We start from the raw sequence: 144,179 nt of genomic DNA, 5'->3' as shown, positions 1-144,179 counted from the left end.
TTTGCTAACTGTTTGCTCACATTTCACCACCCATTTGCCACTGGCCATCAGCCAAAGTATACATGCAAACATTACTCAATTTATCTTCATCGGAGGACAGCTCATCTGTGCACTCTCTGCAATTAATAACATAGCATGAATGGGCCCTGATAACATCCCAGATTGCCTATACCATGACTTAAAACCTGACGTAGAAGACTCAGTTGAACCCCTACTTCAACACAGCCTCCAGACAGCCTTTGTTGTTGTAGAAGGGTGTACAGCAACAGCCAGCCATCTGACCGGGGTACCAATCACCTGATGCATGGAGTTATAGACACATACTCCTGACTTTCCTCATCTGATCCCCATCCAATCACCAGCAAATGTATAAGGCTGGAACCCTTCCTGCTGATATAAGTGACCACTCACTCATTTTTATCATTAGGCATAAGACAGCTACTCCTAACCCAACCACATTTAGAACAATTAGAACCAATAAAAACTTTAATCCTGACTATTTCCAAACTGAACTTAGAGCATGTGATTGGTCACCCATAAAACACCTCCCTCTAGACGATGCAGTGAATTAGTTTAATTCAAAATTCTTAACAATACTAGACTATCATGCACCAAAACGTACTATCAGAACTAAGTCTAAGCCAGCCCCATAGCCAACTAAGGAAACCAGACATAAAATCCTACTTAGAAACAAATTCTGGGCTCTATGGAAATCTACTAAGCAACCCGCACACCAACTTAAATTTAAACAAATGAGAAATGATACTAAAAAGCCATTCTTTTGGACAAAAAAAAACTTTTACTGTCATCTCCAGCAAACAAACCAAAGGAATCCACAAAAGTTCTGGGCCAGCATTAACAAACTTCTTCACCCTGGTCACTCCACTACACCACCCCCTACAGCAGCTAATCCCAAAAATCCCAAACAAACAGCAAACGCCTTTAATAGCTTATTCACAGAAGCCAACCAAACACTGGTCAATCAAATAACAACTCAGGATTTTAGTCACCCAAATTCTGCAACAAATTCACTCCCTATATTCCACTGGCAACCAGTCCCAACTCACCTTATCTGTAATCTTCTACAAAAACTTAAGCCAGCAACCCCATCAGCCGACAAACTACCAGCAGAATATCTCCAAAAAGCTGCCAAAGCTATAGCCTATCCAATATCAATCCTGATAAATAGAACCTTAAAAGAAGGAAATATTCCTGCCATCTGGAAAATCTCCCACATCATCCCCCTACACAAAGGTGGCAATTCTAACGAATATTCCAACTACCGACCAGTAGCATTACTTTCACCTTTAGCTAAAATTATGGAAAGATGCATCCATAAACAACTACTAGATCACTTACTGCAAAACAATCTACTTGCAAATTGCCAACATGGCTTTAGACCATTTCATAGTACTACTACTGCTCTCCTATCCTTCTCTGATAGCATCAATCATAACAAAAATAACAACATCCTCTCCTCAGCACTCTTTATTGACCTTTCTAAAGCTTTTGATATGGTCAACCACCATTTACTTATAAATGTACTAATATCTCTTTCACTAGATTCACTGGTTATTCAATGGTTCCAATCGTACCTTAACAACCGACAACAAGCTGTGCTTTGGGACAATAACCTATCTTCACATCTCCCTGTTACACTTGGAGTCCCTCAGGGCTCAATACTTGGTCCCCTCCTATTCTCAATCTATATAAAAGACCTTCACCTAGCAATTACTCAAGCTACCGGTATTCAATATGCAGATGATTCTACAATCATCTGCTCAGCTAAATCCTCATCTGAACTACAGTCCTTAACCCAGAAAATGTTTACCATAGTAGAAAACTGGTTTTTACAATGATGCCTCCTCCTGAACCCCAAAAAAGACAAAACTATTGATCTTCACACCCACCCGCAAGTCCAGCCAAATAGACTTCTCAGTCCTATCCAATAACGGTACCATTATATCTCCAGACTTAACCACTATACTTCTAGGTATAACAATAGATAACAACCTTACCTATGAAACTCACATTAACAATACTAGAAAAACTGTAAATAGGAAACTGGGCTCCCTGTATAGGATAAAGCCATTTCTTACTCCACAAGCCAGGACTTCTATTGCCCATACCCATTTAATCTCCTCACTCCTCTATGCTTCATCCATATACACAAATCTGACTAAAAACAGCCTCAACAAACTGTCAAACTCTTATAATAACATAGCTAGATTTGCCACAGCCTCCTCTTTCAGAACCCACCACTGTCATAATCTGAAACAACTAGGCTGGCTTGAGCTACAAAACCAAATACATTATAACCAACTCACCATTGCCCATAAAACCCTCTTCCAACCAACTAAAATTCCAATACTGTCAAACCTTTTTACCCCATATAAAAACCTTAATACCTTACGCTAATCTAAAAAATTACTAGTATCCACAAGTATATCCAACAATATCTCTGGTGACTCTCTGTTCTCTAATGCTGTTGGAAAATACTGGAACCAACTTCCAAATGAACTGACATCCCTGTCCTCTTTATCACTATTTAAACAACAATTGAAACTTTACCTGAAAACACACTGGCTATACCCCTGTACAAACCCAGACTGATCTAAATGGCATGGCTATTATCATCACTGCTGACCCATTAACACACTGGTTATGCCCTGTACAAACCCAGACTGATCAAAAATGGCATTGCCATCATCATCACTGCTGACCCATTAACACACTGGCTATGTCCCTGTACAAACCCAGACTAATCTAAAATGGCATTGCTATCATCATCACTGCTGACCCATTAACACACTGGTTATGCCCTGTACAAACCCAGACTGATCAAAAATGGCATTGCTGTCATCATCACTGCTGACCCCGTATTTCTCAACCATTACTTTTACTTTCATGGACTAGTCCATATCTATATGTATAGCCTCCCTTTATATTCCCCCAGGTGATAAAATTTCTACACTTGAAGACATCCTGTCCTGGCTCTCCAATAACATCGGCAATGAAACTATAATCCTAGGAGACATGAATATCAATTGGGCCTCCATTCAGTCTCCCTCAAATCCACTTAACATTAACCTCTACAACTTCTCTCAGCTCATTAACTCTATAACCCGCCCCTCAAAAAAACCCTCCAGTGGCAGTATCCTAGACTGGATCTTAGTTTCTCACCCCCATTATTTCTCCAACAGTGGTACTCTTCCTGATCCTCTTAGTGACCACTTACCCACATTTACACACCGCCTCCCTTCACCTCTTCATCGTACCCATAATGTTATTACTACTCGTAACCTAAAAAACTTTAAACCTACAGCTTTTTCTAACTCTCTGAAAGCAATAAATTGGAATAGTCTAAAAACACTTCCTCTAGATAATGCAGTCACCCATTTCAACACTACGTTCTTAAACCTCCTAGACCATCACGCTCCACTAAGAACAAAAAGAATAAAAACCAAAACTGCCCCCTGGCTTACCAAAGCTACACTTACTACAATGCGACACAGAGACAAACTCTGGACACACTACCAGAAAAATAAGACCCCCCTCCTCTACAATGAATACAAAACACTCTGAAATAAAGTAAAAAAGATGATCACCACTGATCGACAAAATTACTTCTCCTTACTCCAAAACAACAATAAAACTAACCCTCAGAAATTCTGGAAAGGCATCTCCACTTTCCTAAATCCCAGTAAACCAGTCACCCCCACCTCAAACCCAAATGTTCTTGACATAGACCTGGCTACTCAATTTAACTCTTTCTTCATAGATTCTATTTCCAAATTAACCTCATCTTTCTCTAACATCTCCACTCCCTCCAAATTACCCCCACCCCCATCCACTCACCTTCCACCACCATCCAAATTACCCCCACCCTCATCCACTCACCTTCCACCACCATCCAAATTACCCCCACCCTCATCCACTCACATTCCACCACCACCCACTAGTTCACCCCCTCTCCCATCTTCTCATTCTGTACCCTCCACCTTCTATCCCACTCTCCCTCCCTCCTCATCACTCCCACCTCCAAATACCCACTCTTCCCACTCCTCACTTTTCTCTTTAAAACCCATACCCACCTCTACCATAAAAAGACTTCTTCTAAAACTGAAACCAGGTTCAAATGCTCCTGACAATATTCCTTCACAATTCCTCAGCATAGCTGCCGAAGCAATTGCCTACCCCATTAGTATTTTAATAAACCATTCTATCCAAGAAGGCACAGTCCCCCAAATTTGGAAAAAGGCCTTTATCATACCCTTACATAAAGGAGGCGATAATAACAATGTCAATAATTTTTGTCCCATAGCTATCCTGTCTCCCATCTCTAAACTCCTTGAAAAGTGTATCCAACTACAACTCCTACCTTACCTCATTGATAAGGACCTATTAACTCCCACACAACACGGTTTCAGACCAGGCCACAGTACTATGACTGCCCTCCTCTCCTTCCTGGAAACTGTAAACAAAGCCCGAGACTCTGGTCATATTGTTTCTACCCTTCTACTGGATCTCTCTAAGGCCTTTGATACTATCTCCCACAGTCTTCTTATAGCTAAACTCTCTAAGCTTAACCTATCTCTCTCTTCTCTGAACTGGTTCTCCAGCTACTTATCCAACAGATATCAAGCAGTAAAATGGAAAAAGGCCACCTCCTCATTCCTTAATACACCAACTGGTGTTCCACAAGGTTCCATATTAGGTCCCCTCCTCTTTAACATATTTATTAATGACTTTCGTAACTCTATCCCATTCTCTAACATCATCCAATATGCAGACGACTCAACTATTATTTGCTCTGCCACTTCTGTCCCTTTACTTCTAAAGCTAACTCAAGATGCTTTTTCAACCACTGAACAATGGATGAAAAATAATCATTTAGCACTCAACGTTTCTAAAACCAAATTAATGGTATTTACTCCCTCTAAAGTCAACCCTTTTAACAAAAACACATTTTGTATCACTAGTCATAACAACACAACTCTGGAACTGGTATCAGAGACAAAGCTACTTGGCGTGCTAACTGACAATCAGCTTAAATTTAATTCCCACATACAACTAAATATCAAAAAAACCCATCAAAAACTAGGTATGCTCTATCGACAAAACCATTATCTTACACCCACCACTAAACTCACCCTCTCTACATCCTTTCTCATACCCTCCCTTCTCTATGGAGCTCCACTCCTAACTAATCCACAATCCTCTCTGAAAACTCAACTCTCATGTTGTTACAACAAAATTGCCAAGTTCGCTACTAGCCATAAGTCCTCCACTCACCATTGTTCCTCTCTCCATAAACTAAACTGGCTAGAACTACCTAATCACCTTATCTATACCCAACTCACTTTAGCACACAAGCTCATTCTCAACCCCTCACTCTGTCCCTCCCTCTCCTCTGCCTTTAAAATGCATCTACCTGACAGAGTACTACAATCCAATAACCAAAATCTTCTAGAAATATACAAACCAGCTCGCCCCCCAGGCAAACACCTTCTATCCTTTAGTCTAGCATGACTCTGGAACTCCCTACCACCACACATTCGTGCTACCCCTACTTACTCTATCTTCAAAAAAACTCTTCACTCATACCTAGTATCCCAGTGGGAATGCTCCAGCTGCCACCCCACATAACTCACACTGCAAAATTTATTTTTCTCCCCTTTTTATCAACATTGCTCCTTCTAACTTCTCTTCAACTCATAAACTGTTGTTATTTACTTGCAAACTAGATATTATTCTAGTCTATACCTCTTACTTAAACTTTCTATATATTAATGTTCCTGTATATAACTTGTAATCATTCCTTAAAATTCTGCACTACCTGTTCATTTATCTAAAACCTATACTGTTTGCAATGTCTGTTCTTGTCTAATCCAATTGTATATTTTCAATCTATGTCATATTGTCATATTAATTGGTCTGCTCTATATTATAACACATGTAAACTTATTATCTACAAAATTTTTTAACCTTGATTGTTTATGGAGCTTTTCTCCCCAGGACTCCATTGAAAACGGGTTCACTTTGGCCCAATGGACTATCCTGGTAAACCAACTGCAAATAAATAAATAAATATCTGCTCCTTATTCTATCCTAAAAAAAAAAAAAAAAAAAAAAAAAAAAAAATCCTTGAGAATACAGTTTCTAGCAAATTTATTTAATGTTCTGTAATAATTTGTGTATCCAACAATTGAATGTTATGTAATAATCTGCAAATAACTTCTGTACGTGCATTATATATTAATCATTTTATGTTAATCTTTTTATGTGGAGCTTATGTCCCTGGGCCTCTACTGAAAATGGACATACATCCAGTTAGACTAGCCTGGTCAACAAATGTAAAATAAAATAAATAAATAAAATAAATAAAATCTGTGAGGCAGACCAACAAGTCATCATGGACCTTATCAAAAAGGACACAGGTAATTTCCTGACTGTGTACCAAACCCATGTTTGATTTATTAAGGCTATATTATGTCTGTTACATCTGTTTCATGTCTTCAAGAAAGTCATCAAGAGCATGCATGAGGAAAACACTATCGTTCTGTGTAACATGATCTGGCCAAGGCATTTGACACCAATCCACACTCAAGTATTACAGATAAATGGTCTAAAGTGGACATAAACACCTACATCACCAAGTGGGTAGAAAAATGGATCACATACACGACCCATAATGATGAAATGTGTGAAGTTACCTCTATCTAGAGTCAGGTGACCAGGTCCATACCTCAGGATTCTGTACTAGGCCCTTTCCTGTTCAATATTTAAGTCTCAGAAATCAAGCCTAACTTACACATCCTTTGTCTAACCAGCTTTGTGGACGACTGCAAATTGTGAACAATCACTGAATCCAATATTTGCATTAGTATAATGCAGACAGTATTAACACACACAAAGGGCTGTTGCCAGAGCCATGGAGATATAGAAGATGAACTACAATCAGAGGAGGATTAGTTCCTTTATGATAGCAAATAGACAAGCTAATTACAAACAGCACACCCCTTTGAGTAGACCAAGTGGTATGTGATCTGCATAACTTCCAGCAGCATGTGACCACAGTGGTGACTAATCCCTTGTATGTAGCACAACTCCTGAATATGTGCAGGACATCTACACCAAAGGGCATTATAGTCATATTGTCCGCAGCCCTCACACCAATTGAGTATAATGCACCCTTTCACATGTACCTTCCAATACATTTTCCAGGAATGATTTACTCAAGTGTGTCACTTTTGCCATATTCATCTTATCATCCATACCTGCGTATTGTTTTTGATGCATAACCATTAGGAGCTGATAGAGCAGTACTCTCTTGAAGGTGTTATATATGATGCAGGTGTTATGCATGTTCCTGTGATACACCCAGTAAATAAATAGCTCAATGACAACACTGAAGGCATGGCTTACATTCGTGCAAGTGTGGGCTGCGGAATATATATTCCACGCTGTAGTTCTTTCTTTTGTATTTTCATTTTACTTTTGAGTACGTTTTCGGAAACCTGTCAATTAGCCAGAATTGCTTGTAATTTAAACTACAGGTGTAACAGACTCCTTCTTAACACCTCTCAATGGTGTTAATTCCTGAGAAAGGTGCGCTTGATTCCCCTTTAGATTACGGACAAATCATGACAGTTGTACAAGTGTGTTCATGCAGAACACGTATAATAACTCACAATGACATATTTTATGTCAATGACAGAGTAATGGCGGATGTATAATAAGTCACAATCACATTTTTATGTCAATACAATTCTGATATGGTCCATGACTGCGCGTGCTTTTGTCTACTGTTGTCCATGTGCCTACTGCTATGTGTGCTGCTTGGTTGGGACTTATGCTGACATTACATTCATATTAAAGCAAATCATTTTGCACATCCTCACAATATGCACCTACCCACTATTGTATATACTGTCCTTGCTAAATGTCCTCTCCAGTAATCATGTCAGGGTACTTATTTTACAATCAATCATCTCCAGTGATATGTGACCTTGTGACAGTCACATAATATACAATAACTGTCTGATATGACTAAACCCACACAGGGGGTGTAAACAGCAGTACATAATGTATCATGTACATATGTGATTACTGTTCATGCTACAATTGTCTTGCCTTTGTTGTGTATGAACATTGACATGTCATTATTTTCTGTACACTACCATGTTTCCCTTGTCCTCCCCGTCTTCATTCCTACCATTCATGTGTGTGGCCATTTTTAATAGACACACACTTTCCCAGAATAATTATTGGTAATGCAGTCTATGTACCCTTCATATTCACCATCAAAACTTTATTTCAGTATGCTTAAAACAGGTATGCATAGTAAGCTGCACTGACTATACTTTTCTTTGATTTGTTAGAACTTTATGCATTTCCTTATATTAAGCCATGGTAGTCATTGTAGCTGTCGAAGCAATCATGCAGAACTAGTTTACCTGTAGGTAAGCATATCTGCATATCTGCAGGTGTTCATGCTGCTTTACATGGCTTCCTGGCTGGAGCACTGTTGCAGGAAACAACAAGGCAGTTGTATTCATGTAAGCATGATCTGTGCCATGCATATGTAATTAGCATTGCGGGTCATGGCACAGGCACATAAACTCTGTTTAGGCTTCTCACTAAGCTGGAGTTTATTGAATCCCAAGGAATGTTTTAATTTTAATTTTATTTTAAGGTTTTTGCATGCACTGAGATTGATGCTTGGCATATGCTTAGTAGCGTGTTGACATGCATATTGATCATTTGGTGTCGACGTTATTCAGTACAATATTAGAGCCATTTCATAAAGGCAAGTAAAAAAAAAAAAAAATATATATATATATATATATATATATATATATATATATATATATATATATATATATATATATCTAGAGTATACATTTATTTTTTATTTACTGGAGAGGTGGAGATATGCTCTAGAGAGAAAAGGAATGAAGGTCAGCAGGACTAAGACAGAATATATGTGTGTGAATGAGAGGAAGGATAGAGGAATGGTGAGGATGCAGGGAGTAGAGGTGGCGAAGGTGAATGAGTTTAAGTACTTGGGATCAACAGTTCAGAGTAATGGTGAGTGTGGAAGAAAGGTGAAGAAGAGAGTACAGGCAGGATGGAGTGGGTGGAGAAGAGTGTCAGGAGTAATTTGTGACAGACGAGTACCAGTAAGAGTGAAAGGGAAGGTCTACAAGAGGGTAGTGAGACCAGCTATGTTATACGGGTTGGAGATAGTGGCATTGACAAAAAGGCAGGAGTCAGAGCTTGACGTGGCAGAGTTGAAGATGTTAAGATTTGCACTGGGTGTGACAAGGATGGACAGGATTAGGAATAAGTATATTAGAGGGTCAGCCCAGGTTGGAAGGTTTGGAGACAAAGCCAGAGAGGCAAGATTACGTTGGTTTGGACATGTGCTGAGGAGGGATGCAGAGTATATTGGGAAAAAGATGTTAAGGATGAAGCTGCCAGGTAACAGGAAAGGAGGAAGGCCTAAGATAAGGTTTATGGATGTGGTGAGAGAGGATATGCAGGTGGTTGGTGTGACAGAGCAAGATGCAGAGGACAGGAGAAAATGGAAACAGTTGATCTGCTGTGGCGACCCCTAATGGGAGCAGCCGAAAGAAGAAGACGATTTATTTAGTGCATTTTTTTACCGGGAAAGTACACTGGGCCTGAGATGAGCCCATTTTCAGTGGAGGCCTGGGGAGAAATGCTCCACATTTAATTACATACAGAGAAATTATTACATAAACAGTATATAAGACAGTAGAAGAAAATTAACGTAAGATAATGCTGAAATAAAATAGCGTTGATAATGAAATTGTTTAAATTCGGTAACAACATTAAAGGATTGTTTACTATCATGATATGTTCGTTGTTATGAAAGGTTTAGCTGTATAAGTAAGAGTGACAGAATTAGGAAGCAGTTAGTTTAAGGGGTAAAGAAGGTGACGGAAGGCTTGGGATAGGGATAGCACAGGTTAAGTAAACAGCAAAGTGTAATAGGTAAGATTGAGAAATGGAGAAGATAGGTTAGTTATGGAGTGAATTGTAGTAAAGAAGGGTAGGATTCAGAGAGGGGTCAGGTTTTGAGGTTGTCAGTAGGGGTACAGGTGCATATCTAATGTGAGGAGAGATGGAGTTTAAGGGATTTTTTAAATGCTGTGGGATTAGGGATGGCCCTGAGTGAAGAAGGAAGAATATTCCATAGCTTGGTGATGGTAAAATAATACAGCATTTGGCCAGAAGAGAGCTTAGGTTTATCGATGTTTAATAGCATTTTGTTTTCTGATCTAAGGTGTCCAATAGGATGGTACATGGTCAGAATGTGGGAGAGAGATGAGCAGGCTGCTGGATGGTAGATAAGTTTATGAGCATTAGTAAGTTGTATGTATGTGAGGTGATGGGGAAATTCAAGCCAATTTAGCTGATCTAGTGCGGAACAGTGGTGGATGGAGAATTTAGCATTTGTAGCAAATCTGGCAATTTTGTTATAGCACGTGTTTAGTTTAGTTTTCAGAGAGGACTGAGTATTTGTAAGGATGAGGGCACCATATAAGAGAGTTGGAAGCAGAAATGATGAGGCTAGGGCCTTTTTAGCAGATAAGCTAAGAAAGTAGTTGTGCCTATAAAGGGCTCCTAGTTTTTGTTGTGCTTTTTTGATGTTATTATAGATATGAAGGTCAAAGGATAAGTTTTCATCAATGGTGACACCAAGAAATTTGGTACTAGGAAAGACTTCTATAATAGTATTATTTTGGGAATGAATAGAGAATTCAGACATGTTGACCGGGCTGAATTTTTTTTTTGGGGGGGGGGTAAATATTAAGAGTTTAGTTTTACTTGCATTGAGGGAGAGATGGTTCTTAGACATTCAGGATTCAGTTGAGGTAAATGTCTTTTGAGTAAGTTGCTGTAGTACAGAGGGAGATTTAGAAGAGCAGATAATAGTAGAGTCATCTGCATATTGGATAACAGTACTATGGGTAAGAGTGGTGTGGAAGTCATTGATAAATATACTGAATAAAAGGAGACCTAGTATGGAACCCTGGGGTACACCTGTACTAGTACTGATAAAAGGGGTGGAAGAGTGCTGCCAAATAGTAGATTGTTGCCTATTACTGAGATAGTTGTGAAACCAGTGAAGAGTTGGGGGAGATATGCCAAGGTTGGAGAGTTTAGTTATCAGAGGAGAGTGGGAAATTGTGTTGAATGCTTTTGATAGATCTAGAAAGAGTGCTGAGACTATAGATCCAGCATCCCAAGCTTGGTTTACAGTGTCAAGGAAGGAAATGGGGACAATATAGGTGCTATGTCCTGGCCTAAAGCCATGTTGAGTGGAGGAAAGGAGTTGGTGCTTGGTCAGGTGACTAAGGAGCTGAGTGTGAATGCATTTCTCAAGTATTTTTGAGATGGGAGAAAGAATGGCAATAGGTCAGAAGTTAGAAGTATCACAATTGTTGCCACCTTTATGAAGTGGGAGAACATATGCCCTTTTCCAGGTATCGGGTATACATGATTCCTGAATGGACCTGTTGATGAGAATACTGATGGGATAAGCTATGCTGGAGGCTGATAGTTGTAAGAATTCTGCAGGTAGATTATCTGGAGCATTTGTGCATGGTTTAATTTTTTGAATAAGCTTTTGTATGGTTGAGGTGGGTACAGGAGAGAATGAGAAGGTGGGTGTTGTAGAAGATGGGGTATGCTGTGGTGTAGGGTTTAGGGGGTCTGTAGTGATGGGTGAGAAGGTGAAGGTGAGTTTAGCAATGCTGTCTATAAAATAGGAGTTAAAGAGTGATGCTAATTCAGAGGGAGTTTTTTTCTGGATTTAGACAAGGGTTATGGTTGGTTCCAGGATGAAGTAGGGTGTTGATTGCTCTCCAGAACATTTTGGGGTTTTGTTTATGTTGATCTTGGAGGGATTGGAAATAATATTTTTTGTTTTGTCCCTAACTTATGACAAGGTGGTTAAAAATCTGTCTTCAGTCCTCTGAAACAGAACACTAAGCAAAATAAAAAACTTGGTAGCACTATAACACATATACAGACACTATTCACTCCTGACTGTGGTTTACATACCTCCTGCATGAGCCAGCAAAATTGTAAACCTAAGCCTTCAAATCTACAAAGTCCACACCCAACCAACGGCAATGTTTTGGTCATTAGTGACTCTGCAGTTAGACACACACTGTGCACCATTACCAGGTTGGACAGGAATAAACTGACGGTAAATTGTCTTTTTGGAGCCAGGATCCATGATACAAAGAGGACCCATAGATCCCTTTATCAGAAGAAATATGAGTATGACATAATTAATCATGTGGTGGTCAATTATTTTAGGTCAACTACTAATCGGAACATACAGAAGGTTAATATGGATTTTGCCTATGTATGCTTTCATGGTCAGGGTGACAGAGGTCTTTTGCAGTACCTTGTCACTGTTAAAAACAATGTTGTAATTCGCAGATAAAATAATGGGTTTTAGGAACTGGATAATTAGATGGTGTCTTCTAGAGAAATTCAGCATCTGTCAACATGAGAGAGGACAGTCAACAAGATGGCTTGCACCTCGCTCAACCTGCTTTCTGCATACTGACTAATGCTTTTACTGACCTCATAGTGCCTTTTTTGACAGACTCCATCTATCAAACATTCCAGTTTAGTAAAGTCTAATTTGGATTACATAAGGTGAACTACTCAATGCTAGGCACCTACATGAAGGATACCTGAACTGATGACCTCCTTAACACTTGAACACATCTATATTTGTGCAATTACAGACACTTGGCTTCATTGCAATGACAGTATTCACACTATACCTGAATTCAACACCTGTCATGCCTTCGTACCCATTAGTAACTATGGGGGAATATCTGTATTTACCAGGGGCTCCGTTACCTCACATCAATTCACTCAAGATCTGTACGTGGAACTTTTAGTGGTCCAAGTTACACTAAATAAATGTAACTATAAAAAAGTTTCCATGTCTTCAGCTGACCATAATAATTCCTTAAATAATTTAGATAAATTTGCTATCTATCCGAACTGATTTCAGCTAGGTGATTTTAATTAGCCAGCAATCAGCTATGAAAACTATTCACCAGTAACAAACATGTCCTATTCTAGATTTTGATAATACCAACTCTGCTGAACAAATGTCAGTCTTCCCACTAGAGGCCTCAGTGTCATCAATGTTATCTTCACAAACATGGCTTCTTCTTTCAAGTTTTCCTATGTCTACTCCCTACCTAGTTAAATCTGACCAAAAATCCATGTTCTTTTACATTCGTACTGCTGATACCCTCATTGTAAATACAACTGTCTCTGGAAATTTCTGAAAAGCAAACCTACTAAAAGCAGACTGTCACCACATATTAATCATTGAAGGTGAAAAAAAATCAAAGTATTTGTTGGGACTGATATGGATTGTTGAATATGGGACATGGATTACACTAAACAGGCAGATTTGAATTCTACAATGTATATATAATAGCAGTGCTTGAAATATTTCTCTTCCAAAGATGAAATATGCTAAATTTTAACATTCAAAATAATTTCAAATGTATGACTCTACCAAATAACAGGAAGCAAGCTAAATTGTAACAACCAAAGTAATGGCCAAGGTGCAATGTTTACAAGCTCTAGTATTATAGTATTAAAGTAAAATGATAAAACTTCACCTACTGTAGTGTAAAAGGTCTAATGTAATAGTATAAGTGGGTTTGTAAAACTACAAGGAAAGCTAAATTTAACATGAACAGAACATAAGGAGCAGGTTACAAACAGTTTTTAAATGGTGTAAAATAAAATCGATTGCCAAGACTGCATCAGCTTCTAGTCTTAAAAAATAAATCAAAACAACAGAAAACTGCTACATAATCAATACTAATCATTATAGTACCTTTAACGGTAATGAGTTGTACTCATACTTTTATACGGTGCAGCATTAACGACAAAAAAATCCCCAGTACAGCCGTAGTTAAAATACCACAACAGAGGTAAAGAACAGTGTTTTATAGCTTCAGCAGAGGTAAAGATTACAAGTAGATCTCCAACAGAAGAGCAATCCTCTGCAATGATATAATTAGCATATAAATGCAGAAGGAAGATTTAAGTGTGATGTTTAATTAAAGTAGTTAGATAATGCAACTTAGTTTGCAGAACAACATGGACATATCCAGCAACTGAACAACAGAGCAAGATATCTAAAAAATTAGAAGTAATTTAAGCAGAACAAATTAGCAATGGGCACAAATGGGTATGCAACAGCTGATAAAATGTACTAACAAGATTTAAGCATAATTAATTAATCGGCAGATTAATTAATTAATTAATTAATTAATTAATGCATTTCACTTGGTGCAACACTAGGGAATGCATTCCGATACTTAAAGTGTAGTACAAGTAGACAGATAGGTGTAATCTGGCAAGATGCAAGCAATTTAGTCACAAAGGCGGCCATGGTGGTGCAGTGGTTAGCATTGTTGCCTCACAGCAAGAGGTTCGATCCACGGCTGGGGTGCCTTCTGTGCGGAGTCTGCATGTCCTCCCTGTGGTCGCGTGGGTTTCCTCCCGGTGCTCTGGTTTCCTCCCACATCCCAAAGACATGCAGTAGGTGGATTGGACACTCTAGATTGGCCTTAGGTATGAGTGCCTGTGTGTGTGCCTTCTGTGGAAGGTTGGGTGCCGGGCTGGCAACTCAACACTGTAAAACTCCACTGCCAATCATGAGCGGACAGGTGATCCGCTGTGGTGACCCCTAACCAGGAAAAGCCGAAAGAAGAAGAAGACCAATTTTGGTACAAAGCAATACAGTGGACTACATGAAATACAAACAGATGAAAATAGTGCACTAAAGTTAACTAATAGCAAGAAATTTAATTTCTTAAGTGAGAAATGCCATGAGATTCAGAAATGGTTACTGCAAGCAGTAAGCCCTACTATGACTGGCCAACCCTTCATGGTAACCCTTTTCAATTCAGAGACAAGCCCGCCACACTGATTTAACATGGTGGTTGAATCACTTAGTGGGCCATCCCAATGGCTATACAGATGGTTGTGGTAACACATCTAAAAGACTACAGTCACCCATTGAAGTGAATGGGAGACACAGCATTGCAGATAAAGGTAGTGAAGTTCAGTGAACAGGTAGTGTGTGTGTGTGTATAAGTGTTTTTATATTTGTGACAGGGTGTGTGTTTGTGTCTTCAGCAGTGTGAGTGAAATTGGATGTGTGTGCACGCGCGTGTGTGTGTGTGTGTGTGTGTGTGTGTGTGTGTGTGTGTGTGTGTGTGTGTGTGTATGTGTGTGTGTGTATGTGTTCCTGGCTGAATGGGTAAGTATGCCAATGAGTGCCTTCAAGTGATGGAGGGTGTGACTCATGCTGAGTGAATGTCTGTGTATGAGGACTATTGGTTATTGCTCTTCACAGGGTACAGTTGCGATTGCTGTATTCTGACCAAGGTATGTCGCATGTACAGATAAATCTTTATCTAGAGTGGTAGCCATTGTATTGAAGAAAGTTAAACATACAGTGTATTTGTTAAAAAATCCATAATGATTCTTCCAGTCATTTTGCATAACATAACTGTGAGACTGATTTGTATGTAATTTGTAGTGTCTGTGAAACGGCCACCCATATATGACTACAATAGCCAGCTAACAAGAGTTAGAGACATGATCAATTTCAAAAGCTCTATTACGAATGTATAACACGATGTATACAAGACTTTTCTGATTTGCACAAGTTAGGCTTGTTAGATTTCATCTGGTCTCTTAGAGCTGGTATTTTCTGACCTTACCAAGAGCAGAGGAGACCATTCCAAATATAATATCGAAGTCAAAGTCAAAGTAAACTTTATTGTCATTTAGGACTACACAAGTGCAGCCTAAATGAAATTCCGAGCATCAACTCACCAGAGAGTACATCGGAAGCAAGGATATCAAGAATAACGGTATAACACTTCACTTTAAAAAAGATATTCAGTACAAGACCCACAGAAGGATAAACAGCAAAAACACACAAGCCTCTCCAGACAGTCATAAGAAGAATACTGTACATAACAGAATGACAGTGTAGGATTGCACATATTAAGATTTCAATGTTGGGTGGAATCATGTTACAGACAGAAAGAGTAGATATGTTTTTTCCTTCGTGGCTTGGAATTTGCTTCATATCTGCATGCTGTTCTGTTATCTGTTTGTTGCTCTTGTATAGTGGCATACCATTTTGTTCTAGAACACCTCAGTTGTATTCCTTCACTTTTTTTTTTTTTTTTACTTTTAAATTTTTTTTTTTTGCTGATTGCTGAAGAAGGTTTCATTGTTGTCATTTATCTTGATGACAAGTTTTACTTCAAATGAAGCTTTGTTTCTTTTAATTGATTTATTAAGTTCCTTTTGAACCAGCTGATCTCAATCTTGATGCATTTGGATGGGTAAAGTTTGAAGGTATTGTGAACTCTTTTTGCTGCTTAATAATTTGTTGATTTTGTAACTCTACCCTTCTGGTTCATTTCCAAATTTTCTACTATATTTGTGACTCACAGAGATTAATTTATTACTGCTGTTGTTTAAAGTAATCTCAGTTGACTGCTAAAAAGAGATTGCCCAGAAAACCATAAATAATATTTCAGAAATCCTTAAAGATGGTAGAATTTTAATTTTAATTTCTTTTCATGTGTATAAGATGCATTGCTACCTGGTCTTTGTCTTTTCCTGGTTAGGGGTCACCACAGCGGATCACCAGTCCGCAGATTGATTGGCAGTGGTGTTTTATGGTGCTGGGCTGCCAGCCCAGTGCCAACCTTCACAGAAGGCACACACATACACACACGCACCTACCTGCATGTCTTTAAAACTCACTAGACTGCAGCAAGGACATGCAGTCTCTGCACAAAAGGTGCTCCAATTGAAAAACTAACCAGAGAACCTCTTGCTGTGAGGTGACAATGCTAACCGCTCCCCATTACTGCCTGGTGGTCAGAGTAAAAAAGGGAGTTGGGTGCTGTTTAACTTAATACAGCAGTCAAGGGTATTTATCAGGGGGTTGTTGCAGTTTTCTTTGCTTCCTGACATCATTATGTTGAAGTTCTGTCAGAATACAGAGAAGAATCACTTGATGTTTATGTAGTGTTCGAAATCTTAATTATTCTGACAGATGTCAGTTTTAGGTTTAATCTCTAATGACTGCCATTTCATAAAAAAGAAGACTCTATTTAGTGTATAATATTTTCATAATGAGGATTTAAGAATTTTGGAGGGTTTGTCATTAGCTCACTCAGAAAAATTATTACAAGAGCGAAATCTGTGTTACCAACTTGAGTCAAGTAGAACTGTAAGATGTTTTAAGTTTGCCTCATAATATTGTTCTGTTAGGGAGTAAACTTACAATTCACATTGATAATTCTGACTCTGAATACATTTCAGATGTCTTTAAATTCTTGGGTTGGTAAGTTAGTTTACTTCAGAAATGTGGAGTCCATGTTCTACCATGACTTTTGGATGAACACATGAACATTTGGAACTGTGAACTCTGTACTATATTATATAATATGAGATAATATTATATGATTTTCTGTTATAAAAGCAATAATGCCTTAGCGTGTTAACATTATAGTTAAATAATAGACCTCAGGCTCAGGTGTACTGTGAGGCCAAATATCCACAGATAAAGAGTCTTACCATCTCTGGAAGTTCGGTAATTTTCCCATAGTGTCCCTCTTCTAATGTATTTTGCAGTTTGAGAACAGTCTCTGTTCTTATTTTTTTTTTTTTTTATTTATTACTTTAAGATTTATGATTAATTTTGTTTAGTTCTTGGTATTTTTAGGAAAAAAATAGTATCCTTATTTGTCTATTTGTTCATATTACAGATCTGCATTAGTGTACTCATGTCTCTGTGCTTATGGGTATTTGTGACCGTGTAGCTGTCCGTGTGTTTGTGTGTGTGTGTGTGTGTGTGTGTGTGTGTGTCTGCACATGCATGCATGTATGCATGTGTGCATTTATGTGTATGTTTGTGTGAATTTATCTGTGAGAGGTGGAGGGGGGGCTTCTGCATTCATTTCTGAGGGTGTCTGTGCCTATAGCAAGTGTGGTCTTTTACCAAATTTGGTGAAGGTTTTCAGCTTGTAATTTATTACACAGAGCTATATTGACTTTGCTTCTATTTTAGTATCTTTACTTACAATCAGGGTTATGTGTGCTATAACACTTGTTTAAGAGTTAGTCTGTCAGTGAGGTTGTGATAATTTGTTGATCAGGTTTGAAGTGATAAAGGTAAAAACTGTCTGCAGCAATTCCTTTCAATATGCAATGGGACTGGGGGAAAACAAGTTAATGTGAGAATTTTCCTTCTGGATTTTTCTGATTTGTTTCCTCTGTGATTAGCTGTTACAGATTGGGTTATCCTGGGTGATGCTTACATTACGGTCAATTAGGAATCAGTATCTTTTGCAAAAAAAATAATTTGACTCGTGAAGGGATAATTTTGATCAGGAAGTTACCTCTGCTACCTCTATTTTTAGGCATAGTCTGGAATTCATTTTCCCAGTTGTGTCACCACAAGGGGCTTGAAGGTGAACAATATCATCTGGTAATCTGGTAGATCCACTCAGTTATTCATTTCTTGGTCAGCCAACCCAGGCTGGTTACCTCAAACATAGGATTTGTGCAATGCAGAAGCCTTGGTTCAATCACTCTCCGGGCACTGCAAATCCTTTCTTGCTTATTAAGGTTGAGTATTAAAATCCCAATGGCACAGATAAATTAGCAGGAGTTACATAATAAGGCATTGATGTCCTTGTTTGGCCATTTGGCTGCAGGCCATGTACAAGTGGTCCAACCAGTTCTACATGAGCCATGGTTTGATTTTAAACTTCAGCTAAGGTTGACTGTAGGCTGGATTGTGGTTGCAAGTGCTCCACTCTGGCTATGCACATGCTTGCCTTGGAGTACCACTGCTTTGTATACCCGATAAAGAGCTCCTGGAAGAGTATTTTTTTAGGCAGCTCTTGGCAGTCACAAATCTTCCCGCAGCATTTTTTTATGTGATGGGAAGTTGTGCTGTACTGCTTGTGTACCCACCTGGAAGAGAGTTCCAGTTGAGGAATGTGCTTTGGCTGCTTAATAGTTTGTCACCAAGGTTTCCTAGTTTAGATTTGTGGTCCTGCCTCATGTGTGGCTGTACTGCGGAATGGTCCGGGTGAGTTCAGACTATCTGCTAGCTGGTTTGACCTTTCCATTCTTTTCTTTTCAGACATAAAGAGGTCTAACGCAACAGGTCTCAGGTCGCCCAACACCCCATGTCGATCTGTTATTTCCTAATCCCCCACCCTGTCAGCCATTATTGCTTGTATAGCTGTGACTGACACTATCCTTTGATAATTCACACAATTTAGTAAAACCCTTACTGAAACTCTCTGACTGGACTGCATATTTATTTTTATTTCTTAACTGATTAGATGGATGGCTCTTAGCAAGCCTTCTTCACCAACACAAAAGTAGGCATGTTGTCACTAATATAATGCAGTTAACACTCTTTGTACAATTTACATAGCTGATTCAGAAGTAGAGAAACATTTCAATATTATCAGCACTGCTGAAATTGAATTAGTATTTGGCAGACCATTAAACAGTTATTCTGAAGAAAGGAAAGGAGTATTTAACAAGCTGTATTTCAGAAGTTACAATGAGGTAATTACTGTTTTGTAAATGCAAACATAAGAACTTTTACAATAAGTCATACATTGGTTGGTGTGTTGCATCAGAAATTGGATTGACCTGTGTCAGTGTACATTCAGATTGCTAAAGAGATGTTCTAGGATGGAGGTTTTAAACACAGGGTATTTTTTATTTCTTTGATAGAGAAATGCAAGATTCCAGACAACTCAGCATTTTGGAGTATTTCTCATGAATAACTAAGCCAAGTAATGTCAGAGTAGAATTTGGCCAGTGATGCCTGAAATCTTGATTATGTAGTTGGTAGTGTTATAACCCCCACCATAACTTCTGGCTATTCTGTTAGTTTTATGCCATGAGTAACATACTGTGTCTGACTGCATAACCCCTGGCTATTTTATGTGTTATTACTACTATGCCATGGTAGCACACTTTCCCCGGGATTCAGTAAACTTCTTTGCAGGAATAGCTTATTCCTGCATGGAAGGGACCATTCCTGAGCAGCACAGCAGCGCACCATGCATATTAATGAAGGCATGCTGCCATGCTGCAAAACTGACATGGTTCTGTGTATGACTGCAGGGGATGTGTCTGAGAGCAGTGCACTCACAATACACATGCCCCCTGCACACCAGAATTACCGTTAGGCAATTTAAAACGAGCGAGAATGCTTGTAACACCCCCAACCCATCATGATAAGAAATCTGGCCAAAGCCATAAGGGTCAATTGTCCCTACCAAGGCAAAAGTTGACAGAATAACACATTTAGCATAAGCACATAGTGCACACCTCCCAACCCATCAGAGTAAGGAATGTGGACAAAGCCATAAGGGACAATCATCCCACAAAGCAGAAAGTTGATAGAATAGCATGTTCAGCATTAGCATGGATATTCTGAAGGGTACAAATAAAAACACAACAGATACATTTTTTATACATGCAATAAAGTTTAAGCCTAGCTGCGCAGGTGTGCCCGTTGCTTAGCTACTCTTAGTCCAGCTTAAACAGCACAAGAAGTTAAATAGCAAGAGACATCCAACATAAGCAGTACTGCAATAGTGTAGTGGTTATAGTGTATGCTTTGCAAGCAGCCATTCTGGTTTGATCCCCAGTGTAACCATTTTGTATGTGAAAGCAGTACATAAACATATTTTTTTATAATTAGCTACTAAATAACATTTGTTAACCAAAGTATTGTAGTAGGTCCAGGTGTGAGGTGTCAGTTTAATAAAGTTGTGAAACCCCCATATAAATAAAAGTGCCCCATACAGTATAGTTACACATGAATAATTGTAATGAAAGCACATTGGGGGATGTCAGGGACAGTAAACAAATTTATAATATGTAATGAATGATGAATCAATCCCATACAGCAGATAGTCTGTAAAATAAAAAATAAGCACAGCTAAGCATTGCACAGCTCTGCTTACCAGGTGTACGCATTGTGTAAATATAACTGCTAAGCAATGAGTAGCCCAGCTAAATGGATTTATCCATTGGTAAGCAATGCTGAACCTGCCCCTTTAAGTACTGCCAACCATAGCTAAGCAGGTTTGACCGTAGCTTAGCTCAGCATATTCAAAACCATCCAATCATGGCAAAGGATAGGAAATCGGCTGTATTTAAACCCTGCAGGTGGGAATACAGCTCATAACTGGTTGCAGCTTCCCACTGTAGGCAGTATGGCAGGTGTTGGCAATGGCATGTGCTTCTGGGTGCAGTGCTAGGCCATACAGCAGTCCAAGGTCATGGTAGGACTCCTGGTAAATAACTATGATGAGAGACTGCTGCAAGGCCAGTGCCAGGGCTCCCAATATAAAGCAGAAGCCTGGGACTGTCTCGCCCTGTGATCTGACCAGTACCACTGGTATCCCTCGGACTGGTGAGCAGGTCTGGCACCACTCTGCCAACTTGAAGCGGAGGAAGACGGAGCTCTTGGAAAAGTGGGTCCAAGAAGAAAGGCAGAGGGGGGATGTCCCAGCAGTGTGTAAGTATTGATATCAATAACTGTTTACCAAAGTCCAGTCTGTGTATGTGATAGATAGGTATGGCTAAATATTTCTCTATTCCCTTTATAGCTGCACCTGAACGGGCTATGAATCAGGAAGCCCATGCCAGTAGGTTGCAAAGGCTGTGTTGTGAGGCTGGTGAGTAACAATCTCGCTTGTAGTAGTCATACCAAATAAATATAAAGTAGTAGAAAGTCACCTGGCAGTATAAAAACTGTGTAGGGGTTGTACTGAATAAACCAGACAATATGACAGTAAGTGTCCCATATAGGTGATATTTCAATAAAACTGTAACTGCCTGGCAATATAGTTTTAAATCCTGGACTGGTTTTGTATACTCTGGTATTGTATGTCATTTAGTGTTGTGGTCTCTGAATAGTAATGTTGTGTTAACCACTGTTACCCACACTGTGCTACATAAAAATATGTCTAGAAATGTCTGTATAAGTCTGTTGTAAGTACAAGGTCTGATTGTACAACCAAGAGAGACTTAGACAGAAAACACTGAAGGAACAGACAGCAGTTTCTAAATAGCTCACTCTGATGAAACACAAATTGTTTTATTTTTAGCACACACAGCCATGTTTCGAATCCTGGGAGTGGTAGTAAGCTTTATGCATAATCATACCTCTCAACTGTACAGATTTCCACAGAATGTCCAGATAATTAACTCATATTTTTGGTCTGTTCCTCTTTTTCCCTGGCAAATCACTGGGATGATCTCAGAACTGTAGTTACTAAATAATGACATACATTTGCGTTTCAGACTTCTGATTCTTCAGAAAGTGTATATTAAAACAAATCCTGTCACTCTAGAAACATTCTAAGTGATATGAGCAATATTCAAAATATTTCCTTATTTGTACACTTATGTTATCAAGCTTTGTCCAGAGTTTGAGCATGAAGTGACTGAGAGGTATGTGCATAATTTTAACAAGGAATCTGAGAATATGTGTATAAACCATCAGGTAGTGTTAGCAAAGACTCCCCTCACAAGTCTTTCAGAAAAGAAAACTGTAACTGCCTGGCAATAACGTTTTAAATCCTAGACTGGTTGTGTTTACTCCGGTATTGTATGGCCTGACATGTAGCATTCACCAAGATCTGATATCAGAATAGTACTGTTGTGTCAACCACTGTTTCTCAGACTGTGCTACATAAAAATATGTCTAGGAATGTCTGTATAAGACTGTTGTAATTACAAGGTCAGACTGTACAACCAAGAGAGACTTAGAAAGAAAACACTGAAGGAACAGACAGCGGTTTCTAAATAGCTCACTCTGATGAAACAGAAATTGTCGTATTTTTAGCAGACACACCCGTGGTTCAAATCCTGGGAGTGGTAGTAAGCTGTATGCATAATCATACCTCTTAAGTGTACAGACTTTCCCAGACTGTCCAGATATTTGGCTCATATTTTTGGCCTATCCCTCCTTTTTGCTGGCAAATCACAGGGATGATCTCAGGATTGTAGTCACCAAATAATGACATATATTTGAGTGTCAGTATTAAAACAAATACTGGTACTTTAGCAACTGTCAGACTTCAAACTCTTCAGAAAATGTATATTAAAACAAATCCTGGTACTTTAGCAGCTGTCTAAAAGTTTATAAGAGCAATATTCAAAATATGCCCCTATTTGTAACCCCATGTTGTCAAGCTTTGTCCAGATGTGCATGAAGAGATTGAGCGGTATGTGTATAATTTTAACTAGGAATCTGGGAATATGTGTAGAAATAGTCAGGTAGTGTTAGCAAACATTCCCTCCACAGGTCTAACAGGTAAGAGAAGTAGAATTTAGCTATAAGACAGTTGAAGTATACATTGTGTACAAACATACCACTGCCCAAACCAAGGCCATAGGGTATTGTATTAATACCTGTAGAGTAATGATTAGAACAATGATCATTAAAGTTGTGAGGACTGCAAGGATATTCAAGTTAATTGACATCTCTCTCCCCCCACCATCTCTGCAACAATAATCTAAACACACAAATCAATGGGTATGCTTACACCAAACCTACTTTTGGGACATATGTCCTATTGTTCAACAAACACTGAAATGTGTTTCTATTAATGTTTCATGTTGAAATACTATCATTGGTGGCCTGTTGCTATCAATGTAACCTGCATGCCGTTGTAATGGCTACTGTGGTTCCATATATGCATGTGTTCTGTTTGCTATGCAAGTGTTCCAAATCTGTTGTTTTGGGTTAATGGGAATATTTATGCATGCTGGTTTAACTAATCCTAGATTGTGTTCACTATTACTAACCCACATATGTTCTAAAATTGTAATACCATAGCACATTTGAAAAGGCTGGTCCCAGCGGACCTACCGCTCCCACCTCATCTGGCCATGGCACTGGGCCCCATCATATCTGGGACCCACCTTGGGACCTCCTCATCCACTGGCCATGCACCACCTTTAGGTGGAACAACCTCAGGGGATGGGGCTCATCCACCTGGGGAGTGGGTGAGGACAGAATCATGTTACCTGAAGCCAGGTCCGGGGTTTGTTGTGTAGCTAGCTCTGAAAAGACTTTGGAGATTTGCTACACCAGCTTGAGGGCCACATTGCACAATTAGAGGGTCAGCCTGTGCCTCTTGCTCAGCCTCCAGCACCTTCAGGGCCATGAAGGTGCAGTGGTGACTGCACATGGGTGGGGACCTCATCCCACTGTTTCCATTTAGGGGCTCATGGGCTTCCACTTTCCAAACACCCCTCCCCGTCCAAGGTGTTTACCCCCATATGTGTCATATACCGCCCCGTATGCTGTCTTGTCTATCATGTCTGTCTTCCTACCCAAATTACCTACCCAAATTTACCTACTATCCTTCCCCAACATCCCACTCTCACTGTAAAAAAAAGGCAATAAGTTCCCCAAAAAAAATTTCACCCCACACATAACTGTCCATTTCTCACGTGTCCACTGGACAAATGTAATCTGGTCTAACTGGCTTCGCAACACATTATTGTTGTCCTCAGCCCTCCCTTAGGGGTTTGAGTGCCCAAATCTACCTCCAAATTCAGTATATATGCACAGCTGTTGCTGTAGAAGAAATTGACAGCCATGGACCTTCCCTACACCCATCCTACACATTGCTAGCTACTTTCCCTATTGTCTTTCCCTCTTCATGCCCCCTTTTTCACCACTTTCCTATCACCCCTTTTTTCTTTTCTTTAAAAGAAATTAGCATGGGGTAAGCAAGAGTAAGCACTTTTAAGCAGTAGGAAGCGGAATTAAACCTGCTTGAATGGCGCTAAGCAATGCTTGCACAGATTAAGCACACTTTTCAGGCTAACTGTCTGAAAGTATGTATAATCGGAAGTTAGCATTGCTTACCACCACACAAACCCATGTAAACCCGCATACAACTGCTTAAAAGTGCCTTATTCACTCTGTATCCAACAGCCCTTGTTCTGCCCAGCAACAAAATAATCAGCCCTTGCAAGTCTTGATTCCAAGTCCCTGCACACCATAGCCACATTCATTTATCACTAAGCCATCTAAGCTGTAGACAGGTTTGATGCTTTCTCAAACATATCATTCAGAACAGTCATTCAAAAGTTGGGAAAATGTATTCCTATATGTATATGTGTATACATATATATATATATATATATATATATATATATATATATATATAAATATACACACACACACACACACACACACACACACACACACACACACACACATATGTATATATATATATATAGATATATATATATATATATATATATATATATATATATATATATATATATATATATATATATATACATATATATATATGGGACTACTTGATATGGTCAACAGTTCATATGGTCGAAACTCATCTGGTCGATGGCTCATTTGGTCGACAACCTCGAGAGACTTGAATCTCAGCACTGAAATAAATAGGACATGCTGAAGGGACAGATTCATAACCCAGAGGCTCCCTTCACTCTGGAATAAAATCCCAGTCCAGGTTAGGCAGAATCCCTCATTGACTCTCTTCAAGAGGAATCTTGATGAGTGGATGGGAGATCGTAGGTTTACCCCGGGTATCACTTCTGTGTCACTGTTAGACAGAGGCACAGTATACTAACCTCGAAAAAGGGCATAGCAAAATTGTTTTAAAATGGGTGGCGAAAGCCAAACACACTCTGGCTAGGCTTATAAATGCCCTAGGGCAGATAGCCTAGTATGAACCTATGAACCTATGAACCAGTATTCAAGGCACTTAACAGGGATTTGCCCATCACCTCAAAGTTGTGCGACCCTGGAATTTATATATATAGTTAAGGGGGTGTGGGGGGTGTGGGGGCGAAGCACCCCACCCATATTCATTTAAAATGTTTAGTTTTTGTATTTTCATGTTTTAAATGACTATTAAATGAATATTAGTTGGGGGCTTTGCCTGTAAATGGGTGTGGGTCCAAACTAGGGACCTCTAATAATTAATGCCCTGATCCCCTCCACCACAGCTAAACTGTTCTGCCTTGCAACAAAATAACCAGCCCTTGCAAGTCTTGAACCCAGGACTCTGCACACCATACCCACAGCAGGTTACCACTAAGCCATCTGAGCTGTAGATATGTCTGATGTCTTCTCAAACGTGTCATGCAACACAATCATTCAACAGTAGGGAAAATGTATTCTTATATATATATATATATATATATATATATATATATATATATATACATATATATATATGTGTGTGTGTGTGTGTGTGTGTATGTTTGTGTATGTATGTATATATATATATATATATATATATATATATATATATATATATATATATATATATATATATACCTTCCCTACACCCATCCTGCACATCCCTAGCTACTTTCCCTTTTGTCCCTTTTCACGCCCCCTTTTTTACCACTTTCCTATCACCCCTTTTTTCTTTTCTTTAAAAGAAATTAGCATGGGGGTAAGCAGGAGTAATCACTTTTAAGCAGTAGGAAGCAGGATTAAGCCTGCTTGCATGGTGCTAAGCAATGCTTGCACAGATTAAGCACTTTTAAGGCTGTCTGTAAGTATATTTATCCAGAAGTTAGCATTGCTTAGCGCTGCGCAAACCTGCTTACAACTGCTTAAAAGTGCCTTATTTATTCTGAATCCAACAGCCCTTGTTCTGCCCAGTAACAAAATAATCAGCTCTTGTAGGACTTGAACCCAGTACCCTGGACAACATAGCCGCAGCAAGTTATTACTAAGCCATCTGAGCTGTAGACATGTTTAATGTTTTCTCAAACATATCATGCAGCACAGTCATTCAACAGTAGGGAAAATGTATTCATATGCAAAATGTGGCCTGCTACACATCACCCTCCATGACCCAGGACCACCACTCCACCTTTCTGGAGACACTGGAAAATATGAAGGTCCTACCAATCACCCTGATATTGGGCGATTTCAATTACCTTACAATTCACTGGGAATACTACTCGAGTACAAATTCCCAGGCCCAGCGCTTCCTGAAATTCATCAACTCAAACACCCTGGATCAGCTGGTAAACTCCCCTACCAGAGGTGAAAACATATTGGACCTGGTCATCACAAACATGGGCGACATGTGTTCCACACCGGAGGTCAACCCGTCACTGGTTAGACCAGACCATAAACTAATCACTACGGATGTCCACACCACATTACGACCCTCAACTAAGGAAACCACAGTAAAGAACTTTTCTAAAGCAAACTTCTCCTTATTTAAGACAGAGGAGGTAAGTTTCACAGCCCCTACGCTAAACGATAATGCTGCCCAATATGCAGAAACCTTTACAAATGCACTCTATGAGCACCTACAGGGATGCACGGATTGTGCCATCCCTAGCAAAACCAAGACTCACTCCTCTAAGAGAAGGAAACCAGTTTGGTGGACCCCTGCAATAAACAGGCTATACAATAGAAGGACGAAACTAGTTCAGAAAAAAAGCAAATCCAGAGAAGGAAAGACATCCCTGATCAGTATCAGTAAGAAACTGAAGTCCCTCATGAAATCATCCAAGGCTAACTTCGAAAGAAAAATAGCCAAGGATTCAAAAGATAGCCACAAAGCCTTCTTTAGCTATGTTAAGAATCTAAGTGGCAACTCGCAGATATGCACTGAACTAGTACAAAATAGCACAAAATATACTGAACCTACTGATATTGCCAACATCCTGGCAAATAGATTCAGTGCAAACTTCACCCCCCTCTCACCTCCAAAAGGGCCAACAACAATACTGGAAAAGTGTAATTTCCCAAAAATCACAGACGCACAGGTGTAAACAGCCATTTCAAAAGCCAAAAACACAGCATCAGTGGGACCAGATGGTGTCCCAGGCTGTGTCTTGCACGAACTACAGAACGAACTAACCCCCCCACCTAAACACACTGTTCAACCTCAGCTTATCCACAGGCTACATGCCCATAGAATGGTGCACAGCAATGGTTATTCCTCTCCACAAGGGATGGGCCACAACTGACCTGGTAACTATTGCTCCATACACCTGACTAGCCTGGTCTGCAAGGCTATGGAGTGCATCATCATGGAACTCATTAACAAAGACATTGGGAACCTCCAAATACCTGACCAGACCCAGTTTGGCTTTGTTAAGGGCAGATCATGCCTACTAAACCTGGATGACTTCTGCGAGACACTCACCAAGGCCATAGACAAGGGAAAGGTGGTTCACACAGCCTACCTTGACCTCACCAAGGCTTCTGACACCATTCTCCACTCGGATATTACAGAAAAGCTCACCAGCCTGAACATAAACCCCTACATCATGAGATGGGTTGCCAGCTGGCTTACAGACAGAACTCACACAGTAAGAATAGCGGGCTCCAGGATCTGACTCTGAACCAGTCACAACTGGTGTCCCACAAGGCTTGGTCCTGGGACCCCAACTGTTCGGCATATACTTCTCAAAAGTACAGGCAAACACAGGAGGACTATGACTAACCAAGTTCTCCAATGACTGTGAACTGGGAGCGATAACTGACTCTCCGACTGACACAGACATCCTCCAAAAGGGCCTTACTGAGACGAACACCTGGTGTCAAAGTCATGGCCTCAAGCTAAATGCCAAAAAATGCATAGTCATCCCATTTGGGAAAAACAAAACACCCACGAATTACCACATAGGTGGCAGCCCCCTTAATACAGAAGAGGTAATAAGAGATCTGGGGACCCAGGTAGATAGTAATCTCTCCTTTGACAATCATATTGCCAAAGTAGTTAGAAAATCCAAATATGTGGCCCATCTAATTACTAAAGGGTTTGCATCTAGAAATAAAGAGGATATAGTGCCCCTCTACTCATCACTCCTTAGACTCATCATAGAATACAATGCCCCATTTGGGATGTACCTCACAAGACACTTCCAACAGCTGGAAAGATAACAAAAGTACCTCACTAAGAGGATTACTGGTCTCAAACATATGTCCTATGCAGCCCGACTGAAAAAACTCCGGCTGTACTCAGTGGCATATTGCTTACTCAGAGGTGATCTCTGCCTGACTTACAAAGTCATGTCCAACTCAGAATTGATGGACATGCTCCACCTAAAGAAAACCAAGTCACTGCAAGCCAAACGCTATAGTGAGCTAAACCTCGCCACAACAATAAATAGAACATACTGGAGGGATAGAGTCCTGACAGAGACTCCCCATGCTTTGGAACAAAATTCAAAATTACATCAGGCAGAGCCCCTCACTAACACTCTTCAAGAGAAACCTTGACGAGTGGATGGGTAACAGAAAATACACCCCTGGGATCACTTAATTGGCTCTGCTTGACAGTGGATCAGTTAATTAATCAATGGGGTGGCGAAAGCAGATATACTCTGGCTAGGCTTATAAATGCCCTCGGGCAGACAGCCTAGTACCTACCTATGAACCTATATGTATATGTGTATATATATATATATATATATATATATATATATATATCTCCATAGATAGATATATATATATATATATATATATATATATATATATATATATTTATATATACATACATATATATATATATATATATATATATATCTTTCTTTCTCTCTCTCTCTCTATCTCTGTATATATGTGTATGTGTGTGTATATATATATATATATATATATATATATATATATATATATATATATATATATATATATATATATATATATATATATATATATATATATATATATATATATATATATATATATATATATATATATATATATATATATATATATATATATATATATATATATATATATATATATATATATATGTATAGTGCATTCGGACATTGAATCCATACTTTGAACCTCTTATTGCAACAAACGTGACCAAAGGCTGTGTAAATGGGGGTAGAGGGGCCCAAATTAGAGACCTCCTGTAAGTATTGCCCTTATCACATCCTCCACAGCTGAACTGTTCTGTCTTGCAACAACATACTGAGGCCTGTCATGCCCTGGACCTCTGACCAAAGCAATGTACCATCTGAGCCCTACAAAATAGTGATGACATCCCAAATATATCAGTTAGTACTGTCATCCAACAGGAGGGAGAGGGGTCTGTAGAATCATTCAGGTAGTCTATATATACATGTGTATATGTATGTGGACAAATATATACACAATACATATATACATAGAGATATATACATCCACATTCATATCCATATATATGCATACACACACATATATAGAAAGGTTAATATATATATATATATATATATATATATATATATATATATATATATATATATATATATATAAATATATGACAGCTACAAAGACATGGCAATCAGAGGGTCATGCTGCTGCACACTGCAATTCTAAATCAGGAAACTCACTCACTGGAAGTATTCCTTAAAATGGAGAACAATGACATCTGTGCTGTAACAGAAACCTGGAAAAAGGCAGCAGGAAGCACCCCTGCATTACCATTGTATATGTAATTCCACAGCATTTGGCTCAGAATGTGAACCGAAGCTCCAAAGGTGGTGGTATTTCTATATTCATAAAGGATGCATACATCTCCTGAGTGCATTACAGATCCTGCAGGCTTAGCTGATATTGTGTAAGACAGTGGTCCAGGTGGTAGCCTGTGTTAGGTCCCTATACATTTCACATGACTCACACTCCATGTCCATAAACACTCTGGAGAATATTAGTGTCCAACCTAACACTCTCATACTGGTTGACTTCACCCACCCCACCATTAAGTGGGAAAGCTACTCTTGTACCAATGCACATACCCATCACATTGACCATGTCCTTCCTAACATGGGCGACTGTTGCTCTACACCAGTAGTCAACAACTTACATGTTATATCTGAGCACAAAGTAATCATGTTTGGAATTCCACAGCCATCCTACCCCCACTGCACAGGTAGCCACCATGAAAATCCTTTCCAAAGCTAACTATGGCCTCATAAAAGCAGAGGTGGCTAACCTCATGTTAGCCATGCAAATGGAGACTAGTTACATGACAGCTGAATCAAACAACAATGCACTATGAACATGTGCACAAATGCATGGATACCACCTTGCCCAATACAACCAGGACCCTCGCCTCCAAAAAAGAAAGGTGATCTGGTGGTCCCCTGCCATAAAGAAACTTTACAACAGAAGGAGGGAACTGATGAAAGAAGGTGAAGTCCCAAGACAGGAAATAAACCCTTACCAGCCTCAATGAATAGTTGAGATCACTCATGAAATACTACGCTAGATGTGAGAACAGACTTGGAACACATAGTAAGGACAACCACAAGGCCACATAGTTATGTAAAGAATCTCCATGGCAATACCAAGAATTGTTTTGAGCAACTAGATAATGTTACCTCCCAGACTGAGCCAACAAATAATGCCAATATACTGGCTGGCATCTTGAGTGCAAACAGTACCCCTCACCCCCCAAGAACCAATCCCAATACCAGTAAACAGCTAGCCACCCAGTATTACTGCAGCACAGGTTACAAAACCACTGTCCAATGCTAAGAATAAAGCCTCTATGGGACCTGAGAATGTCCCTGGCTGTGTTCTACATGAACTACAGAGTGACCTGGCACCTTACCTGTGTGCCCTGTTAAAGCACAGCCTCAACTCAGGCATGTTTCTACTGAAGTGTGCACTACCACAGTCACCCCTACCCACAAACAAGATGTAACTACAGACCTTGTGAAATACCCATCCCAACTACCTGACAAGTCTGTTATGTGAAGCTATGGAATGCATCATCATGCACCTAATAAACATGGGTATGGGAATCTGCAGACTCAGGATCCCACACAGTGTACCTTTGTGAAATGTAGGTCATACCTGCTCATTCAACCTGGTTAGCCTCTTGCCATCAGTCATCTGTACTCTGGATGAAGGCAAGGAGACACCTACAGCTTACATTGATCTTGCCAAAACCTTTTATAACATTCTGCACTCACTAGGCTCGACATCAACCCCTATATTACTTGGTGTGAACAGAGACACAAACACAGGGTTAGATTGGACATAGTGCTGCCATACATTGGGACAGTTGCAGATGTCACTGGGTTTGTTGTAACATCCTTTATGATGAATATGATGTCAGTAATACCAACAGAAGTGAGTATTTACAGACTGCATTCTCCAGAGTCCACAACTGATATACCAAGAACACCAAATGTCTGGTGAACACACAAAACATGACAGGTAGACATGTGGCCAGTCTATGGACAGTGTGCCAGTGGAGAGGTATGTCAGAGACATATCACTGTGAGTCATGATGTCACACATTAATGCATGTCCACACAAACCCTGCCAAGCTAGCGATCCACCATGTGTATACCAGCACTGATGACATAGAATCTGTTCACAAATCTGGGGATATGTCCCCCATGTTGGTTGGCTCTCTTCACATGTGCTGTCCTGTGATATATTGCCACCCACTGTATTTGAATCTGTAGGCTACCACTTCTGTGATGTCCTTCACACAGGCAAGGAAATGGGGCAAGGCCCACATTAAGGAATCTCCCATATGTCAGAACTAGCAACAGTGTCCAGGCCCACAGCACATTGCAATGTGGGTACCTACATAGTGGTATGGCCGTAGCAATACCTGATTTCTGCACATCTGTACAGAGGACATACAGAAAGTAGATAGACAACAGGATATGCATTAGGATGAATGTATTGAAAGATACACATCTGAAACTGAAAGGTATGGCATTACTACATGACAGCAGTCCCCAATGACATGTCCAAAGAACATAATAGTCTACAGTTAATATCAACATATCAGATCAATATCCAATAGGAGATACATATAAACATAAAGCTCAAAAATGTAGAACATGATACTCAGTACTCAGAGTCCAGCTTTGCATGCAGGGGTGTATATTTCCACTACTACAATCTGCAATCTAATCTTACTTGAAAAAGTACTGTTAAAAGTACTAACGTAATGATACCATATGTGTTAAACTATTTCTGTCAACCAGTGCACTGTAGCTGGTGTAACATGCAAGTGTGACTACATATAACTTGGGATACTACCCATGTATGAAACAAATTGAAACATAACAGTTTATGATACAACTCATGTATACCCAGGTGTCCCATACAGTATACCCACAGCCCTTGCTACTGTAATGACAGCACATAGAAGCATATTATATACAGGGAATTAAGTACTCTTATTAAAGATGCCATTACCCTGCTATTTTATAAGTCTGGAATCTGATCACTGGTAACCAAGGCTAAGCTATGCCAAGCAGGTGTAACCAATGCTTAAATGTAAATGCTAAGCAGATTTGTGCACTGGTAAGCGAAGCCTACATGGTGTAAATGCCTGTTCATTTAACTGTTCATTAGTACCGCTTACCATCAGGCAAACCTGCACAAACCCACTTAAAGCTGCTCAAAACTGCCTTAATCACTCTGTATCCAACAGTGCTTGTTCTGCAAGCAACAAAATAAAGAGCCCTTGCAGGTTTTGAACCCAGGACCTTGCAGACCATAGCCTATGCAATTTACCAGTAAGGCACTTCAGCTGTTTTGTTTGAGGATGTTGTCTCAAACATACCTTTCTTTACAGCCAGTTTACAACAGGGAAGAGACAGTGTGCAATTAGGAAGGATTGGTATCTATAAATATAAATATATATATATATATATATATATATATATATATATATATATATATATATATATATATATGAATAGAAACATACATAAACAGAGAGTGAGATATGTAGGCAGATCCATATATGTATACAACAATATATAGATATATTATGTGTGTGTGTGTGTGTGTGTGTGTGTGTGTGTGTGTGTGTGTGTATCTATATATATATATATATATATATATATATATATAGATCTACTTCATATGTTCAACACTTCAAAATGCCAAATTTTATATGTCCGAGACCATATGATCGACATTTGAAATGTCGAACATATGAAATACAAAAGTAAAAAACAAAAAACACTGCGGTTTTGGTGCTGCGGTAGCATTGTTGCCTCACAGTTAGACGTTGCCCATTCGATTCTCAGTTAGAGTGTCTTCTGTGTAGCGACATGCCTGAATGGGCATTCCTTTGTTGAAGGTTGCGTGTTAGGCCCGGCAAGCCAGTACGTAAAAATCTACTGCCAATCATTAGTGGACCGGAGTTCCACTGTGGTGACCCCTAACCAGGAAAATCCGAAAGACACAAACAAACAAACTTACCTAAACACTGCTAGCAGGGGGGGCAAGCCCTCCTGCACCCCCCATGGGGGGCTCTCCCCCCCCACTCCCCCCATAACTTAAATATACCAACTCCGAGATCGCTCTGCAGTGCAGGAATGGAAATCTTTCCATTCCACACTGTATAAAGATGCCAGTTCCGCATTGTCAGCATTTCAAATTTCGATCATATGATCTTAGCCATATGAAATTCATCATTTTGAAGTGTCGGCAATGTGAAGGGGATCCGTATATATATATATATATATATATATATATATATATGTATATATATATATATATATATATATATATATATATATATATATATATATATATATATATATATATATAAAGATAGATATGCATACATGCCCCAAAATAAACATATGCTGCTGATATGTTGATAGACCACACACAACTGGGGCAGCATGCATGCACATTTGGATACAAAAGCAGCCATGACACTCGGATCTGCCCCCCCCCCCACAGTCCAAATAAATGAGCGAACAGTACACTGATACAAAATCATGATAGGCCATACACAATGGCCAGACATACATCAATCTCTTAGCAAAACAAATAAAATGTCTGAACACAAAAAAAAATACAACTAGCCAGTAATTCACATATTTTTATTATACTCTGATGTCATGCCAAAGCCTTCAAGGAGTAAACATCACCAGAAATACATGCCTTAATCCCAAGAAGCAATTAACACCTAATTATATAACTGAATACACAGCCTCCAATTACACTCATCATTTAACCCCCTACAGGATAAAGTATCACAGTTAATATTAATACACTGAAGGCTGTATATAACAATTGTCCTTTTATGAATGTATCATCACACTCAGGAGCAGACATTTTCAGAAACTGTACCTTGAGACCCACTACTGTCGCCATCATGTGATTTATTCAGATGTACCGCTATAGAACTGACATATTTCTTATCAGTAATACATCTGATATGTTCGAACAGCCTAGTTTTAAAACATGTGTTACTATCCCCCACATAAAATATGTTACAAGGCCATCCAAGAGCATTCCCTATACACCTACCTCTGGAATGTACAGACTTCAACATGTTTCCCAGCCATTCCCCTGAGCAGGAATTACAGCAGTAAATAATGATAGACCAGTATACCTATCCACTTACTACTGTATGACATCTGGACAAAGCCTGACATAATTAGTGGACAGAAGCCCAGATACATGGCCATACATGAAATATTGCTGTTATACACTGATAAAGTTGCTGGTGTAACATAGCTTTTCTAAGGGATATAAAATCAGAAGAAAATGGATGTTACCATCTACATAATGCAATCACCAGAGTATGCTACTGATTTGCCAAGGACAACACCTGCCTGGGGAAAAGCCCTTACATAGGCTAACCTGTGGCCATTATGTGGATGGCCCTACAGTTGAGAGAAATGCAGAGACAGAACTTTGTCAAACTGAAAGCCACACAGATGTTGCATGTGCAGACACACCCTGTTAAACTAGCAGTATTCCCACTATAATACAGCAATACTCGCATTCTTCTACTAAGTCCTGAACCTTCTCCACCATTTAGTTGGCTTGTCTCCACAGGTCTTGTTGTAAGAGGTAGTAGCCCACACAACTCCAGGAAGTCTTTCTCACAAGTAAGGGAAAGGGCCAATGCCCACATGGAGTATTTATTCATAGGAGTATGTCGCCATGGCATTGGCTATTGGAAGAACTACACAGCTGCACTGCATGTAGTTAGCAAGTGGGGAATCCCAATAGGTGCACAGGCTATCACCTGGTCATGAACATCACCTACAAAGCCATGCTGCCACCTATTCAAACCATTTCTATCCCTGTAGTGCACAGAGAGAGAGGGAAATAACAAATGAGACATAAAGTGGAAAAGACAAGAAAGAAAAAAAGGTAAGTAGAACATGTAAACAAGTAATTGAATCTAGTACTTGGTCTGTAATAATGGAAAATATTGTTTGGAGGAATATATTTCCCAACATGACATGCTGTACTAATGTCCTACTAAACAACTGCTGTGGGCATAGCATCTGGCTTTCTCTGCAGTGAGAGATATCACAGACATACCTCTCAACTGCAAAGATCCTCACAGAATGTCCATGTTTTACCATCTTGTATTTTTGTCTGTTCCTCCTGAGATCTGTACTTTACTGGAAAATAGCTGAGTATTGAAATCATCAGGTAATGACAAACACTTGAGTTTGAGACTCCACATCCTTAGGAATATTCACTGTAATGCTAATGTGTCAGTCTATGAATGTCCTGTGTTTGCAGCAAGTATATTTAAAGTCTGTCTCTATTTATCCCCCCATCATTTTAGGCATCGTCCACATATGATGCTCTGAGAAGTTGTGAGGTGGGAACACAGCTCATGAGCCTGACCCACTTGTGAAAGAACAGCTCACATATGACAACTGCAGGAGTGTCTGTCAAACAGTTGTGACTGTGCCACTTCTAGGCCAGTTAAAGGGATGTTTTCCATATCCATGTTACCTGTGATTATGAGTATGACACATCTTTGCCTTGTAAAGCTAATACAGCTATAGAGGGCATGTGCATAGTAGAGTACTGTTGCAGACGTGTGTTGAACTGCATGTGATATATTGACTTAATAAACTAAACTGCACAGTGTTCTGCTGGACAATAAGCACATTTGTGACTGATATCTGTAGTCACATACACATATACCTGTGTTATGTCACCCAAACCATTGGCAGGTCTGTGAGCAATGGCACTGTAACATAATAGCTTACTTATGACTGTTGGACATCTTCCAGGTTATCACAGTGATGTCAAACCCTACTGTGCAAGCAATGTACTAATGTATGGTGCAACTATAGTAATGCAGTATCAATACTGATGTCCCCTTTGACACCCATTTATGTGTGCCATTGTCCAGACGTACTGCTGTAACAGGTTGAGAAGTATGATTGAGCACCAAGACTGTTAATACAGTGTGCCATACTTACATTCAATAGAAATGTATACCAGGTATCCCCTGAGCACATGTTCAGCTGGAAGGCACAGAACTAATCACATGGGTTTCAAGCTGCCAGGTAAATAGACTGTGCATGTTGCACATGTGTGTTATATATGTGTACAGCTACCGGTGGTTGCATTGCCCTGACACTGATGTGGTTACTGGAGTAGGCATGATTATCAGGTATTAATCAGAGAAGTGTCCACCTGTGTTATGATCCTCTGTCCATGCCTACCACTACCAGCTATAGCAACACCTATATACAGTGGATATCACAAGTGCACAGACTCCTGTTGGAATGGCAGGTTGTATGCTGTATAACAATCAGACCACAGAAGATCATTTCATAATGTTTCTCATCTTGAATGTGACCCCTAACATGTCCAATTCCATTGCAATACAATCAAAGGTGTTTCTAGGAAGGTAAACAACTATTGCCAAGTGAAGATGTGCCATGATGTTAGAGCCAGACCAAGACGGATGAATGCTGTAACCATCTCAAGAGGTGCATACACAAGTGTAAGGGTGTGCACACTCATTCAACTGGCTTATTGTACTGAGTATTATTTCCATATGTTTTTACAAACCAGATTATTATGTTTTCAATTGAATTGCACAGGCTATAGGTCACACTACAGGTGGGAATTGTTATGAAATGAGTTATTGTGGTGTCATGTTCCTATTGCACAAATATGAGGCAGTGTATCAGGCGTGTATAGACTTTATATCCACTGTAGCTACATGGACACAGCAGTACCTGACCTGTATATCCAGCCTCCACCAAGGTAGAGTAATCCCCTTTTGTGGACAGCAGCAATACATAAACCACATAATAGGTTGCTACATTGGGTGTACAGGGACACATAGGTACAGGCAAGAACTTTGAAGCAAGTCCACCTATATCTGAGCAAGCAGATAACTTCACAGGTGATGTCCTGTAAGGCTGACTATGACTATGCATTAGACATATCCACACCACCAAGGACAATTGCAACTGTGTTTCCACATATGTTGTAAGCCTCAGATGAAACCACACAATTCACCCTGTACTGGGGGTAAACAACACATCATACACACATCATACACACATGCCGTGGATATAGGCAACCTGCATCACATAGATTAGGTGGTAACATCGCCACTCTGTCCACCCCAGTCGTACATGGCGATATGCAAATCAACCACACTCCTCCCCACAGCAATGGTGATAATGCACATATTGCCTACTGATGGCAAAACCAGCATATTTCCATGGGGCATACTAACATCAGTGTCTGCCTCCTACATGAATTCAGGCATGTGCTCAGAGCTCCATCACACACCACAGTCAAACACAGACCTGCCACCATACACACACCATCCACATGGAAGATGACCACTGTCAACCCTCTACAGAGAAATGAATGGAGGATAGAGGATTATACAATCAAGTGTCCAACATTGGGCAGAATAAGATAGCTCTGGGACAGGCATGTAATGCAAGCTACTATAGCCATGATAGCTTGGAGGTTTCCGGGATAGTCTGGATTTTTTACAAGTAATATCCACTGTTGATGTGCATTTTGACAACCGTATAAGGTCCTTTGACCTTTTCCTGTTCATGTCTTCCAGGTAACATGCAGAGTGCTCACCTACCAGCATTCTCTGTTGGGGGAACAGACATAATCGAAACAGATATCATCACCCAATATGTGATTGGACATTATGCCCTGTCATGTGGATGGAGAGTAGAAGATGTGTGGCAGAGGATTGCCCTGTGGAACAGTGTGGTCCACAGGGTAAATGACGCCGGCCTACACAGCAAAACTTATGAGCATATGCAGCATCAGGCCACTGACCTCAAATGCCATGTCCATCAATGGGCTGCTGCTGTAGCAAGGGACCAGCTAGACATAGGTGGGGGCCCAGCCATGCAGCCCCCAATGACATCCATCAAGGAGCTCATCACCACACTTGGGCCACACACTGAACGCACAAGCCATGACGCTGAGAGAAGCATTGTGGATGTGGGTTACACACACACACTGGATGAGGAGCATGCAGGTAAGGGCCCAGTGGGGGATTAGTACACTAATGTATCAGACATACATGTATCTGCATTGTATCTACATGCATGTGTCAAGTCTGATTGCAGTTGTGGATGGTGTTTTCTAATGCACAGAGGTGCATATCTATGGTGAGGATAGGACATTGTGTATTATTGTGTTTAGCACTGCAGATATTCAGACATGCTATATCCATCCTGTACCAAGGTCACATGTGCATCTGCTGACAAAAACACCCTCTCACAACTACCTAGGACTCTCTGGTCTGCATATGGGACAGCAGCCTAAAGCTGGTGAGTATGACTTTGTTCTGTTGTTGACTGGCAATGCCCTAGGCATGTGAAGCGCATGCAATTTAGCATGCACACAACCATCAGTAATAGCTATATTGCTTTATGTAATAGCTATATTGCTTGCTTTTTATGTTCACTTGTGCTGGGGTTAACTGTACTGCATCACAGTGGTCACCACTGGAGCCTATCTGACATTAACTCAACATTCCTGTAGCATACTTCACAACTTGTCAGTGCCAAGACATCTGGACAGAGGCCAGCAAACTGTGCTGCAAAAACAGCCTAAGGTAAGTTCATGTGTGACACATTACTGGTATATAGTGGATATAAATTATGTACACACCCGTCTTAAGATGCAAGGTATAACCTGGTGCACTTGTCCATTCTGGGGCACTGTTGAAACTGCCTCATGTACACAGACAACCCTCCCCTCTAAACTCCAAACACTCAGACCAGTGAGGGTTACCCATATATCACCCAATGTGGACATAGCAGGTCAAGAGGATAAGATCAACACCTGTACCATGCCATGTGGAACACATAGCTCATAATGACACCCACTTTGACAGCTATGGCATACATTGAAAAAGCCACACACCCAACTTCCCAGAGGCACTCAATGGAAATTTACCCAAACAACACAAACCAGAAAGGCAAACACCCACTCAGATAGCGTGACATGGCACATGCCAAGGGACACATATTTAACCTACAGAGTGTGCCCCCATCCTAAGCTCCTAAGGCTAACCACCTTGCACAATACTGAGGCACACACATCCCACTCCATAAGTTGAATATGGAGCAGGTAACAGCCAAATATCTATCATATGCCAGCATATAACACATGACGCAGCCAGTCATATCACTCAACAACAACTACGTGTATCACTCCGTATCCATGTGGGTGTGAATGACTTGGGACACACCTCCTTGGATGACATCACAGGAGACATGGTTGAACTCTCTGATTATGTCATCCAGGCATGTGTGACAGCAGCCCTGGGCAGTATACTGCTGTCACCCAGAATGGTACTGCGATACTATGAACAGATGATTGACTGCAACATTAGCTCATGTGTTATCTGTCATTCTCAGGGGATCTAGAACCTCTCTGCTTGGGATGACATAAGTGACAGAGCCCAATGACTTGCCATGGATATCCTACATCTGTCACCACTGGGTTGCCAGGTACAGGCTAAGTGTCTTGCCACCCCTATGGTGCCTTATTATGCAGTATTCCTAATGTTATTACCATAATAACAGCTACACATGTATGCAATCTGAGGGTCATTTTGCTCAGCAGTGGACATCTAACTGTCAGGATGCAGTCACTCATACAAGTCGTTGGGGTGGAGGACACATGTCTGCTGTGATGGAGAGGTGGTTCACAGCAGCAGACAACAGACCTGCAGTATCAGGCTATCATGCATTCCACAGCTGTCAGCCCCCAAACATGGACCACATCACACCTCCACAGGTGGTGGTGTCTCCATATTCATTACAGATAGGAAAACCTCCAGACTAGCATTCCATCATAATGCACTGGCACTACTTCCGGTACAACATCCTTGGGGTAATAGTGCTATCCAGACCATAGCCTGCTATGGGTCCACATCTATGTCCTTAGACAGTCAATGCAAATTTCTCAACACCCTGCCATCTCTGATGATCCAATGCAACACTGACATAGTACAAGTCTTCAACTGCCCCTCCATCACCTGGGGAATGTAGCTAATTGCCAGTACAGTGGCCCAACACTTCTGAGATTCATCATTTCCATTGCCCTAATCAGCTCATACTGACCCATGGTAGAGGATGTAACAACCATGACCTGTGTTGACCACTTAAATATGGCACCATTGCTCATCCCCAGATGTCAATCCCTGCATGGTGAGATTCACACAGGCTGTAATCAACATGGAACCCAACATTTCAGCCACACACCCCACAATGATAACCTCCTGTAAAAACTCTCTAAATCTGACTTTACAGCCATGAAAACAGGGGTGGATGTCCTCACTGCACCCATAGAAATGGGATGTAGCTGCATGACTGTGGACTCTTACACATAGGCACTGTACAAACAGGTATATGAATGCATGGTGCTAGCCAGAGCCAACAGAACCCAGACACTGTCCTCCAAACACTGGGAGACAATGTGAAGGTCCCCTGCTATTACTGAATTGTACATCAGAAGGAGGACACTGTTGCAGGGAAAGGTGGTGTCCCATGACTGTTGAACTCCCTTATTAGCCTCACACAAAATGTTGGATACCTCGTGGAGTCCCTGACAGGCATCTATGGCAGCAGAGATGCAGCAGGCACTGATGACAGTCACAGCAGCCATGATAGTTACATCAACAAAGTCCACAGCATTAAACACAAGTGCTGTGAGTTACTGCACAAAGCTAATACCTATTCTGAGATAACATATATTGGCCACAGTCTTAGCAACACATTCATTGCCAGCTTTACCCCTCTCTCCCCCCACAAGTGAAGTGCTGACTGAATGTGTTCTCACATGCTGTATCCCATGTCCGTTCTAGGCATCTGTGTATCACCAGGATGTGGCCCTGTAGCAAGGCCACAGGGTATGGCAGTGTGGTGACACATCCACCATGTCATTAGGCAGGGTACAGTAGTGCATGGTAATTCCCAGTCTGTAACACAGTGATTGCATATGCCTCAGATTATAGGGCTGAGGAGTGTACATAGGTACATGTTGATGCACAGCATCTGTTGTAGAATGGAGAATGGTACATGTTCTGGTTTGGACACAACTCCAATTGCTAATAACCACAGCCACAGGGGATATTCATCAACCAAACACACTGGGATTACTATTATCACACACACACACACACACACACACACACACACACACACACACACACACACTTGCCAGTACTGAGATCCATAGGTTCATTGCTTCATAGGTGTGTAGTAGGTGAATGGGCCTGAAGGCTCTACAATGCTAGCCCAAGGGAATATCTTGGCATCAGGCCAAATGAGAATAGTCCCTTGTGTAGCTCAGGGGTATAGTCACTGGAGTGGTCCCCAGGGGTGGGTATTGTATTCCCCATCCACTCACCCAGGTTTCTGTTGTGGGTGGCCAGTGATGTACACTGCTTCCCATGTTTGTGATCTATATTCCATAGCATGGATAGTGTATGGGTTGTGCACATGTCCCACATGCATGTTCTTTGATGTGTGGAAGTGAGCTTGAGGTCTCTGGGGCATGTTGTGTGGACAGATTGGTATCGTTTGACCTAGCATTCCTGACCTTATTTGGTGAGACCTGGCTATGTAACTGAGGTCATGACTGCACCTATATTGACAGTATGATATGGGTATTCAGTGGAGTTAGTGGCATCTGTCCATACAGGGCATGTGTATAAGGCATGTGTATAAGGCATTGTATTCCCTTTGTGGGGTACATTTGCAGACTCTGCAGTTGTTGCAGGTGTCCAGTGGGGAACATGGAAAAAGGGCCACTGTACACCTTTATTGGGCTACTGAGGGGATGGAACAGGGAGCCATGTCATTTTACTTGCTGGATAACACACATTCAGGAGATGCAACACATCAAAGTACTTTCTGATGTCAGTGGCACTGTTGTGGTCAACAGGCATGTAGTCCACTGCTATCACACTGTGGGTACTATCTGTGGGGCAATATTCAGGAGAACTACCAATATAGTGGTTGTTGCCTAGCTAAGTATGTTTCTGTATGATACGTGGGTGGAGAGTAGTCTCTGAGTAATAGAAGGGTTGCCTATATTGTTCATTGATCCATACTGTCACATTTGGGGCTGTGGATTGTCTACACCAACCTCTCCTGTGATTGACATCTGTTGGCCTTGTAATGTGGACATTGTGACATATTCTAGGTCCTCAACATAATAATTTAGCAAAACCCGCCCCCAATGGATCCTGTTATTACACAATCACACCAACCACCACACAGGATACTGATCACACATACACACACACACACACACACACACACACACACACACACACACACACACACACACACACACACACACTTGCCAGTACTGAGATTCAAACCACTACCTAGCTATGAATTGCTACTACAGTGTACAGCATTTATCACATGCACCACAGAGTTTATTTGATGGATGTTGTCCCAAGACACTTCTTAGGTGAGGAACATCACCAGCCCTTGTAAATACTGGCATTCGGTGATGTAATGGTGAGAAATTCCAAAAAGTATTTTATCCTACATACAAATTTACATATGCCAGGGGTGAGGTTCAAACCTCTATGTAACAATCGTTTGAGACCATTATGTTACACGTTTACCACATGCACCACTGACCTTACATGGTTTAGGGTTGGCTACAGTTACTTCTAAGGTGGATGATATCTCCAGGACTGCTAAAGCCAGGCACTGAGATGTGTACTGGGTGTAAATGGGGCCAAAATTTTTGAGTTACAGACATACATATGTGCACACACAAACACTTGCCAGGGATGGGATTCAAACCCATACCCATGTAGTTATTGCTAATACATTGTTCTGCATTTATCACACGCACCATGGAGCTTACATGTTGGAGAGTTATGCCAAGGTATCTTTGAAGTGGGTGACATCAGCAGCAGTGGTAAAAGAGGGGTAAGGGAAGTGTTGTAAGTGTTAATGACCACAAAACCAGGTATCTACAAGGATACACACACACACACACTCACACAAACACTCACATTTACACAGTTTCCAGGATCAGGACTGGAACTCCTACCTAACTAGGTTGCTACACTATAGTATTCCGCAGTTATCACATGCACCACAGAGTTTATATGTTGGAGAGCTGTCCAAAGGTATCTTTGAAGGTGAGTCACATCAGCAGCAGATCTAAAGGAGGGGTACAGGAAGTGTTTTAAGTGTGAATGACCACAAAATCAGGCTTCTAGAAGGATATGCACACTCTCTCACACAAACACTCACATTTATACAGTTATCAGGATTGGAACTCCTACCTAACTAGTTTTCTACACTATAGTATTACGCAGTTATCGCAAGTGCCACAAAGCCTATATAGTGGAAAGCTGTCCAAAGGTATCTTTGAAGGTGAGTGACATCAGCAGCAGTGCTAAAGGAGGGGTACAGGAGATTTAGTGAGTGTGAATGGCCTCAACCACATTCATCTAGAAACACACTCACACACACACACACACACACACACACACACACACACACACACACACACACACACACACACACACACACACACAACTTTACATTTGACAGGACTGAGATCACAACTGCTACATGGATACCTATTTGTACTGTAGTGTTACACAGTTATCAGAAGCACCACTGACATTATAGGGCTGAGGGATAACTAAAGGTATTTCTACAGTGAATTACATCATCACATCATGTAAAATAGGCCAATGGAATGTGTAGTGGGTGGTACAGGCCTCATAATGGTGTTCTCTCAGTCGCTGTCTGTCTTTCTCTTTCCCATGTCTTTGTGTGTGTATGTTTGACATATTATAATGTGTTTGCCTTAGATATGTGTGTGTATTCCTATCCAATGTGTGTGTGTCAGTGGTGTACAATATCGTGTGTGTGCATAGACAGCTGCGAATAACTAATAATTGTAGTCCACTGTGTTGTGAGACATGGGCTTCATTTCTCTAAGTGTAGGAGCATGCCCAATATGACCTTCTATATCGAGTGTGTGCATCCATTCCAGGGAGGGTTGGACTCCAGTTCAGGATTTTGTGTGCTACAGCTACACCTAGCAAACTGTTTATGCAGGATATCTGTAGATAGGTTGCCAATATGGAGACACAATTGGCTTAACATACAGGGCATACTCTAACTATTGCTATCTGTGCTGCTTGTGTGACATGTTTGGTTGTAGCATAGATATTGACATATGTACTGTTTTACACTGTGATATGTCATGTCATCGACTACTGACAGTTATCATTCTTTGCTCACAGTTATTTACCGGGAAGTATGAGATGAATGCTGCTGTGACCAATATTCTGAGGCATATAGACTACACATTCTGGCACACACCTGCTATTGTGGAGGGGTGGCTGCAGACAATAGACTGCTGGTTCTGTGTAAATAGTGCAGCTCCTTGTTAGTGTGCTGGCTGGGGTTACCCTCCGTGTGCTTTTCTCAACTTTAAGGAATGGTCATATCCTGCTGGGGCCATACCGCTCAGCTGTACAGATACACACAGGTTATCCAGAGGCAGGACTCATATAGCTGGTCAGTTTACCTTCACATTGTGGTTTACAAGTGGTTTTGTGGCTATTCATTCATGGGTTTGCAGTCGGAAGTAGTATGGCGTACATTAGAGTTTCAGATATCACACACTCCATAACATCCATGCTTCTATACCCTCCTCTGTTATTCTCTCCTCCACCTAACATTATGTAAGCAATATCTCAGAGGTATCCCTATAGTTGGGCCTTTATCCCAGTAGTATTTATGGCCTGATCCACATCCCTTGCAGTAGGACATGGGGAGGCATGCTACTGGCATTTGTCAACATGGCCTTGCATTTGTTTTCTGTTTACTGTTAGGTTGTTAGTTGGGACTCCATGATATTCCCTACATTAGCACTATGGGTGAGGCATGGGCCTTTGTCAGAAGACTGTAGGCCATTTGAGAGTGCTGCAGGCCATCTGTTACTGCATTTCTACATGGGATTGTGGGGCGGGGGGTTGCACACCTGCAGACTTTAACATTTGAAATGACTGTACTGGTATTTCAGTTACTTTGTTGGCTTCCATTTCATATTGGATTATGAACTATCATGCAGACAGGAGGCATATCACTGGAGTACACATGTTAGATCTTAATAGCATATATTTCAGTTTCAGACTTCTTACCCTTCAGAACTGGAATGCAACTGGCAGACCTGTTGTAGTATGTCTGTATAGGTCTGGTGGGGGGCAGTTCACCATTGCCATAATTTGGGGGCCTTAGCCCAGCCTTTCTTCATGGTCATCTACACCTGTCCTGCTGGGTGAGACTGGTGGTGGATATGCGACCTTGACTGACATCCATGTGTGTGATCTATTGACACCCACAGTTCTTTGGGCCATTACGTGAACTACAGTGGCGGATGTCACCTTGTGTAGTGCTGCCTAGTATGTTGACACCAGTATTTGTTATGAATTTCCTGTTGTCCCATATAGTTGTCTGCTGCTATCCCATTCAGCCACCCAATTCCCTTTTATGAGAACATACTACTCCATTCGGTAATTGATAGGAAGAGTGACTTATCTTGTTGCTGGGCCAGTATTGAGGACAGTGGTGGAGGACAGACTATGCTGGATGCACATAGTACACTCCCTGTACATGATAAGTCTCAGGTAGTGTCATGTTTGGCATCCCACTGTCTCTGTGAGTCAGAGAGAGGTATCAGTCCCTGGGTCCCTACAGTGTCAATGTATGTGCTATGCATTGCCTCTTTGCCAAGGCATGGGCATACTGGGCACGCCTCCTTCTGCCTACAGAGGCAGGTTCAGGATGTTTCTCCTCCAAGTCCTTCTGTGCCTGTGCTGGCCTTGGCAATGTTGGGGGGCTGTGTGGTCCTGCCCTGTGCTGTTCCTGCTGCAGCTGTTTCTACAGGATCATATTGTGTAGCATGACACATGCTATGAACATTTGTGTACATGTAGCTGGGGAGTACTGCAAGGCACCACTGGATATGTCAAGGCAGCGGGACTGTGACTTGAGTATCCCAAACACACACTCTATAATGATCCTGGTTTGTGCGTGTGCCTCATTATGTTGTTCTTGTTTGGGTGTGTGGGCATTTCTGATGGGTGTCATCAGCTATGGCTCCAGTGCATAGCCAGCATCCCTCCCTAGATGGCTATATGGGATGTCCCCCCTGGCAAACACCTGATATAGCTGTGAGCAATGCCAGATGTAGGAGTCGTGATAGCTTCCAAGGCTGCTAGCACACACATTCATGATAATGCCCTGGGCATCAGACACAACCTGGCAGTTGATGGAGGGGAAGCCCTTGCGGTTTATATAGACCCTGCCCTGCTCATCGCGTGGTGCTTTGATGTGGATATGTGTGCAGTCTATAGCACCAACTACTTCAGGGTATTTTGCTATATGGTGGAAGAGACGCTTACATGTGGTCAGCGCCTCATGGGCAGTGGGGAAATATATGTGCTCATTGGCATGTTCTGACATGGCATCCAGGAACTGGTGGAGTACCCTGGATGCTGATGCCTGTGAGACCCCCATGATATCCCCAGTTAGTCTTTGGAAGGTACCTGTGTCTAGTGTTCTTAAGTGTAGACATACCTTGGTATCCACTGGGATGGGTTCCCCTCTATTAGTTATGTGTGTAAGGCGTGGCCGGCACAGCTCAATGATTTGCTGTAGAATGTCCCTGTCCACCCTATAGCACTCTTCTATCTCCAGCTCATGTCGCCCTGGTAGGTTACCCTGGGTCTGTACACTCTTCTCCTCCTCTTCTTCACTGTGGGTTGGTTGTCAGCATTCTCCTCCTCACCACCCTCAGTCTCTAGCACATATTGATGGAGTAAAGCAGCAGCAGCCTCTAACATATTTAGTTATTTTTTCCAGTTAAAAGTCCTCCATCTGTGTACACTGGTGGTCTAGAGTTTGTGGGAAAAACAGTCAGTAGGGTGTTTGCATATTTTATATTAGTGTGCTGGGCTGATGTATGTGTAATTGGCTGATTCTTATACATTCCACCTGCCAGTTATGCTAGTTCTCCTTGATTGCCTTCCTACTGCTGTTTCAGCTTCCCACTTCCTCCCTATTTAAGTCCCGAGGTGTGCCACACAAACCCAGTGCTCAAATGTATACAGTTCTACTATTTGCTTTGTTTTGTTTTTGTTTTTTTTGGCCCGCTGCATGCTGCACACACCCTTTTAGCTGATGTAAGTTCTTTTAAGCAGAAATGGCTCTCACTGGACATGAACACCCTCTGCATTTCATGAAATAAGACATTACAGCCTCAGACACACCCCCTTCCTTAGAGGTTTTTAGCTAAGGGCAAACATGGGCCACAGCGCTCCAATGAGCTCACAGCAAGCATGACACACCCCCTTATGAAGTCATTCAGCTCTTATACTTGCACTGTTGTATTGCTGCACCTACATGGTTAGGTGCAAGCTGACACTTTAAGGAAATCTGTGGTTCAGTATAACTCACCTCATTTGCATATCCCAGTTTGTACATCCTTAGTAACTGCACTTAGACGGACCCTTTCCCCTTGACAACCAGTGCTCCCTCGTATTGTTTACATTCTGCATGCCATTGACCATAATGGCAAAATGAAGACTTATCTTAAAATTGACTTTTCTCATTTTTTTTTATTTTTGGCATGATCCTGTTTGCTCGCCGCTGCCCTGAGCTTAAATGGCTGTGATTGGCCAAAAAAAAAAAAAAAAGTTTAACTTAAAAAAAAAAAAAAAACATTTATGAATGCCAATGGGCTTATATTTGGCCATTAACATATGTGTTTGGCTGTGATGCATGCTTTCCATATGCTGTCCTGCCTCTATTTGCTCAGATGCAGAAATGTATTAAGTTACTAACTGAATACATTTCTGCTCTGACACTGTTCCTGCACGAAGTCCGGCCAGCTTTGTGGATCACAAAATCACCTCATTTGCATGGCTTTTACCAGCAAATGAGGTGATTTGCATCCTGCATGGCTTTCCGTGCAGGAACAGTGTAGGGCCGCTCATGCACATGAAAACGTCACTTTCCTGGATTGCTCGGTGGCCATTTTCCATGCAGGAGCTCCTACACTGTTCCTGCATGGAATACAGCCATTCGTGAATCTGGGCGTGTATCTAATTACATAACAACTGACTATGTCATGTGTTATTACTATTATACCAAGGTAGCACACTGTATCTGATTACATAACACCTAGCTATTGCATTTAGCCTAGCCCACACCATTCCATGTATATTATATAATATATTATTATAGTCCAAGCCTTTAGAAAAAGCCTGCTAACAAAGTTGCAATTAACATTAGAATAAATAGATGCCTAAATAAACAACATTGACAAAATGTATAATATAATCTCAAGGTGTTCATTCATTCAGAATGCATTTACAAGGGAATGAATCTCTTGAAATTATAGATAATAGATACCAACACTAATGGCAGCACAACATTAAGCATTTTCAAGATGATTTCAGATACCAGTATGCATTAGTAATAATATAAACTTCTATCCAAAATAAGTCATGCATGGTACCCTAGTAAAGACACTAGACACTTAAACACCAGCAATAGTAGTCCAAAAATGACCTTCAGAAAATCTCATGCACATTTTAATATTCAAAGCTGATAGAGATTTCGTTTTTATTAGGAAACAAACTAAGCAATTTGAAGTTTCTGATATTTATAATCATAACCTGACTATTTAAATGGAATACATGTATGTGAGGGCATGTGTTTGTGTGTCTGTGTTAAACAACATATAGTGGTTACAATGAAGAATGGATGACTTATTTAATATTGCAGGATTGCTAAACTGGCTCCCATGAGAAAAGAACACTTTTTTGTATTCCTGTTTCAAATATACTTGACTCTGAGTCTAGTATAAGCAAGTAAGATAGAGCCTTGACTGTTTTCCCTGGAGCATTCAAATGCTGAAATATTTTTTAGAGCAAACTGTAATTTCTTGAGATATGAAAAAATACAGTAATTTAAAGATGTAATTATTTGCCTGAATTCTTTCAAACACACTCAACATATTTACAAGCTGTGATGAAACTGAAAATTAATACCCTGTGGAGTCTTACGTTGCTTTTTCAGAACAGCAACTTAATATGCTTACATCTTTCCTAAATTCTTAAAATGTGATACAGCAACAGTTTATAAAACTTCAGGCTTCTCTAAGGAGACTCATATTCAATAAATGATTTACATCTCTGCTTTCTTAAAAATTGTTTGCTATAAGCAAGGCATATATTTATTCTAATTCCAACAGTTTTTAGAATGAAAATGATGCTTCGATATTTTCAGATATGTTCATCTCATTAGTCCATGTGAATGTGCATATGGATGGATATTTGTATGCATAGGATTATCAATATCATTCTTCTTATTATTCCAATCGATATCCATACCTGCATCTTCTCAGTCTGTTAGCCAATATAAACGTATATGTGCGCGCATGTGTGCACACACAGACACATACCCACCACAAACATTATAGCTCTCAAACATCCAGATTTTCACAGATCATCAACATTTTTCCTTATATTTTCAGTCTTTTCTTCATAACGTTTGTGGTTTTCTTGCAAATCATTGAGGACTGAAGCCCCTAAATGGTGACATATATTTCATTTTCAGAATTAATATTCTTCTAATACAAAACCTACTATTCTAACACATTTGTATGTTTATAACAGCAATGTTTAAAATTTGCCCCTGATTTTGGGTCTTTGTCCGCTCATTTTTTTTAGCTTTGTCCAGAATTCTTGTGCTTAGAGGTTGAGAGGTATTGACAAAATATGTCTGCAGATAAATCTACATGGAGTTTATGTGTTTGCTGGATGAGGAGTTGCTCTAATCGCATATGCATGCTGCACATCACGGTCACACAAATATAAGTGAAGATTTATGGCTGGCAACAAACCATGTAAACAACACAAAGGCATATAAAAACAAGCCGGCACATTTACCTACAACCAAACTTGTTCTATGATGTGGGTTCATATTACATTGTTGAAAGACAACAATTTTGTGCACTCAGAAGAGCAAAACAGACGAATATCGAAACCTTTATTGTGGGGGGCTATGCCCCCCACACCCCCTGCTTAATATATATACCAACTCCGAGATCACACTACAGTGAGGAAAGGGCAAATATTCCAATCTCCACTGTACTGGGATCCTGCAATCTGAACGTCAATATCTGCTGGTTTCACTCTTTTGTGTGTTCGACACTGTTGTCTTTCGACAACATAATAGGAACCCCTATGATGTTGCAAGGATAACCACAATGACTACCAGGCTAAAATTAATGTAATAAATGCTGTAATAACTTATTATAGAACAGTGTACTCAGTGCAATGTATACAACATGCTTCTATCATGCTTAATAACGATTTTGTGGTGATCATCAAGGGTACATAGAATGCAGTATAAATACACTTGTCAGGGGAAGTGTGCGCATTGAAAAGGACTCCAAACATGAATGGTACGAATGAAGAAAGAGGAAGAGGACATATGAGACATGATAACGTTCACCAGATAAGGGCATGCCAATGTACATTCACCCCAAATACAAGTCAGTTGCATGAAAAGTAATCACATATGTACGTATTATACATACTGCTGTTTACACCGTCTATGTGGGAGTATTCAAATAATCACACAGTTATAGTATATTAGGGGACTGTCATGCAAGTTCATATATCAATGGAGATGATTGGTTGTGATATAAACCCCCTGACATGATCAACGGAGAGGACATTTAGCAATGATGGCATATGCAATAGACGTATGTGCATATTGTGAAGCTGTGCAAAATGAATGGCTTGAATATGACTGAAATGACAGCATGGCTCTCAACCAATCAGGGACACAGGACACAAAGCAACAAGCTCATGGACAACAGTAGACATAAGCAGGCACAATCACGGACAATATTAGAATAATACCACAATTAGTCTGTAACACTGACATAAAATATTTGATTGTGAGGTATTATACATGTTCTGCAGGAACACACTTGTACAACTGTAACGATTTGTCAGTAATCTAAAGGGGAATCAAGCAGACCTTCCTTAGGAATTACCACTTTTTGGAGGTAAGACGGACAATGTTACACCTGTAATTTAAATTAGGAGCAATCCTGGCTAGTTGACAGGATTGTATGACATATATGCCACAATCCACACTTAACCCATGCCATCAATGTTGTCAATGAGCTATGTATTTACTGGGTGCCTCACAGGAAGATGTATTATGCATGCATGGTGTAGAACACCTTAAAGGGAAGTCTGTACTGTCAACTAACAGTTATGTATCACAAAAATACTTATGTATGGCCACAAAAGGTGTGTAGAAGCTCACTGTGGGAAAAGTTATATACTTTTGTAAATCATTCCTGGAACACTTAGGTATTGGCAATATGGATAACAACACTTAAAAACAACACACTGTTATAAGTAGATTCCCTACACAACAGCTGTGTATTGCATTTATCTGCCACATGTAATAGCAATGGATATTGTCTGCAGCATCTGTAATTGATATATGAATTCAGAAATGATCACTATTAATGAATGGTACAGCACTATGTGAAAGTCCTGGCAATGCATTAGTTATGCTTATGAACAAAGAAACTCCAACACTGCAAAGTCTAGCTTTAATAGGCAAGAACGCTGTCACTATTATATTGTTCACATACCAAACAATACACGGAGCACACTTTATATCAGCAGATGTGAAATTCAATACATGTGCCGCACAATCATTGTTACCCTGACATTGCTATGGAAAATTTTGTAACACCATGAAATCCTGGCATGCATTCATATGTGTTCATGAAAGCTATTAAGTGGTTCATGGTTCACTACAAGGCTAACTGCCCTTGTGGGCCATTTTAAGCCTAGTCACTTACCCCATGGGAGAATCAAACCCTGCCCCTTATGTTTGCAAGGCAAACACCTTAACCATTACATCAACCTCCCACTAGAAGGTACTAATAATCTTATGAACTGGTAGATCCATCACGCTGTATAGTCATACTACAGCTGTATCTAGAATACAATTGAACTCCATAGGTTTCAAGATCACATAAAAGCATAGCCATACTTAACCTGACTTACACAGTTTTCAATAGTTATGTGAACAATGTTCATACAGGAAAGTGCCTATGCTATGTTATCTAATAACAACTGCCTCTATCCATGAAGGATATGGAGTACAATCATGATTACTCATCCATTTATCTATGTTGTACTTGAAGAGAGTCACAAAAATCCTTTGTTTTATGTGGATGGCAAGCTTGTTCCAGGAAAGGGGTAGTATCTGAGAAATGTATCTATCTCTTCAACATGATTTAATATGTTTGAGGCTAGTTTAACATCCTTGAAATGAGTGAACCTTGTGCAGTTTGCATTATTATGCAACACTGCTATCAAGGACAGGTTGTAGGTTGCCCTGTAGTCCAAACACAGATTAACCCTTGATAGTCTGTTGCAAATATAATACAATGATAGGGTTGTAAATCTTTGTGCATATGACGTCTTGTTTACACCATGTATCTTCATTGTGAAAAACTCTGGGGCTGCTCCAGCTGTTACAGATGTGTGGTGAGGTACATTTAAAAGGTGCATTGCACTCCTCAATTATTGGTGTGATGAGGGGTGAGAACAATGGAATTATAATGTCCTTAGATGTGGATCGCCTGCCCATACTTAGAAGCTGTGCTATATACAAGGGATTTGTCACCAGTCGTCACATGCTGGTGAAAGTTCCAATTACTATCTACCTGAGTACCTAGATCAAATACCACTGGGTCTAGTCATAGGGGTGTGCTGTCTATATTGAATTTAGCCTAGGTATTTGCTTTCAAATTGGAAATAAGTATGCTTTTTGGTTCATTTAGTGTGTCACCATGGCCCTGGCAAAAATAATTTTTTGTGCATTAATACTTTATGTAGTATATCAATTAAATTCCTGGATTCAGTGATTGTCCACAATTTGCAGTCATCCACAAAGTTCATCAGACAAAGGCTGTCTAAGTTTATCTTCACCTCTGAGAATAAAATACTGAATGGGAAAGGGCCTACTACAGAACCCTAAGATATGGCCCTCATCACTGGCCCCTTGCTAGTGGTGAATTCACACACTTTCACAGTACGTGTTCTGTCTGTGATCCATTTGTCTACCCACTTAGTGACATTGGTGTTTAGGTCCACTTGAGACAGTTTCTCTGTAATATCTGAGTGTGGATTCATGTCAAATGCCTTGGCCAGGTCAAGGTAAGTGGGATGCACAGTCTTTTCCTCATCCATGCACTTGGTGACCTGCTTGAAGAAGTCTACATCAGATGTAACAGACATGTTGTAGCCATAATCAATCAAAAATGTTTGGGCGACACATTCTGGACATGATTGTTTGGTCTGCCTCAGAAATGAGGCAAGTAAGGTTTATGGGTCTACAATTCCCTGGATCAGGGGATGTTCACCCCTTGTCCAGATGGATGACTGTTGCTGTACACAGCACTGCTTCTACCAGAACATAGGCTGTCTGGAGACTGTGTTTAAGTAATGATCCAACTGTGTCTGCTAGTTCAGGGTTTAAGTTCTTGGGAAGGCAACCTGGAATGTTGTCATTGTCCCTTGATGACATGATATTAGCCCATCAGAGAGCACAAATGAGCTGCTATTCTGACAAAATAAGCTGAGTAATGCTTGCATGTGTACTTTGGCTGATGTCCAGTGGGAACAGGGGGTTGAAGTTTGATCCAGACTGTCAGCTAGCAGATTGTCTATTTTCTCCAATTGAGTATGGTTGGTGGCATCCACACAGAGCTCTGCACTTAGTCGTGTATTCCCCTTAACATTTCATATTTATTTAAAAATGATTTGTGACGACACCTCCAAATACAACCTTGCTTATGCATCACATGACATACAGTGGTACTGTTCACAAAGTCATACGACTCCACCAATGTCATGTAATTACATCAATTGCACAACATCACCTTCACCTCTATAGAGATCTGGCTAAATGAAGCACAACTGCTACTTAATCACAATAAAATCAAAGTATTATTGTGCTCACCAAAACCACTTTTGCATGACTTCAAAATATACTCACAAAATAAAACAGAGCTAGAAATTGTAACTTGGGCAAAGTTACTGGGTATCACCACAGATGATAAATTCTCCTTTGAACAACATATATTAAACAACATTAAAAAAATTCATTTGAAACTTCAAAGACTTTATAGACACAATCATGGACAATTTCACCAAAAACACTTGCCAACCAGTTCCTGCTCCCCTACCTCAATGGGAACCCTATTCTCTTAACCTCCACATGTCTCTGTAAAACAAGCTGCAATCATGCTATTACAAAATAGCTAAATTTGCAACTGGTATATCTTACCACAAGCATCACAGCCATGCCCTCAATATATTAAACTGTCTTAAATTCTCCCATTACCTTAACTTTGTACAACTAATCCTAGCACATAAAACAATATATAACCAGACAGCTGCACTGCCTTAAAACCCAGCTTACATCCCTATACCCCATCCCCATAATTTAACAGATTTTAAAAGTATACAAAACTAACAAAAGAGCTGGTTATAGCCTCTACTCCTTTACTATCGCAAAACTATGGAATGTCCTACCTCCAAGTATCAGTGTCTTAGATTCATTCAGTACATTCAAAATTACACTAATAGATCACTTTATCAGCACTCACACCTGTCCTTGCTCCTTAACTAATAACTAACACACTAAACTCCTATCTCTGTACAGACTTGTAGAGACCACCTGTTTCTTACTCCTGCTACCACTCCTTCTCCCCCATCTCCTACTCTCCTCCCTATACTACCACCATGTATCTGCTTTTTTCTTCATCTTTCCAGCTTTCCTAGTCCACTTCCAAAATACCCTCTTCTCTTTAGTGAATCTTATACTCCTGTATTTCATACAATACATACTCCTGCTCACCATTCTAATCATAATATCAGCTCTTTCAAATCATTCATATAATACTATCCTTAATTACCATTCTACTGTTATCTTACAATCCATACTTTAAACTTTCTACTCTTTATAACCTAGTAAACAAACAGCTTGCTATATTCACAGTGACTTAATCTCCCCTTTAGTAATGTATATTTCTTCCTAGAATCTTAGGCTGAACTCTTGACTGTTAATTTTATCTACCCACATGTTTAAGTTATATTATGTCTGTAACTGTACATACATGTTAACATGTTAGACTGCATTATTCTTATAAATGTATGTAAAGTGTAAATATAACTGCAAAATTTAATAGTATCTGTATTTGTGTAGAGCTTGTCTCCCCGGGCCACCATGGTCTCCAATGAAAAAAGCAACTATTTCCAAAGGTGCTACTATAGATGAAAAAAAAATCAATTTGTTTATGAAGTCATCCTTTTGTTTCTAAACATTTACTGACTGTTTATTTAATAGTTGTTTATGTTTCGTCTATGAGTTATAAGAAGTGGTAGTTCTAGGTGTTCTCTCCTCGATCATAAGTAATTCTAGATGACAGACTTAGGTTGCAAAGGTAAAAAATTCTTAGGTTGATTGAGTCAATTCACTTTTCCAATTCAGGGCGATTATTTACCTTGCAATTGATAAGACAGTCCAAAGAAGTGAATAATTTATTTTTTAACACACAAAGGTAATGGAGTATTAAATAAGATTAGTGATTTAGCTAAAATAAGTTTATCACTAAAAAGTTCATATAATTCCAAAATGGTTTAATTACATTGCATCCATAAATCATGTGTTAGAATCTGTGTTAATGTTTCACTTACATCTCCAGAATCCAACATTTTTTTCTTAAACATTAATCCAATTTTATGTGGAGTGATACATGTTTTATGCATACATTTCCAAGAAAATATTTTCCACTTTAAAGATGAAGTGGTTTGTTTAGAGGATGATAATGTCACTTCCTTTTCATCTTCAGTGGATAGTAATTATTTATGGATTTAAAATAATCCCAATAACTTTCTTTGTAATATCCTGTATTATTTTAATCATCTTATACATTTTTGACATAAGCCCTTTTTCTGAAATATAGTGATGCATCAAAATGGTTAGAAGGCCAATGAATTTAAGAACATTTGTATTGATGCTTGCATTTGATTTACTTTCTTCTCTGTTGAGTATCTACAATTTTGAATGTTCAACCACATTTCATTATTTAAATTAAAATTTCAATATAAAGTCTTTTCTTTATCCATCAACTGAAACCAATATGTTAGATTGTTCTCTTTAAACATAGTCATTGTAGCTACATTAAATGTACATATATTGTTTTGTATATATGGTATAGGAAATGTTAAAAATAACCATGCTTTATATTCTGGATTCTTGTAAACAAAATTTCTAAAGTTAATCAATATCATGAAGATATAAGATGAGTTAATTAGTTAGTTTTCATTTTACAAAGTATAATTGTTTAATAACCAAAGAAAGTGATTATTAGTTATCATATTGTGGCATATGTATATTTGATGATTAGATTTTAAACAATTGCTCTCTTGTATGTCTTTCCATTTAGCATTGTAATTATTATTTGTCTTTATAATTGAAGATAAGGAATAGAATCCAAAATCAGGCAATTCAATACCCTCATAAGACCAATTTCTTAAATGATGATTATGAGACAATGTAATTATATTGGGATACTAAATAAAACTAAGAAGTAAGGAATTAAATCATCTTAAATATTATTTGGGAAGAAAAAGAGACAGTGATTGTATCATATAGAATATGTTTGGTAATATAGTCATTTTATTAAAGAAAATCTCTCTTCCATCTAGCATAGGAATTTATTCTATTTATTAATAAGATTTTATTCACAATATCACTATAATTTATATTTATTATATTTTTAATGCTTTGTGTTAAAATTATTCCTAAATATTTATTTTTTATCGTTTACAATATATTTAGAAAATATTTTCTCCATATCACTTATATTGGAATTCATACATACAATTTTTGCTTTATTTTCATTAAAGATAAGTCCAAGCTTAGAATGAAAAATTTCAATCGCCTCAAAGAGAGCATTAAGATGTTTTTTATTATCATTCAATGTCAAAAGTATATCAACAAATATTCAAATTTAGATTTTAATTTATTTGCATTCCTTTAATTCCTGGTTTTGACCTTATGTAATTTGCACAGGATTCCATAATTAAAGTAAAAAGCAAAGGTGACAATAGAGAACCTTGCTTTGTTCCTTTAGTAATGAAGATTGATTGTGAGACATAAGAACCTATTTTTATGTAGGCTAAGGAATAATCGCAAAAGAAATTTATAAGTTGCAGAAATCCATTTGAAAAATTACATTCTTACAAGACCAATAAAAGATATTTCCAATTAACTGAGTCAAAAGCACTGTTGATGTCTAAGCTTATTAATGTTAAATTATCTTTTATGTTATTAGCACAAACAATTACACTTAGTATTATTTTAATATTATTATAAGTATTCCTATTTTTTATAAATCCAGTTTGATCATTGTTAATTAAATATGGAAGAAATTGTTAAATTCTACTAGCAGGTATAGCCATGAATATTTTGTAATCAATATTTAATAATAAAACGGACATATAAGAAGAACATTCAGTTAGGTCTTTGTCTGTTTTCAGAATTGGAGATATAAGCATCTATTTTCACGAAGGCAGAACCATTGTTACATCATTAACTAATTGAAAAGTATGACGTAAATGTTTAAAACATCTTTGGACATAAGTTTATAAAGTTTGGCTATTATGCCATTATTACCCAGAGATGTATTAGGTTTAACTTTGTTAATTTGATATTAAGTTCTGACATTAATACAGATATGTCTATTAATTTCAATTGCTCAACCATCATGTTTTCAGTATATTTCCTAGTAAAAGTTTTGATCGCATCTTGTGAATCCACTACTGGATTAAATTGATTAATTTTACTAAAATGGGTACTAAATTCCCTTTGAATATCTTCTGTCACCATGACCATTTCTTTTCTACCAGCTGAGTGTAGCAATTTGATATGATTAGTTTCAATAATCATCTTTGCACTAGAGACTATTTTATGCATGGATTTTGGAATTATAGAGAAGTTTGTTAATTTAATCTTTTCTAGATTTATTTTAGTTTTATTGTTTAAAATTTATATATATTTGCTTTATAATTTATTAATGTCTTTCATCAAAATATTACTGTCATTTTTACTTTCTAGTTTTAGTTTGTCAAATTTTCCCTGTAATTCAAATAAATCCTTATCGCATTGCTTTTTATTTAAAGCACACCAATTCATACTTTTACCATTTAAATAAGATTTTAGAGCATCCCATATATAAATTTCAGCTATATCTTAAGTATTATTAAATTCAATGTAAGACAGAAACTCCTTAATAAAGAATTATTCAAAATATTTTAAGTTGGCTATATACGGTGGCATTCTTTTAATGTGGATATTATTATTATTATGTTTCAACATGAATTCCAGTGTTATGGCATTGTGACCAGAAAGTGGACAAGAGACGACTTTAACTTTACCAAGGCTTTTATTTAAATCATTGGAAACATAAACTGTTTCAGTTCTTGATTGTGCTTCATATCTATGTGAGAATACGGTGGAAGTGACAGATGTGTTTAAGGTGGAGGTGGGCTTGCATCAAGGGTCAGTTCTGAGCCCTTTCTTATTTGCAATGATGATAGATAGGTTAACAGACGAGATCAGACAGGAGTCCCCGTGGACTATGATGTTTGCAGATGACATTGTGATCTGTAGTGAGAGTAGGGAGCAGGTGGAGGAGACCCTGGAGAGATGGAGATAGGCTCTAGAGAGAAGAGGAATGAAGGCCAGCAGGACTAAGACATAATGTATGTGTGTGAATGAGAGGGAGGGTAGAGGAATGGTGAGGATGCAAGGAGTAGAGGTGGCGAAGGTGGATGAGTTTAAATACTTGGGATCAATAGTTCAAAGTAATGGTGAGTGTGGAAGAGAGGTGAAGAAGAGAGTACAGGCAGGATGGATTTGTGGAGAAGAGTGTCAGGAGTGATTTGTGACAGATTAGTACCAGTAAGAGTGAAAGGGAAGGTCTACAAGAGGGTAGTGAGACCAGCTATGTTATATGGGTTGGAGAGAGTGGCATTGACAAAAAGGCAGGAGTTAGAGCTGGATGTGGCTGATTTAAGATATTAAGATTTGCATTGGGTGTGACGGGGATGGACAGGATTAGGAATAAGTATATTAGAGGGTCAGCCCAGGTTGGAAAGTTTGGAGACAAAGCCAGAGAGGCAAGATTACATTGGTTTGGACATGTGCTGAGGAGGGATGCTGAGTATATTGGAAAAAGATGCTAAGGATGAAGCTACCAGGTAACAGGAAAAGAGGTAGGCCTAAGATAAGGTTTATGGATGTGATGAGAGAGGACATGCAGGTGGTTGGTGTGACAGAGCAAGATACAGAGGACAGGAAGAAATGGAAACAGATGATCCGCTGTGGCAACCACTAATGGGAACACCCAAAAGAAGACGATGATGATCTATGTGAGAAATGAGTAAAAATAGTGAATCAGATATTGTGAATTCATGAACATATGTAGTATTAAATAAATTAATGAAGTTTATTAATCCTTTGGCTGAAGCTGATATTCTATGCTTTACAATAGTATTAGAATCCTTCTCATTTATTATACAACTAAAATCTCCTGCCAAAACTAAACTACTCTTTGAATGCTGAATGATCTGATCTAGTTCAAGTTTAACTGTTTTATGGACACTTATACCAGGTATACAATAAATATTAACATGAATCTGTATCTTCCCATTAATTTCTAAAGTTACTGAGCAAAAATTCCTTTTATCATCACTGTGTATATTCAGTATACTTGGTATAGGCATAGACTTTTCCCACAAAATAGCTATTACTCTTCTTTTTTGATTGTATTGGGAAATAGCTAATATGGTATAATGTTTATTATTAAGTCAATATATATAATTTGTTAACAGATGGTTTTTTTGGATTAATATGATCTAAGAAGAAAATCATTTTAAATATTTATTTAAACTACTCGTGTTGCAACCATTATTTAATCCAGTCATATTAACAGAAATATACTTTAAACATGTCATCTAGCAACCCAAGGATTATAACTGAGAACTTTAGAACTTTAAAATATGGCAACATGATTAAACCACTTAAATACTGCATGTTAACAACTGCAAACCTAGTGAACTTAATGTTAGTACAGATGAATAAAGTGCATATAGTTGTAGACACCAAAAAGGGGAAAAATATTACATAAATATTAAACATGAAGTAATTTTGACTTTCACTCCCCACATGGAGTATAACACTCCTGACTTGAATAGTGAATCTATCCAAGTCATCCTACCTAACAGCAGAAGCAAGATTAATGACACTCTGCCATTCCAAAACTGTAACATGTTAATATAAAATAAGGGAAAGAAAAAAATAACATGCTATGTATTCTGTAATAGCTCCCACAACATAATATTTATTCTAAAGATCGTGCTCTGTTTAAATAGGTACTTCAGTTGTCTTATTATTCAACAACTGTTTAACTTACATTCATATCATAAATGTAAAGATTTGTTTATATATATATATATATATATATATATATATATATATATATCAGTTTAATTTTATATGTTACTACATTGCACACATTGCCCCTTAAACAAGGCAGAGATCACCTCTGAGTAGTCTATATGCCACAGGCTACAATGACACTCATTTCAGACGATCCCTGTGGGACCATACTGTTGTGTGCAAGTGCAGCTACTGCTTGGAAAGATCCATTACCAAATGGACATTGGACTTAGATATTGCTATGCTGAGGGAAGAGTACATGGAGGTTATGAGTACGTCAATTACGGGTGATTGTGCCCTCTGCTATGACATATGATTCCCATCATACCACTGGGGAGACATGGTGATCTCAAGCACATTAGGTGTAAACCTGTGACCAGGTCTGTGTATTCAGTTCTTTCACCCCTGAGTATGTACATCACATGTTGTGACTGATGTGCTACTTGCCAGGTACATAGATGTTAGTAATGGAAATTATACTACATATATATTTGCATGGAGTTTATGGCCATTACTATGTCAACAGGCATTTGTTCATCAATACTCTCTTGTAGGATAGTGACATAACTCACAGACTCCATGACTGCCCACAGTTTGGAGGCATCAGCCAACATTATCATCCATGCACATAGTAACCCTGTGCTTCAGATACATTGATTCATTTCCCTGCATCAATGACAAGGATGACAGGGATGTGGCACAGGTATCATCACTTGAACAGGGTGTTATGTGGGGGTGCAGGAGGCCTAGGTTGCCCCAAAAGGTTGACAGCATAGCATCAGTCAGGAAGGGAAGCAGGCAAGAAGGACCATGGAAATGTGCCATTTGCATCTGTAGGTATCCTGTATTTGACAGTGATAACACTGCATGTGTGTATGTTGGGTACCTTTGAACCATGTATGGTGGAGCTGACAGTTCACTGTCTCTGGCCCTGAACAAAGGACCTGGCTCTGCCAGGAGTTTAACTGGCACCTCCATGCTCAAGGTCAGAAGTGGTGCTAGTACCTGATGGTGACTGCTGTCCACTGGGGCCGTGTCCTCCACAGGAACACCCAGGACCAAGAGTCCATGGCCTGCCATATTTTGATGTGGACAGCACACTCCCCTCTGTAGTGCTGGAGATGCTGACAATACAGGAACATGATTGTGCATGGCCACGTGGACTCTCAGCAGATGAGGTTGCTACCATACATCCACAACTCCAATGCTCAGCTCCAGCCAGACATTCCAGCACAGGCACTGTGCATTCCAAGACAGATAGTGTGTGATCTGTCTCAGCCCACAATCTTTCCACTGCATCAGTGAACCAATCCAGGGTGTCAGCAATGCATTGGAGACAGTCATGGATGTCAGACTGTGGCTGAATCCATAATCCTAAGTATACATCTGGAGTTCCTTTCAGAACACGCCTGTGCCTCCAAGATGGCCTGAAACATGCATAGAGTGATCCATGATGTGACACCTGCAACAGATGGTGGATGGACAGCAGGCTTCCTACAAGCACCCCTATCAATCCGCCTGTGTGAAACCTCACCAGATCTCTGGCTATGGCCAGGGTCTACACTCATTGGAGCCATATTTGCAGCACTTTCCTGTTCAATGTCCCCATCCTCTGACCCTCCAATATCTGTGGCCTCTGGCGACTGGGCATATGTAGGCATACTAACTGTGTGTAGTGACAATGAGGGAAGAAGAGGGATGTCAGCCTCTGGGACAGATTCAGCCCCTGAATCCCCTACCTGTGACTCACTGTGGCCTCCATCATCATCAGAGTCTGAAGAGACACTGACATCAGATTGTGTAGGGGACAGCAATCAACCCCCTCCCATCACCTGTAATAAGAAAGGAAAAAGCAGTATAGTAATACCTGCATTATTATTCTTTGCAGTACTATGTTGCAATATATGTACATCTCTATACACTGTTGGCATTATTACAGACCTGTTGGGAACCCAACCTCATATAGTAGGACAAGAAGACATTACTTTTCCCACAAACAGTGGCAGTTACTTGTAAATGAAAACTCTTTACACAGCAATCTCATCAGCAACAATGAGGCACACTGTTGACATTTGTGAAGACTCTGCACAACTGACACATATGACAATCTGTAATGTCCTGACAATACTGTCACATCTATCAGTGTGGTCACACCTACAAGCCATAGGTATTACTCTAACATATGTACTGTTAGAAAATATACATGCAGTTGGCAATCATGCTGACAGTACAGTAATCCAGGCAGCAGTCCTGAGATTACACTTTAGGAATTACATTGCTGTAAATCAACATCTATAACAAAACAGTGTCATGCTTACCAGGAGCAGGACCACAGCCTTGTCCAGTAGCTGACAGACCTGTGAAAGGTTGACTGAGATGTAATGTCAGGACCATGGCATGTTGCACCACAACAAGGTAATAGTCCATTTATCTCACATTTACAGCAGCTACTGTGTTAATTGTTATATTGGTCAGCATCTGATCATGAGAGTCAAACTGCAGTTAAACCCCATCCCAAAGAACAAAGGCCTGACACCAACATAAGAGTAGGTACACCCTGACACACTGAATGTGACAGTATTGCAATGGTGATCAAACTAAGCTTACTTGCATGCTCCTCTGCCATAGAAACTGTGGCACCCACATCCATAATTTATAGTATGATGGATGCCTGGGAACTGTCGTGTGTGCCTAGGTTCACCAGGAATTCCTCAGTGGCTGAGAATGTTTTTTTCCACTGCAGGCTCTCCACCAGTGATGCCACAATCCCTGGTTACATCTGCTGCTCTTCTGCATGCAGCACTGATCATGTCCATTGCACAGTGTCGAACCTGCTCATATGTCCTCCTCTGAGAACATGTGGCATTCATGTCACGGACAAGGTCAGCCCACAGTGTTGGTTGCTGTTCTCTATTTTGTCTCCCCCTAGACAATAGGAGTTTATGGTATTGCAGGAGGCCTTCCAGTAGAATATCATTCTCTACATCTGTGAAAGGTGTGCAGCATCTTGGATACATGTTGCCTGAAAGACAACAAAATGGGAACACATGTCAGGATCACATATGTGGAAGTACACTATATAGAGATGCAGGAAGAACAGAATGGCTGGCAGTATCCACTGCTTGATCACACATGTCATATTCCACAGTGTGCAAAAATACTATGCATGTGGATACAACTGAGATACTAAAATATATATTGCATTCTAGGTAATCATTTATCTGGTAATCATGGAACACACAGATTAGGCAGTTGTGATTACATTATGAAAAATCGTGGCAGTTGAGAGGTATGTTTGTGTACATTAAGTAAATTAGACAGGAGTTATGCCTTAGTTGGCAGGCATGGGAGTAGAACCCAAAAGCTGTGACTGCAGAGGACATTTGCCGATAATGTAACAATTGACTGCAGCAACTTAGAGCAGACATGAAATTAATACAACCCTACTGCAAATATTAAGACAGATTTATTTAGGAAAACACAGTGCTACTTAACACTTTTTTGGTATTGGTGTTGTCTGTGAAGTCTACATACATTATCTGTCCATAAAGTGGGCTACTTCATCCATATATCGTTTGTTCCTGCAGCGGGAGGAAAAGAGAGCATTATGTGACTGAACCTAGCCTGGAGACAGCCTTGAACCATGCTATGAGTTGAGCAATACATTTTTCAGGCCATTACTTTTGCATTCTATAGCTATTACAGTTTTGCACTTGACTACAGCAACCTTACCATACACATAAAATGCATACAGCTCTAGTACAATTATGTAATGGCACCACAGTTCTGCTTTACACCTTTTTGCTTACTGTTATTTGCATTGTTTAGTATTTATTGCAGTATAGTTGTTATTGCTCATTTATTGCACTGCAGTTGTAATTGCTCATTAATTGCACTGCAATTTTTTTGTTTATTCTTTATTGCAGTACTTTTTTTATTCATTATTGTTTATTGCACTACAGTTAGCATAATATATCTGTAATTACCACACTCACACCACAACCTGGCCAGGCACCCTGCATGGGACTGAATATTGCAAGCCCTCTCAACTGCAGCTATTGGGAGAGAAGTACACCACTATGCATACCAGTTTTACAAAGAATCAGCTTGGTTTTAGTAAACTAGTGTAAGAAATACTTACATATGTCTGGGGCATGCCCAACCCTGGCCTTTTGGACCCAGGTGTCCAAAGTTCCCCACTTTCTATGCTTCAGTTTATCATAGTGGCGATGGCACTGCTCACTATTGCGGGGATACCAGTAGCACTGGGAAGTTCCCTGGCCAACCAATTCAAGGCCTCAGCCTTACATTCTCAGCCCTGGTAATCACCCTGCAGCAGCCTAGGTTCATAATTGTGTATCAGGAGCCCAACCAAAACCCTGGACTCCTGCACACCCCATATCTGTGCCTGAAAGAAGCGCACACCCTCTCCAACATCGCCTGGCATACTGACAGTTAGAAACATTTCAACAAGTGTTGCAAAATTCCCACCTATTGCCCTTAATATAGGTTGTTTTCCTGCCCTTGCAAGTCATTCAGCAACATTCAAAAAAACATTTTGTTGCTTAGCATCATGCAAACCAGCGAAGCTGAGCATCATGAAAACTTGTACAATCATGGTTTTAGCGAAGCTCAGTACCATGCAAACAATAGCAGCCATTAATCATGTTTAAGCATTGCTTAGCACCGTGCAACTCTTCCAAATGTAAGTTATGTTTTTAAATTAAGCAAAAGTTTAGATTACATTAAACAAATGGTATGTCTGCTAGGGACTTGAACCCAGGACCTATGAAGCTTTAGGTAATCACTCTACCCATTTAAAACACAGATATGATAATTAATAACATCTGGTTTCTATTTTTAGTGTCTGTGATGTGCCAGCTGTCTATGTGTAAGCACTGTTTGGCATTGCTGCACTCTGCGCTGTTCAAACTTACATTAAAAAAACTGAAAAAAAGACAAAAAATTAGAAATTTAAAACACAAACTATTAATTTACAGCACATTTCAATAGCAGCAGGGAACATTACAGGGAGCCTCACCATGTACATAACATCTGACCAGCCTCTACACTTCTGCTTACATGAATTCAATATCCCTCTTACTATGCTGTCCCTCGGCAGCACACCATGATTAATATGCATGGCGAGCTACCAAGGGGGATCCATGGCCATGTACATGGGTACATTTCACGTAGTCTCTACACAGAGCTTACACAGATTTTATTGAATCCTGGTGCGTGTCTCACAATTAAATAAGAAATGCATATATCCAATCTTGGTGTGACACAGTAAATAGTTGTACATGAAATAAAAAAGAACAGAGAAGGAGCTACAATCAAATAAAAATGTATCAATGATTGCAGTTTAAATACTTATATTAATACTATTAAACTAAAACACACTTTTAAAAAAATATAGATAAGTATTGTGGTACCACTTCTAGAAAGGTAGTTCAGCCAAACCAAGCTAGACAGTGACACGATTTTTCTGTATGACTACTACTTGCTAATGAAAAGGTGTAAATTATAAAAATTGAGTAGATTGAACAGAGGTGTTACCAATCAATGGCATCAGTTTTCTAGTTCACATAGCAGTAAAAGTATGTATATAAGGTACAACATAACTACAGAGACCACTGTCATTAATACGTAATATGTTATCTAACCACTAAATGTTTAAATATCGTGTATAATTGCCTGACTTCCTGATTTATGTATCACAAAAATAAAATTACAATGAGCTATCTAAAGGTACATTACACAATAAATCAAGGAAAGACAGGAATGCATTAAAACATATCTTTAAAAAATCATATTTGTTTAACTTTTTCTTTTCTTTGCCCTCTCTTCTTTCTCTATAAAATAGTAACTATGAAATGATAAATTGTATTATATAATTAATACTTTTTTGAATTTAGTTTCTTAAATTTCAATGTATGTAGTGGCAGCAAACCGCTTCTGGAAAAACAAGATACAATTATATCAGATTATGTTTCATCATGCCAGTGCTTGTATTTGTTTACATTGTATCCCTCTGTTTCATAAGACATTTGTTGTATAACCATTTATTCTTTTTCTAAAATTATTGGTTAAACATTAGATTTTTATTTTATTTTTGTAAGTTGAATTAGCTTTTTGTACACTGTCAATTAAAGATTCATAACATCTATGTAGAAATTTCTATAGAATAGAATTAACCATGTAAAATGTGTTCAAAGTTAACTAACACTCATTGGAGCTGCACTTTGAACCTCTGCCCTTCCACAAAACATTTCATTGAACTCAAACTAAAGATTTATACAATCTTATTAGAAAGAAGTGTATTAAATGTACAAGACTCAAAACTAAGAAGGAGCAAGTCAGAAATATACTTTAAGTACAAAGACAGCATCACATATGTAGCTTTATCTACTTGCTAACGTGGAAGTTAAGAGCCAAGCCATGATGTCACATCACTCACGATCATGGCAGGTGTTCCGGTTTCAGTTTAATCCAAATGCAAGACAGCAGCCAATGCTCAACCCTAATGCAATTAAAGTCACTAAAAGTACAGACTGCCAAGCCATCGCAGAGTGCACTAGTGTTATTCATCAAATAAACAGCATCAAGTTAATGTTCACCTCCGATGAATATAACCACAACAATATTATCACTGATCTCTCCACCACCCAACCAGTGCCATCTCAATGTAAACAGTTATATTCACCATAAGCAAATAAAAAAAAAGAAAAAGGAACAGAGCAGTCTATGCTCTGAGCATCAAATGCATAATATATGGCACCATAGATACAGCAATCTCTACAATTACTCAAGAAACACAAGGCAGCATATGAACAAATAAAACAGGACTAAAAATAACCCACACAACCCACAACAACTGCTTATCTGCTTTAGGTTCACACCACCAATAAACTGCCAAATATAACTAAACAAGTCTGGAACTAATCAACGCGCCTTCAAAGGGAAAATGCATACATTCAAAGACACATCTCTATCTTTACATGGTTCCTCATAAATAAACCACGCAAATAACATCTAAGTAATACTAGTATAGTCTGTTTAGAATTGTATACATCAGAAAAGCTGCTTCAAAGCTGAGTTCTAAAACTTTAAGTAATATAAGTTTGTGATTTTATAGTAAAAAAAAAAAATAGAAACCCTCTATGCAAAACCAGCACCAAGAAACCAAATATATAAATTAAATATTAATATTAATAATAATATAGTTATTGAGTTTAAATATGCTATAGTAATATCAGATATTAAAATAAAGAATAAGTATATGTAAGTGGATAAAAGTAATGAAAGAAAAAAATTACCTTAGTGCAATGTGCATCCAGGTTTCCTTTTTTTTCCCTTTGAAAGTAAAAAAGATTTGAGATGGACATAAAAAGTACTTATTATGGAGAATTAGGTACAAAACAGCTTAGCAAGTACAATAATATCGAAATTAGTTAACTCGTCACTTCCCCTTCATTTTCTTTTTTCTTCTCATTAGTTTTCCATCCATTCCTTTCAGCCTGTCATTTGAAGGAACTGCTATTCCAGTCCATGGCGTCTATTTTTTTCAATGATATTTTTGTTTGCAGAAAAGATAATGCAGTGTCCAGGTCTTCAAATATTCTAATTTCATCTGGGAGAAATAGTTTAGGTGTAGCAGGAAAGACTAAGTAAACTTTTATCTGTTTTTCTTAAGTTCTTTAATTAAAGGTAAAACACTATTCCTTTTAGATATCACTATATGACAATAATCATTGTCAAACCTTATTACTTTTTCATCTAGTTTAATGTGAGATTTTGACCAAGCTATCTTGAGTATTAGTTCCTTGTCCTGTGAAGAATAAATTTAACAATAGTAAATCTCAGTGCTGTGTTATTTTTAGAAGGAGTAACAGCCAAGGATATGTGCTCTCTCTCAATGCCATAAGACATTGCTTCTGGTAGATGAAAAATTTTAGGAAGCCAAGATGTTAAAAAGCTTGCCATGCTACTTCCTTGCATTTTTCCAGGCAAACCAAAAATGCAAAGACTGTTTCTCTCAGATCTGTTGTTCAAGTTATCTAATTTGCTCAGTAGTAAGGTATTTTGTTTTGTTTTAACCCGCAGTAGTGGTGCTACGGTAGCGTTGTTGCCTCACAGCAAGACATTGTCCCGTTTGATTCTCAGCTAGAGCATCTTCTGTGTGGAGGCATGCATGAATGGACGTGTCTTCGTTGAAGGTTGTGCGTCAGGGCTGGTAACTCAGCACGTAAAAATCCACTACCAAACATTAGCAGACCGAAGTTCCGCTGTGGCGACCCCTAACCGGGATAAGCCGAAAGACACAACAACAACAAGTAAGGTATTTTGTTTTAATAAGAATTCAGTGTTGTTTTCTTCTTCAGTTAATCTCCTTTCCGTATCAGTTAATGCTTTTTCTATTCTGGATATCTGAACTATCTGTTGATTAAGAGACTCTTGAATTTGTTCCATTTGTTTTCTACATCTCTCCTTAAAATTATTTAAGTTATTGTCCATTTTGTCCATTTTTAGTGATAATTTATGAATATTAGTCAAGACCATCTGAAATTCTTTCATCAGAGATTGGTCTTGAGAGCTTATTTTGTAGGACTCATCTTGTAAGTATAGACAGTTTCCAGATAAAAGTTTGACAAGAAAATAAAGGAATCTTTAGATAGTTTTTGTTGTTATCAAACAGGACAGTTTATATTATTAGTTTTTGACAAAAAAAAAAACAAAAAACGAGTGCTATAACTTAGAAATATAACTTCCTATCAGAAAGAGGATGATAACTGCAGAGCTGGTGAAATTTGCTCCTAGTTCCACAGCATCCTAGCTATGCCCCACCATGCCCCATTGCATTAGTTTTTTGCAGGCTAACTGTACATCCACACCACAAAATAGCACATGTGGAGGACAGCAATAATGACATGTGCAATGCTAACAGAATCATTGGACATTACCTGGCTAATGGCCAACATTAGAAGATTAGTATAAATGTTTGACTCCATGGCATTTGATTCAAGGCAAACTTATACATACATACAGAAACACACACAATGTGGCTGTTGTGGTAAGTTAACTGATACCTAACAAAGTTGTTCTATTTGCAGAGCACAATAATTAATATTTATGCCACCACCAAAGTCTCCATTTTCATTGTCATAGTGTTCTTTATAGATGATTACATCATCTTTATATGATGCAAATAACATATCCTGTTATGAGACTGATGTATAAAGTGTGGACTTTGGATTTTCTGTTTTAGTTCCAAAGTGCAGATATACTTTCAAGGACAGGTTCTCTAACTAGATGCAAGAAGCTATCAGGAATGCATGTTGCAGAACAGAGAAATATGCACCTGTTTCTCAATATGTTGTGTACATCACACACTAACAAGTCCCTTCCCCTTTGGTGGTGATTGTACTTGAATTTTAATGGGATGAAGAATAACTGGGTATTAAACACAGTAATACATACCAATCAGCTGTTTACAAAGCACACCACTGAACAACTGGTTTGAGCGTATGATGGCAAAGTGTTTGAGCATGCGAAGATCATATTTAATGAATACAACTTGAACTTGAGAAGTACTTATGCATGTAGGTTATGGTAGAAATATTTGATAGATATTATGCTGTGTCATAACTTTTAAGACATTAAGGACTATTAATATTGCCTTCCCTGTTTACATGGAGTTAAGTGATGAGCAAACATAATTCTCTGTTAAAATGGGAAAATAGTGATATGTCTATTGCTTTGCATTCATTTGTGAAACACACTAAGCATTGAGGTACAGCCATCAGTATTTTGGACAGTATTGAGTGTAAGAAATACACCTACTGCTTAGCTTTCCAAGTGGCAGCAGGTGTAAGAGAGGTGAACTTTTGTATGCACCACAGATGGCACAGGGTTCAAATAAGGTCAATCTAATTGTTTTTACACATGGTGTTAGGCTGGCATTACATACATAAATGTGATAATTCCTCCACATGTGAGAAGAAATTAATACAGTGAATTACTGTATAAAAATAAAAACAGTCACGTTATTTATGTCAACAGTACACATATGGATTTGGTTTTTCATACATTAAGCAGTCTAAATAACTGCCCGAGTAAACATTGTAAAGTACTGCCTTTACTCTACTTTACCTCTGTGTTCCTTTAGTAAAGCAAGATTAAGCAGCATGGTGTGGAGGTAACCATAGAACATGAAGACCCATTCATCATCACTTAGCATTGGTGTGCAATGCCAAACTCTGTGCAAATGCAGAGGACAAAATGTGAAGGCCTGTATTAGTATTTAATTACTTATGTTTTTAGTGTGTGATTCTATTTTGTTCGACCAGGTTAAAGGTGTAAAAATGTGTAGATAGGAAAGCGGTGAAATGGTGACAAACAGGGGGCAGAGCATTGTGGAAGCACTATAGGAATGTAAAAGAGGGAATTAGGAAAGAACCATAGCTATCCAATTCTTCAACAGTGTAATATGAACATGAATAGCAAATTGGATGAATTTGGACAGTTGCCTCATTAAAGATGGGTGACAATAACACAATCATATTATATTGGCAATTGGACCAAATGAAGTCTGTCGGGAAGACACATGTGTGAAATGGAAAGCTATGTATGGGACAAAATTTTTTTTGTGGGTCAGGTGTCGAGTTTTTTTTTATTTTATTTCAAAAAGAGATGAATGCTGAGAAGGGCTGTAGGTATTTCAGGGTCAGGTAAGTAAGGTGGGTGAGGAAGCAGGTGCAGACAAAGAAGACAGAGACAAGGATCGTGAGGGACACAAAAGTTGGAGGACACCGTGATTGGGGATAGGAAGAGGACATTGGTGGCATGTGCTGGTCAAGCATGGGGACAGTGAGAACCTAGTCCTCACCCTCAAAAATGTTAACATTGTTCTCTTCCTCAGTTTCCTGTTGGATTGCTTGACATTTGTGTTTTCTCTGTATTCCAAAAAGGACCTTTTCCAGATGACTGAGGCATGTACCAGTGGTACATTCTATGACCTTAAACACCATGCCTGGAGGCTCCTTATAGGTAATGAAATCCTCAACTCCACCAATAATCCTGGAAGCTACCACTGCACCAGCTGTGGGGTAATGCTACCTGATGTTGAGATTATTGCAGGGGATGCAGAAGGAGTACTGCCAGGTTGCATCTCAGATGTGCTGGGCATTGGTGTGGCATCCATTGAAGGGGAGACAGGCTGAGCCACAGTAGCTAGCATACCTCCTTGTGCTGGGAATCATTTTGTTGGTTGTCAGAAAATTATATCTGACTGGTGTGATCACATACATAAAAATAAAACAAAGATCTAAGGGGTGGGCGTAAGTGAAAAAAAAAAGATAAAAAGATAATTAGAATCAATATATGTCACATAAAATAAATTACTTCAGTAAAAATATATTTTTTAATTTTACATTAACTCTACTTTTTCAAAACTGAAAATAGGACTGAGAATTGTTCCAAATAATCCTTGCAATATGTATATATTCAGAATAAAATCAAGATGTAGAGTAAAGCCTCAGATCATGTTTATGATAGATAAATATAAAATAAAACTAACTTGACAACACAACTCAACAAAAGCTATTTAATCTGACTTGTTGGATTAAACAGCATTTGTTGGGCTGCATTGCCAAATTCGTTTTATTTTATAAATATGCATATATTCCACATATGCTTTTAAAAATAATACAGATTAAGTTAACAACATGGCATTTATGCCAGTTTTGTTGAAATTAATATTTAATATTTTAGTATGTATTCGTTATTTGCGGAATTTGAACCCAAAAAGTCTGAATACACTCTTACAAGTGACTCCTACAATTACCTTGAAGTCTGGAATTACACCGGTATGCTTGCTTTTACAGTTAAGATGTGCATGGTTAATAAGTCCTCAGCATGGGCCTCTTTGTTTCCTGAAATCTCCTGGCAGTAAAATTAAAGAGGACAGAGAGAAAGAGAAGGTCATTATGCATACCAATCTTGCCTATCTCCAGCTTTGTATATCATTTAAAGTATCTTTACCTGTATACTTAAACAACTGTGGGATGTCAACAGTCCAAAACTCATCTAACCACTGGTTTAGTTATTCCTGCTTGTCCCTTTTCAGGTCATTATAATGGTTCCTATATTGCTCCCCAGTGTGTGGAATGCCAGTAGCACTGAAGACAGCCTTAGCTGGACTGTTCCAAGTCTCTAATTTGTATTGACACCCAGTATAGTGCTTCTGCAGCAGTTTATGGTTCTGGCTGTTTACAAAGAGTGCAATGAAAATTCTACATTCCTCTACACAACATCTTTGAGCCCTAAATTGAGCACCATCCTACTTATTTCCTGCTATGTCTGCACAGGTCATCCAGCAACATTTAAAGTGTTTTTCTGCCAATCTGTGATATTGCATTTTGTGGTTAGTGAGCAAGCCTGCACAATCATGCCAAGCATGTTTGAGTGATGTTAAACAGAACACAAAGATGCCAAATGGGGAGGAAGACAGTTTATGAAATAGGAAGATTAATGGACAGTTGACATTAATTCATGGTTTGTCTGCTGCTATACCTGTTATATGACTTGACTTTTAATACGTGTATTGAGGTATACATTTTTATGTCGACACATGTCTGTGGGGCTTTATACTCTGATAAAAGAAACCTATGTAAATTTGAGAATATATATTCTTCCACATTTTCCCTCATTGCCACAGAAGAAGTGCTTGTCAGATATGCTCATTCATTATATAGACACATTACAGAGTGACTGGTTAACCATGCATGTGTGTGACCTGAAAAGGTCCTGGTTTATGCATTCTCATGTGTGATGAAAGAGTTATGTGGAACAATATACTGGAAATGCATATAACTGTATTACTTCCAGGAAAGATTTCCAAGTTCTGAGTCAGACTGCAAAATACATTCTGTTTTTCAGCTATACTTGTGTTATGTGAGCTGTATAGATGACTATCTGTGAGGCATGAAGTCCATCTCAGGGCAGAAAAGAAAATTTGAATTACAGAAACATAATTGTCAGGATATCCCCAGTCACACATATATCTCAAACAATATCCACTGCTGTACAGTTATTATTATGTACAATTCTCTTTATATTATTCATTTTTATTCAAAATTAACTAGAACAGCATTAATAAAGTTTGGAGTATGCTGGATTAGAATCCTGGCACACCTGTATTGTGGCCATGAGTTACATCAACTGCCACATGGAAGGCTGGGCAGCAGGTGTATTTTTTACACTCATTACTGTCCAGAGTGCTCACTGCCACAAAGGAAGTGTTTGTCAATCATACTCATTACTTATATAGACACAATAAAGAGTTGAATGGCTAACCATGTATGTGTTTGACCTGACTGTCAGTAAAGTATGAAGTCCATCCCAGCTCAGAAAACAAAAGTGTTAATTTCAGAGCCATAATTGTTCTTATACCCATAGTTACACATTATCATGTATATGATCTATCCACCTGCTATACATAGTTATTTTTATATATAATTATTTTTATAAAACTTAAAGTTTGCTGCATTAGACCCCCAGCTCACCTGTATTGTGGCCATGAACGTAAAGCTATTGCCACAGAGAGAGCTAGGCAACAGGTGCATTTTTACAATCATTACTGTGTATGAGCACTGACAGCCATGCAATGCTGTGTAGCGTGTTTGCATGATGGACACCAAAAGAAGAAACAATTAATCTTTTTGAAAGTTACAATGGATCTTTATTGTCTGCAGCAGTACAGTGTGTTTATGCAGAGGTGAGCAATGCACAAACTGGTTATTAACTTTTACCCTTAAAAGAAAAATGAAGACCTTGAACCATCATCTCTATATATCCTATGTGCTGTGTGCTTCATCGTGTTTACCAGGTGTGCTAAACATACAGTTAATTTACAGCTCTAACTTATACTGTCCTTATCATAGAAGTTGCTGACTTCCACACATTGGTGCTAAGCAGAGTTACACTTGTTAAGGCAACTTCCTTTAAATTTAAAATACATTTCACCATGTTTGCTTTAAGCCATGTGCCCACAAATAATGTTAAAAAATAAAATACACAAAGTACATTTTAACATGTTAGAGATTTTTACACAACTCTAGATTTGAACTATTATAGTAATGAACCCACCAAACACACTGGGTGAGTCTTATCTCTCCTTATGACAGAAACAACTTTGAGCAGGAAAGCAAATCATGTTCATACAAGCAATTCCCATTTCCTCTACAGTATTAGCTGGACATATATACTTGTAAACTCTTCTTTGTACATGTGTGGCCTACATATTTAGTGCAATGATTGATCACACAACCATTTATGAATATGTTTGCACCAACACAGCTCTGTCTCCTCTTTATATTGTGTTCATTCTTTTCTTATCTGAGCTGTACTCTCAAACAAGTAGTGTATGGTGTATTTGGTATCATTGTCCTTTAAATGTATGATAAAAATACTTGACAGTGAAAAACAAAATTTTCAGCAAAGGCATGAAAGTTTGGCTATTAGTGACCAGAAATAATAAATGGGTGTTGTTCACTTCCATTTAAAAGGTTGCTACAGTTACTTCTACACTTTATAAGTGCATCCTTGACAACACACCCACTGCAGGTAAGGAAGTCTGAATTGCTGTTGTATCTTCCTTCTCCCTCACACTAATCATTCACAGTTGCAATTCATTAGCAACTGATAGTGAAATAGTGCCCACAGTGCATCTACACCTGCTACATAAAGTCAAAAGTTTGAAATTCAAAAAATCAAATGGGTTCATACCTCATTTGCATCTTCACCATGCTCAGAGAGCTGAATCTATACTATAAAAGGTAACCATGAACCCAGGGAACTTGAAGGTAAGGAGACTTTTGTGTATTTGAACAAAACAGAAGGCTACTATTTCTTTGAAGGTGATTTATCTGCTGAGAAGGTTTATAATTTTGTTAAGATATATTTGTATTATTATAGTATGCTCTAGATTTTGTAACATGTTACAAGGCGATTTATATATCCAGAAGAAAATTAAACTTTTATCTATATTTGCTTCTTATGAATCAATATCGGCATAGGCAATTTTGGCAGGCATTTACATTTCCTCAGACAGGTTATTAATTATCATCAAACGTGTTATTGTTAAAATTGTTATTTGACAATCTTCTGTGTTATTGCAGGGAAATGTAATATACAGTGTAAATGACACGTGTTATGCATCTGAGATGGCAGAGAGACACCTCCAGGGAACTGGTGGGCACAGGGGGAGGTGAGTGTCAATCATATAAAATTGAGTTTTCTGTTATAAATGTGTACACATTGTGAGAATTGTGTTGAAAGCATATATACCAATTGAATTATCGGGTACTCCTTGATTTGTACAAACCTTCCTTTGTTTGTTGTTTTGGGGATGAGGGAGTCACCTACCATTTGTGTACTGCCACAACAAAAAATGTGTTTCAAATGCTTTTCTCTTGAAAATGTGTAGTCATCCTGTTATTTCAGTTGGAAACAATACATTACTAAAGTGGTATTCCTTGATTTATACCAAACATTATTTTGTGTGTGAGTTTGATGTGGTACAACCATATAACCTTCAGTTTTAATAACCAAAATGTGCCTTTCCAGTGCTTAATGTTGACAAATATGTGTATATAAGCATGAATTCAGTTAGGTGATATTTATGTAATGTATCCTTCTCTGTTTTATGCCACATAAGACTATGGGAACCAAGCTTAGAAATCCAAGTAAACCCCCTTTCAGTGACTCAGAAAATGATGTCATAATGGAGGCGTTCTAGTGCCATAGCACTTTTCTGCTTCAGACAGGATGTTGGGATATGGCTGCCAGAATGCAGATATGGCATGACATCAATGCAGTAGGGGGGGGCACACCAGGACTTATGATCAGGTGCCTTATAGGGCAGGAGAAGAGCAGCTGGCTGTGAAATGCTGGCTGGGGGGGGGGTTGCTACCGAGTCTCCACTGACATAAAATGAAGGCTTCCTGTCCACTGGTCAGAGATCCAGAGAGCTCAGTGGAAACTGCATACCAAAATGTGATTTATGTTGGTGTTGATATGTCTGGGAGGGTCCCAGGAGGCTCTTTCAGGTAAGCTTACATATGGAAAGTTTAAGATTTGCTTATATAGTAACATATAAAAATGTAAGTAATACTTCCTGGGGAAATTTTTTTATGAGCCTATTGGTAAATTAATAGACATATATGCCACACTTGTTTATTACTCATGGCTGCGGGTTCATGTGTCAGCCAAGTTTCAGTTAAAAGTATTCTTAACAGACATATAGGCAATTGTGTATTCACTGTCCTCCTGTGTTATTCCCATTGTGATGTTTAATTTACATCCTTCCCTTGCTTCATTTCTTTCAGGACCATTGTCCCTACCAAGTAGGGACATTTTTAAATATTGCTCTTACAAACTTAGAAAGTTGATAGAATAACAGGTTTTGTGTTAAAATGAAATTTCTAAAGGGTATATAGTCTGAAATTCAAATGTTTCTCATTATTTTCTAACTTCAGTCTAATGATTTGCCCCTAATTCACCAGAAAACCACAATTTTATGAAAAATGGACAAAAATATGAGACAAAAATCTAGATATTCTGTGAAAATCTGAACAGTTGAAAGGTATGGCTAAGACTGAATATGTGAAGATGAGATGGGTTTTAGAACTATAAGATGATAAAGGATCTGGATTAAATGACACTGTGTCTTTAAAACTTGTACTTAAATCACACTTTAACTCAGTAACTCGATTACCTTAAGTATTTAAATATACTTTTGCATCTGCTTTTAATGGTTTGAAGAAATGCCTTGTGGTGTGAAAGAACTTACCGTTTCTGTTATTAAAAGTGTAATATTATTTTTGCCACATTGGTCAGTTCTTTCTTCTTTTCATAGTTCATTGGTTTTGAATTGTTTCGACCTTTATCCGTTGTGCCTGCTTTTAAAATTTGAATTCTGTAGCTTTAAAGCTGAGACATAAAAATGGCTGAGGGATACTCCTCTGTTGCATACTAGAATTTCAGATACTTTGCGGACCAAAATGATAGGTCATTTAGATCATTAATAATATTTGGAGTCTGGTAAGAATAAAAGGACTTCGTCCTGACAATTTACTTTTGCAGCAGGGGCATGTTTTGCACTGGACTTTTAGTGAGTAATACTGTTTATCACCAGAATTTCTCAGGGCTAGCAGCTGTTGTAGAGGCTACCTTCATTTTCAGCAGCCATTTCTAGTTGTAGCACACCTTCATCTTCTGTATGTCATGAACATGCAGATGTGATTCATTTTTGTTTTTGGTAAATTACAGTCTCACTGTACAGGTACCTTTTAGGGAGTGAATCATTTTACTACAGGGACTTAAGGCACTATGGAGTTGATCAGACACTAAATAGCTATGTACGTCTTTTAAACAGTATGCTCACTGTTAAAGGTTGCAATGGAGTGGTTCATTATAGGGCTCAAGATACAAAATGCATTTGAAAAGCAGAACATTATTTAGAGAAGAATTATCCAGTTAGAGTTTGTGTTTGGTGTAGGGAATTAAGTCATTTTTTTTTGTGGGGGGGGGGGGTGTGAGCAAGTTTGTAGTAGATGTGGGACATTTCAGGCTGGATTGTTCCCTTCAAATCTGAGGAAGAAAAGATTCTTGAGGGTAAAGGTGATAATACTAGTCCTGGTAGTGGAATAGTGAAATATAAGAACATCTGTTATATGCTTTGGTAGGTCTGTTAGATGGTAGCTTATGCTGGAGTTATAGAGGGTTATATGTAGAATCATGACTGAGATAGGGCCTGTTACCTTGTTTTTTATAAGCTAGTTCAGGATGCTTTGTTGGAGTTGCGTGATGATGTTCCCTATGAAGGGGTAGAATAAGTGACTGCAAATCCATCCATAGTGAAACACTTGGCACACAGCATAAACCGCTGGTTGCCACAATCAGCTGCAAGCAGGGGTCAGAGAAGGCTATAAGGTCAACAGAGACCAGGATAAATCCCTAGGAGTTAAAGAGAGAGAAAGCATAAGAGTTCAAGGAAGTATTCAGGGCTCTAGCATTTCAGGAAGAACAGGAAATAGGTGGACTTGAAGAAGATGAAGAAAAAGAAGAAGAAAAATGGCAGAACCTCAAAATAGCATATGTGAGGGCTAATGAACAGATATGCATCTGAACCATGTAAAGAAATAATCTATACAAGGAAAGGTAGTTTTGGAATTCAGAAGGAAGTCATTAAAAAAAAAGAGAGCAGAAAAAGTGGGACATAAAAAAGATGGTCCAGGCTAACAAGGAATACTGGTTGGCAAACAAAGAGGCTAAGAGAGCAGTTGCAATAATAAAGAACAAGGCATCAGATCACTCTACAAGCTTCTGGAAAGTGATTAAGTAGATGGCATAAAGAAACTCCATCAAGTTTCAAGGCAAAGACAGAAAGATAAAGAAGATAAACATCAGACACCCTTCATAAGGGATGCCGGCAACAGCTTGATCACCAGTCCACAGGTCAACAAAGCAGATGGAAGTCATACTTCCAGCAATTTTTAAATGAAGAAAACTGCATATAGGCAGTACTGCTCCAGACATAGCCTACAGTGAACAAAGAGGAACCCACCTTAGAATAACTAAGAATAGCACTATGGAAAATAAAGTCAGGAAAAGCAACAGACTCAGATGAGGTTGCGCCAGATATGATAAAGATGTTGGGTGAGTTACGGGGAAATGGCTCTTTCGAGTACTCATAGCATTATGGAGAGAGAGAGATGCATTTCCCAGACGACTGGAGAATAAGCATAGTCATGCAGGTGTACAAGAATAAAGTAGGCATTCATAACTGTGGGCAGTGCAGCGGCATTAAACTCCTGTCACATTGCATGCAAATTCTGGAGAGGATGATTGATAAATGAGTATGCACATAGTAGAAAGTAAGAGAGAGATGAGCAGTTTGGGTTCAGATCAGGATATGGCACAAGTGACCCAATGCCTGAAGTGAGATACATAGCTGAGAAGAAGCTAGAGATGAAGAAAGAGTCCAACTGAGTACTCCTAGACTTGGAGAAAGCATATGGCAAGGTCCCGTCATAAAATTATTTTGGCAGTCCTGTGATGATTTGAAGTTCCTGAAACATTAGTGCAGACTACATACAGTAACCCAATGTCACAAGTATGAACGGTATCTGGACTCAAAGAGAGGTTCCCAGTGGGAGTGGGTGTGCATCAAGGCTCAGCTCTGAGCCTACTGCTGTTCATACTGATGAAGGACTACATTAGCAAACCAGCCAGCAGGGACAAATCACCAAAGCTGTAAAACATCAACATTTTGACATATGTAAATGATATGGTTTTGATGGCCAATCATTTTTCTTATATGCAACTTTCAATGTATGTTGTTTGTAAAGCAGGTATGTAGTTGGATTTACTGTTAAAGGAATAGAAAAGTGTTGGATTCTGGACTTTTTAGCATACTGGACTGCCTATACCTTCTTTTGCTTCTATAAATTTTTTAGGTCTTACTTTTGGATGACAGGTCTTGAGTTGAAGATTTGAACAATTTGTTGAACTTTATAATCATGAAATTGGATTTTTGGGATTGTTTTCCTATGTCATTTAAGATGAAGGTGGTTTTGGTTACAAAAAATATTGAATTTCTTTTTTATATTTCTTTTTGTTAGGTCTGATTACTTATGTTGCACATCTTTTTCATTGCCTGATAGTTTTCAACAGGAAATGATAAATATTTATTTTACTGGTTTATGGTATTCTAATTTGAGCCCAATTAAGTAGGGCTCTTGTATGGTAAGTTATCATTTTAGATCTAGGTGTGTTACAGCTGGTCGTATTTTGAGGTTCTTTGTGAAGTTTTTTTTTCAAGTGCTGTGAGATGTTAATTTTTTGAGCATTTCCTTGTGTTGATGATATGCTTTGTGTTTTGATAAAAGTTCAAGAAAAGTGGAATTATAACTTTTGTTTGGTGATATGAAGAAATTTTCTGAAATTATCTGGATGTGAAAGATCAGATGAACAGACAACATTCTTGCTTGGAAAGCCTGGTCCATTAAAATGTTCCATGTCTCTGTTTGGATCACTGTTTAGATCTATACAACACTTCCAATAATCTTGCTTTTAAGAAACAAATGGCTGAGATCATGCCTAATTGCATGTTGTACAGATTATGTTGAAGTTTGTCACACACAAAAATCTGTTAAGGGAAATATGGACTGTAAAGCTCTTATGGAATGGCACAACAATCCTGATGAATGTATAGGGATGGAAAAATATTACAGCACTTTCTATCAATTACAATAGATACCAGAAAATCTGGCAATTTTTTTTTCCTGTCTTACTTCTTCTCTTTACTGTTTTAAATCTGGATATTGTTTGTTTTGATAAAATGTAAAAACACTGCCAAAGATAAATTAAAAAAAAAAACAAAACAAAAAAAAAGAAACCCATGAAGCCAGGGGGCTATATCCAGCACCGTTTACTGTTTTATTGACACAAAATTGAGCACTTTCATCTGTTAGAACTTCATAAAAAAATCATGTTACTTGTGGCGACCTTATATATATATAGTTGTCCATACATTCATTAAAATAAACCAATTAATCAATAAAAATATTCCACTGTTTAAAAACACACTACCCCAAACACATGACTACAAACAGACTAAATGAAATGATCTGTGTCTCACATTACAGTAATCCATTCTTTGGAGAGATTAAACAAACATATTTCATTTCAATAATGTATATCAATAATAATAATAATAATAATAATAATAATAATAATAATAAATATATATATATATATATATATATATATATATATATATATATGTGTGTGTGTGTGTGTGTGTGTGTGTGTGTGTGTGTACCTACAGAATTTTACACAACCACCTTGGTGAATTAATTCAGATTTATTTAAAAATTAATTTAAAAATGTACTTAAAAATATTTGATGATAAATTTAAATAACATCATGATTACAAAATATTATTTGTCAGTTTAAATATGTGAACATATAAATATAAATATATATATATAGAAATGTGTGTGTGTGTGTGTGTGTGTGTGTATGTGAATATGTCTATATATCTATATCTAAATATATATCTATATCTATCTATCTATCTATCTATATATATATATATATATATGTATATGGATTTACCTCACTTTGTCGAAAACCCATATTATTGAATCTCAGTTTGTTGACACTCAAAGTATCCAACTCCTAGTTTTTCAAAGCAGTGGAACAACAAAGATATTCCCAGGGTAAATAACCACCTACCCAAAAATAAATAAAACCCAAACCATGCCATCCCTAACCCTGCCAGATGGGGACCTATGCCCCCACACCCACCAATGTGGTGGGCTGCACCACCCACACATCCTAACTAAATATACCGAGATCACACTACAGTTGGGAAAAGGGCAAAGTTCATCATCTCACACAACAAGTTACTTACCCAGTGAAGATCTACATTGTTCTACTACTTCAATGAAATGGGAGTTTGATATTTTGAGTATCGACAAAGTGAGATTCGATAATATGGGATTAAAAATCAACTAGTATCTGAACCTCAAAAAGAGGTTAAAATGTAAATTTATACTTACAGAGATAGATATACCCCACCCCAAAAAATGAACACCCATAGATTTATATTGATCACAATAAATATGCATCAACCCAACGTCTTCCCTTTTCAATCATTCACAAGTAAAAAGCAGCTTTTAAATACAACATACACCTAATGGAAACCATGTCAATCAGGCCATAGCCATTTGTGGAATTAGGTGTCAACTGCAAGCTAAGTTCCTTTAATTCCAACATGTCTTTCCATGGCCCTTCTCTACCATGAAGGACCACGCTATCAATGACATAAAATTTTAAATTGTGGGTGTCATATAAACTTTGATGTGCTTATATTGAGCATTTAGCTGAGCATTAAGCTCAACACATTTACGAATCTCGTATAAATGCTGGTAGATTCTAATTCTCAAGGATTTGTTGGTTTTCTCTATATAAAAAGCTGGACATTCCAAGCATAAGGCCAAATAAACTACTGCCTTACTAGCACAATGAAACTTGTGTTTTAAATGTATAACGGCATGCCCTGATATAACGAAATGTGAACCTACAAAAATGTTCTTGCATTGATTACAATGACCACAGGCCCTCATTGCTCCAGACCTTTCACCCTGCCCTACTCTTTCAGTAAGGGATTTGAAACATAAATCTTTTTTAGAAAGAAATTTAGAGAGGGCACCAAAATCCTGAAATGGTTCACCTAACATGGCAAAATTTTCAAACTTTTTAGTAATAACAGTTTTAAACAAAGGAAAATCAAAACTGTATGTGCTCACCAAAGCTCTATTAAAACATGAATCCAGATCCATCTTAGTATTCCTTTTATTATGAATCACTTCAATGTTGCCACTTGCTATTAAAAGGGGAAATGTACTTTGTTTACATTTCCATGTCACTTCCTCTTTAATGGACCTAATCATGTTCCGGGGGTATCCACAAACCTAACATTTGTTGGAGCTTAGTGCTTCCTTGTATAAACAGCCCCTCTTGTGAAACCATACTGGAGAGCCTAAACATTTCTCCCTTTACCAGGGCCCTCTTTAGATGCATGGGATGCCAACATGTATAGTGTAATAAATAATTAGAATTGGTGGACTTCCTGTAAATATTGGACTCATATCATTGCTTTTCTTGTTTTTTTGGATATAGTTAAGTCCAAATAATCATTACTCTCCTTAGACTGATTTATTGTCAGTTGGAGAAAATCAGTATCATTATTTATGTATATAAAAATGCCAACAAGTATAAAATCACTGTACAAAATATTATGTCATCTAGCAACCACATGTAAAGTGCCCACTCATTACTATATCTAGATACAAAACTATACTTAAATTTCCATTCGTCCATGATTAAATTTACAAAGACTGGGGCACAGACACCTACCATTGCCCTCTCAGTACTCTGCCAAACAACTTTCCCTTCAAAAAATATGAAATTATTGATGAATACAGTTATCATTAAAACTCTCAGAATTTTGGTTTTGCTATGCTCTAACTGACTATGACTACAAAGGAACTTGTAAAACCATTGTAACCTCAAGTCATAGAAGATTACAGAAAAAGGATCTTTAACATCAATGGTAATATAAGTGATGCCATAACTGTAGATATCTTTGGAAACATTTGCTAGAAAATCCCAGGAGTCCTTATAAAGTTAAGAGATCTTCTTAATCACCCCCTTGAGGTGTAACTTGATATACCTCACAATAGTGAATGTTTTAGACAATTTGGCATCCACTATAAGGAGCAAAGGTGGATCAAGAATATTTTTCTGTAACCAAGCCAAACAACAGGAACCGCAGGCAGCAAATACCACTCAAAACTAAATGTTTTACCTAGGTTTCGTCCTTTATTTTAACCAGACTTCTTCAGAAACAAACAAACCAAGAACATGATCAAGTCAAACCTTAAATACACTCATATTAATAAAATCAACATCAATTATCCAATAAAAGCATACCCAATTAACCTGCCCTATAACCAATTAAAGGTCTAAATGCAAAAGAAAAGAAACAAAAAAAAAGAGAATGCACTTGCAAGTTCATATTAAAATGATAAATGTAAACACTATACAGTTACAATCAAACATATGTATATATATGCATAAAAAATGAATAATAATAAATAATAAAACGTGTGATAAAATAGTAAAGTGTGCCAAATAAAACACCTTGAACACTAACATTTACCCTAAAAGGTGTCTTAACTTCAAGATGGGAACAATACTGATATGATCATTAATGCCAGGAAATACGGTGGCATCCAATGTTAGCTGCCACTTCATTTCCTATTTTTCTAGTAGGTTTATGACATACATTCGACATTATACTCGTTTTCTGGATGACATTTTTATAGTGTGGGAGGGTACGGTTGAGAAAATTGGTTCGTTCATCGAATACATAAACAACACTGTCAACTTTTTGAAGTTTACCCATGCTTATAGTAAGGATGAATTGTCCTACTTGGATGTTAACCTGAAAATTGACTGGGTTAAAAGGTCATTGGCTTCTAACATCTACAGAAAGCCTACTTTTTCGAATTCTTATTTAAATTATTCTAGCTGGCATCCTGAACATCAGAAGAAGGCCATTATTAAAGGCCAAATGGTCAAAGCAGCCAGACTGGTTAGTGATGAACTTGAATTTTTGAAGAAGGTAGAGTTTATTAAGGGTATGTTCATAAAAAGAGGATATCCCGTAGATTTGTGTGGAGTAATAAGTGATGAAGTCATTAGAAAAAGACATGATGGTATATATAAGGCCTTACTTACCACGATAATTAGTGGAGAACCAACAGGGACGGAGACCATTGCCACATTCTATGTCAATTCTAATGAAGTTAGTGTAGGTGGGATTGTAAACAATGGAGAAAATGATGGCTTGAAAACCAATGCAAGTAATGCATCAGAATTGTATTTTATTACCACTTATTCTTATGATACCCAATACATAATAAATATTGTACGTAACAATTGGAGATTGCTTAAGTTAGATAATATGGTTTGGGAAAAGCTGAATAATCCTCCCAAATTTGTTTATAGAAAAGGGAGGTCTTTCAAGCAACTCCTGGAAAGGGGTGATTGGGGTGGTAGTGAAGCACTTAATCAGAACAGACCATTTGGTAATTTTAAGTGTGGAAGATGTAGTATGTGTGGCTACATCATGCCCACGCATTCTCAGGTATTTGTGGCCAATATGTTTATTAACATTCATGGGCATTATGATTGTCATACTAAAAATGTAGTTTATTTGGCTAAGTGTTGTCAGTGCCCAGCATTTTACATGGGAAAAACCTGTAGAGCATTTAGAGACAGGATTAGTGAGCATGTATCGGATATTAGGCATAAGAAAAATACTAATGCTTTGGCCAGGCATATACAACAATATGGTGGGCACCAATTTAAGTTTTGTGTTATACAACATATCCAAAAGGATAGTCGAGGGGGCGTCTTAGATGTCCACCTTGACATTAGTGAAATGAAGTGGCAGCTAACATTGGATGCCACCGTATTTCCTGGCATTAATGATCATATCAGTATTGTTCCCATCTTGAAGTTAAGACACCTTTTGGGGTAAATTTTAGTGTTTAAGGTGTTTTATTTGGCACACTTTACTATTTTATCACCCATGTTTTATTATGTATTATTATTCATTTTTTATGCGTATATATACATATGTTTGATTGTAACTGTATAGTGTTTACATTTATCATTTTAATATGAAATTGCAAGTGCATTCTCTTTTTTTCTTTTCTTTTGCATTTAGACCTTTAATTGGTTATACGGCAGGTTAATTGGGTATGCTTTTATTGGATAATTGATGTTGATTTTATTAATATGAGTGTATTTAAGGTTTGACTTGATCATGTTCTTGGTTTGTTTGTTTCTGAAGAAGTCTGGTTAAAATAAAGGACGAAACCTAGGTAAAGCATTTCATTGTGAGTGGTATTTGCTGCCTGTGGTCCCTGTTGTTTGGCTTGGTTGCTGCTCTACAATTCTTATTTGTTGGTGTGGAATTTAAATTAATATTTTTCTGTACTTTGGGGATTCAAAAAATTGTTGGTGTTCTTGCATTAGTGACTTTTAAAAAATCAAAGTCACTATAGGAAATAAACCCTTGGGTTACAAGGTTGTTCAACATAACATTAATCTTATGGTATGCAGTATTTCTATTGTTTATTGAAAACTCCTTGTAACTCTCTGCATACAACATATGTAAAAAATTTTTTGATGTAATCATTCATATTCATTACAAGTTAGCCTTCTGCCTTGTCAGGTTTCATAAGTCAAACCTCTCTTTTGCTAATTATATGTTTCAGCAAGTGTTCTCCTCTAGTTAAATTATATTTGTAACTTGCCCGTGAGTTTTGTATGTTAATTTATTTTATGATTTGATGATGTGGAAACATTAGAGTGCTTTTTCTTTACCATGGGCAGTGGTTTTCTTATTTTTCCATTATTTGTATTTTAAGTCATCTGTGTGGTGGTTTTGAGCAGCTATATTTCCTAAATTATATTTGTAACGTTTGTTACATTTTCCAAGTATCTCTCTAATGTCAGCTTCACAAATTTTCTCAAACAGATTGATAGTTGGATGAATAGGGGGATTGAAGATACTAGTTCTAGTACAAACAACAATGTGCCTATACTCAGTATTAACTTTTTAGGAGAAGTTGTAACTTAAATTTAGTTTATGAGTAAAAGGTTTGACATCCAAGCTTGCCTCTTCCATCCTACCTCTCCTTCCTGGAACAAAGGTGAGCCCTTGTTATGGGTTCCAACTTACATTCTGATTGGATAAATCTTTTTAACTGACAAGGCTGTGAAGTTATGGAACTATTAATTAAAAATAATTTGAAGGAAATGGACACTACACTTGGTGAAATTAACAAATTATATAATTCTTTAACTGTTGATTTATTATATACTGTTAGATTTAAAAATCATTGTGACATATTTAACATATTTAACAAAGTGCATTCTATTGTTCAGGATATTAAAAGCAAAAAGAAAAAATAAACTTTTTGAGGGATAAACATGCTTATGAACAGGGTACAGCTTATCCAAAGCTACAAAGTCAAGGGTTCCATGGTTTTCAAAATGGTAATGATTTTATTAGTGGCTTGAATTTTGTGTACGAGAGGTACAGTGACCTGGTTCCTGGAGAGGTGAACAGCAATGAAAGGGACAATACATATGATGATTCAGACATCCCTTTAGATCCCCTCTTCCCCAGTGATCAGAAACAATCTGGAAGAAGCAGGGGAGGGAAGATCAACAGTACATACATCAACAGGATTGCCACTCAAGGGTATATCCAAATCAACAACAGATACACAGGCAAAACCAGAGGAAAAGACAGAGGGGTGGCAAGAGGAGGAATGCTCTAAGGAATTAGATACATCTCATATTATTGTTTACAGCAATAGATGAGATTTAAAAAATTTTAATTGTGCACTTTGCATTGATAACACTTGAGCCCAGTTGTTTGAAAAAGGGCTAATCTTTTCCAGGTAGAAGAGGTAGGGTGGATGAAGCAATGTTGGATGTTAAACTTTTTACTCATAAATTAAATTTAAGTTACTACTTCTCCCAGTAAGTTAATATGAACTATAGGAATATTGTTGTTTGTACTAGACCTAGCACCATCATTCCTCCTACGTGTCCAACCATCTATCCTTTTGAGAAACTCTGTGAAGCTGACATTAAGACAGGTACTTGGAAAAGGTAACAAATATTGCAAATCTAATTTAACTGGAGGAGATGAACACTTGCTGAAACATATAATTAGCACAAGTGAGGTTAGACTTATAAAACCTAACACGGGATGGGGCTTAGGTGTGATGAATATGAATGATTACATCAACAAAATTTTGGATATGTTGTATGGGAACAGTTACAAGGTGGTTTCAATAAACAAGAGAAATATTGCATACCATAAGATTGATATTAACTTGAATGACCTTGTAACCCAACGGTTTATTTCCTATAGTGACTTTGAATTTTTTAGAAGTCACTAATCCCAGAACACTGACAACTTTTGTAATCCCAAAGGGACACAGGAATATTCTTGATCTACCTTTGCTCCCTATAGTGGATGTTGAATTTTCTAAAACATTCATTATTGCGAGGTATATTGAGTTACACCTCAATGGGGGTGATTAAGAATATCTCTTACTTTTATAAGGACTCACGGAAATTTTTAGCAAATGTCTCCAGTCATATCTACAGTGATGACATCATTTACATTACCATCCATATTAAAGATATTTTTTTTTTGTAATCCCCCGTGACTTGATGTTAAAATCATTTTACAAGTTCCTTTTTGTCATAGTCAGTTAGAGCAGGCAAAAAAAATTCCAAGAGACTTAATGGAAATTGTCATTGACAATAATTAATTATTTCATATTTTTCGTAGAACGAGTTTTTAGACAAAGTGCGGTGGTGGCAATGGGAGTTGCATGTGCCCCTGTCTTTGCAAATTTATTCATGGCCAAATGGGAATTTAAATATATTTTGGGATTTAGATACAGTAATAAATGGGCACTTTATGGCTGGTTCCATTTTGTACAGGGAATTTAGACTTCTTGTTGGGATATTTTCATATACAAAAATAATACTACTGATTTTGTCGGATTTACAATGAATCACTCTTAGGAGAGTATTGATTATTTGGACTTAACTATATCCAAAAATCAGGAAGAACAATGATTTAAGACCAATATTTATAGGAAGCCAACCTATTCTAATTCTTTATTACACTATACAAGTTGGCACCCCATGCATCAAAAGAGGGTCCTGGTGAAGGGACAAATGGTTAGGCTCTCCCGTATAGTTTCACAAGAGAGGATTCTTATACAAGAAAGCACTAAGCTCAAACAAATGTTTGAGGTACAAATAACCACAGAAGAAGGCAGGTGCCCCAACGTTCACTAGTAATCACAAAAAAAGCACCAGAATCCAGGAAAAGTGACACGAACAGTTTAATTCACTAACGCTGAAACTTCACAACACGTTTTCGTCCTTGACTTCATCAGATACCAACACTCTTGGTGCACTCATCTTAAATACATTAACTAATTAATGATAGCCAATGACAAACAAATTGATTAATTAGAATTAGTTAAAAACACATACACATATATATACTCACACAGATTATACTTACTAAAACCACCATAAAAATCATACCCTATAATAAACAACATGTACAAAACTTGAATGTTTGTAAATATAAATGTGAATATCATAAAATCAACTAAGGCCAATTTTGAGAGAAAAATTGCCATGGATTCAAAGGACAATCATAAGGCCTTTTTCAGCTATGTTAGGAACCTGGGTGGAAACTCACAGATATGCTCAGAATTAGTCCAAAATGATACAAAAATCACTGAACCCACAGACATTGCCAACATACTGGCAGACAGGTTCAGTGCAAACTTCACCCTCTCCCCTAAAGGAGAGATAACTATCCCAGCCGAGTGTAGCCTCCCGGACATCTCAAATGCGCAGGTGAAAGCTGCTCTCTCTAAAGCTAAAAACACAGCATCAATGGGACCGGATGGTGTCCCCGGCTGTGTGCTACACGAGCTAAATGAGGAATTAAACCCGCACATAAGGCAGCTGTTTAATCTCAGCCTTACCACAGGATACGTGCCCAAGGAGTGGCGTATGGCAACTGTGGTCCCACTCCACAAAGGTGGCGCCTCACGGACCCTGGTAATTACCGCCCCATAAGCTTAACAAGTCTAGTCTGCAAAGCTATGGAGAGGATCATAATGGAGCTCATAAACAAAGATATAGGGGACTTGCAGACATTGGACCCGACCCAGTTTGGCTTTGTCAAGGGAAGATCATGCCTTTTGAACTTGGTCGACTTCTTGAAATAGTCACCAAGGCCATTGATGAGGAAAGGCAGTCCATACAGCCTACCTTGACCTTGCAAAGGCTTTCGACACAATACCCCACTCGGGTATTGTAGAAAAACTTACCAGCTTAAATGTAAACCCATATGTCACAAGATGGGTTGCAAACTGGCTTAAGGACAGAACCCACAGGGTTAGAGTTGCTGGCGCTGTGTCAGACTCCAAGCCGGTCACAAGTGGTGTCCCACAGGGCTCGGTCCTTGGCCCCTATTGTTTGGCATCTACTTCTCAGAAGTACAGGCCAACATGGGAGGACTTTGGCTGACAAAGTTTGCAGATGACTGCAAACTGGGCGCCATAGTGGAAAGTGCATCGGACACTGATATCCTTCAGAAGGGACTCACGGAAACAGATAGCTGGTGCCAGAGCCATGGCCTGAAGTTAAACGCCAAAAATGTATAGTCATACCCTTCGGGAAAAACAAGGTAACCCCAAGCTACCATATAGGTGGCAATCCACTAAGCACAGAAGAGGTTATCAGGGACCTGGGGACCCAGGTTGACAGTGGCCTTTCTTTTGACACTCACATTGCTAAAGTGGTTAGAAAGACCTTCTACATTGCCCACCTGATCATGAAGGGATTCACATCCAGATCTAGTGAGGTCATTGTTCCCCTGTACTCTTCACTTATCAGACCAATGATCGAGTACAATGCCCCATTCGGGATGTATCTCACCCGACATCTGCAGCAATTGGAGAGACCCCAAAAGTTCCTCACCAAAAGGATAAAGGGACTCCAAAATCTGTCATATGCTGCCAGATTGAAGAAACTCCAGCTCTATTCAGTCGCATACCGTCTGCTCAGAGGTGACATGTGCCTGACATACAAGGCCATGTCCAACCCGGAATTAATGGACATGCTCCACCTCAAAAATCCAAATCCACCAAAACCACTAGAGCAAGCGACTTAAACCTTAGCACGGATATAAATAGGACGTGCTGGAGGGATAGATTTATCACTCAGAGACTCCCTATGCTGTGGAATAAAATCCCGGTCCATGTGAGGCAGAGCACCTCGCTGACTCTGTTCAAGAGAAATCTAGACCTGTGGATGGGAGATCGTAGGTTTACCCCGGGAATCATCTCTGGGTCACTGCTGGACAGAGGCACAACAAACTAATGGGCACAGTATTTTTTCATATAAGGGGTGGCGTAAGCCACAATAATTTGGGCTAGGCTTATAAATGCCTTAGGGCAGATAGCCTAGTATAAACCTATGAACCTATGAACCTATAATATGTTTGTAAAAATGAACCTTAATTAAAACTATGACATTATGTTCTAAAATTTTTGTAAAGACAATATTTGTTTAAAATAATATACAAATCCTATAATTTAGTGGATCTCAGTTTTAAAACTGGCTTGAGTGAGATCATGTCATTGAGACCTGGTTTTCTATTTGCTTCTAAAACAATTTTCCAAAATAGTTCTCTGTATTCCACCAGTGTTTCCCAATTCCCCCCTCTAGGGTCAACCGGCACACATTCTAACACAAAAAATCTAAATGTAGCTAGTTTACATGTAATAGTATGCTTGTATAATGCATTGTTTTCTTTTTTAGTGCTGATGTCATATAAGTGTTCATAGATTCTTTGCTTTAACATTCTCTCACTCTTCCCTATGTAAAATGAATCACACTTTGTGCAGGTAGCTAAATATATTATATCCTTGGTGTTACAGTTAACATATGTTCCTAGAGTTAATGTCCTTTGTCTAATAGATAAGTCTAATGTTTGTCCAACATTAAGATGTTTACAATAACTGCAACTTCCACATTTAAATAAACCTACTTTTTTCCTAGTAGCTTTCCCAAACAATTTTTCAGTTGTACCTCTCTCCAAAATATTCTTAATGTTAGTACCCCTCCTATAGGTGAATTTCAGTTCCTTATCAAAAATACAGTGTAAGTCAGATAGTCTAGCAAAGTTGTTCCATTCCCTATTAACAATTCTTTTTACCAGTCCTGACTGACCATCATAGGTTATTGTGATACCAGATTCAAAATCCACACCATTGTTTAGGTTGTTTGAATCTTGTCTATCAAATACTCCTCTTATACCTAAAATAGGTGCAAATTTTCCTCCTCTTTCCCTAGTAACTTCACTGCATATTTGATCAAAAGTTCACTGGTAACCCCTATTTAAAAATAACCTTTTCAAAAATCCACATTCATTAAAATAAGTAGTGTCTTCAGAGGTCATTCTACTAAGACGAACTAATTGACCTTTAACTACACTTCTCTTCTGGTGGGGTGGATGTGAACTAGTAAAATGTAGGTATGAGTTTGAAAAAGTCTCCTTTCTAAAAATCCTTGAACTGAAACCATCCTTAGTCTTGGTAATATTAACATCTAAATAATTCAACATTTGGGTATCATATTTATATGTGAATTTTAAAAAATCAGTAGTGTTATTTAAGAATTCTAAAAACAAATTGAAATCATCATTATTGCCTTTCCATAAAAAACATAAGTCATCTAAAAACCTACCATAGAATGTCCAAAATCTACTAAAAACCGAAGTTAATAAGAAGGTGAATAAGATGAAGGGGGAATTGGGAAACACTGGTGGAATACAGAGAACTATTTTGGCAAATTGTTTTAGAAGCAAATAGAAAACCAGGTCTCAATGATATGATTTCACTCAAGCCAGTTTTAAAACTGAGATCCGCTAAATTATAGGATTTTTATATTATTTTAAACAAATATTGTCTTTACAAAAATTTTAGAACATAATGTCATAGTTTTAATTAAGGTTCATTTTTACAAACATATTTACATTTATATTTACAAACATTCAAGTTTTGTACATGTTGTTTATTATAGGGTATGCTTTTTATGGTGGTTTTAGTAAGTATAATCTGTGTGTGTATATATATGTGTATGTGTTTTTAACTAATTCTAATTAATCAATTTGTTTGTCATTGGCTATCATTAATTAGTTAATGTATTTAAGATGAGTGCACCAAGAGTGTTGGTATCTGATGAAGTCAAGGATGAAAACATGTTGTGAAGTTTCAGCGTTAGTGAATTAAACTGTTCGTGTCACTTTTCCTGGATTCTGGTGCTTTTTTTGTGATTATTAAATGTTTGAGGTATGTTGATACCCCTGGAACATGACTAGGTCCATTAAGAAAGAAGTGGCATGGAAACCTGAACAAAGTACATTTGTCCCTTTAATAGGGAGTGACAATATTATTGAAGTGAGTCATAATAAAAGGAATACTAAGATGCATCTGGATTCAAGTTTTAATAGAGACTTGGTGCTCACATAGTGTTTTGATTTCCCTTTGCTTAAAACTATTACTAAAAATTGGGAGACATTTGCTGGGTTAGGTGGCCATTTCTGGATTTTCGTGCCCTCCCCAGATTTGCTTATAGAAAGGATGTATGTTTCAAATCCCTTACTGTAAGAGTAGGGCAGGATGATAGGTCTGGAGTAATGAGGGTCTGTGGTCATTGTAATAAATGCAAGAGTATTGTTGAGGCATCATTTTTAATTATATCAGGGTATGGCCTTATACATTAAAAACACAACTTTCATTGTGCTAGTAAGGCAGTAGTTTACTTGGGCCAGTGCTTGGAATGTCCCACTTTTTATATAGGGAAAACCAACAAATCCCTGAGAATTAGAATCTACCAGCATTTCTATAATATTGGTAGATGTGATGAGCATTATGCTCTATATATGCACATCAAAGATTATGACAACCATAAATTTAAATTTAATATCACTGATAGCATCTTCATCAATGGTAAAAATAGACCAGGAAAGGACCTGTTAGAATTAAAGGAACTTAGGTGGCAGTTAACACTTAATTCCTCAAATGGCTACAGCCTCAATGACATGGTTTCCATTGGGTGTATGTTGTGTTTAAAAAGATACTTTTTTGCCCGTGAATGATTGGCAATGGAACAGATTGAGATTTGGTGCATGTTATTGTGATGTGTTTAAAGCTATGGGGGTTCATTTTTGGGTGTGATGTAGGTATGTCTACAAAGACAAATTTACATACAAAAACATAAGTTAAAGGTTCTTTAAGGATACATTTGTTTGTCATTGGCTATCATTAATTAGTTAATGTATTTAAGATGAGTGCACCAAGAGTGTTGGTATCTGATGAAGTCAAGGATGAAAACATGTTGTGAAGTTTCAGCGTTAGTGAATTAAACTGTTCGTGTCACTTTGTGTAGTGTGATTACTTTTAGCCTCTATTTGTGGTTCTGGTATTAGGTTAGAGGTTATATATGTATATGTATGTGGTTTACTATCAAAATGTTGAACGTGGGTTTGGTGAAAATGGGAACTTCCCATGTTGCTGAATATTACTTGAGCAATAGCTCGTATTAGTGAATGCCACTATACATTCACAGATGTGAGCTTGATTTAATGAATAGATACAGTACAGTGCGGATTGGGAAATTCATACCTTTCCTCACTGTAGCATGATCTTGGAGAATGAATATATAGATGGGGGGGTACAGGGGGGATTGCCCCCTTGAAAATGTGGAATGCAATCTAAGACTGAGTCTTTCCTTAGCTCCTATAGGGACAGTACATTTGATATTTGGAGAAAATGTCGAATCTGATGAAGTCTCATCAGATTCGACATTTTTACCTACTTAATATGCGGGAATTCAACCTTGACAGTTGATGTTCATAACATTTTTACTTTTTCAAATTTCGAGATTTTGATAGTAAACCTATGTGTGCCTAGATATATACACACACATATATATATATATATATATATATATATATATATATATATATATATATATAGTTTACTACTATTTTACTGAAATGCACTTGGTCTAATGATAGTAATATCGACTCACTTCCACAAAAAATCATATTGCCGATTTCCGATTTAGCCAAAATACATACAGAATACGACCTAGGAACAAGCATTAACATCGGTTGAGATGGGGAGAGATTTGCACATCAAGAATATCAGAGATCGAGTTTCAGACTTCAGTAAAATGATAGTAAACCTGTATATATATATATATATTTTTTTTTTTTTTACATGTTCATATATTTAAACTAACAAATAATATTTTATAATCATAATGTTATTTAATTTTACTGTCCAATACTTTCAAATACATTTTTAAATTTATTTTATTTTATTTAACATTTGTTTACCAGGAATGTCTGACTTGGAATGAAGCCAATTTTCAGCAGATGCTTGGGGAGAAATGTTCCAGACGCATGTCTTTGTAACATGGGAGGAAGTTTGAGTACCTTCAGAAAACCCACATGAATGCAGGGAGGATATGCAGACTCTGTGCAGAAGACACTCCAGCCAAGAATCAAACTGGAGAACCTCTTGCTGTGAGGTGACAATGCTACCACTGCACCACTGCTACATCCAATGAATTTTTTAAATTAACTTTTAATTAATTGACCAAGGTGGTTGTGTAAAATGTTGTATATACATATATATTTATGATTATATTTTATTATTATATCTATATACAATATTGAATTGAAATATATTTGTTTAATTCACCAGGAACTGGATTGTTAATTGTAATGTAAGACACAGATTATTGCATTTGGTGTATTTGTAGCCGTGTATTTGGGGTCACGTGTTTTTAAAGTTGGAATGTTTTTATTGATTAATTGACTAATTGGTTTATTTTATGGGCAACTATATATAAAGTCACCACAGGTAGCATTGTTTTATTCTGATGAAATCCTAACAGATGAAAGCACTCATTTTTATGTCAATAAAACAGTAAACGGTGGTGGATATGGCATCTGGCTTTGTGATTATTTTTTGCTTTGAAAAAATATGTAGGACAAGACCAGATAGAATGAAAGAATGATTTACATATCTGTATTCCTTGGAAATTGTGAATAGACCATTGTGGTATATTATTGTATAACTAAATGTTATATATTCCTGCTTTTGTTTCTAATATTTCAACCAATGTGTTACTCTGCAAAACTTGTTGTATGAAAATGCCTTTTCATTGTATTGTTCCATGATTTTTTTAACGTGTACTGTTTTTAGTAGGTGTTCCTAAGATGGCAGAGAACAGTATTACTGGACTGGTTGAGAAGTTTATATTGGACAAGGAAACAGTTGTTACTAAGCAAAAGGCTGAGGGTTAAGATAACACAATGTTATTGGTGATATATGGAAAGCCTGAACCTGAGAGGAGTATGACATGATCTTAGGTTATGGGGAGAGACACGCTGAGAAATACGTTTCTTGGAAGCAGTCTGTGCTGATTAGATCATAAAAGGAGACATGGGTAAACAGATTAATGCTACCATTGTGTGGTCTGAGGTGTCTTTATTTGGAAGAAAAATGGAACAAGTACTGCTGTTTAGAGGCATTCAGGATGGAAAAAGTATGAATTGTTTGCTTAAAAAATGTTAGATCATTTGATTTGGAAAATAGTGCTACAACCCTTGATATGACTACTGCAGATCTCAGGGCTATTTTACAGCTGGGTAAATAATGGTTCCTTAACACAGCTGCAGAGATAGTAACAGTGATCCTCAGAACTGTACAGAAACACTTTAATGATAGACAGTGACATTTCATGGGATGAATCAACATAAAAACTTTGGATCTCTTCAGGAAGCAAAACGTGTGGTTTATTAGTGTTTTTTGTCTTCAGAGAGTGAAGAGTGTCATGTGAAACATGATCTATCAAAATATTCTGAAGCATATTCTTTAAGCAGGCTTAAAGGTTCTAGACATCATTGAAATATGGACTATGGTGTTGCACATTAGAGCACCTTTGGTAAAAACAACATATTGGTTCATTTCACCTCTATCATTAAGAACTAACAATGTGAGAGGTGATATTTTATGGCAACCCATAAAATTAATTGTTATTTCTGTAGGGATGATAGATATAATATAGACCATCACAGAAACAAAAAAAAAGTATGTGATCAAGGAGATTCTAATTGTAATCCTGAATGCAGAACATGTAAATAAATAAAAAAAAGAAATGTCTTTTTAATTGTGTTGTGTGGAAAAAATAGATGAAGAGTGTTGGTGTTTCTGATGCTGAAAATAAGAGTTTTTTTGCTGCTGGACATGAAATTAGGTTAAGAAATCAGATAAGATAGATTTGACAAGTGAGGAAGCTGAAGATAAAGGCAAATGTGGTACAGGAAAGTGATACAGAATTAGAATGTTTTTTTTTTCTTTTTAAGCTAAAATTAGAATCTGATGATAGATATTCAGTGTTAAAACTGGTTACACAAGAGAAAGATGCAGAACAGCAGGGAGTAGTGTAAACTGTAGGACAGACTAAAAGAAAAGGAAAAAAGAAACAAAATAAAAGGAAAATGTAATGCATGAGTGTTTTAAATTACTTACTGTTAATTTGAATACATCTATGTCTATCATACTATGCATTGAATAGTTGTATTTTGATTTGTAAACGCAATAGTGAAAATGAATAACATTGGCTTATTATCATATGATTTTGTTTATTTTTGTTTAAATTCTATAGATGTTATTTTATTATTCTGATGAAGTCTAATTCTTTCAGAAGAAAGCACTAAAATCTATAATTTTTCCTGGTTGATATTCTGATGGGTTTGTGTTTTACATGGTCATGCATTGGATTTGGTGCTCCACTTGGGTGTAACAGTCAGGTTTTGCTAGTCAAATGATTTGATTACAGCCTCTTCAACTTCGTTGCCAAGCTCCCTAATTTAACACCTGCAGATGAGGGTCATGTAAAACCTGATTTGTTGTCTTCCACCATCCATTGACAATTGCAGAACTTCAATGCATGGGATATTATATTAGTGATGCTGCTAGGTAACATAGTAATGTCTTTACATATTCTTTTGAACTGTTTGCCCCAAGATGTACCTCTCAACTGTCTACATTATGGAGGATGCCCATATTTTTTTCCTCAGGCTTCCACTCCATCTCTCTTGAAATTTGAAATTATTTCGAAGTTATTAGTTAATAGTTCAGCATTTTAAAAAAGTGTCCTTAATTTGAGGCCTTTTCCCTAATTAATTTTGCTTGTTTCTATCTTTGGATGTAAAACTTAATAGCTATTATATAGATACAAGGTACAGAGTTTGATTTAGACCTCTGATTAATGGCTAGGCTTTTAACAGTCTACAAACTGATAGCCTAGTATTTACCTATGAACCTATACCTTGTTCACCTTGTGTCACATGAGCTATTGTACAATCAACAGCTCTGCGATCTGAGGCAAATGGGGCAATGGTTACAGTGGATATGATGCTATGCCTTCCTGTTGGAGGACAAGATTGTAATTGATGAACATCATTCTTTCTTCTAGGCTGAGTTAAATTAAAAGGAATGGATTTACCCATCTCAAGAAATCTCTGAGTCAGCCAACTGATGTATAGCACTCTTCTGCAAGGTAGCTAAGCTTAGTAGCTCATCTGAATTTACTGTCAGGTGATATCTGCTGAGGAGTATGTTCTTCTTGCTAGAAGTTATATTTCTAAGCATGTCTCCATAGGTTCATAGGTGTGTACTAGGCTAATGGCCCTGGAGCCTTTACAAGCCTAGCCCATAGGACTATCCTGGCATCATGCCACCCAACCTTAGTTCCCAGTGCCTCTGTTGAGTAAAGCCACTGGAGTGATCCCTGGGGTGAATTTTCTATTTCCCATCCAGTCATCAAGATTTCTCTTGAAGAGGGCCAGTGAGTTGCTCTGATTGAGATGTATGGGAAGTCTATTCCATAACATGGGCAGTCTCTGGGTTATGATCCTGTCCCTCCAGCATGTTCTGTTGATTGTGGTAATGAGGTTGAGGTCTCTGGAGCATGTGGTGTGGAGGGATTTCTTTAGATGTAGCATTTCTAACAGAGCTGGATCAGACATGGCTTTGTAAGTCAAGCAGAGATTGCCTCAAAGTAGGTGATATGAGACAGAGAATAGTTGGAGATTTTTAGTCTGTCCATATAGGACAAATGTTTAAGGCCTAGGATCCTCTTTGTGAGGTACTTTTGCTGCCTCTCCAGTTGTTGTAGGTGTTTAGTGAGGTACATACCAAATGGAGCATTGTACTCAATGATTGGCCTAATGAGAGAAGAGTAGAGGGAAACTATGACCTCTTTCTTCCTGGATGCAAAACTCTTAGTAATGAGATATGCCACAAAGAAGGACTTTCTGACCACAGTGGCAATGTAGTGGTCAAAAGAGAGGTTGTTGTCTACCTGTGTTCCCAGATCTCTTATAATGCCTTTTGTGTTCAGTGGACTACCATTGATGTGGTAATTCAGGGGAACTGGCATTTTTCCAAAGTGGATGGCGACATATTTTTTGGCATTGAGTTTAAGGCCATGGTTCTGACACCAGTCATTGGTCTCAGTGAGACCTTTCTGTAGGATGTCAACATCACTTAGGGAGTTAATAATAGCTTCCAACTTGCAGTCGTTTGAGAACTTTGTCAGCCAGTGTCCCTTTGTGTTGGCCTGGACTATAGTGAAGTAGATATCAGACAGGAGGGGACCCAGTACCGAACCCTGTGGGACTCGACTCATGACTGGTCAGCAGTCTGACTTGGAGTCAGCTACTTTCATACTGTGGGTTCTACCTGTGAGCCAGTTTGCAACCCACCTAGTGATATAGGGGTTGATGCCTAGCTTAGTGAGTTTTTCTATGATCATGTGATCACCCCTCATCAGGGGTAGTATTGGTTCTGGTACACTAACAGGGGAATTCCACAGATTCTGGTCAACATAAGAAGTTTTGTTCCAGGTCTGAGATTGAAATACTACATTAAGATGATTTTATTTCACTGGTCTCTAGAATGTGCATGACCACTTGTGCACTGTATTCCTGCCCAATCACATTGATTAAATCGTGTTGAGATGTTTGGGCACAGTCCCTTATCTCTCTGTCATTTCATCCCTTGAAACTGGAATTTTTCCTTTTGAACTGAAGAATATTTGGGTTACTCCAATCTTCAATACAGTGGTTTGATTATGAAATAAAGTTACAGGCCATTTTCCAATCTGCCTTTTGTAGTAGGGTCCTTGAAGATGGTCACATACATACAAATGAACTCCTCTCTGAGTGTTACTATAATGTATGACCTATTCCAGACTGTAATTTTGTCTAGGCCTAGTACATACATCACCCTTGTTTGAGAAGTTCCTGGTCTCCTAGCAACAAGAAATCAGTGATTTTGCTCCATCCTGGTCTTTTTAGTTATTTCTTGTGTTTTGAAATTGTAAGCCATGACATTTTACTTGATCAACTGAGTTACTATTACAGTGCCGTGGTAATTATATGACAGTGGTTCCACCTCCTACCTTGCTGGTCATACACGGTGGGCTATATCTGGAGTTAACTCCTCCTTCTGGCACACAGGCTGTTTATTGTTTACATAGGTGTGATTATTTTCAATCTGCTTAACTTCAAATACAAAGTTTCAGCTGTCTTTAAATCTTCATGCTACATTTGGTGAAACACATAACTAATTATGCATCTTATATCTTCTGTTGGTTTATCTATGGATGTGCGTGTACTCCTTTCTTCATGCCTGGACTTCTGTAGTATCCTTTACCTAACTGTTTCCAAACTCTGACACCTACCTACTAACTGCGGATTCTAGATATTATCATATTATGTCAGTGTTACAGACACTGTACTGGTTACGTATTCAGTCTTGCATTGCATACAAATCCTTCATCCTGGTTTATTTATCCATTCAAGACTTGGTTCCCCCTTATATTAGGAAACTTTTAAGCTAGTATTACCCTGCTTTCATTATTTGCTCATCAATTTCAGACTGCTGGAGTGTCCTACAAATATTAGAGGCACATCTTATGAGTCTAATATACCAACAGCAGTTTAAACATTTTATTGTACCCTTACAGCCCTATTGTCATGCACTAATAGTTACACCAGCATTAATGATGTTCTTTTCACTGCTGGGGTTTTCTTTGACATGAGACACACCTTTGATGCAGTTAAACGTAATTGTTTGTTCAACAAATTGCAAAAGCTCATCTTTGGAGATAATACTATACTTTGGTTCAAAAAGTACTTACAATAATAGAACCTTCCAAATATATTCGAATATTTCTTTAACAGAAAAAGAGAATGTTCAACACTGGTGTATGTCAAGGCCCTTGTTTTAGTTTCTCTTCTTTTCTGACTTTATATTAATGATATCACACTAGAATTATCCAACCACAAACTAGTTAAGTATTGCTGACAATATTTTTCCACAGGAGACTGAAAAAACCCACCAAACCTTACAAGTTAATTTACAAACAAAAATAAATTGTGAACCTCTTTAAGTGGTTATACTCAAACAAATATCTATGTAATAACAGTAAGGCAAATATCACAATTTTCTCTACAGCTCAGAAACTCTTATCACTACCTCCTTCAACCATTATGGATACTAAAGGTCACTATGCCCCTAATGTAAACCAACAAAAGTACCTAAATGTTACATTGGTCCTTCTCCTAAACTTTAATACAGACATAGAATATATAACCAATAAAGTACTGACACAAATAAAACGTTATCATATCTCTCAGCTTTTATCCCCTAATTGCCTTTATGGCCAGAGCCAAAACATTTTACCTCCAAAGACTGAATTTGCCCTACCACTTATATCCATTTATTCGTCAAATAATACTCAAAAACATCAGGTATCAGACAATAAGATGTTTAGAATTACATATTAGCAGGCAGAGATCATCATCATCACTGTAGCTTATTGGAAAAAGGACATTGGCTTCAATTATAAACAGTCTCATTTCTGCTTAATAAACTAATATTGAAAATTCTTCTAAACTTTGGAACTCCCTTGAATTCCAATTACAAAAAATGGGCTATCAAACATCCACACTCAAATGGGAATTCACTCTTCTACATATCCTACCAAACAACATCTCTAAAACACAAGCAATTACTATGATCAATATTTTTCTCTTACTGAAACTCTATATAGCAACCGATAGGCTTAACTTAAATAACATATCTGGGGAGAATTTTAAATTAATGGCGACCAAACATCTCTTAGCCCAAAAGATTTTAATCGACAAGGGGAATAAAAACATCAAACACAGGAAATTATGGGAACAAATCTTCAATATTGTTCTTGCCTAGCTCATGACATTGTATCAGACTTATATACGAATAAGAGATTCCATACTAAACTATATTCATAGCTCAAGAAGTTTTCTTCTCTTTCATCTCACTCCTTACTCTAAGGTATACTCGCATCCACAACAATCTCACTGAAATGTATCAACTTGTCTCTTAAATATTGAAAGCATCTATGTTGTTGTTGTTGTGTCTTTTGGCTTTTCCCGGTTAGGGATCACCACAGCGGAACTCCGGTCCGCTAATGATTGGTAGTTGATTTTTACATGCCGAGTTACCAGCCCTGACACACAACCTTCAACGAAGTTACGCCCATTAACGCATGTTTCTCCGCAGAAGACGCTCTAGCTGAGAATCGAACCGGACAGCGTCTTACTGTGAGGCGACAATGCTATATAGTGTAAATAGTATTGTTTGATTGTTTTATTTCTGTTTGTACTACCCTCAGTGTATAACAACTGCTTACTGTGAAGAGGTCTTAACTCTACCTGTTCTATTATGTATGTTATTTTGGATCAATGAAAAGAATAAATAAAAATTATTGAAAAAAAAAATTCTGACATATGGCTACTGGTCTCCTCTTAGAGGAATGTTGTAAATTAGGGAACCAAATTACTCCCTTATAAATAACCAAGAATGCACCCTCATTCTAGTCAAACCTAGATTCAAAATACCTATTGGGGAAAAGTTTTCTCTGGAATAGAACCAGCTATATGGAACAAGCTACCACCAGAAATAAAAGAAAAAGACATAGCCACTTGGTAATTATTTACGAAAAATCACATCATGCATGATTCCTTTCTAAGGAATCTAAGTGTCTTGCTTTTGTGATACCAGGCAGATCATTCAATTATAACCCTACACTGCTTAGTTTTTTTAACTATTACAATTTATTTTTACTATTCCATCTTAACGTATATCCTGTATTTCTCACACAAGTAACATTGTATTAAGAATATTTACCTCTACTTTTTGAACAGCTTTCACACTATACTAAATGCTGTTATCTGAAACCATGTGCTACAGTGCATTGCCTTTATGTCTATAAGACATAGACTTTGCTCATGGTTATGTTTCTCTGCTGTACATTGTACTTGGGTCATGATGGAAATGGATAGGTTGCTTGGCTCGCCTACCTGGTTATCAAATAGAAATAAACAAATATCAGGGGCTTTATATTTGGGATCTCCTACTAGAGTGACTTAGGATAATCTTGTATATCATTGCATAACAATATTTATATCTACTTTCTTAGAGCTCACACACTATACTAAATGCCTTGTTTGAAACCCTGTACTACACTGCATTGCCTTTATGTCTAATACCTGTAGTCTTTGTTCATGGTTATGTTTCTATGCTGTACTTTGTACTTGGGTCATGACTGAAAAGGATCAGTAGACCTGTTTGCTTACATGGTTATCAAACTGAACTAAATAAATAAATAAATATCAGGGATTTTATATTGAGAATCTCATACTACAGTGACATGATGATATTTATGGCTTCAAGACTTCACTTAAAACTTACCCTTTTGACCTGGCAAATGAAATGTAGCCTTGTTCTATTCTTTATTTACTTATTTCTTTAGTTGGTTCTTTAATGCTTCAATTTATTCCTAGTTTTTAGATATAGACACTCAGATAAACTCAAACTTGAAGTATGAAATTGAATAGTATAAGGAATTGTGGAGGAGATTCACTATTTGCAAGTGATGTAGAAAACAAAAGAAAATAAAATACTGTTCATAGGATCATAGGAGATTACTAGGCTATTAGCTCTAAGGCCTCTACAAGCCTAGCCATGTTATACCCTTGTTCTCTTATGGACTAAGATGAACAGTCTGTGTTTGCAGCATGAATCTAGGATCAGCACTGGCTGCCCCTGTCTAAGAGGGACATAGTTCAAACCCCTGGTGTAAATGTATGGTTTCCCATCCAATTGTCCAGGTTACACTTAAATAGGGTCATTATCACTGTAATATTGCTTACATACCAAAGAATACATGGAGCATACCTTCTATCAGCAGATGTGAAACTCAGTACACATGCCACACAATCACTGTTACCCTGACATTGCCATGGAAAATTTTATAACATCATGAAATCCTGGCATGCATGCATATACTCTGACATTGCCATGGAAGATTTTATAACATCATGAAATCCTGATATGTATGCATATGTGTTCATGAAAACTATCAAGTGGTAATACTAATCTGATGTACTGGTACAGTTATCACACTGTACAGTCACACTACAACTGTACCTAGGATGCAATTGAACTCCTTAGGTTTCAAGATCGCATAAAAGCCAAGCCATACATAACCTGACTTACACAATTTTCAATAGTTATGTGAGCAATGTTCATACAGGAAAGTGCCTATGTCATGTTATCTAATAACAACGGTCTCTATCCATGAGGGATATGGAGTACAATCATGATTAGCCATCCATCTATCTATGTTGCACTTGAAGAGAGTCATGAAAGGTTTTTGTTTTTTGTGGATGGCATGCTTGTTCCAGAGAAGAGGGTAGTATCTGAGAGATGAATCACTCTGTGGCTACTCCATCTGTTGCAAATGTTTGGTGAGGTACATGCAAAAGGTGCATTGCAAACAATTATTAGTGTGATGAGAGCTGAGAACAATGGAATTATAATGGCCTGCTCATGCTTAGGAGTTGTGCTATATGCAAGGAAGTTGGCACCAATGTGGTCACGTGCTTGGGAATGTTCCAATTACTATCTACCTGAGTAACTAGGTCACATACCACTTGGTTTAGTCATGGGGGTGCACTGTCTATATTGAAGTTAGCTTTGGTATTTGCTTTCAGATTGGAATTAAGTATGCTTTCTGGTTCATTTAATGTGTCTCAATGGCTCTGGCAACAATCATTTCTTTGTGCATTAATAATTTATGCAGTATATCAATAGCATTCATGGATTCAGTGATGTCCACCATTTGCAGTCATCCAAAAGTTTATCAGACAAAGGCTGTCTAAGTTTATCTTCACCTTTGAGAATTAAATACTGAATGAGAAAGGGCCTAGTACAGATTCCTAATGTACGGCCCTGGTCACTGGTCCCTTGCTAGAGGTGAATTCACACACTTTGACAGTACGTGTCCTGTCTGTGATCCATTTGTCTACTCATTTGGTGACACTGGTATTTAAGCCCACTTGAGACAGTTTTTCTGTAATATCTGAGTGTAGATTTGTGTCAAATGCCTTGGCCAGGTCAAGGTAGGTGGGATCACAGTCTTTTCCTCATCTGTGCCCTTGGTAACATGTTTGAAGAAGTCTATATTAGATGTGACAGACATGTTTTAGCCATAATGAATCAAAAATATTTTGGCTCCACATTCGGGAGATGATGATTGTTTGGGCTGCCTCAGAGATGTGTCAAGTCAGGCTTATGGGTCTGTAATTCCCTAGATCAGGGGATGTTCACCCCTTGTCCAGATGGATGACTATTGTTGTACATCCTTCTACCAGAACATAGGCACTCTGGAGGATGTCTTTAAGTAATGATTCAATTGTGTCTGCTAGGTCAGGGTTTAAGTTCTTGTGAAGGCAACCTGGGATGTTATCATGGCCCATTGATGACATGTTATTAGCCTAACAAAGAGCACAGATGAGCTGCTCTTCTGGCAAAAAAAGCTGAGTAATGCTTGCATGTGTACTTTGGCTGATGGCCAGTGGGGACAGGAGGTTGAAGTTTGATCCAGACTGTCAGCTAGTGGACTGTCTATTTTCTCTGGTTGAGTATGGTTGGTGGCATCCACAAAGTGCTCTGAACTTAGTTGTGTATATCCCTTAACATTTCATACTTATTTAAAAAATTTGTGACAACTCCTCCGAATATAAACCTTGCTCATGCAACACATGACACACAGTGGTATTGTTCATAAAGTCATACGACTGTACCAATGTCATATAATTACATCAGTTGCACAATATCACCTTCACATCTATAGACACTGGGCTAAATGAAGACAACTACTACTTAATCCCAATAAAACCAAAGTATTATTGTTCTCACCAAAACCACTTTTGCATGACTTCAAAATATACTCACAAAATAAAACAGAGATAGAAATTGTAACTCAGACAAAGTTACTGGGTATCACCATAGATGATAAAACTCTCCTTTGAACAAAATATATTAGACACCATAAAAATTTATTTCAGACTTTGAAAATGTTAGACACAAGCATTCCATGGACAATTTCACCAAAAAACATTCGCCAATACCCTCTTCTTCCCCCTCCACTTGTAAGGGGCCCCTGTTCTCACTATCCTACACGTGTCTCTAAAAAACAAATTATAATCATGCTATTACAAAATAGCTAAATTTGCAACTGGTATATCTTACCACAAGCATCACTGCCATGCCCTCAATGAACTAAACCGGCCTGAATTCCCCCATTACCTTAACTTTGTACAACTAACCCTAGCACATAAAATAACATATAAGCCAGACACCTGCTTTGCCTTAAAACCCATCTTACAGCCCTATACCCCATCCCACAATCTTTGCTCCATAAATAAACAGCTTTTAAAATTATGCAAAACTAGCAATATGATTATAGCCTCTACTCCTTTACTATTGCAAAACTATGTAATGCCCTACCTCCAAATATTAGTGTCTTAGATTCCTTCAGTAGATTCATATTTACACTAAAAATCACTTTCTCAGCACTCACATCTGTCAGTGCTCCTTAAGTAATAACTAACATACTAAACTCCTATTGATCTACAATCTTTTTTAGACCACTTGTTTCTTACCCCTGCTACCACTCCTTCTCCCCCATCTCCTACTCTCCTCCCTATGCTATCATACTGTATCTGCTTTTTTCTTCATCTTTCCAGCTTTCCTAGTCCACTTTCAAAACATCCTCTTCTCCTTAGTGAATCTTACAACTCTATACTCATGTATTTCTTACAACTAAATAAAACAAAGGCACAGCAATTCCAGCTAAAATGTTTGAAATCTTTAATCTTGTTGTGCCTTTGTTTTATGTATTTGTTTGCGGTTTGGCACAGAGACCACTTTCCTTGTGTTTAGTAATTTCTTACAACTACTCCTGCTCACCATCCTAATCCTAACATCAACTCTTTCAAATCATTCATATACTACTATCCTTAATTACCATAACTACTGCTGTCTTACAATTCATGCTTTAAACTTTCTACTCTTTTAACCTATTAAGCAAACAGCTTATTATACTCCCAGAGTCAGAGTCTCCCCTTTAGTAATGTATATTTCTTTCTAGAATCTTAGGCTGAACCCGACTGTTAATTTTATCTACCCACATGTTTAAATTATATTATGTCTATAAATGTACATAAATGTAAACATGTTAAACTGTATTATTCCTATAGTTGTATGTAAAGTGTAAGCATAACTGTAAAATTTAATAATATCTGTATTTGTGTGGAGCTTGTCTCACAGGGCCAACATGGCCTCCACTGAAAAAATCAGCTATTTATAAAACTGCCTACTATAGAAGAAAAAAAAATCAATTTGTTTATGAAGTCATCTTTTGTTTCTAAACAACTAATAACTGTTTATTTAACAGTTATTTAAGTTTCATCCATGAGTTATAAGAAGAGGTAGGTCTAGTTGTTCTCTCCTTGATCATAAGAAATTCTAGATGACAGACTTTTGTTGTAATGGTAAAAAATTCTTAGGTTGATAGAGTCAATTCACTTTTCTAATTCTTGGTGATTATTTTCCTTGCAAATGATAAAACACTCCAAAGAAGTGAATAATTTATTTTTAACACATGAAGGTATTGGAGTATTAAATAAGATTAGTGATTTAGTTAAAATTAATTTATCACTAAATAAAGCCTGCAAAACAAGTTAATATCATTCCAAAATGGTTTAATTATATTACATCCATAAATGATATGCTGCTAATCTGCTTTAATGTTTGGCTTACTTCTCCATAATCCAACATTTTTCTTATACATTAAAAAATGTTATTTTGAGTGATAAATGCTTTACGTATAAACTCCAAGAAAATAATTTCCACTTTAAAGATGAAGTGGTGTGTTTAGAGGATGATAGTATCGCTTAAGTTCATCTTTACTTGGATAGCAATTATTTATGGATTTAAAATAATCCCAATAACTTTCTTTGCAATATTCTCCATTATTTCTAATCATGCTATCATTTTTTGACATAAGCCCTTTTTCTGAAATATATTGATGCATCAAAATGGTTAGAAGGCCAATAAATTTAGGAACATTTTTTATTGATGCTTGCATTAGATTTACTTTCTCTTCTGTTGAGTATCTACAGTTTTGAATATCCAAACACATTTCATTATTTAAATAATTTTTTTAATATAAAGTATTTTCTTTATCCATCAACTGAAACCAAGATGTTAGATTTTTGTCTTTAAACATAGTCAGTGTAGCTACATTCAATGTACATATATTGTTTTGCATATATGCTATAGGAAATGTTAAAAATAAACATGCTTTATATTCTGGATTCTTGTAAACAAAATTTCTTAAGTTAATCAATACGATGGAGATATAAGATGAGTTAATTAGTTATTTTTGATTTTCCAAAATGTAATATTTTAATAAACAACAAAGTTATTATTAGTTATTATGTTGTGATGTATGTATATGTGATGATTAGATTTTTAATAGATATTCTCTCATATGTCTTTCCATTTAGCATTGTAATTATTATTTGCCTTTATTATTGAAGATAAGGACTACAATTCAAAATAATGTAATCCAATCCCCCAGAAGACAAATTTCTTAAATGATGACTAAGAGCCAATCTAGGTTTATTGAGATACCAAATAAACCTAAAAAGTAAGGAATTAAATTATCTTAAATATTGTTTGGGAAGAGGAAGAGATAGTGATTGTATTACATAGAATATTTTTGGTAATATAATCATTTTTGTTAAAGTCTCTCTTCCATTGAGAATAGGACTTTATTCCATTTATTAATAAGATGTTATCCAAACCATTATTATAAGTTATATTTATTATATCTTTAAGGATATGCATTAAAATCATTCCTAAATATTTATTTTTTTATCTTTCACAGTATATTTAGAAAATCTTTCCTCCATATAACATATATTGGAATTTATGCATATTTTTTTTATTTTCATTAAATGTAAGTCCACACTTAGATTGAAAAATCTCAATAGCCTCAAACAAAGCATTAAGAGATGTTTTATTATCATACAGTGTCAAAAGTATATAATCAGTAAATAAAATATTTTTGAGTTTAGATTGTAATTTATTTGCATTTCTTAAATATCTGATTTTGACCTTATGTAATTTACAAATGACTCCATAATTAAAGTAAAAATCAAAGGTGACAATGGACAATTTTGCTTTGTTCCTATAGTAATCAAGATTGATTCTGAGACATAAGAACTTATTTTTATATAGGCTAAGGAATTATCTTAAAGGAGATTTATAAGTTGCAGAAAACCATTTGAGAAATGATATGCTTTCAAGACCAATACAAGATATTTCCAATTAACTTAGTCAAAAGCATTGTTGATGTCTAAGCTTATTAAAGTTAAAATATATTTTATGTTATTAGCATAACCAATTACAGTTAGTATTCTTTTAATATTATCATAAGTATTCCTATTTTTTATGAATCCAGTTTGATCATTGTTAATTAAATATGGAAGAAATTGTTAAATTCTACTAGCAGGTATAGCCATGAATATTTTGTAATCAACATTTAATAATGGAATTGACCTATAAGAAACACATTCAGTTGGGTCTTGGTCTGTTTCCAAAATTGGAGATATAACTATCTAGTTCCATGAAAGAGGAACCACTGTTAATATATATATATATATATATATATAAGATAGAAATTAGGTAACAAAAATCCAAAAACAGAATCAATTAATTTCTGAAGCGTAACACAGCAGCACTAGCAGTGAAACAATAATGGCAGCTCTCAAGGATTAAACCATTTCCTGTTCTGCTTACCTTAAATTAAAAAAAAATGCTATTTTTGGTCTTTTCCCAACAAATCCATTGCTCTGATCTGGCACTCTTCACCTTGAAGTAGTGAAAAAAAAATAAATAAATAGACAGTAAAAACTGGCTATCTGAAAACCAACTTATCCTTAATACAAAAAAAAAAAAAATAAATAATTACTACTCTTTCTCCCTTAAAACCTTAACCACATAAAGTCTTCCTTCTCCATACTGTCACAAAATAATACTCAAATACAGATGGACACCAGTACAAAACTCTTAGGTGTTACTATTGATGATAGACTAACCTTTGATTTACATGTCAATAATTGTATCAGAAAAACATATCTCAAGCTAGGTCTCCGCTATAGAAACAAAAAAATATCTTACCAAAACAGCAAAACTAACCCTTTCAAATGCTCACCTCTTTCCCACTTTACTTTATAGCTCCCAAATTCTCAACAGCCTCAACACTAGACTACTAAATAAGTTAGAAACAACTTATAACAGGATTGGCAGATTTGCTGCCCAAAATTCTTACAAATCCCATCACTGACTCTCACTAAAAGAACTAAATTGGCTAGATCTACCTAAGCTGCTTTGATATAATCAGTTTCTGATTATTAATTCCATTCTCTACAAACCCTCTTTCTGTCCAACTGTCTCAAATCTAATCTCACATTAAATACCCACTAGTTTCCTCTGCAGTTCTGAACAAGGCCTACTAAAAATCTACAAACCAAGGACCAAAATGGGTCACCTAGTCTATAGCTTTAACCCTTCCAAGGCCTGGAATAGGCTATCACTAGATATAAGATCCCTTGAACATCCCAATCAATTCAAAACCGCTACAAAAAATGCCTTCATGAAAAATGGACTTGCCAATGTAATTATCCCCTGTAAACACTCCCCTATAACCTACTTCTCTTCTCTCTTCCTTCCCTTCAATAAACAAACTTACAACTTTATCTTCTCTTCTTGGTACATCACTGTACAAACATAACTAGTAAACTATTCCAGCTATGTAATTATTGCAATATTATGTATATAATATGCAATTATAAATGTATCCCTCTGATGAATGAATTTCTATGTATTTCACTTTCCACAGTTTAATCTATGACACTGTAATGCAATAATGTGTGGTACTGATGAGTGTAATGTGTGACACTGTAATGCAGTAATCTGTGGTACTGATGAATGCATTTCTATATGTATTTAATATGTAAAATTTCTATTTTCTGTTGGAGATTTTCTCCTCGGGCCTCCGCTGAAAATGGGCATTTGTAGCCCAGTCAGACAAACCCGGTCAACAAATACAAAATAAATAAATAAAAATAAAATAAAATTCATTGTCAGATCTGGTTCTCCTTATCCCTCAAAAAAGGAACCCCAGGAACATTGAGTCCATTTCTGAGCAAAAAATTGTTCTACTTCAGAACTAAAGGAAAAAAAACACAAGCACTTGCTACAAATTTCTAAAACGTCTAGCACACACCAAGAGCTTGAAGCAAGTGCTTCAGTCCTGACCATAAATGCAGTATCAGAATTAATGTTTGCATTGGCATTAATAAATATTCATGCAGTAATGAATGCCAGTACTAAACTAGTGACCAGATGGTATCTGATGATTAACCCCCCCCAACATCTTGCACCAAGGGCAGCTGTCTCCTTCATCTCACCCCAACTTTTTCTTTGCCTACTACAAATCAGCTAAATGTAATCCTTCTGCAATGTCAGAGACTGGAAAAAAATCTTTGCTCACTGGTCATAAATAATGACTTTTAAAACTACAAGAAAGAGAAAAAAAGTCTTTAAAGTAAAAAAAAATGAAGTAAAACGAATGACAAAAACATCAGGGCAAGACTATTAATTATGAATTCCAAAACAGTCATATAGCAGCAGCTATCACATAGCATTGAAAACTCCCAACATTATTTTCAGGGGTGGTGGTATTCATGTTTTTTTTCAGACAACAAGGCAATTTATGCTGGCATTAATGGGAAAAATAACTAAAGAATGGGTAAAACCTTATTTAAATTACAATATGGTATATTTAAAAAGGAAGAGATAAGTTTTGTGGAAAGATCACGCAAATATGCATTTTTGCTATAAATATTGAATGGAACAATGGAAGGCAAATAAAGTGAAAGTAAAATTAGAATATTTGTATCGGAAGAGAAAATTAAGGGAAATGAAAGAATGATGTAATGAATGCATTGATATGTATCATGAAGCTCTGTAGAAGAAGGAAGGCAATAATAGGTTTATCTTGGAAAGAGAACTGTATGAGAATAAAGCAGAAAAAAATTATTAAAAAATAAAAAAAAACAAATATGAATTAATAAGGAAGAAATTAAGACATCTCATATTTGCTGGCAAAGGTATTCAGAAAAGGAGGTACATATGGAGGTGTTTACAGGTTACAACTGTTTTGTTTGTAGGGATCTAGGACGTTTGATCAAATGATCAGATGTCTGAATCCATAAACACTGAAAACACTTTAATGAAAGCACTTTAACTGAAAAAGCGCTTTCGTTAAAGCTTGTCAATAAAAAAAAAAAAAAACACTACATTTACGTTTTTGCAGGGGGGCTTCGCCTGTCTACACCCCCCATGTAGGGGGCTGTGCCCCCCACCCCCCCCACTTTAGTATTCTCCCTCCGCGACCACACTAGAGTGGGAAAAATGGAATTTTCCCTTATTTGCGCCATAGTACGGCCTCGGCAACAGGCATACCTATGCGAAAGTGCTTCTTCGGTGAAAAGCACTTTCGCGTAAGTATGCTCATGCTTAATGGATTCGGACGTTTGATCATTCGATCAAACATCCTAGATCTGTTTGTAGACAGCAGTTAATGGGGTATGTAAGCAAGAACGTGCAAAAGACTTTGAGAAACAGGAAAGGATGAGATATGAAAAGTGGATTGTTAAAACATTATAAGGCCTGAGATGTTCACTAAGGCGGATATTATAGTAAATGAAATAAAGGAAGTACTAAGTTTTTAGGCCAAGGGTAGATGGAATGAGATCATCATCATCGTCACCCTCCATTTTATCCATTTTACATGGGGTAGCAGTGTTGCATCAGCTATTGCCATTTCTCTCAGTTCAGATCTTATCTCCAGCCTTAATCAGTCATCATGCCTGACTGTCATGGATTTTTTTTCTTACACAGTCTATCCCTCATTTGTCTAGACATCTTCATGTCTTCTTGCTTTCTTTCTATCCCTTGCAAAATTGCCTTACCAAACTGTCTTCTGTTTTTGTGCATATATGACAGAACCACTGTGTTCTTCCTTATTTATGTTTTCTGCTCTTGTAGCTACTCTGACCTCCAATTTGATGTTAGTTTTTTTTCTTCTGTTCAGCAGTGTGCATTCTACTACCCATCTCAGGCACTTCATTATTTATTTATTTATTTATTTATTTGCATTTGTTGACCGAGAGTGTCCGACTGGATGTAGGTCCATTTTCATTAGAGGCCCGGGGAGAAAAGCTCCACAGTTAAAATATACAGACAGTAGTTACATTGGATTTACATAGCAATTAACAATTTGATCAATATAGCAATTAAAAATTACAAACATAGTTAAAGGTGAAGAACATAGTACATCAGTAGACAACTAGACTCTTTGTCATCTGCAAAGTACATAAACAGACATTAACAATTGTTACAATAAGACGTTCCTGCTGTATAATAAGTAGTTAGGCTTATTAGCATTCGAGCTTGCTATAATCAAGGTAGTTAGTGGGGTGTAAAGAAAGGTAGTGGGTGGAAGGGGTGGGTGATATTAGAGGGGGAGTTGCAAGGGCATAGCCAACATGTTTTTAGGTGCACTTTTAGTAAAGTTTTGAAGTGGGTGCATGATGGTACAGAGGTAATTGTGGGTGGGAGGGAGTTCCATAATTTGGCTATGGCACAAGAGAATAGTACTTCTCCAGCAGAGTTATTGGCTTTAGTGACCTGTAAGTGATTTTTGTTGCTGGATCTTAGTAGTCTGGTGGTGCAATAGGGTTGGAGTAAATTCTGGAGGGATGGGACTTTTAGTGGATGGTTTACTAGTTTGGGGGCGAGTGCCAGTTGATACCATTGAAGGCGGTGAGGTAGGTCAAGCCAGCCCAGTTCAGCAAGTGAGAGACAGTGGTGACTCCATCATCCCAAGCTTCCTCATCTTTCCTGTCTTCACTGCCCTGGTTCCTGTAACATACGGAAATACTGGTCACAACACAGTTTTATATGCCTTACTTTTCATTGTCTTTGGCATTCCTCTGTCATATACATCACATGTATTGCATGTTGACTGAAGCCCCTCTGATTCCAACTTTGACTTAGCTTCATAGGATGATACTAGGCTATTGGCCTGGAGGCCCTTATAAGCCTAGCCAAATGTTTCGCCCATGTTCCCTCAAAGTCAGCACCTGTTTCCCCTGCCCAGCAGGGACACAGGTGGGATCCCAGGGGTAGATTTTCTGTTTCCCATCCAGTCATCCAGGTTCCTCTTAAAGACTGCTAGAGAGGTACTCTGCTTGACATGGAGAGGGAGTCTATTCCATATACGGGGGAGTCTTTGGGACACAAATCTATCCCTTCAACAAGTTCTATTAATGTCACAGACCGGGTTTAGGCCTTGCATGTGGGTTGTGTGACTGGAGCTTGTCTTACAGATATGCAGCAATTCCATCAAGGCTGGGTCTGAAATGGCCTTGTATGCCAGACACAGGTCAACACTGAGCAGTCTGTATAAGATAGAGTAGAGGGACAGGGCTTTTAGCCTATCTGTATAGAATAGGTGTTGGAGACCCTGGATTTCCTGGTCAGGAACCTCTGTGGTGTCTTCAACTGCTGCATGTGCAAGGAGGTATTGTACTCGATAATGGGTCTGATAAGGGAGGAGTACAGGAATGGTATGACCTCCTTGTTCTAAGAAGAAATACCCTTATTTATGAGGTGGGCCATGTAGAAAGCCTTCCTTACAATGGAGGAAAAGCAGTGATCAAAAGTCAGGTTGCTATCAACCTGGGTGCCCAAGTCCCTCATGACTGACTGCATGCTTAGTAAGTTGTTATTAATGTGATAATTAATAGGGATGACATTTTTTCCAAAGGGGATAATGATGCATTTCTTGGCATTCAGTATGAGGCCATGCTTCTGCCACCAGTCATTAGTTTGGGTAAGGCATTCACATCACTAGGGGAATTTAAGAAAGCACCAAGCTTGCAGTCAACTGCAAACTTGGCCAGTCACAGACAACTGGTGTTGGCTTGCACCTCAAAAAAGTATACCACAAACAGTAGAGGCTCCAAGACAGATCCTTGGGGTACACCACTCATTACAGGTCTACTAATAGAGGTGGCTTCTCCTAATTTGACTCAGTGGGAACTATCAGTGAGCCAGTTAGCTACCCATCTGGTAACATATGGGCTGATGTCTAGCTGGGAGAGTTTATCTATTATGCCCAAGTGGGGAATAGTATCAAATGCTTTGGCTAGGTAGGCTGTGTGCACCATCTTCCCCCTCGTCCATGGCTTCAGTGACTGTGTCAAAGAAGTTGACCAAGTTTAACAGGCATGATCTCCCTTTGGGAAAACCAAACTGTGTGGGATCAAGTGTTTGGAGATTGCCAATGTCCTTGTTCATAAAGTCCATGATGATGCATTCCATGGCCTTGCAGATCAGGCTAGTTGTCTGATGGGCCTATAATTGCCTGCGTCAGTGGATGCTCCACCTTTGTGTAGAGGGATGACTGTGGCTGTCCTCCATTCAACTGGGATGAAGCCGGTACTCAGGCTTTGGTTGAATAGGGTGTGCAATGGAGCTGAGAGCTCATACCTGAGTTCCTGTAGGATACAGCCACTTCTTTATTCAGACTTCCCTTCTCCTCAATCACACCTCTCAGATACTTAAGCAATAGCCGATGAGTGGGTGTGTGCAAATTCTCATATACCCACATCCACAAGTTGGTTGTTGCTAGTATAAAATGACATTATTTATGAAAAATGGCTTACTTTTCTTAAACAGTAGTCCTCTGCATTGTTTCCTGTTCTTCCACACTTGCTGATGTACTGCGCATGCATATAGGGACTTAAATTCCCAACAGCATATCGGCGCTGTTGAAAATCAATGGACAAAGGAAGATCTCCATTTTTAATTTTTGTTTCTAACTAGAAAATTTGGATATTTTAGAGGTAAGATAGAGACAGGGCAAATAAAAATATAAGGACAACCAGGTATTTTTCTTTAGTTTTGCAGAATATACCTGATTTTCTTTGTATTGGTTCTGCCCTCTATACATACCTCTCGACCACTTAGCTCAAGAAATGTCACAAAGCCTAACAGAACTGGGGATGAAGGGCCCAAAATAAGGACCAATTGTAAATGCTGTGATTATAAACCTAGAAAGGTATGATAATATCAAGATTTATACTATTGTGCATTGCCTGAAGGATATGAATTCTGAAACTGAAATGCATATCATTACTAAATGACTTCACTCCTCAGTGATTTGTTGGAAAACCATAAATGTTATGAGGGGCAAACCAAAAATATCAGACAAAATTCTGAGCATTTCATGAAAATCTGGACAGTTGAGATATATACCTCCACAGCATATACTATATGAAGTTTTGAAAAACTGAGTTTTAGATTAAAAGACACACAACATATAAATATATATATATATATATATATATATATATATATATATATATATATATATATATATGGGTCTAATTTATATCAATGAAAACACACAACTGACTTTCACATTGCGTAACTTACACTATCGGAATCTCACTTAAATGAAACTGCAGAACACCGAAAGTCACTTCTCCAAAATACAAAAACACATAAAATGAACCAAAACACACAGTTTGGAAGGGGGACAACCCCCCTGGACCTCGCACACCCTCTGTATATTATATATATCAACTTCGAGATTGCACTACAGTGGCAAAAAGATAAATCTCCTTACCCGCACTGTAATGCAATCTATACCAACAAGATCTGACCACTAGAAAAGACACAATCCAAGTAATGATTTCCACAAATACACCTAAACGCTACACCTGTTCAGCAACACCAGTCCATAAGTGATGATCTGTGTTTCAGTGAAATGACGTTCAGTGTACTGCAGTTTCCTTTAAGTGAGCTTTCAGTAGTTTAAGTTCCACGATTTGAAAGTGAGTTAAGTGTGTTTTCGTTGATATAAAGTAGACCCATATACATATATATAATATATATATATATATATATATATATATAAGTCTATGTCAGAAGATCAAGTTTTTAGAAAATCAAAATTCATATGGTCGAGAACATTGATTGAGTTTCCAAAAACTTGAACGTCAAAAAAATATGTTTTATGTTTTTGCATGGGGGCAAGCCTGTACCCCCCCCCCACCCCCTGTAAATTATGTATACAAACTCCGAAATCACACTACAGTGGGAAAAAGGGTACATTTCCCAATCCTCACTGTACTCCAATCTCCATTCAAAAGCTTTGGGTTTTCAAAAACTCAATCATATGATCTCGACCGTGTGAATTTCAAGTTTGTGAAAACTTGATCATCTGATATGGACCCATATAGATATATACATATATATACATATATAAAAGAGAGAGAGCTAGAAAACATAGATAGAGAGACAGATAGATAGATAGATAGATAGATAGATAGATAGATAGATAGATAGATAGATAGATAGATAGATGTAGATATACCCCAGGATTCAGTACTACATGGAATGTACCCATGTACACAGCCACGGTTCCTACTCGGTAGTGCGCCATGCATATTAAATATGGGTGCGCAGCTGTGGGACAGTATAGTAACAGAGATATTGAATCCATGAAGGCAGAAGTGTAGAGGCTGGTCAGATGTTATGTACATGGGGAGGCTTCCTGTAATGTTCCCTGCTACTGTTGAAATGTGCTCTAAATTAATAGTTTGTGTATTAAATTTGTAATTTTATTGTCTTATTTTTTTTTTATTTTATTTTGTTAATGTCCGTTTGCTCAGTGTGGTGCGGAGCACAGCAATATTAAGCTGCGCGTAATACACAGCTGACACCTGCCAGACATCTAAAAATAGAAACTGGATGTAACTAATTATCATATTTGTTTTTATTTTGAGATTTTCTTTTAAATGTCTGTTTGTGTGGTGTGGCCTTTAGAGCAGCAATGCCAAGCTGCGCTTACACATAGACAGCTGACACCTGCTAGACATCTAAAAATAGAAACCGGATGTAATTAAATATTTTTTTCTGCTCATGTTTAAGCCTGTTTACACAGTGAGCCAAAGTAGCTTAGTAGTATATGTGAAGGTATACTAGTTTGCATACTATCCAAGTAGCTAAATGGTGATGGCCTAAAACTTCAAAGATCCTGGGATCGAGTCCCTAGCAGTGATGCCATTTGTTTAATGTAATCTAAATTTTTGTTTAATTTAAAAACATAACTTTTACATTTGGAAGAGCTGTGTGGTGCTAAGCACTGCTTAAACATGATTAATGGCTACTACTGTTTGCGCATTGCTAAGCTTCACTAAAACCACAGTTGTGCGAGTTTTCACAATTCTAAGCTCTGCTTAGCTGGTTTGCTCAATACTAATCATCACAGCATTTTTTTGAATGTTGCTGAATGATGTATAAGGATGGGAAAACAGCCTATATTAAGGGAAATAGGCAGAAATTCTGCAACACTTATTGGAGTCTTTCTGTCAGTATGACAGGTCGTGTTGGAGAAGGTGCAAGCTTTTAGATGCAGAGATGGGGTGTGCTGGATTCTAGGGTTTTGGTTGGGGTCCTGATACATAATTATAAACCTAGGCTGCAGGGAGATTACCAGGGCTCAGAATGTAAGGCTGAGGCCTGGAATTGATTGGCCAGGGATCTTACCAGTGCTACTGGTATCCCCTGCACTGGTGAGCAGTATTGTCACCACTATGACAACCTGAAGTGCAGAAAGAGGGGAACCATGGACACCTGATTCCAAGAGGCCAGGGCTGGGCATGCCCCAGACATGTGTAAGTATTTATTCCATTATTTTACTAAAATGCAAGCTGAATCTATGCAAAACTGGTATGCATAATGGTGTATTTCTTTCCTAACAGATGCAACTGAAAGGGCTCACAACATTCAGGTCTATGCAGGGCGCCTGGCCAGATTGCTCTGTGAGTGTGATAAGTACAGATATATTATGCTAACTATAGTGCAATAAACAATAAAGAATAAAAAATGTACTGCAATAAAGAATAAGCAATAAAATCTGTAGTGCAATAATGGGCTAAGCTCAGCTAAATGGAGCTATATTGATATATATGTTTTAAATGATAATAAACTTGTACAAAATAAACACCTGTCCCCTATTTTGAACCCAATACCATCTGTAAACCACTGCATTAACCTGTCACTCCACACAGCTGTTATTTAAAACAGGTTGTTTAAGCAAAACATAGTAATTGCAAGTTACACTCATTAAGCGTGTTTAGGCAAAGCTGTGCATCACGCCACTTTGTGCAAATTGCTTAAAGAGTAATGGAAAAATTGGGAGTGTACCTTGGAGTCTAGTGCAATAGTACACCACTAGACAGCCAAATACAGAATAATGGATGTAAGTGAGGTCTCTAATAGAAGGTAAGTATCCACTTTTATCAGCAACATTTAGAAATAAACCTGCTAAGGCATTACTGGCAAAATACATGTTCAGCTGGGACAATGGTGCAGAAATATATGCATATAAAACCATGCACATAATGATGGATGTAAAAAAAGTATGTCACAGCCTGTATGTGTATACTTATATCTTGCAAATACACCTGCTGTAACAGTGACTCAGTAGATCAGTCTGTTAAATGTCTTGCAAACAGTACATTTTACCACACACAGTCCTGGGTTCAAATCCAGTAGTGTGTAGCATTTTAATTGCATTATTGTGAAGCCAGTAATTAATGCCTGAGTCATGCACTCTTTATCCACACAATGCATTTAGAATGAAATATCTGCTTTTCACTGATGTCCCATGCTTGCAGTTAGGAACACACTTGACATATCCCTAAAGCAAAACTATAAGTGCATAAAGTGTTACGTCATGCATTAATATGTATTCACAGAGGATTTTAACTCAGGTAACGCAAATGAGGCTCACAAATATCAGATTGCAGTACACAATCCATTCAAACTCACAGTGCAGATTAGCACAGCTGAAAACTAACATACATATATTTGCCCAGATGGTGGACATAATGTTATACTTATCAGCTTGTTGTCCTCCAAAGTGTTCATTCTCTCTGCCTATACCTGCAGCAGCAGTTGCAGACTGTATCGCGTACATCCCTATGTAAAAGTAGCTGTTACAGACCTACCCTCTGAGATGATGTAGTCTCCTCACCCCAATAATGCCCAGCACAACATATCAGAAAGGGCTTCTAATCTACATGAAGGCCTTATATTTATATCTTGTACAGTGGTTGCATGTCATTGGCTGTTGATATTGCAAATGAGCTGTGTTGTCTGCAATTAGCATTTCAAAAACACAGATTGGTTAAGAGGCAATCACCTGTTAATGAGAAGGATGTTAAAAAGGCAAACTTGTTGACTATGGGGAATCATTCTGTGTGAAACTTTCTGCACACAGAACATGCATTTACAAAAACTTAAATAGCATCCCATATTAACAGAGGAGATTTGCACTCCGTCAGTTATGTAACCTTTTTGTTTATAAAAGGATGCAGATGTATGAACATACTTACATGGAATAAGGATTACAGCATTAAGCCTTTCATAGAACTGTGATAATGACATTTCATTGATATCCAGATTTGTTACACCTACAGGGGATGGACAATACATCAAAGGGGAATGCTTTTGTCAATGTGCCACACTGGTCTCGTGGGACTGTCCCTTTATAAAGGTTGTAATAGTACACTGCTATTTATTTGGCACTATTATTTTGACATACTGTTGGGGGATTACCCCTAAGGGTCCACACTATAATAGACACCAGTGTTGGAAGTATGATCATACAGCAGTATCTGTCATGGCACTTAAGGGAATAGTTGACTATCACTAGTATCGTAGTTGTATCCACATGCTTAATATGTTTGCACACTGTGGAATATGACATGTGTGATTAAGCAGTGGATACTGCAAGCCATTCTGTTCATGCTATATCTCTACATAGTGTATTCCATGTATGTGATCCTGACATGTGTTCTCATGTTGTTGTCTTTCAGTAAACGTGTCAAAGACGCTGTATACCTTTCATGGATGCAGATAATTATATTATATTGGAAGGCCTCCAGCAACACCATGAACTCCTACTGTCCAGGGAGAGGCAAAACAGGGAACAGCAGACAGCATTGTGGGCTGACTTTGTTCATCATGTGAATGCCACAGGTCATCAGAACAGGACATATGAGCAGGTTCAACATTGTGCAACAGACATAATCAATGCTGCACACAGAAGAGCATTAGACTTAGCTAGGGGTTGTGACATCACCAGTGGAGGTCCTGCAGCAGAACAACCACTATCAGCCACTGAGGAATTACTGGCAAACCTAGGCACACACAACAGCTCCCAGGCATCTATCACACTGTACATTGTGGATGTGGGTGCCACAGTTTCATGGCAGAGGAGCATGCAGATAAGCTTAGTTTGATCACCATTGCAGTACTGTAGCATTCAGTGTATTAGGGTGTGGATACTCTTACGTGGGTGTCAGGTCTGTGTTCTTTGAGTGGGGAAGGCTTTAACTGCAATTTGAGTCTCATGCTCAAATGTTGACCGGTATAACAATCAACACAGTAGCTACTGTAAATGTGAGATATATGGACATATTACCTTGTTGTGGTGCAACATGTGGTGGTACTGATATTACCTCTCCCTCAACTTTTCACAGGTATCCCAGGTACCAGACAAGGCCGTGGTCCTGCTCCTGGTAAACATAACACTGTTTTGTTATAGATGTAGGTTTACAGCAGTGCAAACCCTATAGTGTCATCACAGGCCAGCTGCCTGGATTGCTGTACTGTCGGCATGATTGTCAAATGCACAGATATTTTCTGACTGTACACATGTTAGAGTCATACCTATGCCTTGTAGGTGTGATCACACAGATAGATGTAACAGTATTGTTGGGACATTACAGATTCTCATCTGTGTCAGCTGTGCAGAGTCTTTACAAATGTCAACAGTGTACCTCATTGTTGTTGATGACATTGCTGTGTAAAGAGCTTTTATCTACAAGTAACTACAGCTGTTTATGGGAAAAGTAATGTTCTCTTTTCCTACTATATGAGGTTGGGTTTTCAACATGTCTGTGATAGTGCCAACAGTATATAGAGCTGTACACATAGTACTGCAGAGCATACTAGTGCAGGTATTAATGTATTGCTTTTTGCTTTCTTATCACAGGTGCCCATGGGGGTTAGTCTCTGTCCCCTACACAACCTGTTGTCAGTGTCTCTTCAGACTCTGATGGTGATGGTAGCCATGGTGAGGCACAGGTGGTGGTTTCAGGGGCAGAATGTCTCTCAGAGGTTGTCATCCCTCTTCTGCCCTCATTGTCACTACACACAGTCAGTATACCCACACATACCCAGTCTTCGGATACCACAGATATTGGACAGTCAGAGGATGGAGACATTGAACAGGAAAGTGTGGCAATTATGCCTCCAGTGAGATTATACACTGGCCATAACCAGAGAGCTGGTGAGGTTCCACACAAGCAGACTGTTAGAAGTGCTTGTAGGAGGCCTGCTGTCTGTTCACCACCTATTGCAGGTGTCACATCATGGGTCACTCGGCGCATGCTTTTGGCCATCATGGAGACACAGGCACATTCTGAAAGGAACTCCAGATGTATGCTTAGGGTTATGGATGCAGGACAGTCTGACATCTGTGACTGCACCCACCGCATTGCTGACACCCTGGATTGGTTCACTGATGCAGTGGAAAGAAAGTGGGCTGAGGCAGATCTCACATTATCTGTCTCGGAACATACAATGTCTGTGCTGGAACATCTAGTTGGAGTTGAGCGTCAGACTCATGAATGTAGGGCAGCAACCCCATCTGCTGAGAGTCCATGTGGTCATGCACAATCACATTCCTATAGTGGCAGTACATCCAGCACTACAGAAGGGAGTGTGCTGTCCATACCAATATGTGGCAAGCCATGGGCTTGTGGTCCTGGGCATTCCCATGGAGGACATGGTCCCATTAGAGAGCAGTCACAATCAGGTACTAGCACCACTTCTGACCTTGGGCATGGAGGTGCCAGTGCAACTCCTTGCAGAGACAGCTCCTGTGTTTGGGGCCAGAGACGATGAGCTGTCAGCTCTACCATGCATGGTTCAAAGCTGTGCAACATATACACATATAGGGCTAACACTGAGCTTGACTGTGTACATGCACACACTCACACAGCACTGTCAAATACAGATTACCTACAGACACACAAGGCACATTTCCATGGTCCATCTTGGCTGCTTCCCTTCCTGACTCACACACATGCTGTCAACTTTTTGGGTCAGCCTAGGCTTCCTGCACCCTCACGACACCCTGTGCATGTGATGATACCTGTGCCACATCCCTGTCATCCTTGTCATCAATGCAGGGAAATGAAGCTGGGTGTCTGATGCACAGGGTGACTATATAAATTAACATGTACTTGTGTAATGCATTGTTGTTTTGCCATGCCACTTGTAGTGGTTACTGACAGATACTGTATGCTGACATTTGTAATGAGAAAGCCACATAATTTTGTGTACCTTATATTGTATGATGTTGTAATGGCTGTATACTTACACAATGAAAGATGTGTCATGGACTTGTTTCTGTTTCTGTTTCCAGATTCCGTTAGGGACACCTATGGATACAAAGTGGCAATAAAGCCATAGACATCACAGCACAGGACTGAATGTCAGCACAGAAGAAATATGTCTCAGCAAGGTACAGCACTATAGGTGCATGGCTCCATAGGTCCATATTTCTATAGCAGGCTAACAAGGATAATGGCATAATTCAGAGTACTCAAGCATCCCTAATATGTGAAAAGGTCTGATACGCTTGATAAGTGTTACCAGGATTTTTGGAGCTAACAAATCTATAAGCTGTGGTGCTGGAGATGACCTAGCTACAAATTTCCTGTGTCCAGTACAGACATTTGTCTGACAACAGTTATGATTGTCCTGTTCTGCATCCCATTGTGTAACCTGAACATGATGTGTGCCACAGCAGATGTGTGCTTCACATGCACAGGGGGCCTGTTACATGTAGGGTGTACTGTCTGTGCTATATAGCTGTCTCTCCAGCATGTACTGAAAAATAACTAAATAAACTCCACTAAGAACAACACTGAAGAAAAAAACACTCCAAGCCACAGCGTATAAGTAAGCGCTTTCATTTACTAAAGTAAGCAAGCTTCTTCAGACAATAACACAATTCCAAATGAATTCTTAAATATCACATATCAAATGACATCATCATACCAAACTCCAAACCCTGCCTATATTTAAAATGGCAACCAAAAATAGCTGCCTTAACTTATTAAAAATAAATGTTACCTATCTATGCATACATATACTGTTATAAAATTTATATATATATATATATATATATATATATATATACACACACACACACACACACACACACACACACACACACACACACAGACACACACACACACACACACATACACACACACACACACACACACACACACACACACACACACACACACACACACACACAAGTCATAGTGAACTATTTAACAAACTTTACAAGCAAATACTAATAAATAATAAAAACTAATAAATCTAACCAGAGATACATTTTAAATGACCAAGAATCCACCTCAACCCAGAAAAAGAAAACACAGCACTAATACCCTGCTAAAAATATTAAAAATGTGGAAAAGATTAATAATATTATTAATGAAAGGAAAAAGACAAAGGACTTGCCTAGCAAGGGATTTTAACTTGAGAATCCACTTAATAGACAAACTATCATTAAGTCCTGGGGGGGGCTATGCGCATTAAGCCTCAGCTGCCATGCTAATTCCTTTTCGTCTAATTTCAAGGATTATTATTATTATCTACTATTTTATCAATGACAAGGAACAAAAAGTTATAGGAAGGGTTGTTGTAAACATGCTCGTAAATCCTATTCTTCAAAGACCTCTCTGTCCTGCTGACATAAAAAGCTGGACAATTCTAGCAAGTGCTCAGATAAACAATACCCCTTGATTCACAGTTAAATCTCTCTTTAATACGATAACGTTGGTTACCCACAATAAAGGAATTAGCGGTATTAATATACTTACACATTTGACACCTCCCACATTTCAACATACCACAATATGAGGAATGTTCAGGAGGCCTGCGATTTTCAAGAATTGCCTTCAAATTTCAGCCTCTTCTGAAAGTAATTTCCGAATTGTTCAGCTTTTTATGTCTGCAGGTAAGAGAGGTCCTTGAAGAATAGGATTTACGAGCATGTTTACAATATTAATAAATTGAATTTAAACAATGCTCTGGCTAGGCATGTGAAGGTGAACCCTTCCCATACCTTTTTGTTCCTTGTATCCTGCCCTTCAACAGATTACTGGTGGATATCTGCATGACTTGGCTGTGAGACCTACAGCAGTGGACTGGCATCCTTTGGCCAATGTGTGTCACCTGCCACATGTCCTAGGCATGTCATACTGTTCAGTTATGTACCCAAAACAACTGTCTGTGTTCTCACATCATGTCACACAACAACCAGTGTGCTATCTGTTTGCTTGACAGGCATCATACACTTGTGAGGCCAATGTAATGTCAGCAAAGTTGAACAAGTCCTCTGTACATGCACGGACATTCATGTCTTCACTGCAAGGTGTGGCTACATACACTGTATATTAGACTTTCAACCCCAAGGGTGTGGCAGCATGATCCTAAATTTGCAGGAGGTGCTGTTGAGATGTTGGGAGTGTCACCACCCCTCTACTCCTATGACACACAAACACAGTGTGTGACAGCTGTGACTGCATTTCAAATTTTGCTGCCATGATGTCTCCAGCAGCAGTCATTACATATGGTAATGATCATTATGCCAACATGCACAGATTACATCCTGCACCACCTACATCCACATCACACAAAAACCTGCATCTGTGTAGCTCCTTATCAGACTCATTACCAAACAGACACCTCAGAAAACCATGCCTCTGGAGTGCACAGCACACATAATACTTCATGCACCATTCTGTCACAGGTCAAACACTTCAGGCAAAGCACAAAATCACACCTCTTAGTCAGAGGTGATTACACTGTGAGACACATTGGTGTCTGTGTCATGTGGCTACATATGGGAAAGATCACAGATAGCTGCCTTTGGGTTGACACAATAGGCCTTACCACACATGACGCAAATCAAGGAATATCAGTTAATATAATGTTGACATTATAGCTCCTGCAGGTGTGTATGACTAGGGACATACAACACTGGCCTGTATGCAGACACAAGAATATGCTAAACCAGTCTGTTTCTCTTGTGGGTATATGCACAGGTTTCAGCTGCAGTTGACCCTCACCTAGGATGATGGCTCCATACACATGGAAATTGATGGAAGTCAATAATTGCCTTAGCGTGTGGTATCATTGTCAGGGGATCTACTACATGTCTGCCCGGGATGCCTTGCTCAACAGACATCAACGCTTCACCACTGATGGTCTTCATCTCTCACCCTGAGATTTGGAGTACTGGCCAAGGATACTGACACCCCCACAATGCATCCTGGATGCACTGTTCAGGGAAGAGTTGGCAATGAGAACACCATCTTTATACAGCATCATGGTTATGTTGCTACACGGTGGGTATGGTAACACAAAACCCCACTCTGTGGAATGTGTCCCACCTGAATTATGCAGGCATGTGTGCAGTCAAGGATATCTGGTTCAAGGCTGTGGACGGTACCACAGCCATACCAGACTACATGTCCATTTACATCTTCACACCTCAAAATTACAGTGTTCAAGGTAATGCAGGTGGTGTATACATAGTCATTAAGGATAAGTACACATCCAGATTTTATTAAACACTGTGATTTCCTGAAGACACTGTAGGTGCCATCCAGTACTGGAAGGGCACATAATCAAGCAATATCCGGCTACAGAAGCAGCTCCATGAATCCAGACACCCACTGTGCGTATTTGTATATGTGTGTCTATTGAGATATATCATTACACCAAAGTTTGGGGTGGCATTAAGTGACCATCAACTGTGTTGCCTAGTCATGCCGCAGCTCACTTGCCCAAAGGTTAGTCCACGTCCTTAACTGCAATTCCCTGGACCAGTGCCATGACATCTCCCCAAGGGAAGCCAACATATTGCATCATGTGTTTACCAATATGTGGGAGCACTGCAGTCCCACAATGTGCAGTCCTCCCTAGTGGGATCTGACCACAGATCTGTCTCATTAAAACTGCCAGAACTAAGCTCCCTTACAGACAATATACACATAAATTTCAACAAAGCCATTTATTACCTCCTGTGGGCTAGTTTACATAGCTTGACTGCACCTCCCCCCTCTGATGGAATATGCGCATGTGCAGAGCTTTACACCCATGCATTATGCGAGCAGCATTACAACAGCAAGAACTGAGCTGTAGCTGACAGGAGGAACACAGGCTCCTCATTCTACAGCAAACCTGCCTAGTGGACAACTGCCATTATCAGGCTGTACAGTAAGAAGTGTACTTTGCTGTGTGACAGTTGGGGTGAGGGTGCCCCCCCCCAAATGAAGGCACAACCTCCTCAGCTAAAACAAGCACATAGTGTTTTTATGATGTTGTGTAGACACAGGAAGTGACAAAATTAGCAACCCACAGAAAGCAGAACCACAGTGCACTGTGTAGTTACATGTGTTACCTCAAAGAACAGGCCCAGATTGTCAGTGAACTCATACATAATTATGCCACATATAATGGATCTGTACTCATAGCTAACCTGTAGTCCCATAGGTTCTGTGTCAGCTTCACTTTCCTGTCCCCACCACGTGACACAAGACATTCCTACAACCTGTCCCATAACTTCCATATCTACAGAGCAGGTTGTAAAGGCCTCTCTATGGAGGATACACAGTATATATTGGACATGTCATTATACAATGACTCACTATTACTATCGGAAAACATGCACGCTGATTGGCCCAGCCCAGCCAGCGTGCTCATTGTAAATACCACAATATACCAACAGAAAAAGGTCCAGTCACCCGGACTTTTTTCGGCTGGTATAAAGTGCCCCAAAACCTTTTTTTCACAATTAAAAAAAAAGAGAGAGAGAAAACGGAGCAATGGAGACATTCTTTTCTCTGTTGCTTCTGTTTCAAAGCATTGATGTACTGGGTATGCATGGCAACGCAAGTCCCATACGCATGCGCAGTACATCAAAATGAACAAGCAGTATACCACAACCGGCGGAAGAACAGTAATCCACCGTTATACAAAAACATTATTTAAGAAAAGTAAGTTTTTTTTTCTTAAATAATGTCATTGTATAATAGCAATAACTGAGTCTGTGGCTGTGGTATACTTAAGATTTACCCACGGTTGCCTTTGTTTAATCACACCAACCATGGGTAAATCTTCAATATACCACACCACGTTGCCGGTTATTGCTTTAATATTCCAGGCTGCATCCTACATGTGATATGAGAGGTTCTACTATCACCATTGGGAACACTTTTTAATCATACTGACTCTACTAGCTGCACCCCAGTTGAGTGGACAATGACAACTGTCATACCTTGCACAGAGGTGGTGCATGCACTGACCACCAGAACTATGGACCCTTTTGTCTGAGAATCCATATTTGTATGGCTGTAGGGGCAATCATCATGGAGCTGATCAACACACATATATGTGATCTACACACAGCTGACTGTACACAGTTTGGATTTATGACAAGGGGATCATGACTGTTTAACATGGTGGACATTTCCAAGGCAGTCACCAAGGACCTGGGTAAGGGGTCATCATGGCATACAACACCCTGGACTGAGCCACGCTGTCTATCTGTATCAACCATTCAGGCATCATTTACAAAGCGCCTACATAGGCATGCTGGTACTATCATTCTAGGGGTCACTAAGTGGCCCATTGATGACAGACATACTCTACATAGGGACATCCACCTCCAGTATCTGATCTGTAAGCAGCAGTGTTCAAAAGGGCTCAGTCCTGGGTCCTCTCCTGCTTGGAATTCATTTAACCATGATACAAGTGACTGCTTAACATCTGTAGCTAACACTTTTGGCTGATGCCTCCAAACTGTGAGCACTCATGGAGTCTGTGAGTTATGTTAATATCATACAATAGGGTATTGATGAACAAATGCCTGTTGACATAGTAATGGCCATAAACTCCATGCAGATATATATATGTAGCATAATTTCTATCACTAACATCTATGTACCTGATAAGCAGCATATCAGTAGCAACATGAGATGTACATACCCAGGGGTGAAAGAACTGGGCACACAGACCTGGCCATACAGGTTTATACCTAATGTACCTGAGATCACCATTTCTATCCAGTTGTATGACAGGAATCATGCCATAGATAAGGGCACAGTCACCTGTAATTGACATACACATAACCTCCATGTACTCTTCCATCAGCAGGCCAGTATCTGAGTGCAATGGCCATTTGGCAATGGACCTTTCCAAGCAGTACTGGTACTTGCACACAACAATATGGTCCTTCACAAGGGAACTTTATGTCTTCAGCATGTGTTCAATGGGGATCATCTGCAATGAGTGTCATTGTCACCTGTAGCATATAGACTACTCAGAGGTGATCTGTCTTGCATACAGGGCAATATGTGACCCTGCTTGATTGTAAATGCTGCATATCTGTAGGTAGCATAGTAGATAGATTAATCACTCTAAGGACATTAATTTGGTATGTGACGTTAGTAATATATGCTAGTGGGAGAGATTTGTCTAGCAGCTTTATCACATTTTTGAAACAGAACCCTAGCTAATGGCAAACAAAGCACCTCAGTGCACCTCAGCACATGCCATCTGTATGACTGGCTGGTCAGTCCTCATTTCACCATAGGGCTTCTGTCTGTGTCCCTCTTGGACTGGAACCATATGTGCTGATCATGTAAATAAGGGTATACAGTTGTGTATTATTCTGATTGTTGTATGGCCATTATGCTAGTGAAGTTCAAACATCCTATGGTTTGATAAGCTGATGTAAAATGGTCTAAGAGCCACACACAAACATGGCTTTATTGAGGATAGCACCATTTCCAATTACTGCTTACAAGACACAGCATGGCACACACATAGTGCAAGCTGTCTGCATTTATATTAGAATGCTTACCTATGTAATGGTGCACACTACAGATCACAGTAAGTGATGCATGCAACACACCTCATGTCTGATCATACTATCGGTTTAGGACATATTATGCTTGATGGCATCAGCAGGCGTAATTGTGGTCAGGCACTTGGAGGGCCACATCCCCTACTACAAATAAAATTCTGCAAAACTCTACCTCTTTCTAAATTACTGAGGTGATCATACGGTTTACTATCATTATTTCAAATGACACTCGGTCGACCGCACTATGTTCGACGACGGAAAGTCGAACACGGCAATGTCGAACTTTAAAAGCAAGCCTAGGAATGGGTTTTAACATGGGTCGAGATAGGGGTTCACTGCTATTGCCGAACTACAAACCTTGCCCCATCTCTACCCATATTAAAACCCATTCCTAGGCTTGCTTTTAAAGTTCGACATTGCTGTGTTCGTCTTTCCATTGTCAAACATAGTGTGGTCGACCAAGTGTCATTCGAAATAATAATAGTAAACCGATCATATTTATGCCACATGGACATACACAAACCAAGTGGCCTGGAGTAAAATTAGAAACCCTACTTATCTAGTCTTACACATTATAGATCACACTACTTATTACATGCACAACAGCTTAAGTCTGATACTGCCATGGCAGCTGGTAATCTTAAGGTAGATGATATCATTAGGCCTTGTAGAAGAGGGCAGTTTGGAAGCCAGCAGCAACATACAGGGACAAAAAGTGCATAAACATTGCAGTTTGATAGCCAATGAGGGACAATCAGCTGTTTGGCAAGGGGATACACACACACACACACACACACACATATATATATATATATATATATATATATATATATATATATATATATATATATATATATATATATATATATATATATATATATATATATATATATATATATATATATATATATATATATACATATATATTTGAAAATACATTGAGATAGATATACTATGTATGTGAGAGAGAGACAGTGACAGACGGATATGTATATATATATATATATATATATATATATATATATATATATATATATATGTATGTACAGACATATCTATACATAAAAGGTCATTTTTATCAAGGGGTAATAAGATTGCACTCAGTTTAACTAAGTGTATGGGCATGCCAAGTGGGACTGTCAGTACTTATAAAGCGACTCCTGCCCACACCTACCTGTACTCCAGTCTGGAATTTTATGTTACAGACACTGACATCTGTCCCTGTTTCTGCAGTACTGCACTTCACTCAAAATGTACATGGCATTCTCCAGCTGTCTCATGTAATTAATATGTGACAAGAGGTTCATAATGTTACACCACACACAGACTAACAGTCTGTGAAAACATCAACATAATAATACCTCACATGCAAAAGAGGTGGACACTTCCACATTAGAACCATCAACAGCATCACACATGCTAACTTCCCTATTCCAATGAACCACACAAGCTGCCAGCCAGAGAGTAGTCATTCATCACACAATCAACAGCATACAAATGTACGGTGTTATTCCTATGTTAAGTGAGACATACCATGTGTGATCGATTTCTATGTTACTGCAATAAGATTGCCTGGACTGCTGCTATACCACTGATGAGTTACTGTTAAAGCAGTTATATGGGAACACTGCTGTGTTGGGTGTGGGGGAACAACACCACATGTTCTGCTGGGATACACAGAAGTCCAAATATCATGTGATCCCAATGTTTAACATCTCCCTTAACTGATGTAGTACATATGTGTTTTGTTTTGTTTTGCTTTGGGGTTGAGAGATTAACCAGCTGCGAATAAAATATTTGGCCGAATTGCTCAGTTGGTTGACCTTTATTTCACAATTGGGTGAAATAATTGGGTCGGATGGTTAATGAGGTGGCTGCCTTCATTTTTTTTTTTGTTTTTTTAAGAACAGCTTGTCCCCCAGTGGTGCTTTCAGCTATGAATGAGGTTGTATGCTTCGGCCTAGACTAACAGCCTATTCATTTGTAGATTGGAATTATCAGCAATTTATCTGGTAATCTTATACTCCTTGATTTTGGGTGAGAGACAATTATTTTGCCTTTGTTGGAGAAATTCTGAAGTTGTGAGACCTCTTGGGGGAAATAATTGAGTTGGGTAGTTTATCAGATGTTTGCTGTTTATTTATATAGTCACTTTTTGCACTGATTTTCACCAATTGTATAATCATTATAATAATAAGATTTTTCACTTGAATTAAAGATCATGTGTTAGCTATTTATTTATATATTGAAAAAAACGGTTTTGGAAAATTGTTTGCAACTGATATTTCAGCAGAGTTCTGCCACATGAACAGTGCAAGGATTTCCTGAAGCAATATTGATTATTAATGCACAATTTTTCAGATGAATATTGTGTATGTTTTTTAGTGTCATCTGTTAAGTTTGTTTTTGTTTAAACATTTTTAAAGTGGTTTACATGTTTACTCCCCTGAGTATTTTTTGTAACATCGCATTTTCACTGTGAGTTTGACTCAGATTGTTGGGGGATTTGATTGAGGGATATATTTCTGCTATGGATTTAATCCATCTTTTGGAAGGCCTATCGGCTGATAAGGATGCTTTAAATGTTTTTCATTCATTTAATGATGTTGAGGGTAATCAATCTAAGGATGGGGCGAGCTTGGCCTCATGCACAGATATTTTCAAGCATTTAATTGTGATTATGAAGGAATTGAGAATGCATGTGTGGCATTTAAGGCTTCTTAAAGCCTATTTTACCAAAAATATTACTCCTAGAAGTCTGCATGTCAGAATTCAACCATATGTTAAGGAGATGGATGATTTGTTACTCCAAGAATGGCAGGAGGAACGGCAGTTGGCCTCAATGTCATTTGTTAACATTTTAATCTCCTATTATGAACAAAAAATTTTGAGTTTAACTAATACCATTCTTGAACTATGTGATATGGTTAAGCCATACAAACAAGAGGTTATATATTCTGAACAGATTTCAGTGTTATCTAAGAACTTAATGGTAGAAAAGGATATGAAGCCTAGGGTGATAAATTTCAGCAAGATTTAAAAGACTACTCGTTGGGTAAACAATTTGAATATAAGAAATCAGTGCAGTTTGTCGAGAATAAGATTCCTTTTTCAGGGACATTTAAATATAAGAGAAAGAGATCTATTCTGAAGAAATGTTATGTTTATTCAGATACTTCTGCAGATGATTTCTTCTGTTACAGATATGGAAATATCTACACCCTCACAGTCCCCCTTAACAAAGAGGGTGAATACTGACATCCCTTTAGGAGAACTAGAAGGGGCAGGCAAAAAAATAAATGTGGGAGTAATAAGTTTAGAAATATTATTGCAGGTGATGGTACACAGATAAATGTTAATCCAAATGTACACAATATTTCATCTATACAATTATCACAAGCAGAAAGTGGATTGTTTAAAAAAGGAATGGGTTTTATTCCTAACTATTTGGTGTCTGAAAACACTTTTGCACAAGATGTCATTTCTTTTTGCAGAACTTTAAACTTAAGATTGTATTTTGATCAACAACCTTCTGTGGACTTGCATTCTCATGAGTTTAAATTTAGACCATCCTCCTTTGTGCCATCTGCTAATACAAATCTTCCGATTTCTGAAAATTTGGTTTTGAAAGATTTGCATTTTTTTGTATAGTTCTAACAAGAGTGTTTGTTCAGAAGGACAATTTGTCAGGGTTAAAGTGGCAAGCATTATATAAATTAAGCCATAATATGGAAATAGTAATTAATAAGGGAGACACAGGAAGAGCAGTGGTCATGAATAATTGGGGCATGTATTATAATGAGGGTATAAGCCAACTTTCTGACCATCAATTTTACCAGAAAATGCACTTGGACCCTGCACCAATATTTAAGAAGGATTTAGACAAGTTTTTACATTTAGCATTTAAGGAAGGTATTATTTCTAAGGAAATAGTACACCAACTTACAGTGCCTGATCCAGCTAGACAAATATTCTGTATGTTGCCTCAAATCCATAAGAATCTTGAAAGGCACCCTGGCAGACAAATTGTTTCAAGGAAGGGATTATTAAAAGAACCTCTTTCTGTTTACTTGACAAGATATCTTAAAACATTTGAAGTATGTGCATTCTCGTATTCAAGATACAACTGAATTTCTTAATATAGTGAATGATATGCAAATTGAGGATGGCTGATTATTATGTACCCTAGATGTATCTGTCCTATATAGTAATATTCCTCATTAGGTGGGTCTTTTGCGGCTGGAGATTTGGTTAAAACGGGCTTCTTTATATAGCCCATGTTTTAATACTTTATTACTTTGTTTAACTTAGCATGTTCTCACTAAAAATGCATTTTATTTTGATAATCAGTGCTATTTATAATTGAAAGGAACTGCCATAGGGGCATCATTTGCACCAGTATATGCAGCTCTATTTATGGGTTATGTGGAGGTACAGCTTAAATATGATGATTCTCATAATATATTTTTGGGTTCTGTGGATATCTGGCACATATATCTGGATGACTGCTGGTTGGTACAGAGGTCAGATTCAGTTTATTTACATGAATTTGTTGAATATCTAGTTGAGAACAAGTGGGGTGTCCATTTTACTGTAAATTATCATTCAAAGGTTATTACCTTTATGGATGAACAAGTTACGGTACTGGTTTATGGCACTTTGCAAAGTTCTGTGTTTAGGAAATACCACAATTTAACACGCTATTGCATGGCACCAGTTGTCATCCCAAACACATCATTAATAACATCTCTAAGTCACAATTTTTGAGGTTTAGAAGGATATGTTCATCCATTAAATGTTTAAAACAGAATGAACAAGATCTTGTTTGTAGGTTCTGTAACAGAGGTTATCCATTACACATTTTAAAAAGGCCCTTACATCTGCAAATCAAGTCCCAAGATCAACATTATTAAAATATCAAGTGAAAATAACAACATTAGGCAAACTATTAGATTTATTATCAATTTTGATAATAATACATCATTTATTATGGGTTTAATGCATAAACATTGAGATATTTTATTAATGGATGATAGGTTAAAGGAACTAATACCTCCTAAATGCCTTTTTTCTTAAAGGAAAGGGAAAACAATGGCAGGTTGATTTAATCATTACAAAAAACTTGTAATATTGAAAATCAAAGATAACAGTATAGTTTGGATGGGCAAAAATTAATAGGCTGTTACCCATGCAAGCACTGTAGTTTCTGCAAGGTTGTTAGGGACAATACATGTTTTGCTTCTATGAATAGTTCTACAGTTTTTGACATCTTACTGTATGGAAATTGCAGTACTGACTGAGTGGTGTATTTGGCAATGTGTACTTGCTCAGCTTTCTATGTGGGGCAAACCTCACGTTCTTTTAAGTTAAGAATATCTGAGCATCTGAGTGATATTAGATATGCCAAATCTACAAATGCTTTATACAATCATACTTTGAAGCATGCTTCTGCAAGATGCACTTTTATTATTATTGATATAATCTGTTTTAATACTAATAACAAGGTGGGATGGCATGCATTGTTAAATCTTAAGGAACAAATGTGGATCGTCAAATTAGGTGCTTTATTTGTACCAGATCTGAATGAGCAATTGTAATAACCAATAGTGGTTCAGGGAGCTGTATCTAATGTCATTTTGGCAGTTATTGTTTAACGCACTGATGAAGGCTTACAGCCAAAACCGGTATGTTATATGTATTATTTTCACCTTTCAGTGTTTTGTTTTATAATATGTTTTGATCCTAAGTAAAGATTATATTGGAGAGCTGACTTGGAGTGCAGGCTTTTTTGTTTCTAGTAGTGCATATTCCAGGCATGAGGCCTAGTGAATATTAAGGAACACGTACTAGTGGACTGGGTAACTGTAGACCACTGTGGATGTTACTTCTGTCCAAATATCCCACTATATTTCCTTGCATAAATGCAGCAGATCCATACATTCAATACCATATTATAATAATCCTTAAAAGTAGTGTGTAGGTTAGGGACTTACCTTGCAAATGCAGCAGTTGACAAGACTGTAGTTCAGGGCTGACTCTGTCTGATGCAAGCAGTACACAGCCAATACATGGATAGGTAAAGGTTGTGTGGGTTACCTGGCACCAATTTTAATATATGTATGTGAGTAGGAATAAGGTGTCAGTCCCTAGGGCCCTAGGTTGTCAGTGAATGTGCTATGCATTTTCTCTTAGTCAAAGCCAGGGCATACTTGGCATGCCTATGTCTGCCAAGAGGAACATCATCAGGGGGTTCCTCCTCCTAGTCCTCCTGTGGCTGTGGCTGTGGTGACCTAGGCACTGGTGGGCGACTGTGTATCTCTTCTCTTTGCTGATCCTGCTGCAGCTATTTCCACAGGATCATATTGTGTAGCATAGCACATGCTGTGGACCTATCTGCATATGTGGTTGGAGAATACTGTAGCGCTCCACCAGATATATCAAAGCACTGGAACTGTGACTTCAGAAGCCCAAACACATACTCTATGATGTTCCTAGTTTGTGCACATGCTTCATTATGGTGTTCTTTTATGGGTGTGTGCGCATTTATGATGGGTGTCATCATCCATAGTACCAGGGCATTGCCAGCATCCCCCAGCAAATGGCTGTGTTGGATGACCCCCCCCCATAGTAAACATCTGGTACAGCTGTGATGAGTGCCAGACATGGGAGTTGTGACAACTGCCAGGGCTGCAAGCACACACATCCAGGATAATTCCCTGGGCATTACACATGACTTGGCAGATGATTCAGTGGTACCCCTTGCTGCTGATGTAGATTTTACCCTCCTCTGATTCAGTGGTACCCCTTGCTGTTGATGTAGATTCTACCCCCTCACTGGGTGGTGACTTGAAGTGTACATGAGTGTAATCTATGGCACCCAGTACTTCAGGGTAGTGTGCTACATGGTAGAAGTGTTGCATATTGCTGGCCCTCACCTGAGCAGTGAGGGGAAAAGAAATGTGCTCACTGGCATGTGGTAGCATGGCATCCAGGAACTGGTGGAGTGCCCTGGATGCTGATGGCTGTGAGACCACCATCATATCCCCAGTTGGTCTTTGGAAATTACCTGTAGCTAGTATCGTAAGGGCTATACACACCTTTGTTTTCACTGGTATGGGTTCCCCTCTGTTGGCTCTGGGTCTGAGTTGAGGGCGGCAGAGCTCAGTAAGTTCTTGCAGTATGTCCTTGTCCACCCTGTAGTGCTCTATGATCTTCAGCTCATGTAGCCCTTGGAAGGTTACCCTGGGCCTGAACACTCTTCTCCTTCTCTGTCTAGGCCTATTCTCAGCAGCAGCACTGACTTCAGCATCTAGCACATACAGATGTAGCAGACCTGCAGCAGCCCCTAGCATTCTGTCAGGTAAAATTCCCAAGTTTGTACTCCAGTGGTCCAGTGTATTGAAGAAAAATCAGAATGTAGGGTGTGTGCATACTTTATAGAGATCTGCTGTAGGGCAAGAATGTGTGATTGGCTAACTATGATGCACTCCACCTGGCTACAATATAATTAACACCATTTAATGGTCCTATTTTAGCTTAAACAGGGGTCAAAATGAATTAAATAATTTTTTTTCAGACATGCTCAGCATGGCAGCGTACCATGCAAACACACGCACCGAAGGTAAACAAAGCTTCGAAGTTAGTGAACACACCCCCCCTGAAAGGACACACTCAGCCAGGTGGCGCACTACACAGACACCTGCACCTAAGCTGAAATGAGCTTAAAATTCAGTGGACACACACCCCTGGTCTCAGCTACATCCTGTGTAAACAGCAACATGTGTCTAAACCTACATGAAAAGGATATGCGGGCACGATTACTCCTCTCTGATATTCAGTATCTCCACCTCATTTGCATAGGTATCCATGCTCACAGCCTGGAAACTACATGCTTCATAGCCCTACCACATTAGCAACAGCATGAATGTACCATTGTAGAGACTCCACACAAGGTCCTGTAATACATTTTTGTCACATAATATTGTTTTTTTCCCTATAAACCATGTTTGCGCACTACAGCACACCTCGTAAACATGCCCAGATTATTTAAAAAAAAAATAATAATTTAACTTATTTCCTTTAATTTTTCCAACATACAGGATAATAGTTTCACTCATATGTTTATGTGGTATGACATTTTTGTCCATATATCTAAATTTTTACAGCTCCTTTTGTCTGTCTGCACTCCCCTACATGGAATTTTTCCACGTACATTATGGACACTGACACAGGGTCTGAACAGATGCCTATCTGCTTGCTGGTTCGCTGTACCTGCCTCATTTTCATGAGATTCACCTGTTTATGAGGTGATTTGCTTGCCATAGGAGTTTCTGTGTTGGCAAGTGTGTGTGCACCGCTAATTAGTGCTTACTGAATCTAAAAATGTTCTCACCCGTGTAAGCTGCGCGGCGCGATGTCTACATGGAAAAAAAGTGTAGGCTTTATTAAATCCCCCCCATAGATATTTACATATCGGGTTCCATGCATTTGATCTAAACTCATTTTGTTTATTTTTCCATTTGACTGAAGTACATTCGGTCTAAATGCATTTGGTATAATTCCGAATTTTAAGCATTACATGCTGCAAACATGCTTATTTAATAATATAATGCATATTTTTGGACATGTGCATATAGTTTTATGGTATTAGTGTAAGTGAATGTTGGGCTAGACTTACTCACTCAGCTATACGTACACTGAAATGTGGGTGGTCTTTGCGAGATTGCTCACAGTGTGTTATGGGAATTTTCTGTTTTCCCTCTGTTGTATGATCTTGGAGTTGGAATATATAATTAATGGGGGTGGGGGTACACAACCCTTACATGAGGATGTAAGAGATATTGTCTCCTTGCAAAAGCACTGTTTCAGTTTTTTTTTCAATATTTTGAGTTTTAGATTAAATTGTTCTAGATGTGTTGAATTTACACTTATTAATATAGACACTATCTGTCTGTCTATTAATACATACATATGTTCCATACTTAAGAAGTGCTGTAAAGTAGGGAAGAAGAAATTCCCTTGTACATTTTAAACCAAAGCTGCAATGACAAATAGTACAGAATAACCACCCAGATCCATCTCTGCAGACTTTAATAGCCACAATATATTTCAGAACCCAATCCAAACTGATTTCGTATTATAAATAAAGATGGGGGAAAGTATGTTTTTTCCATTGAAAATATGTTATGCAGCCCTTTACTTCCTGGAAAAAATAACTGGCTTCAGTGCCAGTTTCACTTTTCAGCAAAGAACTAATAATAGTTAAGTATAGTTCTATATAAGATATAAATATGACTAGACAGGAAGCTGTGTATAGCATGATAGGATAAACAAGGATGTTCATGGCAGGAACTCCAAGAGTGTGCTTATCTATCTGTCAGAAGTGTATACTTTTTCCTGAACTAGGCCCTGGATAAGAACAGCTGTACATCTATGTGTTACAGATCAGGAGCATGTTTGCTGTCAGATATCTTTTTAAGTCTTTCAGACTTAGCTCTAGCTAAGGGGAGGTGCATAGCCATATGTTACTGATGACCGCTACTTCAACTTATTAAGATATAGTTTAGTATTATACCTAACTAAACATAGCATTTCCATGATAATAATAGTATTTAATGGTATTTATAATTACAGTGATTGTGGTGTTCAGTCAGTAACCATCTTCATCAAACTGATGCTTATGGAGTCAAAGCAAAACAAAGGGGTTGATTGAACAATCAGACTCTTAACAAAGTAAGTGACTACTATTGTTATGATACAGTCCCATACATATAAAGTCTAAACAGGGTGTAGAAATAACATATATTTCTTTGTATATGGCTCAGAATGAATCACTTCCTGTGAGCCAGAAAGGCGTGACCACCTGTAGATTTGATGCACTGTTGCTTCTCTTGTAAGCCAATAATGCTGAACCAGTATTACTATTTGCAGACATCCTTTTCTTCTGTTTATAATAGACATCCATTGAAGTAAATGTGCCATGGTCATTTCCCTAAAAAGTGCCCTTTTGTGCATTCCTTACACATAAAGGGTCCTAATTTCTATCCAAAGCTGGAATTTCAGACATAATAGGATTGCATTGATGCAGAGCAGTTGGAAAATTGCTCTGTTTATACAGACGATGTATGTTTGTATTGTTCCACAAACCAACAGCCTTCTTTTGACCCATGTGGCATGTAGCACATATTATTTCCTTATAAAGTTTGTAATGCAAAGCACTGGAAGTCAGAGTAATGCTATATACTCTTTAGGTCTCACACAATGTGCCCAATGTACTTTAAAATTTCAGTGGACTTTAAATTTGTATCATTAAAAGATGATCAAGAATTTCTTGATCTTATGCTGTGTGCTCTTTGAATTCCAAATCCTTAAAGCATTGAAAATCTGTAGGTTGCATTGCACTGTATAATTCTCCAAACTGTAAAATATATTTTTCATTTCTGCAGCACTGTAAACTGCTGTACCACACCTGCATGTATTTTACATATTTTGCATAATAATGCCCAGTGTTAGAGATATATACTTCTCCAGCTGCACAGTTGTTTTCTAACTTGATTCTTTAGTCTGCTCCACAGGAGTGTATTTCATAGGAACATAGGAAGGTACTAGGCTATTGACCCTGAGGCCCTTATAAGCCTAGCCAAGAGTTTAGCCGATGTTTAGACAAGTCAGCACCCAAAGACCCTGTCCAGCAGGGACACGGGTAGAATCCCAGGGGTGTATTTTCTGCTTCCCATCCAGTTATCCAGGTTGCACTTGAAAAGGGCTAATGAAGTACTCTGCTTGACAATGACAGAGAGTCTATTCCACAGATGGCAGAGTCTCTGGGACACAAATCTGTCCTGTCAACAGGTCCTATTGGTGTCACAGACCAGGTTGAGGTCACGTGTGTGAGTTACTTGAATGGAGCTTGACTTGCGGATATGCAGCAGTCCCATCAAGATGGGGTCTGAGATTGCTTTGTATGCCAAATAGAGGACACCTCTGAGGAGTCTGTATGAAACTGAGTAGAGGGACAGGGCTATTAGCCTATCTGTGTAGGGTAGATGTTTGAGGCCCTGGATTCTCTTGGTGAGGAACCTCTGTGGTGTCTCCAGCTGCTGCATGTGTTTTGCGAGGTACATGCTGAAGGTAGCATTGTACTCAATAACTGGCCTTGTAAGGGAAGAATACAGGGATGTTATGACCTCCTTCTCCCTGGATAAGATACCTTTACTTATAAGGTGCACCATATAGAAAACTTTCTGTACAATGGAAGAAACGTGGTGGTCATAAGTCAGATTGCTATCAACCTGGGTGCCCAAATCCCTCATTACTGATTGTGTGCTTAGGACATTGTTATTAATGTGATAATATGTGGGGACATCAATTTGGCAAAGGGGATGATGATGCATTTTTTTGGCATTCAGCTTGAGGGCATGTTTCTAGCACCAGTCATTTGTTTTGGTGAGATCCTCTTGGAGGACGTCCACATCAATAGGGGAACTGATGACTATGCCCAGCTTGCAGTCATCTGCAAACCTGGTCAGCCATAGCCCACTGGTTTTGGTCTGCACCTCAGAGAAGTATATCCTGAATAACAGAGGCTCCAAGACCGATCTCTGGGGTATGCCACTCATTACGGGTCTACTGCTTGAAGTGGCGTCCCCTATTTTGATTAGGTGGGTTTATCAGTGATCCAGTTTGCTATCCATCTGATAACATATGGATTGATACCTAGTTGAGTGAGTTTGTCTACTATGTTCAAGTGGGGAATAGTGTCAAAGGCCTTGGCCAGGTCAAGGTAGGTGGTGTGCACTGTCTTCCCCTCATCCATGGCTTTGGTGACTGTTCAAAGAAGTCTACCAGATTTAACAGACACGACCTCCCCTTGTCAAAGCCAGACTGTAAGGGGTTGAGTGTTTGGAGGTTGCCAATGTCCTTGTTAATGAGGTCCATGATAATCCATTCTATGGCCTTTCAGATCAGGCTAGTTAGGCTGATGAGACTATAATTTCCAGAATAAGTGGACGCTCCACCTTTGTGCAAAGGGATGGCAGTGGCTGTCCTCCACTTGGCTGGGACAAAGCTGGTACTCAAGTTTTGGTTGAATAGGGTGC

The sequence above is a fragment of the Protopterus annectens genome, chromosome 14.part0 (genome assembly GCF_019279795.1).
Source record: "Protopterus annectens isolate FY-2018-M chromosome 14.part0, PAN1.0, whole genome shotgun sequence".
NCBI lineage: Eukaryota > Metazoa > Chordata > Ceratodontiformes > Protopteridae > Protopterus > Protopterus annectens.
Note: the sequence above shows the minus strand (reverse complement) of the source record.